The 142,084-nt window shown below is 48.5% G+C and overlaps 5 protein-coding genes and 2 long non-coding RNA genes across 7 annotated transcripts; 4 read left to right on the top strand and 3 right to left on the bottom strand.

Moving 5' to 3' along the window:
- Nucleotides 1-25,238: 25,238 nt before the first annotated feature.
- Nucleotides 25,239-26,153, bottom strand: LOC140265255 (olfactory receptor 14J1-like). The gene has a single exon (XM_072361167.1). It carries the CDS (start codon nucleotides 26,151-26,153, stop codon nucleotides 25,239-25,241), a length of 915 nt encoding a protein of 304 aa, XP_072217268.1.
- A 10,077-nt stretch (nucleotides 26,154-36,230) lies between these two features.
- LOC140265253 (olfactory receptor 5V1-like) lies at nucleotides 36,231-49,870 on the bottom strand. Its single transcript, XM_072361164.1, has 2 exons — nucleotides 48,950-49,870; nucleotides 36,231-36,293 (listed from the first exon to the last, which is right to left on the bottom strand). The coding sequence occupies exons 1-2, from the start codon at nucleotides 49,868-49,870 to the stop codon at nucleotides 36,231-36,233; spliced, it is 984 nt and encodes a 327-aa protein (XP_072217265.1).
- A 4,739-nt stretch (nucleotides 49,871-54,609) lies between these two features.
- Nucleotides 54,610-118,859, bottom strand: LOC140265252 (olfactory receptor 4S2-like). The gene is made up of 2 exons (XM_072361163.1): nucleotides 118,621-118,859; nucleotides 54,610-55,306 (listed from the first exon to the last, which is right to left on the bottom strand). The coding sequence occupies exons 1-2, from the start codon at nucleotides 118,857-118,859 to the stop codon at nucleotides 54,610-54,612; spliced, it is 936 nt and encodes a 311-aa protein (XP_072217264.1).
- Nucleotides 72,119-73,646, top strand: LOC140265265 (uncharacterized). Its single transcript, XR_011906225.1, has 3 exons — nucleotides 72,119-72,227; nucleotides 72,357-72,395; nucleotides 73,522-73,646. It is a non-coding gene; the product is annotated as an uncharacterized lncRNA (long non-coding RNA).
- Nucleotides 73,941-75,701, top strand: LOC140265264 (uncharacterized). Its single transcript, XR_011906224.1, has 3 exons — nucleotides 73,941-74,063; nucleotides 74,303-74,414; nucleotides 75,576-75,701. It is a non-coding gene; the product is annotated as an uncharacterized lncRNA (long non-coding RNA).
- An 8,175-nt stretch (nucleotides 118,860-127,034) lies between the features above and the next one.
- On the top strand, nucleotides 127,035-127,949 carry LOC140265261 (olfactory receptor 14J1-like). The gene has a single exon (XM_072361176.1). It carries the CDS (start codon nucleotides 127,035-127,037, stop codon nucleotides 127,947-127,949), a length of 915 nt encoding a protein of 304 aa, XP_072217277.1.
- An 8,457-nt stretch (nucleotides 127,950-136,406) lies between these two features.
- On the top strand, nucleotides 136,407-137,372 carry LOC140265251 (olfactory receptor 14C36-like). Its single transcript, XM_072361162.1, has one exon. It carries the CDS (start codon nucleotides 136,407-136,409, stop codon nucleotides 137,370-137,372), a length of 966 nt encoding a protein of 321 aa, XP_072217263.1.
- Nucleotides 137,373-142,084: the final 4,712 nt, after the last annotated feature.

The following is a 142,084-nucleotide window of genomic DNA, read 5'->3' as shown; positions in this document are numbered from 1 at the left end:
TGCCCTTGTCCCCACCATCCACCTTGCCTTCTCACCCCTCTCTATCCAGTTCATGCCCCATCTCTCTCACCTCCATGTCCCACCTATGTCCTCTCTACGTCCTCTTCCTAGTCTCCTCCATATCCCCTCCATCTTCTTTCGGAGTCCAATCTATGTCCCCCCCTTCTACATTCCCTCCATAAGCCCTCTGGGTCCCGTCTGTCTCTGCACACTAGGAATGCCATACATGGCTGCAGAGCTGCAGCACTTACAGCGTCGATGACTGCTGAGATGACCGACCTCCCTGCAGCCTCACTGCCAGGAACAGAACTGCTTGGAGCATGGCAGCCCCCCAAAACAAATAAACAAAACAAAACACAACAAAACAAAGAGCTTTGCTACCCAGCACAGTGAGGGAAGGAGAACACGGACCATGTCACAACCCACTGCTCCATACAGCTCCATACAGAACTAGAAAGCAGAGCAGGAAAGTGGAGAGAGTTGGCCTAAGAAGTAAAAAAAAAAATAAATGAGAAGAAATTGGGGAAAGTTGGGAAAAATAAAAACAGGAAAGAAAAAGAAACACAAGGCAAAGCAGAGAAAAGCCAAGCAGAGCCACGCAGAGAAGTGAAAAAGTAAAGCACGGCTGTGAAAAATAAACAAAATAAAAGTAGAAAAAAATAGGAAGGAAATAAAAAACAATGCAAAACAAAGAAAATTAAAGAAGAAAAAAAAAGGAAAAAAAAAAACGAAAACACAGAAAACAAGCAAAAAAGCAAACAGGAAAGAAAATGGTTGCATAGCAAAGGATAACAACAATAAGAAAAGCAAAGCAAAGCATAGGAGAACACAGAAAACTTGCAGGACTGTAGCCAATAGCCTCAGCCCCTGCAGCAACACCTGAGGTCCCCATGCCCAGAAGCATTCCCTCTATGTCTATTTGTTTTACTAAGAGGATGGATTCATTTCTATCATGCTGCACTGACTGTAGCTAGGTTTTCTTCAGGCTGATTTCTCCTGCTCCCTTCCCACCTCTGACGATTTGTGGGATTGTCTCCAAGATGCTCTCCTGCACCCTGCCAGCAAGGCTGAGACGAGAGGAAAGCAGCAAGGTGAGGGTTTGAACCAGAACTGCTTTTACACTGGTGAGATCCTGGTCCTGGCTTCAGCTCCTGCCCAGCACCACGGGTTTGCTGAGGGTCTGGACGCTGAGCAGAGCAGGAAAAGAGCAGGAGACGGGAAGAGCGGATACAGGTAAGACAGAACTCAAGAAGAGCAGAAGAGAGGAAGAAGAAAGGATGCAGGTAAGAAAGAAGAGCAGCAGACAAAAAGGGCAAGACAGGAAAGGACCGGAGACAGGCAAGGCAGCAAAACAACGGGAAGAGGAGATGAGCAGAAGGGGAGAAGAGCAGAAGAAAAAGGAGAGGGTGAAGGTAAGGAAGACGCGCAGACGAGGAGAAGAGCAGAAAGGGAGAGGAGTGGATACAGGTAAGGCAGAAAGGCAGAAGTGGAGAGGAGCTGAAGAGGAGAAGAGTGAATAGCCGTATGGCAGAAGGACAGAAGACGGGAAGAGAGGACAGCGGTCAGTGAGAAGTGCAGAAGAGAACAAGAGCAGAAGGGAGGAAGAGAGGGCAGAAGAGCAGAGAAGGAAAAGCGCCCTCGAGCAGAAGAGCAGATAGTGGTCGGAAGAGAAGAAGAGGAGAGCATGAGAGGTGCAAAAAGGATACGGCTAAGTCGGAAGAGCAGATGAGAAGAACGGGAGAGGATGCGGGTAAGAAAGAAAAGCAGAAGAGGAGTAGACGTGCACGAGAGAGAGGAGTGAGCATCCAAGGAAAGAAAAAGAGCAGAAGAGCTGAAGAGGAGAGGATAAGAGTAAGGGAGAAGAGCTGAAGGTTGGACGGATGGTGGCTGAGGAGAAGAGCAGGAAAGGGAAGCAGCAAAGAGGGAAGAGCAGCAAAGACAGTGCTGCCTGTTCTGCCCCAAGATACACTGGAAGCCAGGAGCAAACGTCCACGCTATCAGGTTAGAGATGGGACGGGAAGGATGTTTGGGTATGAGAAATGAAACCATGGCAAGCCTGGGGGAAAGGGGCTGAGCCCAACGGTCACAGAAGCCCCGTTGGGGGAGGGGCTCCCCTAACTGCCACTCTCCAGCTGTCATGGCAGGTAAGGCAGCAGGCTCCCCCTGCTCCCGAGCTTCAGCTGGCCCCAGCGCCCCAGATCCCAGCCCAGCGCCCCAGATGCCACCCTCGTGAGCCAGATCTCAGCCCAGCAGCCCAGATCTCAGCCCAGTGCCCCTTCTGGCCTTTCCCCACAGAGAGAATCCCTCGAGGAGCGCTGACGGTGCCTCTGACACCTGACGCCACATTCCCTCAAGCGACTGTGCCGCCACCGGACCCCGCCTGGATGCAGCCCACCATCCGCGGACCGATGCCGGTACCACCCCAACCCCTCCCTGTCCCCATTGCCACCCACCTGGTGCCTCAGGCCTCTGTCTGGCCTGGGGTACCAGGTGTCTGGGGACAGGCAGCGCAGCTCCCAGCTGGGGGGCTGCCCCCAACCGTGGCTCAGCTGCCACCTGGGGGCCTGTCCCCAACTGCAGGGCTGCACTTGCCGCTGCTGCAGCTGCTACCTGGGGGGCTGCACCCAGCGATGGCTCCCCCCACCGCCCCTGCTCCCTGCTGGGGACATCCCCTGCCGGCAGGGACGCTGCTGCCCCAGCAGCCCATGGGGCTGTGGCCTGCGGCCGTGCCCCATGCAGAGCCCTCGCAGCCCGCAGGCACCTGCCTGCTGCAGGCCCCCGGCCTCCCCGGCCGCCCCGGCCCCCCGCCACTTCTCTTGCAGGTACCGGCACTGCAGCAGCAGGTGCTCCCCGTGCCCTGCACCCTGCCCGCCAGCTGGGAGCCGCCGATGGAGCCCTTTCAAGACGCCGTGGTGCTCATGGAGGACCAGGGGCATCCAGCGCCCACCGACGTCTGCCCCCAGCCCGACACGACTCTGCTCACCTGCAGCGCTGCCACGCTGGAATCAGGCGGTGAGTTCAGGGGCCGCAGAGCGGGCGGCTGGCTGTCCGCACCGGCCGGCTGTGGGAAAGCTGGCATTGCCTCACTGGGGATGTTCTGGCTTTTCCAGCACGGACAACAAGCGCAGGCACCCTGCAGGACACCGCAGACATGGACGATCTGCTGGCATGGATCAACGACGGTGAGTCTGGGGGCAGCAGAGCTGGCCAGGCTGGTTGGCACCCAGTGGCTGTGGGAGAGCTGGCCTTGCCCCACTGGGCAATGGATTTTCTTCCTTCTCCAGAAGTCACATCCGAGACCGGCATCCTGGACAACAGCGAAGACTTTGACGATCTGCTGGCGTGGATCAGCAACGGTGAGTCTGGGGGCAGCAGAGCTGGTGGGGGGGTGTCTGCACTGAGCGGGCGTGGGAAAGCTGGCCCTGCCCCACTGGGCATTTTCTGCCTGTTCCAGAAGAGACACCCAGCAGCAAGAGACCGGAGGACGACGTGGAAATGGACATTTTGCTCACCTGGATTGTTGGTGAGTTTGTGGCTTCCAGAGGTGACGGGTGGCTGTCTGCAGCAGGTCAGCAGGTGTGGGAAGGCTGCCATCATCCTTCTGGTCTGGGGGATGCTCTTGCTTTTTCAGAAGCGACGAGTGCTCTGGAGGTCCCCCAGCACAACCAGGACCTGCCTGCATCCCCTGAGCTGCCTGAGCCGACCCCCCTGGCTGCCCCCGCACCTCTGTCGCCCCGCACCGCACATCTGATGGAAGAGGCGCGGCGGAGGCAGCCCCGGGTGCATCTCAGCCGCCTGGTGCTGCCCACCCCCCTGGCTGCCCCCACACCTCCATCGCCCTGCACTGCACGTCTGATGGAGGAGGCACGACGGAGGCAGCCCCAGGTGCTTCTCAGCCGCCTGCCACTGCCACCTGGCTGCATCTCCTGCCGGCTGGCAGACAAGCACCACGGGGACAGCAGCCAGCCGGCCAAGTGACAGCACCCACCTGCACCACCACAAGAGGCAAGAGCAGCGGCTACAAGCAGCACACTGGCAGCATCCCCGCCACAACCAGGAAGCCACCGCATGGCCAGCATGTTCTAGGCCACAAACACCGGCGCTAGGCGGAGCTGCCTGTGCCAGCACGGCGGCCAGCAGGAGGACTCGGTGCCCATCACAGCCCAACAGCGGCTCCAGCGGGAGTGTACCAAGAAACCGGCCCACTTGCTGTAGCAGGAGACGTGGCCGTAGCCGACCGATGCGCTTCCCTGTAGCCCTGGGCTCCTCGCCGGCCCCCACGACACCCAGAGAGCAGCGGCAGTGTTCCAGGGGCACCAGCACCGGCCCCAGCCCTACCCCTCCCAAACTGGGCTGTCCGCAAACGGCATCTTGGACTGGGGCACTGCGGGGCTCTGAAGCTGATGGACCGCCAAAGCGTTGCACTGTCAAAGCTCCGGGCTGGGAAATGCTGGGTGGGGGGTGGGAAATGCTGGGTGGGGGGTGGGAGATGGTTGGCTGGGGGGGGAGGGGGTGGGAATTCTTGGGGTGGCCAATATTAGGGTGGGGGATGGCTGGCGGGTGGGAATTTGGGGTGGGGAATTGTTGGGCCGGGGGACTGGTTGGAGGGTGGGAGTTTGGGGTGGGCAATGAAATGGCTGTACTCTGCTACTGTTGGGGTGGGAATCTGGGGGGTGGGAAACCGTTGGGGAGACAAATGTCTGCGGTGGGAGATGGCTGGCATCAAAAATGACTGGACTCTGTAACTGCTGGCCCTGGGGATGTGGGGAGGGGGAGGGAACTTGGTGGGGTGGCAATTCTGGGGGAGAAATTGTACTCTGATAATGTTACACTCTCAAAGTGTTGGAATTTGGAGGAAGGAATTCCTGGGGTGGGAATCTGGGGGGCTGTTGTAATACCAGAAGAATTTTACAGAGCAGCAGCCGTGGATCAAGAGAAGGACTTCACAGAGCAGCAGCTGTGGAGCAGGATCAACAGCACGAGAACATGGATAATTCCTAATAATTCTAGTTCCTGAGACAATAGTTGGCTAACCTGAACGCAAAAGGCCAGCGTGCTAGGACTAACAGCCACACAGCAACATGGTTAAATAGAGCTGCGTCCATTGACTGCCTGAAAAGCCATACTTTTATAGCAGACAGACGAAGGCGTTTAAAAATCACACACACTCATTGGAGGAAAGCTACCGCAATAACAACCCTAAAACCCCCCTTCAAAGCCGCGAGCCATTCATTCTTTTCCTAGAGGTGTCCTTGGTCGTCGTGCTGTTGATCCTGCTCCACAGCTGCTGCTCTGTGAAGTCCTTCTCTTGATCCATGGCTGCTGCTCTGTACATTTCTTCCGGTATTACAACAGGGGGCTGGGAGGTTTTTGGCAGAGGGAGGGAACTATTGGCGCGAGGGAGTGTGGGGGGGGGGGGGCGAGAAACTGATTGGGGGTGGGAGTTTTAGGGGGTGGGATCAGAAAGAATTGTTAGGGTGGGAAATGGTTGGGAATATTGTCATTTATTTACTGTTTGGTATGTTAAATGATTAAATGTCTTGCGTTCACCTTTGCTATACCTCTGCCTGCGGCCGTTCATTACGTTAGAAAGCCCACCTCCCCGCGCCCCCTTCAGGGCCCACCTTCAGGGCAAACTGGGCAGCAGAAAGGGCAGTGTCCCAGATCTGCCACCACCATCGGACACAGCCCTCCCCTCCAGGATCCCCTCCCCTGTAGTGGAGGAGGCTCGCTGCGATCCCAGACACAGCCATCAGTCGCCAGGTGCAGAGAGGACTGAGCCAGGCTGCACCCTGCAGTACCCAGCAGCAGGACCAGAGTCTGAGGCCTGCCTAGGTCGTGTGGCTGCGCTGCAGGCTGAGGGATGGAGAAAGCCCCATCTTGAGATTTTTTCCGTTCCTGAGGGTTCCCCCCTCCATCTTGCTCTGCTCCAGCCCCAGCCGCAGGCCGGCGTCCCCGGCAGGTTGCTGTGGTTGCAGAGCTGGACTTGGCCCTTGACCTGTGCCCCTGTCCCCACCATCCACCTTGCCTTCTCACCCCTCTCTATCCAGTTCACGCCCCATCTCTCTCACCTCCATGTCCCACCTATGTCCTCTCTACGTCCTCTTCCTAGTCTCCTCCATATCCCCTCCATCTTCTTTCCGAGTCCAATCTATGTCCCCCCCTTCTACATCCCCTCCATAAGCCCTCTGGGTCCCGTCTGTCTCTGCACACTAGGAATGCCATACATGGCTGCAGAGCTGCAGCACTTACACCATCAATGACTGCTGAGATGACCGACCTCCCTGCAGCCTCACTGCCAGGAACAGAACTGCTTGGAGCACGGCAGCCCCCCCAAAACAAATAAACAAAACACAACAAAACAAAGAGCTTTGCTACCCAGCACAGTGAGGGAAGGAGAACACGGACCATGTCACAACCCACTGCTCCATACAGCTCCATACAGAACAAGAAAGCAGAGCAGGAAAGTGGAGAGAGTTGACCTAAGAAGTAAAAAATAATAAATGAGAAGAAATTGGGGAAAGTTGGGAAAAATAAAAATAGGAAAGAAAAAGAAACACAAGGCAAAGCAGAGAAAAGCCAAGCAGAGCCACGCAGAGAAGTGAAAAAGTAAAGCACGGCTGTGAAAAATAAACAAAATAAAAGTAGAAAAAAATAGGAAGGAAATAAAAAACAATGCAAAATAAAGAAAATTAAAGAAGAAAAGAAAAAAAAGGAAAAAAAGAAAAAAACGAAAACACAGAAAACAAGCAAAAAAGCAAACAGGTTGCATAGCAAAGGATAACAACAATAAGAAAAGCAAAGCAAAGCATAGGAGAACACAGAAAACTTGCAGGACTGTAGCCAATAGCCCAGAGAAGAGGAGGAAGCAAGGCAGAAGGCAAGGTTATGTCTGTGTGTCTGTCTGAAGGAAACTGAGCTGCAGACGTTCAGAGCGCTGCTCAGTGCAGCCATGGCACAGACAGCTGCACAGAACAGGGCTCCAGGAGCACTGACAGCTGCTGAGGCACTGCTGGGAAGGAAGGGGGAGCTGCCATTCATCCCTATGGAGAAAGTGCCAACGGAGAACCAGGAACGCCCAGCACAGATCCACCTGGAGCAGCAAAACCAGCAGAGCTCCCCGAGAGAGAAATGCTTCCTCGGCAGCTCCTGCCTGTGCTGCACTGCCGCACCCAGACATGGGCCCTGCTCTCCCTTCTCAAGCCGTGGGCTGGGAGCTGCGTCCTTCCCAGGCAGCACAGCAACTGCTCAGCACACTGCAGACCGCTCCCCCAAACCATCCTCACAGTGCCTTACCTCCTGGCAGGCTCAGGGAAGGAGCAGCCGGCGACCTGAGCCCACAGGCCCAGCCCTGCACAGCCCTGCACCCAGCACTGTCATGGCGGCGCCCGGAGCTGCCGCACAGCATCCTGGGAGTGGTAGTTCCTGCGGGGCCTGCAGCTCCCAGCAGGCCCTGCAGCTCCCAGCAGGCCCAGGCGAGGGCAGAGGGGAGCGGTGCTGTCAGCCCGGAGCTCGCCCAGAGAGCCCAATGTTCGGAGCACTTCACACCAGGCACTTGGGACTCGGCTCTTTCTGTCCAGAACGTCCCTGAGCTGCTCAGAAAGCACAACTGCGTCACCCTCGCTGCGCTGTGCAAAGGAGGCTGCCATTGCAGGCTCGGCTCTGACCTGGTCCAGCAATGCACTTCCTTGCAACTGGAGCACTGACACGCTTGCTTCTTGCAAGTAGCAATCGCCCACTGCTTTGCACACCTCTGTGCTCATGCAAATGGGCACGACCCCAGTCTTGCACTCCCCGCCTGCACACAGACACACACACACACACACACACACACACACGTACCACCTCGTCCTTGCACGCCCTCCCACATGCATGCACAGATCTCTGCAATGCGTGGACACACCTGTGCAGCTGCACAAATTTGTTCACCCCTGCACACCTACATGTGTGCAACCCCCCCTTGCTCACAACTCCATGCACGCTCACTCATGCATGAAGACTTGCACAGCCTTGTCAACAGCCATACACACAAGTGTGCAAGAACAAACAGTACACCTGCAAACACCTTTTTGCATACGTGACATTCAACACAATGCACACCCTGACATTCAACACCAGAAGAGAATTCCACACTCGAGAATGAAGAATGCACATCTGGCTTCAAGGAATGCAACTCTCCTATCTCCAGAGATCCCCACCCTCTCAGTGTGCCATCTCACCTGGACGTGAGTGTCCCTCACAGCCAGCCAGAAAAGCAAGCAGAGGCTGAGACCAAGGAATCCCTCCCTGATGTGCAGCTCTCTGACAGCTTCCCTTACACAGAGTGCTGGCCGCAGCCGTGTGCATTATCACATGCACTTGTGTGGGCAGTTGGTGTCTAGACATGAAGGAGACTTGTTAAGTGCTCTGCTGACATGCAGGGACAGACAGAAAATTTCAAGGGGGGCTGGAGTGTGTATAGAAAGAATGTACAGACCTACAGTTAAGGATGTGGATTTGCATCTGAGTCCGTGCCTGCAGATGATACAAGCGCTATGCATTGTCACCCAATGGAAATGATCAAACAGTTGCTTTGGTACAGACTGTCTGTAGGGCTCATGAAGTGTGGCCTTCCAAGGTACTTCAGGTGCCCTAAAAAACAGAGGCAAGCAGCGATGATTCCTTTCTCTCTTGATTCTAATACTTGTAGGTAGAGAGCTTGAGAAAGACTTTGGAGGCTCTCCTCAGCCTCTTCCTTTCCTCGTACCTTTACAAAAGCAGACTTCCAGAAAACAAGAAGACTGGACACGCATTTTGGGTTTGGTTATTTTTATTTTTTAATTTTTTTTAATAATTTTGTTGTTGTTGTTTTGGTGTTTTTGATGTTTTTGGTGGTTTTGGTGTTGTTTATTTTTTAATCCAGTCCAATGTAATAAATTCTCAGTCATAGAAGTGATGAATTTTTAAGGTCTCGCTGCTGTTGGACCACACTCCACTTGAACATCAAGTGGAGCAGGAGGTAGCCTTCATCCAGAAAGGTGGAATCTTGATTAGATGTTGCTGTCTTATGGAGAGGAATCTTGGCATCCCCCAGGCTGAGCCAACACACATGCACAGATTTCTAGATGGTGACCATAACTTTCTGCCACTGCTCCTGCTGCTTCATCATCAGTATCCAGCAGGAGATCACGAAGCAATGGAGGCACGGTGGTATCCAGGTCATCATCTGAAACTTCTTCCACCAGATTGGAAGGGACCAGTCCTCTTGTGCCGTCCGTCAGCTCTCCCAGAAACCAGCCATCCTCATCCATGTCTCCACAGATGTAAATGTATTGTCCAGCTGTCAGTGGAAGCTCATTTTCTGGGTCCTCATTAGGGCCATCAAAAGGATCGTAGCTGTGACGAGCTAAGAATCTTCGTATTAGTGGTGATGTTGGTCTGCAAGAATGCATGCTGCAGACTGCCATTGGCCACACTTTTGATTCCCCCTGCTTTTCCTGGGGGTTGGAGCATTCCTGTTCAGGATTTCTGTGCAGCCTCAGCTCTTTCCCATTCTCCTGGAGCTGCACGCATTTCTCGTCCAGACGCTTGCCGAGCGCTCCAAGTTTGACCTCAGCCTGCTGGAGACTCTGCAGCTTCTGGCACACTTCTGGAGAGCATCCCTCTCTCAGCAGCTGGTTCTGGGCCTTCAGGGCCTGGAACTGCCTCTCCAGGTTGCTCAGAACTTGTAGGGGGCAGCTACACTGTTCCAGCAGCTTGCTGCTTGTGCTGCCTGGGAACCCCAGGTCTTCCTTGGCCGTCTCATTCTCCTTTTCCAAATTCTGTCCCTGCGGCTGGTTGACTTCCTCTGCCTTCTCTGTGTCCTCTTCAGATGTGGAAGAGGCCTCCTTGAGCTGATGGACTCTTTCCCACAGCTGCTGGGTACGGAGGCTGAGCGTACGCGTCTTGTCCTTCAGCCACTCCACCTCCTCCTGCATCTGCTGAGAGCTTCTGCTCCTCAGCAGGCAGCTCTCCTCTTCAGGGAGGATGCACTGTCTCTGCAGTTCCTTCGGCTTCCTCTGCAGATGGACGTTTTGCTCCTGCAGCTCCCTGCGCTCAGGTGGGCAGGCCTCTTGTTGATCTGCAGCCTGAACACCCACCTCTGCTACAGCCCGATGGCAGGCCCTGGCCTCGTTGCAGGAGGCGGGTGGCTGCCCCTCCCCGTGCTCCAGGATGTACTGCAGGAAGTGTCTTCTCTGCTCCTGCAGCTCACGCTGGAGGCGCAGGGTATGGGCTGCCTGCTCTCCGCGGGACTTCCAGCAGAGCTGCCGCTGGACTTCCAGCTGCATTCTGCGGTCCACTCTGCTGCTGCCGCTCTTCAGCAGCACCTCTGTCAGCTGCCGCTGCAGATGCCATGCCTGGCGGATGGTGTCATTGCGGCGCTTCTGCATCAGCTCCTGCATCTGGCGCAGTTGGGCCTCCTTCTCCTGCAGCAGTTGGCAGATCTCTGCTTTCCACTGCCTCAGGCTCTGCTCCCGCTGGCACTGCAGCTTTGATACCCGTTCCTGCTCCCACTTGGAGAGCAGTCGGTCGGACAGCAGCTGCCGCTCCCGCTCTGCCGCCTCCTGCCGCTCACGTCTCTCGCTGGCCCAGCGGCGTTGCAGCTCCATGGAGCGGAGCTGCTCGCCCTCCAGCTGGTCCTGCAGTGCCTCCAGCTCCTGCCTGTTCTCCTCCCGCCACGCAGGACAGGCGGGGGGCTGTGCTGGGCCCCAGCGAGGAGAGGGCCGGCTGCCCAGGAGCCCCAAGTCTTCCTTGGCTGTCTCTGGCACCTAGAACCAGAAAATCATAGAATAACAGAATGGTTTGTGTAGGAAGGGGTCTCCAAGATTCTCCCGTTCCAAGCCCATGCCATGGGCAGGGACAGCTTCCACTAGGTCAGGATGCCCAAAGGTGCATCCAGCTTGGCCTGGAGCACTGCCAGTGGTATGGCAACCACAGCCTCTCTGGGCAACCTGTGCCAGCGCCTCTGCACCCTCACGGTGCCCCATCTTTCTTCCTTATATCTCATCCAGATCTCCCCTCTTCTACTTTTAGGGTGTTGTATCACCACCCTCCCTTACAACCAGTTCCTCTCCAGCTTTCTCCTGGTCTCCTTCAGGCACTGGAGGGCTGCTCTTTGGTGTCGCCAGAAATTCCCCTCCCCAGGCTGAACAATCCCTATTCTCTCAGTGTGTTATCTCACCTGGACGTGAGTGTTCTTCACAGCCGGTCGCCTGGAGCCCTGCTCTGCACGGTGGTGGCACAGAGCTCCTTCTCTGTCCTGGGAGCAGGATGTTCCATGGCTTTCTGTGTGAGGGGACTTGCCCTCCCAGCTCCCCACGATGTACTGGTTGAAGAGCCTCCTCTCCAGCTCCAGCTGATGCTGGAGGTGGCGGATGCAGGCAGGCTGCTCACCATCCGTCTCCCAGCGCAGCTTGCTGAGGACGTCCTGCAGCTGGGCAGGGGCCTCCCTGCTGCACCTGGCGGGGTTCCTCAGCACCTTGGCCAGCTGCTGCTGCAGCTCCCGAGCCCGGCGCAGGGCCGCATCGCACTCACGCTGCAGCAGCTCCTTTGTTGCCTGCAGCTCGGCCTCCTTCCAGCGCAGCAGCTGCCGGGTCACCGTCGCCCGCTGCCGCTGCTCCCACTCCTTCAGCCGCTGCTCTTCCTGGGCCTGCTGCTTCTCCCAGGCACAACGCAGCTGGTCGACCAGCAGCTGCCGCTCCCGCTCTGCCACCTCCTGCAGCTCACATCTCTCAGCAGCCCAGCGGCGCTGCAGCTCCTGGCAGTGGAGCCGCTCGCCCTCCAACTGGGCCTTCAGCACCTCCAGCTCCCAGCTGTTCTCCCGCTGCGCAGCGCAGGCCGGGGGCTGTGCCGGGCCTCGGCGGGGAGAGGGCCGGCCGTACTTGGCTTGTCCCCGTCCCGCGCTGTCTCGCAGCATGGCCACGGGGATCTGAAAAGACCCTTGGCCTCCAAAAGCTGTGGCCAAAGGCCACCGACAGTCGCTCTCCTTTGTGGGGTCTGCAAGGACAGCTGCCCCTGACCCCGTAGCGCCCACTGCCTCTCGTCCCTGTCGCAAGGGTGTGCAGACAGTGAATGCCGTGGGGGTGCTGCGCCAGTGGCCTTCTGTGCTGTGTGCTGGCCCAGCTCATAATGGAGGGTGGGGCAGTGGCCTTCAGTGCTATTGGACAGTGCGACCCTGTGCCCCCTGCACATAATGGAGGGCGGGGCAGTGGCCTTCTGCGCTGTGGGGCAGTGCGGCCTTCTGGCCCAGCACCAAATGGAGGCTGGGGCACAGTGGCTTTAAGCGGTGTTGGGCGGAACCGCCTCCTACAGTGCTGGGCTGTACGGACCACCTTTCGTGGCGCTGGGATGCGTGGACTTCTCTGGCACTGGAGAAGAACAGCAGCGGGTCGTCCAGTTCACTGTGGTTTCCATTTAGATGGCAATAAAGGAAACATCTCACCATACCTACGAGCTAGTTAAGTTAAAAGAACCTGGTTGCCGGTGTACCCTGCTCGAGGAGCTGCTGGAGCAGACAGCCAGGCTGCTGCAAGATATCAGCAACCCGAGGAGCTCTTGGGAATCTCTGAGGGAGACAGACAGGAGGAGGTGTGAGCCTACTTCCACCGCAGACACGCAGCCTCATCCTGAGTCCCTGCGAGTGGGAGTAGCCAATCCAGCTGCTCATCTGCAGGTCAGAGATCTAGACAGCCCGAGAGGGGAAAGGGGCTGGAGCCTCGTCTCTACTCTAAGCAGAAGGAAGCGTCTGCTCCCAAGCCCCCATGGTGCTGCCAACCCCTGCAGTGTCCCCTGCAGCGTCCCTGAGTGAGAGATTTGAGGTGTGAGAGGCAGACTGTGTTTTTGCAGTGGAAATAGCCAGTATTTCTGTTTGTAGCTTAAGTTGCTTTTCACAGAGAAAGCTTCCAAACAGAGTAAACTTGAGACTAGGGCATTCTGACCATAGTAAAATAAGCACAGGCATCAGGTGAGGTAATTATGTAGGGTAGGGGAGAGTCCGGTACAGGACAGAAGTAGTGCAGGCTGTTGAAAACATTGCCCTCCTCTCGATGTAAGAAGCACAGAACATGCCCAAAGACAATGGGTTGCTAACAGACATTGTGTGGAAGTGTAACGTAGCTGTGGAAGTGTAACGCAGTAAGAGCTTCGGTAGACTGTGAGCCTGAGATGCTCGACCAGTGGGTGCCAGGAGAGGCTCTACCTGCGCCAGACCCAGGGTATATAACAGAATGGGTTTCACCGACAAGTTGTGCAATTGTCAGCAGTGGGCGCACACACTACTGCAGTGCTGAATAAACAGCTCTTCACAGAGAGCTGTTATATAATAAACAATGCTGAATAAACAGTTCTTCTTTCCTGACTGGAAATTCTTGAGTGTGTTCCTCACAGAGGCTCTTGCACAGGAGAGGGATGAAGGTCTGCAAAGTGGTCCAAACTCATGCCTTGAGAAGCACACTGAGAATACAGGGAGTAACAAGCACAGGGAGCGAGGCCGGTCAGGTCACTGCCTCAACACCAGTGTCACCAAAAACGGGCGGAGAGTCTTAGTAACTGGGGACTCCTTGCTGGGGGGCACTGAGGCTCCCATTTGCCACCCAGATAATCTCTCCAGTGAGGCACGCTCTCTTCCAGGGGCACATGTTAGAGACAGTGGGAAGGCTCCACCATGGCTCATTAAACCGGAAGACTGCTATCCTTCTGTTGTCATTCAGGCTGGGTCCCAGGATGCTGCAATGAGGAAACTAAAGAATGTTCAACAGGACTTTGCATCCCTTGGAAAGATGCTGAAGGGATCAGGGATGCAGGTAGCATTCTCCTCTGTCCTTCCAGTGGACGGCTGGGACCCAGGAAGATGGAGGAGAACATGCTGGCTGAGGGGGTGGTGTCTTGATCAAGGCTTTGGGTATTTGGATCTCGGGCAGGCCTTTGAGAAACTGGGTATGTGGGCTCCTGATGGACTCAACTGAGTGAGTGGGGCAGAAGTGTGCTGGGGAACAAGCTCTCTGGATTGACTACCAGGGCTTTAAACTGGGTCTGAGGGGGGAAGGGAGGGGAGTTAGATGTGACAGGGTTACAGGTATGAGGATTACAGATGTGAGGATTACAGGTATGTAGTGAGGATTACAGGTATGTAGTGAAGCTGTGCAGGGAGAAGATTAGGAAAGCCAAAGAGCAGCTAGAACTGAGCTTGGCTGCTAAGGTAAAGGAGAACAGTAAATATTTTTATAAACACATCAACAGCGAGAGGAAGGCTAGGGAAAATCTCCACCCCTTGTTGGATGCTGAGGGCAACTTAGTCACCAAGGATCAGGATGAGGCTGAGCTACTTAATACCTTCTTTGCTTCAGTCTTTAATAGTAAAACTTGTTGCTCCCTGGGAACACAGGCCCCTGCACTGGTAGATGGAGGGGGAACAGAATAAGCCCTGCATTATCCACTATGAGATAGTTTTGGACCTGTTTCAAAAGCTGGATGTTTACAAGTCCATGGGGCCTGGATGGATTGCACCCTAGAGTTTGCGCCTAGAGTTTCCTGCATTTTGGTCACAACAACCCCAGGCAATCCTACAGGCTTAGGGAGGTGTGGCTGGAAAGCTGCCTGATGGAAAGGGACCTTGGTGTGCTGATGGACAGTCAGCTGAATATGAGCCAGCAGTTTGCCCAGGTGGCCAAGAGGGCCAATGGCAACCTGGCTTGGATCAGGAATGGTGTGGTGAGCAGGACTAGGGAACTCATCCTGCCCCTGTTCTCGGCACTGGTGAGGCCTCATCTTGAGTGCTGTGTACACTTTTGGGCAGTACAAAAAAGACATGGAGGTGCTGGAGCAGGTCCAGAGAAGGGCAACAAGGCTTGTGAAAGGCTTGGAGAATCAACCCTATGAGGAGAGGCTGAGGAATCTGGGGTTGTTTAGTCTGGGGAAAAGGAGGCTGAGGGGAGACCTTATGGCTCTCTTGCAGTATCTGAAGGGTGCTTACAGTGAGAGCAGGACAAGTCTCTTCTCACTGGTGACAAGTGACAAGATGAGAGGAAATGGCCTCAAGTTGTGCCAGGGCAAGTTCAGGTTGGACATTAGGAAACACTTCTTTACAGAAAGGGCAGTTAAACACTGGAATGGGCTCCCAGGGAGGTGGTTGAGTCACCGTCACTGGATGTGTTTAAGAGCAGTTTGGATGTGGTGCTCAGGGATATGATTTAGCAGAGGGTTATTAGAGTTAGGGTACTGGTTAGGCAGTGGTAGGACTTGATGATCTTCGAGGTCTTTTCCAACCTGGGTAATTCTATGATTCTATGAAGCTTGGAAATGTCTAACTTGATAATCCATATCCAAGAACTTGTCCCGTGCAGGGTCTCACAGGAAATGAGGTAGAGGGGACCTGACAACCAACGAGCAAACCAGCTGCTGCTGCTGGCCTCTCAGAGGCACTGGCAGATGGGAGCCTGAAAGCAAAAACCCAGCCAGAAGCCCAAGGATGGCCTGTCAACTGCTGCAGGCTGATGGCACCACACATTCTGTTGATCACCTGTGTGCTTCCTGCTGGACTGTGGGTTTCTGAGAACATCCGACCCCGTCAGCTCCAAATGAAGGAGGGCAGACAGAGTCACTGCATGTCCTTTATTCTGTAAGGTTCACAGAGAGCCTGGTTCATTATGTACAATGTGTATGGGCTACACTACAAAGGTACAAACTGAGTAGGAATTTATTTGCCTAATATATATAAAAAGAATAATAATGAATTCCACATATAAAATGTACAGAACAATCAATAAAATATAGCTTGATTCAGAAAGAAGCTGTATTACATGTCATGAATCTGAAAACATGGGCAGTTCACTGCTTTTGAAACACATCTGGTCATCACTTTCCTCACTGCATCCTTGACCTCCCGGTTCCTCATGCTGTAGATGAGGGGGTTCAGTGTTGGAGGTACCACTGTGTACAGAAGTGCCAAAATCAGGTCCATGGATGGGGAGGAAAGGGAGAAGGGCTTCAGGTAGGCATAAAAGACAGTGCTGAGAAACATGGAGACCACGGCCAGGTGAGGGAGGCACGTGGAGAAGGCTTTGTGCCGTCCATGCTCAGAGGGAATCCTCAGCACGGCAAGGAAGATCTGCACATAGGACGCGACTATGAAAACAAAGCACCCAGAAGCTAAACTGGCACTAAAAATGACAAGCACAACTTCCCTGAGATTTGATTCTGGGCAGGAGAGCTTGAGGATCTGGGGGATTTCACAGAAAAACTGGTTGACAACATTCCCTCGACAAAGAGGCAGTGAAAATGTACTGGCAGTGTGCATCAGGGAATAGAGAAACCCAGTGCCCCAGGCAGCTGCTGCCATAGTGACACAAGTACTGCTGTCCATCAAGGTCCCGTAGTGCAGGGGCTTGCAGATGGCAACGTAGCGATCATAGGACATGATGGTGAGAAGGAAATATTCTGCTGAGAGGAAGAAGAGAAAGAAAAAGAACTGTGTAGCACATCCTGCGTAGGAGATGGCCCTGGTGTCCCAGAGGGCGTTGGCCATGGCTTTGGGGAGAGTGGTGGAGATGCAGCCCAGGTCGAGGAGGGCCAGGTTGAGAAGGAAGAAGTACATGGGGGTGTGCAGGCAGCGGTCGCAGGCTACGGCTGTGCTGATGAGGCTGTTGCCCAGGAGGGCAGCCAGGTAGATGCCCAGCAAGAGCCAGAAGTGCTGGAGCTGCAGCTGCCGCATGTCTGCCAAGGGCAGCAGGAGGAACTCATTGATGGAGCTGCTGTTGGGCATCTGCTGTTGCTGGGCTTGGAGTCCTGCTCAGAGTGCAGAAGATAATGACAAATCCAGACCATTCTCAGACACTCCTACTGCTATACTATAAAATTTTCCCTTTCCCTATGGATACTGTTCGTTTAACTCCAGAGCTCGAATTTATTTTCATGAGTTTCACCATCCCTTAAGGAGTAGAAGATTTGGGAGCTCTTTGTTTCTTCTAATTTCCTAATCATGTCCAAGCCTCCTAGATATTTTCCTCTGTACTCCAGCTTCTCTTCGAGACCCCAGCCCCAGTCTGTGTGCTCTTTCATTTGTCTTTGAGAAATCTGCCAGTTTGCAAGACAAGTGAACTACTAATGTCTGCAGAAAATGAAGAGAACAGAAACTGATTGTATCATTTCAGGAAGGAAAGGCTGAAAGCATAGCCTCTGTGATTGTTGAGAAAACAACGGATGGACGGAAGAAATACTGATGTGTCTCATAGCTGTGTTCAAATTTGACAGCCCCTATGAGACTTCTGCCTCCAATCCTTTCTGTCTTCCCTCAGAACAGGAAATGAAAAATCCCTGCCCTGGCTCTCCTCTTGCAAAGTACCCTCACAAACATTCTGTTGTGCAGTGGAGCTGTGATCCCCTGCCCCAGGCAGCAGCTGTGGCAGCACAAGCCCTGCCGGGGGGCTCCTTCCCCCCACACGTCTCCCCGCAGCACCCTGGGCAGCTCCCCGGGCAGGCTGAGTGCTGAGCCTGGCAGGCGGCAGAGTCCCATAGCCGGCACACAGCCCCTGGGGCACAGCAGGGACCCTGCTCTGCAGGACACACATGGGCACCCACCTGCAGCCCCGGCTGCACAGCCTGCAGCCATGCTGGGACACGCAGCCCTCAGGGCTGTGCTCTGAAACTGCAGAATGGAAGCCCTCAGCTGGAGCAGAAGGCTTTTCACACAGTAAATTAACATGCAGAGCATGCAGCCAGATCTGCTATGGGATGTCCCTGGTTTGATAACTCTCTATGAAAAGCAGCTGCATAGACTGCAGTGAGACTTACCGTGTCATGGTCTGTGTGCAATGCTTTTGCTTTGAGATCACAGCCTGCTCACACCATACACATCCTGTAAGCTCTCTTTCCCCTTTCTCTCCTCTCCAGTAAGCTGCAGGCTGTGCTGTGCACAAGAGCTGCTCCTGGGCTTAGCTGTGTCTCCACAGTGCTGCCCATGTGTATGAGCTCCCTGTGTCCCATGAGCCTGGCCCAGCTCAGCAGCAGAGGATGTCATTGTTATCCTTCCCACTCGTCTCCCCTGAGATGTCCCTGGGTCTTCTTGGCAAAGAGCTCCTGAAAGACAACAGCATCATGACTGTACTTAGAAATCTGTTGAAGTAAACACCAGATGTCCAGTGGACAGTGACTAATTCCAGATATATGGGGAGTCCTACTAGGTAGTGTTTGCTGAAACAAATACGTCACACAGACAAGGACGGGGAGGGTTAAGCTTCCCCTGTGATGGACAGTGATCCAGCTGGGGTACTGCAAGCGCCTCATCTCTTCCTGCAAACCCTGGGCCAGAAATGGGATTCAGATCCCCACAGACATGCAGGATCATTCGTATTCCTCTGGTTCAGGTCAGATGTGCACAAGGAGTTGCCTGCATGTGAGCTCCTGCTCTGAGTCCTCGGTCATTCAGCAGGGAGGCAGTTGCTCACACACAGACACTGGGTGATGCCCAAGGTGCCTGGAGTGCATCTGGATGTGTGCCAGTGCTTGTAAACCACGTGGGAAATCCCTGAGATCGACACCTCCTTCCTGAGCATCAGCTGAGGGACAGATAGGGGATAGCACCGGCTGTCTGGTGAATTCACATGCAACAGCAAGTGCAGCACAGGGCCTTCAGGAAAGCCATGCCCATGGTGTGTCCATGTTGCTACGTCAAGACCAAGACCCACGATTGGTATAATGTCTGTGTGCCACCTTCTGTACACTAATACCAGAGATGAGCTATCCAGTCAGGCTCTGTCCAATGATGCTTTCCAATTACGATGTTTACTTCTGTGGTTGTGCACTACTGCAAACACCAACACACAATAAGCTAGAAATCTTGGTAGAGATGCAGGCCAGGGCTCCTGTTTGGACCACAGGGACACAGTTTAATGGCTTCCACGACTGCACTGTAGCACAAGGGGGATACAGGGTCTTTACGAGGGATGTCCGAGGAGAGAAGGAAGGATGACTGCCCACTGTGAGAGTGCACTGAGCTCTGCCTGGAGAAGCAAGAGCAGCCAGGTCAGAGCTAATGGAAATGGAAAACAGAGGAGACCATCAGTGCCTGTTCCTGTCCTTCTGATCAGGGAGAGGAAGTGGAAGGTGCCCTCGGCTAACTGATGGGAGCTTGATGCTGTCAGAACCTTGTCCCATTTGGGGGCCTTTTTGACTCCAGTATCTTCTGCAGGGACAGCACAGAAGGGCATGTGCCATCCAGAAGATCTCAGGAGATCACAGATGGCAGCTTCTTGACCAAGCCATGGAGGAAGCAAAGAGGAGAGGTTCTCTGCTGGATCTCATGCTCTCTGGCAAGGAAGGTCTGGTGAGGAATGTGAAGGTCAAAGGAGCATCAGACCTTGTGCAAGATACAAATGGGTCTCTATTTATCTATCTATCTATCTATCTATCTATCTATCTATCTATCTATCTATCTATCTATCTATCTATCGACCATAAGCTTAAAGGATGTTCATTAATGTCAATAAAACTGAAACAGATAATTGAAGACAAACACAGAAATCAATGAAAATGTGTTAACCCTTCTCAACATGAGATCTTCTCACTAGACCTGTTCCATTTTGAGTTGTAAAAATGAGCATTTAGGGGATTTTGTGTCTTCTTTTTTTTTCCCCTGCAATTACGATGTTTTCCAGAACTGTGTTTGCAGAACACAGATGCCTTCAGGGACAGGGACACAGACAGTGGTGCCAGAGCCAATGCCCTGTGACTAAAGCCCGGCATCTGTTGCTGCTCTTCCCTGCTTCCTATTTGATGTCCCTCATCCTCCAGGAGTCTCCAGCTCTCCTAAATAAATAGCCATGGCTAAGGGCATGTTTTCAGCAGGCCATTTGGACATGCGCTCCTTCCACTGCCTTTCAGATTTCCCCATCCCTTGCTTTTTGTTCACTCAGATACCTCCCAACTGTCTGACTGATTTCTGACTTTCAGGGATATTACTGGAATTTGCTCCATCTCTCCAAAGTCTGATGGATTCTGTTGTCAACTCCTTCACCGTGATTCTACTTATCCCATCCTATCTGTGACTATCTCATTTCTTGTACAGATATTCCCTGTGAAAGACAAACCTCAATAGATGAAGCATGGACATGGCATGCAGTCAATTGGTGTGTTTTAGTGTTCATTCAATTGCATCTCCTTTCCTTCTGATTGTTGGCCAAAAAAAAAAATAAAGAGAAATCTTTCCTTGCCCATGTGCAGCTGGATCTCTGAGGAAAACCAGTGGGAGTTGGTGCAAAGGTGATTTAAAATTGAGAGGGTGACTGTAGAGGAGATGAGTGATGTGAGGAAAAGTGATGCAAGTCCCATGGGGCCAATGTGAGTAGAACTGGATTGGGAAGGTTGAGAATGAACTTTGTTCACACAGTAACAGAATAGAACCCATTTGGGACACCCTGGAGTGACATGAGTTGCAAAGTGCTGCTTGAATATCTTGTTTAAACCCAATTATAAATAAATAGACAAGAAATGTCTGCTGGATTCTTCCTCTTTAAGCTCTTTCCAGATAGCTCTCCATTTTGCTGAACAAGTTCTGATAACCTGAAGATGATGATAGGAAGGCACAGGGCAAAAGACACAGGAGAGCTCTTGAGGTGGTAAGGGGCCCCAGGGGGCATTTGCTGCTGAGTCCATCAACCTCCAGTGCAGAATGAAGACTGCACAAAGCTCTCAACGAGACAAAGGCAGAAGTAACAGTGAAGTTTCTTGGAGTATGAATGGGTCCACTGAGGGCCATTATCAAGCAAGCTTCCCTAGGGACTTGTTAGAGCAGATAACTGGAAGCCATGACTACAGGCAGGCAAAGACACTGGCATGGTGGCTCTAATGCAGAGAAACCCCTCCTTTGTCTTATGAAGCAGACAGGCCATGACCTGATTCCCAGACTCTTGGCAGGGATATTCTGTCCCTCATGTTGCCTGAGGGCCCTTCCTGGGCAGTGGGATGGAGGTTTGCATGATGTCAAATGAAAGACACAGGGACAGAAGATCCCAGGCTCTGCATGGGCTGCAGGGACACTGTGAGGTTCATGTCCCATGTGTGCCCTGTGTCTCACTGCAGGATGTGGGATGTGAGAAGGGCCCAGTGTGAACAAGTATTCAATCCCAATGAACCTCTGAACTTCAGATCTCTCAGTTTCAGTGCCCACCTTTGCACACCCTCCCATAGTTTGATGTCCTTTATGTTCTGTGGTGCCCAGAAGTGCTACCAGTGCTCCAGGTGAGGCTGTAGCAGTGCAGAGCAGAGAGGGATGATCCTTTCTGTCACACAGCTGGCAATACCTTGCTTGTTGCAGTCCAGAAAGCTGCTGGCTTTCCTGGCTGCCTGGGCACACTGCTGACTCACATTCATTTTGATGTTGAACAGGACCCCCAATCCTTTTCAGTCAGACCGCTCTCCAGTGTCCCATATCCAGTCAGTGTGTACGTTCAGGGTTGCCCCTACCCGGGTGCACAATCGGGCACTTGTTATACTTTATGCACTTGGTGCTGAGTACCAACCGGTACCCAGTTCTCTGACTTGCCCACATTTCTCTTCAAGTCCTCTCCACCCTCAGCGGAGGAACACAGTACCTCCTCATCTGGTATCATCAGCGAACTTTCTCGGAACAACTTCTAATCCTGCATGCAAGTCATCTGCAAAATCATGAATGAGAAGTGGTCCTAAAATGGAGCCCTGGGTAACCCTGCTAATGACCATCTACCAGCCTGATGGAACCCATTGACTATATTCCTTTGGGCCTGACTTAATGGCCAACTGCTAGCCTGACCCTTGACTTATTCAGATGCCAATGAAATGAGAGCCCTGTGCAAACTAAGGTGTCTGCTGTGAAAGAACATTGATGTGCCATAGTTTTGCAATACCTCGAAATCCGGACTATTGCACAGATGGAGCAGAGAGGAAGATCTGTCTTTTCTGCTGTGATCTCACCCATTTGGTAGGTAGAATAACACTACATGCGACATGGGGACAGTGTCTCTGCACTGCTCTGCTCTCACCTGCTCCGCTCGCAGGGGAATGGGGCGGCGGGTTGCTCTCATGTCAGCGCAGACAAACTTACTTTCCCTTAAACCCTTTTTCCTCTGTGCACTATTCCACTATTCGCACCCTCATTTACATTTCCATATACCCTCAATTACACTTCCACATACCATTAACAATTACACTTCTTATACCATCAAAACAGTTTGTCAGACAATACAGTTCTTCAGTTCCCATAAACACCCTTAGTACCATATAACTTTCCCATAACAGTCCCTATCGTTCAGCTCTAAACATATGAGTGGACAGACAATACAGAGTCTTTCACTTCATCTGTCTCTGACCATTTCCCTTGCAGGAGGTAGGAACGGTGGATCGGGACTCCACACTCAACCCATAACTATGCTGTGTCTCACTCGCACCACAGTCACTCTGACATTTAGATCAGAAACCATGGTTTATTCATCATACACAATGCTGATGATGTTTTCTAGCTGGAATCTTAATTACGCTCGTACCCTGGTTGAGCAGTTGCAAACTTTAAGGTTTTTCCCAGAGTCAGCTTGATACATGGTACCAAACACTTACAGCAGGTGATAATAATGGCCATACAACCTATAAGCCCCATGATTACAGCTTGGAGAACCCAGGTTACCATTTGACAGGATATCCACTATATCCCATACCTGTAGGAGAGACCAACCTAGCTCTGTCCTATTGCCAACCACCTGGGGGAGAGCGCTTGCTCTTTTTTTCATGCATATGACTTTCATAGGAACTCCTCCAAGGAGTCTTCCTACCCCAGCTGGCAACCTAAGCCATGAGCTCACCTCCCAAGGGGCAGCACGGATGGCCGTACCCTGTATAGGATGTCTCCTCAGGACTTATGGGCTCCCCTTACCATACACATAACCGGTATGCCTATGGATGGTTTTTGCCTGTCCCCGCAGTGATCAGGTGAGGAAGGGAGTCCTTCTGAGAAATCTCAGGGTATACCAAAAGTGTCCTCCCTCTCAGCTGGCCCCGCAGCCAAACAGAGCTGGTCCCATCTGGGTTGCCAAATTGACTTGCAAAATCAAACTCTAAAAACCAGTGTTATATTATGAATATGCATTTATTCAGTGCCAGGTTCAAGGAGGATCACCCCTTCTGTCTTGCACACCATCAAGCAGAAGTGTTACGTATTTAAAAGCCAAGCTCATACATATTCAATAAATTTCCTGGAATTCACCTATATATTCATTCTTTCCACTAACTCTTTTACATATGCCTCTCCCTCTCCTCATGCAGTTTATAGCGGGGGTCTCCCTCCAGTGGTCGTGGGGATGAAGTCAGATGTCTTTCTCGCGAAGGCTCAAAGTCTTCCTCGCTCTGTCCTTTTTGCATTGTCATGTTTGATAGAAGCTGCCTGGTTCTGGACAGCTTCTTGGGCAATGTTCCCTTTAGTATGCAGGATGTTCTTCCTTTATGTTTACTACACATCGTACTTGTTTATGGGCCCACGTACCTAAATTTTGACTTTGAGATTAACTGTTTTACTGCATCAGTTTGCCCTAACAGATCGTGTTTGCCTAGCAGAAGTGCAAATGCCTCATCTGGAAAGCTCTGCTCCTAGCCCTTAATAAAAAAGACATGCAGACAAGGGCAGGGACCCTCTGAATTCCCCTTTGCAGGGCTGTCATTCAGCTGAGGCAGTCAGTGCGGGTGTCTCATCTTCAGATGTAAAAGCCTGGGGTTGAAAGGAGATTCAGTTCCCCACAGCTGTTCCAAATATTTTGATAAGAAAATGAGACATATTCTTCCCAAGGAAGATTCACTATGGCAGGAGGTACAGCCCTGTGGTCCATCCAACCCCTCCAATGAGCCCAGTGGCTGCTCCAACTTCAGTAGCAGGTCGTGTGGTGATTCCAGCTCTGGCAGTGAGCTCTGCAGTTGCTCCAACTCCTACAATATAGCCCAGCAGCCATTCCAGCTTCAGCCCGTGTCTGTTAAAACCCCTGCAGCAGGTCCTGGACCTGAAAACAGATATGCGTATATATTAGTATCTATGTATATCTATTTGCAACTGCATATATTGTGTATATGTGAAAATCTACTACATATATTATATGTGTATGCATATATATTTGTCATAATTATTATCCTTTTCATTTTCTCTGTATTAGTAAATAGCTTTAACTCAGTGCATAAATTCTAAACCACAGCACTGTTCTGAGTCCGTTACAGATCTCCTTGGGACTCTTGAATCTGACACCGTCTCTCAGTGAAAAGCACCAGAAGATCTCAAAGTCTTCTCAGGGAGCAGCTCCTGAGGTATATTCCTTATACCAGCTTTGGAAGAGGCCTCCAGTTCTCTGGTCCTGCTCTGAAGGAGCCCTCTTGTTATGGCAGTGCCAGCAAGGAGACCAGCTCTGACACAGCCGTTCATATTGCTGGCTACTGACTGCAGCCCCAGAGTGCTGCTGTAGAGACAACAGGACTGTTGTGAGACACACAAGACCTTCAGGCCTGCACAAATGAGAGGACTTGAGAGCACTGTGGCAGTGTAAAGAGAGCAGGAATGAAAAGAGCACATTGTGCTGCTGTCTGTGGCTGTACCTCTCCCAGACACAGAAAAGGTAGGGAGAGAGAAGAGCTAAGGAAAAGTCTGTTTTGAAAGTTTTTTTGTTGGTGAACCTGAAAGCAAAAGTTCAGCATGGTAGGACAAACAGCCACACACCAATATGGTTACATATAGCTGCATCCATTTATTGCCCGGAAAGCCATACTTTTAGAGAAGACAGATGAGGGCGTCCAAAAATCACACACACTAATTGGAGGAAAGCTACTGCAATAACAAACCTAAAACCCCCCTTCAAAGCCACAAGCCATTCATTCTTTTCCTAGAGGTGTTCTTGGTTCTCATGCTGTTTATCCTGCTCCACAGCTGCTGTTCTGTGAAGGCCTTATCTTGATCCATGGCTGCTGCTCTGTAAAATTCTTCTTGTATTACAACAGTTTTTAGGTATCTTTTTACCAACTTGGGGAATCTGGTTCCGTGTTTACATTAGCTCCTAGAGTGAGAAAGCGGAAAGTAGGTAGGAAAGAAGCAGTGACATAAATCACAACTTTTTTTTTGCAGATTGCAGTGTCACACACAATCAAACAATCAAAGATGCATAAAACATAAACAGCCATCACTGCGAATCACAGGAATGATATGCGCTTTACTGAAGCTGAAATAGTGCTTACTGCAACACCTTCCAGAGAGCGTGCTTGATCTCCCTGTTCCTCATGCTGTAGATAATAGGGTTCAGTGTTGGAGGAACCACTGAGTACAGAACTGCCACCATCAGGTCCATGGATGGCAAGGAGACGGAGGGTGGCTTCAGGTAGGCATAAAAGACAGTGAGGAGAAATAGGGAGACTACGGCCAGGTGAGGGAGGCACGTGGAGAAGGCTTTGTGCCTTCCCTGCTGAGAAGGCATCCTCAGTACGGCCATGAAGATCTGCACATAGGACACAACTATGAAAACAAAGCACCCAAAGACTAAACTGACACTAAAAATGAGAAACACAACTTCCCTGAGGTAGGAGCCTGAGCAGGAGAGCTTGAGGATCTGGGGGATCTCACAGAAAAACTGGTTGACAACATTCCCTTGGCAGAGAGGCAGTGAAAACGTACTGGCAGTGTGCAACAGGGAATTGAGAACCCCAGCGCCCCAGGCAGCTGCTGCCATGGTGGCACAAGCTCTGCTGCCCAGGAGGGTCCCGTAGTGCAGGGGCTTGCAGATGGCAACATAGCGGTCATAGGACATGATGGTGAGAAGGGAAAACTCTGCTGACATGAAGAAGAGAAAGAAAAAGAGCTGTGCAGCACATCCTGCGTAGGAGATGGCCCTGGTGTCCCAGAGGGTGTTGGCCATGGCTTTGGGGAGAGTGGTGGAGATGCAGCCCAGGTCGAGGAGGGCCAGGTTGAGCAGGAAGAAGTACATGGGGGTGTGCAGGCGCTGGTCGCAGGCTACGGCTGTGCTGATGAGGCCGTTGCCCAGGAGGGCAGCCAGGTAGATGCCCAGCAAGAGCCAGAAGTGCAGGAGCTGCAGCTGCCGCGTGTCTGCCAACGGCAGCAGGAGGAACTCGCTGATGGAGCTGCTGTTGGGCATCTGCTGTTCCTGGGCTTGGAGTCCTGCTCAGAGTGCAGAAGATAATGACAAGTCCAGACCATTCTCAGAGACAGTCCTTCTGCTGTACTGTGAAATATTTTCCTTTCCCTTTGGATACTGTTCATTTAACTCCAGAACTTGTATTTATTTTCATGAGCTTCACCATCCCTAAAGAAGTAGAAGATTAAGGAGATTGTTCTTTCTTCTCATTTCCTAATCATATCCCGGCCTCCTGAATATTTGCTTCTTAGGAGCTGTTTACATGTCTCATATCTTAACTCCAACTGGTCTTAGAGGCCCCAGCCCCAGCCTCTTTTTACTTCAATTTTTCTTAGATAAATCTTCCTGTTCACAGGATAAGAGCACTATTAAAGCCTGCAGAAAACAACAAAAACTTAAACTGATTCTGTCCTATTACAAAAGAGAGGCTGAAAGCACAACTTGTGTGACTGTTCACAAAACAACGGATGAATTGAAGAAATATTTGGGAGTAACATAGCTATGTTTTATATTATACAGTCCCTATTAGATTTCCGCCCCCAGTCCTTTCTGTCTTCCCCCAGAACAGGAAAAGGAAAATCCCTGCCTTGGCTCTCCTCTTGCAAAGTACCCTCACAAACACTCAGTTGTGCAGTGGAGCTGTGATCCCCTGCCCCAGGCAGCAGCTGTGGCAGCACAAGCCCTGCCGGGGGGCTCCTTCCCCCCACACGTCTCCCTGCAGCACCATGGGCAGCTCCCCGGGCAGGCTGAGTGCTGAGCCTGGCAGGCGGCAGAGTCCCATAGCCGGCACACAGCCCCTGGGGCACAGCAGGGACCTTGCTCTGCAGGACAGCCCTGAGCACTCGCCTGCAGCCCTGGCTGCACAGCCTGCAGCCGTGCTGGGACACGCAGCCCTCAGGGCTGTGCTCTGATGCTGCAGCACAGAAGCCCTCAGCTGGAACAGAAGGCTTTTTCCACAGTAAATTAACATGCAGAGGCTGCAGCCAGATCTGTCATGGGATGTCCCAGATTTAGTTATCCCTCTATGAAAAGCAGCTGCATGGTCTGCAGTGAGACTTACCGTGTCATGGTCTGTGAGCAATGCTTCTGCAGTGAGCTCACAGCCTGCTCACATCGTACACATCCTTCAAGCTCTCTCCCCTTTCTCTCCTCTCCTGTCACCTGCAGGCTGTGCTGTGCACAAGAGCTGCTCCTGGGCACAGCTGTCTCTCTACAGTGCTACCCTCTTATATGAGCTTCCTGTTTCCCTGGAGCCCAGCCCAGCTGAGCAGCAGAGTATGTCATTTTTATCCTTCCCACTCGTCTCCCCTGAGATGTCCCTGCATCTTCATGGCCAGCAGCTCCTGAAGGAGAACAGCATCATGACTGTACATTAAAATCTGTTTAATTTAACACCAGATTTCCAGCAGTCAGTAAATAATTCCAGACATGTGGTGAGTCCTCCCAGAGAGTGTTTCCTGAAACAAAAAGGGCACACAGACAAGGACAGGATATCATAGAATCATAGAATCACCAAGGTTGGAAAAGACCTAAAAGATCATCCAGTCCAACTGTTCACCTATCACCAATAGCTCCCACTAATCCATGTCCCTCCAATAATTCCTTGAACACCTCCATGGTCAGTGACTCCACCACACCTCTGGGCAGTCCATTACAGGTCCCAAAGTACCGGACGTGGCATTTGGTCTTGGTGAACCTCATCCCATTGGCTTCAGCCCAGCTCTCCAGCCTGTCCAGATCCCTCTGTAGGGCCTGGCAACCCCCAGGCAGATCCACGCACCCAGTCAGTTTGGTGTCATCTGCAAACTTGCTGAGGGAGCACTCGCTGCCCTCATCTAGGTCATCAATAAAGATATTGAAGAGGACAGGCCCCAGCACCGACCCCTGGGGAACACCAGGTAGGTGCACAGGTAGGCGGCCAGGCGGGTCTTGAATATCTCCAGAGAAGGAAACTCCACAAGCCCCTTGGGTAGCCTGTTCCAGTGCACCATCACCTGCACTGTAAAGAAGTTCTTGCACACATTAGTGCGGAACTTCCCATGCTCCAGTTAATGGCTATTTCCCCTTGTCCTGTCTCCATACACCGCTGAAAAGAGTCTGGTCTTGCCACTTTGCCCCCCACACCTCAGATATTTGTAAACCTGGATCAGATCCCCTCTAAGTATCTTTTCTCAAGGCTATACTGACCCAGTTCGCTTAGCCTTTCACAGTATCACAGTATCACAGTATCGTGCGAGTTGGAAGGGACCTTAGAGATCATCGAGTCCAACTCCCGGGATTCGAGCCTTTCTGTGTAGCAGAGCAGCATTTCTACTACTTGCGCCACAGGGGGGATTCGAACCTGAGCCTCCGGTGTTGCAAGTAGCACTTTATACCACTGCGCCACCGGGGACATACTTTCTTCATAGGGGAGATGCTCCAGTCCCTTCACCACCTTTGTGGCCCTCTGCTGGGGTGTTGCCAAGAGGTCCCTGACTTTTTTGTACTGGGGAGCCCAGAACTGGACAGTACTCCAGATGAGGCCTTACCAGGGCAGAGTAAAGGGGAGGATCACCTCCCTCAACCTGCTGGACATGCTCTTTTTAATGTACCCCAGAATGCCATTGGCCAACTGGTTGTCCACCAGGACGCCCAGGTCCCTCTCTGCAGAGCTCCTCTCCAGCTGGTCATCCCCAAACCTGTCCTGGTGCATGCAATTCTTCCTCCCTAGGTGCAAGACTACACTTGCTTTTGTTAAACCCCATCTGGTATCTTACCACCCAGCTCTCCAGCCTGTCCAGTTCTCGTTGAATGGCAGCACAGACTTCAGGAGTGTCAGCTAATCCTCCCAACTTGGTATCATCAGCAAACTTACTGAGGGTGGCCACTATCCCCTCATAAAGGTCACTGATAAAGATGTTAAACAAGACTGGACCTAGCACTGACCCCTGGGTAGTAGAACGCTACTTACAGGTCTCCAACTGGACTCTGCACTGACAATGACGACCATCTATGCTCTGCCAGTCAGCCAGTTCTCAACCCACCTCACTGTCCACTCATCTATCCCACACTTCCTCAGCTTTCTTATAAGCATACTTTCATGGAAGACACTATCAGATGCCTTGCGGAAATCAAGGTAGATGAAATCCACAGCTCTGTCCCCATCCACCCAGCCAGTGGCAACATCATGGCCTTTCTAGGGACAGAGGTGAGGTTGACTGGCCTGTAATTACCCAGATCTTTCTTGTTGCCCTTTTTGAAGATTGGAGTGACACTGGCTATCCTCCAGTCTTCAGGCACCTCCCGCATTCTCCAAGACCTCTCAAAGATGATAGAAAGCTGTTCATCAGTCTCCTCTGCCAGCTCCCTCAGCACCCGTGGATGCACCCCATCAAGTCCCATGGCTTTATGAACATCAGTGTGGCCTAGGTGCTCTCAGACCAGCTCTTCCCCAAAATAATGGGAAGTCTTCCATTCCCCAGACCCTCTCACTAAGCTCCAGGGTCTGGGATTCCTGAGGGAGAGCTTTTTCTCTGAAGAAAGAAGCAAAGAAGGCCCTCAGTATCTCCACATTCCAATACCAGATGAGGAGGTGCTGTTGCCTCCACTGAGGGTGGAGAGGACTTGCAGAGAGATGTGGACAAGTCAGAGAAGTAGGTACCAGTTGGTACTAAGCACCAAGTACATAAAGTATAACAAGAACAAGTGCCTGATTGTGCACCTGGGTAGGGGCAATCCTGGACATACACAATGACTGGATATGGGACACTAGAGAGCGATCTGACTGAAAAGGATTGGGGGTCCTGCTCAACATCAAATTGCACATGAGTCAGCAGTGTGCCCAGGCAGCCAGGAAGCTCAACGGTCCATTGGAGTGCATCAAGCAAGGCATTGCCAGCTGGGTGAGGGAAAGGATTGTCACTCTCTGCTCAGCACTGCTGGAGCCTCACATGAAGCACTGGCTGCACTTCTGGGCACCACAGAACATAAAGGACATCAAACTATGGGAGGGTGTGCAAAGGAGGGCACTGAAACTGAGAGATCTGAAGTTCAGAGTTTCAATGGGATTGGCTATATATTCAGATTGGGCCTTTCTTACATCCCACATCCTGCAGTGAGACACTGGGCACACATGGGACATGAACCTCACAGTGTCCTTGCACCCCATGCAGAGCCTGGGATCTTCTGCCTGTCTTTCATTTGACATCATACAATTCTGCATCTCCTGTCCCAGGAAGGACCCTTAGCCAATATGAGGGACAGGATCTCCCTGCCAAGGGTCTGGGGATCTAGGCTTGGCCTTTCTGCTTCATAAGACAAAGGAGACAAAGGAAGAGTTTCTCAGCATCAGAACCACCATGCCAGAGCCTTTCATTGCCTGTAGTCATTGCTTCCAATTATCTGCTCTAACAAGTCCCTTGGGAAGCTGGCTTGTTAATGTCTCTCAGTGGGCCCATTAATACTCCAAGAAACTTCACTGTTACTTCTGACTTTGTCTCGTTGAGCACTCTGTGCAAACTTCTCTCTGCACTGGAGGTTGATGGACTCAGCATCAAATCCGCCCTGGGGCCCATTATAACCTAAAGAGCCTCCTGTGACTTGTGCCTTCCTGTCATCATCTTCAGGTTTTCAGAACTTGTTCAGCAAAATGGAGAGATATCTGGAGAGAGCTTAAAGAGGAAGAATCCAGCAGACATTTACTGTCTATTTATTTGTAGTTGGGTATAAACAAGTCTTTAAAGCAGCACATGGAAACTGATATCAATCCAGGATGTCCCCAGTAAGTTCTATTCTGTTACACTGTGGACAAATGTCCTTCTCAACCACCCCACCCCATTTCTACTCACATTGGCCCCATGGGACTTGCATCACTTTTCCTCACATCACTCTTCTCTGCAGTCACCACTCAGTGTTAAACCTGCATTGCACCAACTCCCACTGGCTTTCCACAGAGAACCCGCTGCACAAGGGCAAAGAAAGAGTTCTCTTTTTTTGGCCAACATACAGAAGGAAAGGTGATGCAATTGAATGAACAGTAAAACACAGTGATCAACTGCATGCCATGTCCAAGCTGCGTCTATTGAGTTTTATCTTTCACAGAGAATATTTGCAGAAGAAATGAGTTAGACACAGATAGGAAGGGATAGATCGAATCACAGTGAAGGAGCTGACAACAGAATCGATCAGACTTTTGAGGAATGGATCAAATTCCAGTAATCTCCCTGGGATAGATCAGCCAGGTAGTTGGGAGGGATCAACTTAAAACTGAACAGGACTCGTGAGTATTTCACACATGGAGAAGGGTTAACACATTCTCATTGATTTCTATCTTTATCTTCAACTCTTTTCTTCACTTTTACTGACATTAATGAACATCTTTCAGACATCGAGCTTTAAAAAAAAGAAAGAGAAAGAAAAAAGAATAAGAAAAAAAGAAGGAAAAAAAAAAGAAAAATAATAGATAGGAAGGGATAGATAGAATCACAGTGAAGGAATTGACAACACAGTCCATCAGAGTTTGGAGTGATGGAGCAAGTTTGAGTTATCCCCCTGAAAGTCAGAAATCAAACAGATAATGGGAAGGTATCTGACTGAACAAAGAGCAAGGGATGGAGAAATCTGGAGGGCAGTGGGAGGAGTGTGTGTCCAAATGGCCTGCTGAAAGCATGGCCTTAACCAGGGCTATTTATTTAGGAGAGCTGGAGATGCCTGGAGGATGATTGATATCAAATAGGCAGCAGGAAAGAGCAGGGGTGGATGCCGAGCTTTAGTCACAGGGCACTGGCACTGGCACCGCTGTCTATATCTCTGAACCTGAAGGCATCTGTGTTCTGCAAACACAGTTCTGGAAAACATAGTAGTTTCAGACAAAAAAAAAAAAAAAAAAAAAAAAAAAAGGACACCAAATCCCCTTACAGACTTATATTTAAAAATGCAACAAGACTCTTGAGAAGATCTCATTAGAGAGGGGTTAACACATTTTCATTGATTTCAATCTCTGTCTTCAATTCTTTGTTTCATTTCTACCGACGTTAATGAACACCTTTTAAACTTACAGCTTCAAATAAAGAAACATAAATAAAAAGTGATCCATTTGTATCTCACAGATGGCCTGGAATGCCTTTGAACATTCACATTACCCACCAGCCCTTCCTTGCTGATGACTATGAGATCCAGCAGAGCACCTCTCCTCTTTGGTTCCTCCACGGCTTGATCAAGAAGCTGCCATCTGTGATCTCCAGGGATCTCCTGGATGGCACATGCCCTGCTGTGCTGTCCCTGCAGAAGTTACTGGAATGAAAAAGACCCCTAAAGTTGACAAGGGCCTGACAACATCAAACTCCCATCAGTCAGCAGAGGGCACCTTCCACTTGCTCTCCCAGATCAGGAAGACAGGAACAGGAACTGATGGTCTCCTCTGTTGGCCATTTCCATTAGCTCTGATCTGGCTGCTCTTGCATCCCAAGGCAGAGCTCAGTGCACTCACACAGAGGGCAGTTGCCCTTCCTTGTATCCTCACCCAACCATCATAAAGATTCTGTATCCCCCTTGTGCTACACTGCAGTTGTGGAAGCCATTAAACCACATCCCTGTGGTCCAAACAGGAGCTCAGGCCTGCAGCTTTACCAAGATTTCTAGCTTATTGTGTGTTGGTGTTTGCAGCAGTGAAAAACCACTGAAGTAAACATCCTAATTGGAAAGCACCACTGGACATAGCCTGACTGGATAGCTCATCTATGGTCTTAGTGTGCAGAAGGTGTCGCACAGGTATTAGACCCATTGTGGGTCTTGGAGTTGATGTAACAGCAAGGACACACCTCAGGCATGGCTTTCCAGAAGGCCCTGTGCTGCACTTGCAGCTGCATGTGAATTCACCAGACAGCCGGTGCTATCCCCTATCTGTCCCTCAGCTGATGCTCAGGAAGGAGATGTCGATCTCAGGGATTTCCCACACAGTTTACATGCACTGGCACACATCCAGGAGTGCCCCAGGCACCTTGGGCATCACCCAGAGTCTGTGTGTGAGCAACTGCCTCCATGCTGAAGGATCGAGGACACAGATCAGGAGCATGAGCAACCCCTTGTGAACATCAGAACAGAGCAAGAGGAATCCCAGCTCCTGTGTGTCCATGGGGAGCTGAATCCCATTTCAGCCCCAGAGTTTCCATTTAGGGATGAGATGCCTTCACTGCCTCAGCTGGATCACTGCCCTGCACAGGGGAAGTCCACCCCTCTCTGTCCTTGTCTGTGTGCCCTGTGTGTGCCCTTGTGTTTCATCAAACGATCTCTGGGAGGACTCCCCTAAGTCTGGAATCAGTCACTGACCACTGGAAATCTGGTGTTTAATTAAGCAGATTTCAAAGTACAGTCATGATGCTGTTGTCTTTCAGGAGTTGTTGGCCATGAAGATCCAGGGACATCTCAGGGGAGACGAGTGGGAAGGATAACAATGACATCCTCTGCTGCTGAGCTGGGCCGAGCTCCTGGGACACAGGGAGCTCATAAAACTGGGCAGCACTGCAGAGAGACAGCTAAGCCCAAGAGCAGCTCTTGTGCACAGCACAGCCTGCAGCTGACAGAAGGAGAGCAGAGAAAGGGGAAAGAGAGCTTACAGGATGTGTACGGTGTGAGTGGGCTGTGAGCCCACAGCAGGAGCATTGCTCACAGACCATGACACGGTAAGTCTCACTTTAGTCTATGCAGCTGCTTTTCATAGAGGGTTAACCAAATCAGGGACATCCCATAACAGATCTGGATGCAGGCTCTGCATGTTACTTTACTGTGTGAAAAGCCTTCTGCTCCAGCTGAGGGTTTCCGTGCTGCAGCTTCAGAGCACAGCCCTGAGGGCTGCGTGTCCCAGCACGGCTGCAGGCTGTGCAGACGGAGGTGCAGGCGGGTGACTGGAACCCAGGGAGCTGCCCAGGACTCTGCAGGGAGATGTGTGGGAAGAAGAGCCCCCCTGCAGGGCTTGTGCTGCCACAGCTGCTGCCTGGGGCAGGGGGATCACAGCTCCACTGCACAACAAAATGTTTCTGCGGGTGCTTTGTAAGGGGAGAGCCAAGGCAGGGATTTTCCATTTAATGTTCTGAGGGAAGGGGAGAGGATTAGGGGCAGAAATCTAATAGGGGCTGTCAACTTTGAACACAGCTCTGAGATTCTCTAGTTTTGGGAGCTCCCCATGCATTGGTTATTTTGTGGATAGTCTCACAGGTTGTGCTTTCAGCCTCACCTACCTAAAAGGATACAGTCAGTTTCAGTGATAGTTGTTTTCTGCAGACATAATTAGTTCACTTCTCCAGCAAACAGGCTGATTTCTATGAGACCATTTGAAGTGCACAGATGCTGGGGCTGGGGTCTCAAAGAGCTGCTGGGATAAAGTGGAAAATATCCAGGAGGCTGGGATATGATTATGAAATGAGAAAATGTAAGTGCACCCTAATATTCTACTCTTTAGGGGATGGTCAAATTCATTTAAATAACTTCAAGGTCTGGAGTTAAATGATCATTTTCCAAAGGAAAAGGAAAATGATTATAATATAGCAGGAGGAGTTTGTCTGAGAATGGTCTGGACTTGTCATTATCTTCTGCACTCTGAGCAGGACTCCAAGCCCAGAAACAGCAGATGCCCAACAGCCGCTCCATCAATGAGTTCCTCCTGCTGCCGTTGGCAGACACGCGGCAGCTGCAGCTCCTGCACTTCTGGCTCTTGCTGGGCATCTACCTGGCTGCCCTCCTGGGCAACGGCCTCATCAGCACAGCCGTAGCCTGCGACCAGCGCCTGCACACCCCCATGTACTTCTTCCTGCTCAACCTGGCCCTCCTCGACCTGGGCTGCATCTCCACCACTCTCCCCAAAGCCATGGCCAACACCCTCTGGGACACCAGGGCCATCTCCTATGCAGGATGTGCTGCACAGCTCTTTTTCTTTGTCTTCTTTATCTCAGCAGAGTATTCCCTTCTCACCATCATGTCCTATGACCGCTACGTTGCCATCTGCAAGCCCCTGCACTACGGGACCTTGATGGACAGCAGAGCTTGTGCCACCATGGCAGCAGCTGCCTGGGGCGCTGGGGTTCTCCATTCCCTGCTGCACACTGCCAGTACGTTTTCACTGCCTTTCTGCCAAGGGAATGTTGTCAACCAGTTTTTCTGTGAAATCCCCCAGATCCTCAAGCTCTCCTGCTCAGAATCAAATCTCAGGGAATTGAAACTTTGTTTTCATAGTTGTGTCCTATGTGCAGATCTTCCTTGCCGTGCTGAGGATGCCCTCTGAGCAGGGACGGCACAAAGCCTTCTCCACGTGCCTCCCTCACCTGGCTGTGGTCTCCCTGTTTCTCAGCACTGGATTTTTTGCCTACCTGAAGCCCCCCTCTGTCTCCTCCCCATCCATGGATTTGATGATGGCAGTTCTGTACTCAGTGGTTCCTCGAGCAGTGAACCCACTCATCTACAGCATGAGGAGCCAGGAGGTCAAGGATGGAGTGAGGAAAGTGATAACCAAATGTGTTTCATTAGCAGTGAGCTGCCCATCTTTTCGAATTCATGCCTTGTAATGCAGCTTTTTACTGAATCAAGCTCTCTTTTATTGTTAGTTTTGTGCCACTTTAGATGTGTAATTCTTATTTATTTATTTATTTATTTTTAATATTGTAATGGTTTTCTTTAAAATATCATTACTCAAATCAATTCCTAATCAGCTTGTACCTTTGTAGTTTAGCCCAGAAATGCTGTACATAATGAACCAGGCTCCCTGTGAACCTTAACATAATAAAGGACATGCAGTGATTCTGTCTGTCCTCCTTCTTGTGAGACATTTCTGGAACTGTCGGGGTCGGATGTTCTCGGAAACCCACAGTCCAGCAGGAAGCACACAGCTGTTCATCAAACTCTGCAGTGGCTTCAGCCTGTAACAGCTGACAGGCCATCCCTGGGCTCCTGGCTGGGGTCTGTGCTTTCTGGCTCACATCTGCCAGTGCCTCTGAGAGGCCAGCAGCAGCAGCTGGTTTGCACGTTGGTATTCAGGTCCCCTCTTGCTCATTCCCTGTGAGACCCTGCACAGGACAAGTTCTTGGATGTGGGTTATAATGTCAGACGTTTCTAAGCTTCCTTCAGGGCTTCTTCCACTTCGTACACAGAGGTGGTCACTGCCTGCAGGATGGTCTGTGGAACAGAAATTGTGCACAAAGCTCTGATAGGTTCTACAGGAGCCATTCTGGAGCATAACCTGGTAGGTAGAAAGCTGTACTAATGAGATGACTTACACAGCAGGTTAGGAGAAGCCTGAAGAACGCAGGTGAGAGACTGAGGGGTGGGAAGAGGAGCCTACATGCCCTGCTCATAAGCATCCGCACCAGCCAAGGTGACCCACCATTACCACTGCTGAAACACACCCGCCACTGCCTCAGTCTGTTCACATCCACTCTTTGGTCTCCAGTAGCATTCAGCAAGCATTGTTGAATGTCAACAAGTGCAACCTTTTCCTGCTTGTGAGAATTCTATGGCACAACTTTCCTTCATGTGCACTTCCATGTCAAAAGTCATTCTGTCAGACTGCCCCTCTGCTGACATCTGTCACACGGCTGCAACACATAATGGGATGTTGATGGAAGGGTTCAACTCTACAGACACATCTCCAACATCCGCCTCTGATCTTATGGCCTAGATAACAAAAGAGGGGGTATTACTTTTGAAGCTGATCATATCTGAGTTATCAGTTGGATGACCTGAGAGGTCATTTCTAACCTAAATGATGCCGTGATGGGGAGATTGCTGCAGGGGAGGCTGTTGTCTGAGAAGCCTGAGAACTCAGACCACGTCACATTTCACTCGTTCAGTGTCTGACTGTTACAAAAGCCTGAGTATTTCTTTTTAGATGTCATCAATACAACCAAGGGGTTTTCCTAATAAGAACTTTTCACGTGAAATTGCTATCAAGTGTCATCCACCTGCTTTGCATTGATCTCAAAGACAGTCTGTACCGCACCTCAGTCAAGATTCCTCAGTGATGGCGATACGGGCAATTGGTTGGTTCTTTCCAAAAGAACCCCAGAGTAGGGGCAATTTCACATTACATTTAAGTGCAGTGAATGAGGCAGCACTGATCAGCTCTGACAAATACTGCGCAGAGCAGAAGCAGCCCAAAGGAAGCTCTTCCAGCTGGCTGCTCTCTGGGCAATTTCCAAAGTAAACATTCACGTGTTCTTCTCAGAGATGACCCACAGCAGCTCTCCTGTTTATGGGAAATGCCCCGTGAAAGCTGTGACCAGCTGGCTGTTCTGCCAGATGAAGCACTTCAAATTGGCATATCATGTTTCCTTGTAGAATCCTTGAGTTGTTTGCAGTTCTAAGCAATTTATCAGTTCTCTATTCTTTCTTTCCTTTCATGCAGATAAAACAAGACTCACTTTCTTTGAAGCCATGACAGGAGGTTGGGTCATCACAGGAACAAAACCCGTAGGACACCTTTGTTCTGCTGGAGCTCAGCCACACAGCCCAGTGACTTCAGAACCTACTCAGGTACCTTCAGCCAATTTTCACCCCCAGCCTTGGATTCCGTGCCTGCGTGTCCTAATGGCAAACTGTCCTCATGGACAGAAGCAGCACTACTGCCATCTCAGACATGCAATGCATATTTCTGGATGAAACATGGGGACTTCTGCTCTTGGTTATGTAAAAACAGCAGAAAATATATGACACATCTCCTGACGTGACTTAAGTGGTCTTGTCCCACCCTAATGATGCCAAGATTCCATAGTTCTATGGTGTTGTGATTTCATGGTTCTGTGATTCCACCACTCACTGATTCTATGAGTCTGTCATTCCATGGTTCAGGTAATCCAGGATTTTGAGATTCCATGATTCTATAAGTTTTGGTCTTTGTCTTTTGCAGCAATAAATGAGGAGGGAACACATCAGCCATAGCCAAGTTCTGTTATTCACTCCTGAGCTCCTGCTTGACAACAAAGGCACTGAGTGAACACTGCCAACCTCCCTGTGTCTAAGTGTCCTTGTCACTCAACTGTCCCCACAGCCCACACAGAATTATAGAATGGCCTGGGTTGAAAGGACCACAATGATCATCTAGTTTCAATCCCCTTGCTTAGTGCAGGGTCACCAACCACCAGACCAGGCTCCCAATGCTCCATTATGTCTCCGTACTGCCGTGATACACTCATGTCCCCATGATGTTCCTGTATCTTCATGTCCCCATATCCCTGGGACCCCTTGCCTTCCAAAAGCCTCCGTAATTTCCTCACTACCCATGTCCCTATTGCCCTCACACCTCCCACTGTCCACAAATGCTGTGTCACAGTTGCCCAAAGGTTCAGCCTCACACCTTGCAGCCTCACAGGACCAGACAGAACTCAGGGATGAGTCCTTGGACAATGCCTTGATATTAGGACAGTGTCATCTCTGGGTAGCCCTGGGGGTCAGAAGGGCCATGTGTGCTGAGTGCTGGGACCTGAGGGCTTTGGGCTCAGTGCCATCGTGATCCCAGCACTCAGTGTTCTTCCTCTGGTCCCTGCTTCCTCCTGTTTCATGGGGCCAAGGAAGGGGATGGCTGCATGCTGGGCTCAGTCCAAGTCAGGGGAGTCTGCCAAGCCCAGGGGCATCTGGGCAGTGGGAGGGGCTCTGGGAGGATAAATGCAGACCTTGCCTCCTGCAGCTTCACCCAGCTCCCAGAGCACAGAGGAAGATGAAGGCAGCTGTGCTCAGCCTCGTGATGCTCCTCGCTGCCCTGTGCTGCACAGTGGAAGCTCAGGTGAAGCATCCGTGGGGAATGTGGGCTGGGGCTGGAGGTGATTTGCCTTGGTGGTCCCCGATGCGAGCATCTCTCTCACGCTCTCTCCTACTCCTCTCCCCACAGCCAGTTCTGATATTGCCGAAGTCGGAAGTTGCTTTGGTAAGTGCTTGGGCAGCCACGCTGATTGTGCCCAAGGGTGGCCCTGCAGGGAGCTCTGCAGGAGCAGGTGGGGTCTGTCCCTGCCTGGCAGAGGTCACCCCTCTATTTGGCACATCCAAATTTCTTCCATTTGCACCCTACTCATCTATACTCTGGGTTCCCCAAATCCCTTCTCTTGTCGGTTCCTAATGTCCTCTCTTTGAGATCCTTGTTCCTCTCTGTTTGGTCCCCCCAGCTCTTTTGGCACAGCTATTCCCCTCCTTTGGGCCCCCCAAGCCCCTACCCTCTTGCTATGCCCAATCCTGCTCCATGGGCAGAGGCGCACACAGACCTTGGCAGCCATGGGGGTGGGGGCTTCCCTGGGACCAACCAGGCAGCTTGGATGGGGTCACCCTGTGATCCCCCAGATTCAAATTCCCTCATGGCTGCCCCACGGCTCTTCTTCCACAGGAACCGTCACCTGTTGTTTTTGCCCTTCCTGGACCGGTGAGTTGGGTGACCCTGGGGCGGGGGTGGGGCTGGGATTTCTTGCTGTTCTCAGTTCCCCTGGGGCTTGTGGACACCCCTGCAGCCCCAAGGTTGCTGTTGGGCTCCCTCCAGATGTGTGAGGGCACTGGGCAGGGGAAGGAGGCAATGGGGGGCTGTTGGGGCTGAGCTGGCTACAGGACCATGCCTTGGCCATGCTGTTCTAGTGCCCACAATGGGTGCCTGCACCTTCAGGGTGTCCCAGTGTGTCTTATTGCCCCCATTGTGTTCCATTCTCTCCATACCCTTGGTGTGTCACTAACAGGACACACTCACCGAGGAACTGCTCAGCCAGACAAATGAGAATCCCCCACGTGTGAAACGCGCAGCCTTAGATCTACATGTCTAGGTGAGCAGCACGGGGATGCCTACAACACCACAGAGCACTTGGGGGACCCTGTGCATCAGGGGCTGGAAATTGATGGTATGGAGGGGACTCTCCATGGCCTCTTCCAGGGAGATTCGGGCACTGTCACCTCCAGCCCTTCCCTTGCGCTCTATGGGGCTGTGCAGAGGAACTGATCTGGAGGGGGCAGGCTCAGGGTGCTCTATGGTTGGCCCAGAGTCACCATGCAGGTGGGAAAGGACCTGTGGCTTCTGTCCCCTGGGGACCCACATCCTCAGGGCTCTCTTGGCTCTTGGCTGCTGTCAGTCCTCTTGCCCTAAGTCCTTGGGGACAAACCCTGCAGGGACAAGGCTCCTCCTTGCCGATGATGCTCTCTGACATCCTCTGATGACCATTGCTGCCCTCTGATGACCATTGCTGCCCTCTGATGACCAGCGTTGCCCTCTGATGACTAATGAAGACCATGATGATCAATGACACCCTCTGATGATCAATAAATCCCTCAGCAAAGCTACACACTGTGTGTCTGTGTCCTTGTTCTCATGCTCAGCACGGACTGCCTGGATCTCTCCCTGCCTGCCAGTGATCACCTCAAAATGCTGGGAAGCTTCCCCAGCTCCATGCCATGCGCACCGTTTCCTGCACCCTTGTGGGCTTCCCCACCCTCTCTCATCATCTGCTCTAAAGTCCTAAAGGATGGAGCTCGTTGGGCGATTTGGGAGCTATTTGGGCCAAGCAGCCCCAATATCCTCCCTCTGCTCTCTCTTAGCTCCTCCATACAATTCCTCCCAAACCTGTTACACTTTGATTGACCTATGCATGGACACAGTGTGACTATGTCACCCTCCTTTTACGCCCTCTCTTACTGCAGCCACTTGTCCCTCCTTTGGATCAGCTTTAGTCCTCTTGCATCAGTGCCCCATCACCCAGAACAAGGTCTACACATCCCCTCCCATGGACACCTCCAATCTCCCGATGACCAATGAAGCCCCCTGTTGGCCAGTGACACCCTCTCTTGATCAGTGATCACTAGGAAGAGGGGAGTGAGCAGATGAGCGTGTGCTATTCAGGCACCTCCTGGATTAAAACACAACACCCACAGAGGTTCTGCTCTTCCATCTTGAGCTCTGGATGCAGCAGAGGCACAGAGACAAGGCTTGAACATCCTCCAGCAGCGTGAGATCACTGCAGGCTAAGCCAATGGCCCTGTGGCTTACGTTGGTATCCCTGCTCAGCTGGGATGGGTCGCGCACACCTGGCTGGGCAGTGACTCCTGCCATCAGCTCTGCCTGCACTAGGGCCAAAATTCCTATGTAGCTCATCAGCACCACCAGAATGCCCATGTAACACAACAGCAGTCCCGAGAACAAGTGACAGACATCCTGCAAGTCTGTAGAATCATGAAATCATAGCATAACCTGAACCTGAACAGTTAATGAGGATCATTAACTGCCACTCCTGGTTCCGTGCAGGACCACTCAAAGCTCAAATCATACCTCTGACAGCGTGTTCCCAGTGCTTTTTCAACTCAGCAGCTTGGTAGGCATGGCCTCCAGCAGGCTTCTCTTGGTAACAAAGTGGGTGAACTTGTCTCAGCAGAGAGAGGGAGGGGATCTGCCCTTCTGCTCTGTGCTGGCGAGGCTTCCCCAGCAGCACTGTGTTCAGATGTGGAGTCCTCAGAGCAGGAGAGACATGGGGCTGTTAGAGTGCGTCCAGAGGAGGGCCATAAATAGGAACCCAGGGATGAAACACCTCTGCTGTGTGGACAGGCTGAGAGCTGGGGCTGTGCAGCCTGGAGAAGAGAATCATAGAATCATAGAATCATAGAATTACTCTGGTTGGAAAAGACCTTGAAGATCATCAAGTCCAACCGCAGCCTAACCAGTAGCCTATCTCTTAAAAAACAACCACAAAACAATACCACAACAACAAACCTCTGCTAAATCATATCCCTGAGTACCACATCCAAGCGGCTCTTAAACACATCCAGGGATGGCGATTCAACCACCTCCTTGGGGAGCCCATTCCAGTACCTAACCACCCTTTCTGCAAAGAAGTTCTTTCTAATATCCAACCTAAACTTGCCCTGGCGCAACTTGAGGCCATTTCCCCTCGTCCTGTCACTTGTCACCAGTGAGAAGAGACCTGCCCCACTCTCACTGTAAGAACCTTTCAGGTACTGGAAGACAGCAATAAGGTCTCCCCTCAGCCTCCTCTTCCTCAGACTAAACAGCCCCAGCTTCCTTAGTCTCTCCTCATAGGGCTGATTCTCCAAGCCCTTAACAAGCCTCGTTGCCCTTCTCTGGACCTGCTCCAGTACCTCCATGTCCTTCTTGTGCTGAGGTGCCCAAAACTGGACACAGTACTCGAGGTGAGGCCTCACCAATGCTGAGTACAGGGGCAGGATGACTTCCTTAGTCCTGCTCACCACACCATTCCTGATACAAGCCAGGATGCCATTGGCTTTCTTGGCCACCTGGGCACACTGCTGGCTCATATTCAGCCCACTGTCCATCAGCACACCAAGGTCCCTTTCCGTCTGGGAGCTTTCCAGCCACACCTCCCCAAGCCTGTAGGATTGCCTGGGGTTGTTATGACCAAAATGCAGGACCCGACACTTGGCCCTGTTGAAACTCATTCCATTAACCTTGGCCCATCGATCAAGTCTATCCAGGTCTCTCTGTAGTGCCCTTCTCCCCTCAGGCAGATCAACACTCCCTCCCAGCTTAGTGTCGTCTGCGAACTTACTGAGGGTGCACTCAATCCCCTCATCCAAATCATCAATGAAGATGTTAAACAGAAGCGGCCCAAGCACCGAGCCCTGGGGGACGCCACTTGTGACCGGCCGCCAACTGGATTCCACTCCATTGACCACAACTCTCTGGGCCCGGCCATCCAACCAGTTCTTCACCCAGCGGAGCGTGCACCCATCCAAACCACGGGCAGCCAGCTTCTCTACCAGAATGTTATGGGGGACAGTGTCAAAGGCCTTACTGAAGTCCAGGTAGACCACGTCGACAGCCTTTCCCTCATCTACTAAGCGGGTCACCTTGTCATAGAATGAAATCAGGTTAGTCAGGCAGGATCTACCATTCATAAACCCATGCTGACTAGGCCCGATCCCATGGCTGACCTTTAGTTCGTCCATGATGATACCTGAGATTATCCTTTCCATAACCTTCCCAGGCACCGAGGTGAGACTGATGGGCCTGTAGCTGCCAGGATCATCTTTCCGGCCCTTTTTGAAGATAGGCGTCACATTTGCCAGTCTCCAATCCACCGGGACATCCCCAGTCAGCCAAGACTGCTGAAAAATTATGGACAGTGGTTTGGCGACCACATCCGCCAACTCCCTCAGAACTCTAGGGTGCAACCCATCCGGCCCCATGGACTTATAAACATTCAGCTTTCTAAGTAGATCCAGGACCATCTCATCACGGATCACGCAAGGCTCTTTTGGTTCCCCCTTCCCGTCTACCAGTGTAGGGGGCTGCGTTCCCAGGGAGTTACAAGCATAACTATTGAAGACCGAGGCAAAGAAGGTATTAAGTACCTCAGCCTTGTCCCGATCCTCAGTGACCAAGTTGCCCTCAGAATCCAACAAGGGATGGGGATTTTCCTTAGCCTTCCTCTTGGTATTGATGTGTGATGGGTGAGGGTGACCTGAGAGTGTCCTTTCAATATCTAAAGGGGGGCTGATAGAAGGAAGAGGCCAGACTCTTTAGCGGGGTCTGTAGGGATAGGAAAAAGGTAAAGAGCCCTGACCAATACCTTCGAGGAGCAGACATTCTCCCTCCGCACAGCCTTTACAGATATAAGCCCTGGAGATAAAAACTCCACTTTCTGGGCTGTCTGTAATTCATTAGCAACGAACCAGCCTAGAAGATTTTAACTGCCTGCAGAGTGGGCTACCTGAAACATCTCTGAAATCCCAGCTGACTACAAGACAAGACACAGTAAGCTCTGGAGATAAATTCCACACAAGTTTACCTTTTAGCAGAACATTACTATTATTTCTACTGGCTGGGAGAAGCATAACTCATGTGCAAAGGTGAAAGCATTACGTAGGAATAAACAGAACCCATGAAGCAGAGCTTGGAAATGAGGAATGTGAGCATTGTGTTATTTCTCTCAGGAAAAGCAAAGCTGGGTGACACATCAGAGAAAAGCACAAAGGTGCACCAAGACAGGGCTAGAGGCATCTGACTGATGGAAATCAATCCTGTACAGCACTGAAATGAGACAAATATCTGCTCTCGTACAAAATTGATCAAATCAGAGATGCCCCTAAATGAAATAAATAAATAAATAAATAAATAAATAAATAAATAAATAATAAGGTGTTGATGTTCCATCATCCAAAATCTGGGAATAAAACTCTTTTAACTCCAATGTGCTGTCACAGAGTGTTATTCCTTTATTCCCTGGACACTTGACAAGCAAGCGTGCTCTCTCAAAGTTCATGTTCCACATTTGAACTGTTCAGACATCCATAACCAGTACATGGGCATACATATTCATTCTTTTCCAATGAATTATTTATCTATGCCGATGTCCTTCTGGGCATGCTCAGTTGCATCTGTGAGGTCGTATGTTCATTTACTTAATCCCCATTTTTCCATCCTCAGCCTCATCACAGAGGCTTTTGGCTGACCCTCGGCTGCTTTTCCCCAGTTTGGTGGATTTCCATTGCTTGGGATGCAACAATGAGCAACTTTCCACCTTGGTGCACTATAATCCAAAACAATAGATGAGAAATCTGAGGGAGAAGTCCTTGCACCTGGTGGGCACAAAGATAAAAGCGAACTATTATGACTCCAGTGTGTCTTGTGAAGCAGAATTGGTGAGAAAAACAAGGCTGTTCACACATCAAGCTATGTTGGAAGTTTCAGAACTAGCACTCATTGATTCCTTTTGCAAAGGACATCATCCCAGTAGGCACCTCAGACACCTGTGTGGGTTCAGCTTCAGACTAAGGACAAGAAGGACATGAACCAAAACGTGCAGGTAATATTACCGTACAAAGCGTGGCCAGCAGGAGCCACCGGAAATGAGCAAAAGCCATCCTGCCTCACCTGCTGTGCTGCCCGTGTGGGCAAACACTAAAGCACCCTTCACAATGCTGCCAAAAGTCTGTGGCACCATGTTCCATGGCGACCATGGTTTGGGCTTCTGCTCCAAATAAATAGATATTCTTAAATGTTTACAAGCAATTCAGTGCTACTGCTGTCACTCTCACTGTTGCTATGTCTATCACTATCACTATCACTATCACTATCACTAGCACTAGCACTAGCACTATCACAGTACTCCTACGATGCCATCAATATAATGCCATTGTTCCTGAGACAGCATGCAGCTGCAACAAGCACCAGCTACGGGCATAGCTCCTCGCCTGGACATCTCCCATGACAAAGAAAAACACATGCTAACCTAATTACTGCCGCAGTGTGAAGACGCCTGCTGCTGCAGTTGTGTCCCACCTGTGAATGCCTGCAGGCACAACTAGAGCCAGCAATTATATGTGCTCCAAACAGATCTGAAAATACCTTTGTCTGTAGGGACTGAAGCAATTAGTGCTCCAAATGAGTCATTGATAAGTTCTTCATACCTGCTATGAGCAAGGATACCCAATATTTTCATTAGCCCAAGTCATGCTTATTTTGCATATATTTATCTTGCCTTATTCGGGGTATTTTTGAGGTGTGTTTTGGGTGTGTTTTTTTGTTTTGTTTTGTTTTGGTGTTTGGTTATTTTTGTTTGTTCTGTTCTTTTTGTGTGTGTATGTTGTTTTTTTTCTTCCCCTCATGAATCCACTTATGGATCTGTCTTCACACTGATACAGACTGGTTAGCTTAGCAAATAGGGGTCAGTATATGAATTTAAGGACCAACATCTTTGTTTAGCAAAAGGAATCAATGAGTGCTAGTTCTGAAACTTCCATTTCAGGATAGCTTGATGTGTGAACGGCCTTGTTTTTCTCACCAATTCTGCTTCACAAGACACACTGGAGCCTGAGACTGAGGATGGAAAAATGGGGATTAAGCGAATGTACAACCACCTTAGATGCAACTGAGCATGCCCAGAAGGACATTAGCATATATGAATGCACTGTGGTTTTGTGATTTCTGTTGTCAGTATCCCACATCACAACTTCATGCAGAGCAGTGCCCATCAAAGAGTTCAGGTTCTGGTTCCCTATTACCTCCCTTTGGGGCAGTTTGGGTTCTTGGAGAGGAGAGGCAGCTTCTCCAGAAGGCTTGGCATGAGGAGGAGGTGGGCTGATACTGTGCCCCCCCGTCACAGACTGATATCCTGGGATAACCCCATGACTGAATGAGTTCTTGGAAAAGAATGAATATGTGTGCCCATGTATCTACATCTGAACTGCTCAAATGCAGAACCTTAACTCTGAGAAGGTGTGTTTGATTTTCAAGTTGCCCACTCTGTGTCAGAGGAATAAAGAAATGATGTTTTCTAACACTGTATTGCACTTAGAATTTTCTTCATGAATTTTGGATGACAGTGACCTTTGGATGAAGGGGAAAGCCCCTCAGGAGGACTACAAAGATGCCATGAGGCTGCACAGGGAGGAAGTCAGAAGGATCAAAGGCCAGCTGGAGCTTATAATAAAAAGTTCTTTTATAAGTAAGTCAGCAACAAAAAGACTAAGGAGAATCTCCATCCTTTTTTTTGGATGCGAGGGGAAAGAGTGACAAAGGAAGCGGGAAAGGTTGAGGTACTTGCTGCCTTCTTTGCCTCAGTCTGTAGTAGTATGGCCAGTTTATCCCATGGTGCCCAGCCCCCTGAGCTGGAAGGCAGAGATTGGGAGCAGAATGAAGCCCTCATTATCTAAGAAGAAATGGTTAGTGACCACCTACACCAGCTAGACACACACAGGTCTCAGATCCCAAGCTGAGATCCACCCAATAGTAGTGAGGGAGATGGTAGATGTGCTCGCCAAGATGCTTTTCACCATTTATCAGCAGTCCTGGCAAAAAGGAGAGGTCCCAGTTGACTAACAAATGTGATGTCCATCAACAAGTAGGGTCAGGTGAAGGATCCAGTATAGGCCTGTCAGCCTGACCTCGTTGCCAAGAAGGTTATAGAGCAGATAATTCTGAGTGTAGTAGCACAGCACGTAGGGGACAACCAAGTGACTGGGACCAGTCAACATGAGATTATGAAAGGCGAGTCCTGCTTTACTAACCTGATGTCTGATCGTGACAAGGTGACCAACTTGGTGGTTGAGGGGAAAGCTGTTGCTGTTGGCCTCTAAACTTTAATAAAGCTTTTGACACTGTTCCCCACAGTGTTCACCTGGAGAAACTGTCTGCCTGTGGCTTGGATGTGTGTGTGCTTCTCTGGTGAAAACCTGGGTAGGTAGCTGTGACCAAAGACCCGTGGTGAATGGAGTTATCCAGCTGGAGGCCATTCAGGACTGATATTCCCCAGGTTTCAGTGCTGGGGCCATTTCTCTTTACTATTTTCATCAGTGTTCCTCAGGGGTTGGTGTTGGAGCCTGTCCTGTGTAGTACCTTTCTTGATGACCTGGATGAGGGGACTGAGTGCACCCTCAGTGAGTTTGCAGATGGCAGCAAACTGTGAGAAAGCGTTGGTCTGCCTGGGGGTTGAAACATCCTGCACAGGGATATGGATTGCTGGGCTGAAGCCAATGGGAAGCTAATTCAATAAGGCCAAATGCTGAATCCTGCCATTTGGCAACAACAACCCAAGGCAGCACTGCATGCCTGGGGCAGAATGGGTGGAAGATTGCATGAAAGCAAAGGACTGGGGGTGTTGGTTGATACTCAGCTGAATGTGAGCCAGCGGTGTGGCCACGAAGACCAATGGCATTCTGGCTTGTATCAGAAACTGTGTAGTCAACTGGGCTATGGAGAAGATGATTCCCCTGTGCTTGGCACTGGTGAGGCCACACCTTGAGTACTGTGTTCAGTTTTAGGCTCTTCACTATAAAAAAGACATTGTGGCTCTGGAGCGTGTTCAGAGAAGGACAACAAAGCGGGTGAGGGGTCTGGAGCACAAATCTTATGAGGAGCAGCTAAGGAAACGGGTTGATTAGACTGGAAAAGGGGTGGCTCGTGGGAGACCTTATCACTCTCTATAACAACCTGAAGGGAGTATGTGGCATGGTGGGCACTGGCCTCTTCTCCCACATAATTAGTGATAGGCATAGAGGGAATGGCCTCAAGTTGTTCTCAGGGAGGTTCATGAATCACAGAAAAGACCACTGAGAACGTATTTGATATTTGCTTTTTAGTAAGGAGCCATATGCAAACAACAAAAACACATCAGCTATTCAGCAGCAGGTGACAGAAAAAGCAGGACTAGAAAGCCCCCCTGTCACCCCAACTACTGTATAGCATTTTCCAGTATTCCTTCTAACAGACCAGCACCAGCATGTCTGACATCCCACAAATGTGGGAGCTGAATCAGAGCCTGGCAGACTGAGAAATGTGGCGCACACTGTGGCCAGATGTGCTTGTTGGCACTGCAGCTGGATTCTCAACATGTCAGTCAGGGACACCCAGACTGGTGAACTCACATGAAGGCGCAGGAGCTTTCCCTCTAGTCAGACTCCCACAGAGGATGTGCTTGTGTTCTTTTTCACAGGAGCGATACTGTCAGTAAGAAGAACTGGTCCTATAAGCTGCTTTAACACAGAGGCCTGTGCATCTGTAAGGACACCTCCAGTGTCATTTACTGCAAGAGGAACGTTCAACACCTGTGTCTAAGATCAAGGTTCAGATCCAAGCTTGCTCTGTGCTCAGTGGAGGAAGATGACCAACGGAGGTTCCCTCCCCCTTTGATGGTGACCCGAGTTGTGCCACTGCTGGCTTTCTGTAGGTGCACACCTCTCCCTTTTACCTGGGAAGGTAAAGCGCAGAGCAGGGGTTTCTATTCCTGTGCCTAATTTCTGGATGATTAAAGCAAGACGAGAGAAGTCCATACCAGCAGTGCCTACCCTAATGGTTGGGCTCCAGGGGAGAGATGCTCTCGTTTCTTCAAAGCAGTTCTCACCTGGCTGACCACTCTCCCCAGGGCACCTTGGACTTCCTTGTTCCGCAGACAGTAAATTATGGGGTTTAGCAGGGGAGTGAGGATCCCGTATAGCATGGAAACTATCCTGTCCTGGTGAGGTGAGTAGGTGGAGGAAGGCCGTACGTACGTGCAGATGGTGGTCCCATAGAAAAGGCTTACCACTGTCAAGTGAGCGCTGCACGTGGAAAAAGCTTTGTGGCTGCTCTCAGCAGAGTTCATGCACAGGACAGCAAAGAGGATGTGGATATATGAGATGAGAGTGACTGCAAAGGCGCTGCTTCCGAGGATCCCAGCAACTGTGAGAGTCACCAACTCCCGGCTGGCAGTGGGTGAGCAGGAGAGTGCCAGAACAGGGGGTATGTCACAGTAATACTGGTCAACCTTGTTAGAGTCGCAGAAAGAGAGTGTAAAAATCAGAGAGGTGTGTAACAGGGAATTAAAAAATCCAATTACCCAAGTGCCAATGGTGAGGTGAGCACACAGCTTCATACTCACAATGCTCATGTACCGCAGTGGGTGGCATATGGCAACGTAACGGTCGTATGCCATCACAGCCAAGAGAAAAATCTCGGTGCCTACAACATCAATGAGGAGGAAGAGCTGGAGCATGCAACCAGTGAATGAAATCACCTTGTTCCCCAACAGCAAGGCCTGCAACATCTTCGGCACAGTGATGGTGGGACATATGATATCCAGTAAGGATAAGTTGCCAAGGAAGAAGTACATGGGGTTGTGAAGGTGAGCATCTGTCCTAATGGCAATAAGGACTGTGATGTTGCCTGCCATGGTGGCCAAATAGATACCCAGAAGTAGCACAAAGAGAAGAAAACGCACCTCTGGAGCATCAGAAAGGCCTACAAGAATAAACTCAGATACTGTTGACGTGTTGACCCTCTGCATCTTATCTTTCCTTGTGGAAATTTCACAGATCTACCTGGAAAAATAAAAATAAAAATAACAGTCAAATTTTAATTTTCCTCCTTAACAAAGTGATGTTTTGGTCTGCTTTGCAGTTTAAAAACAATTCCAAGTTTGCATCACCTAGTGGAAAAGTAAATATCTAGAGATAGAGATGATAGAGATACAGATAATATTAAGTGTAAAGTGATGAATCAAAAAGCTTAACTTTTCTGAGATTGGAGATCATAAGAGTTGAAGACAAAGACATAACAGTATTAGCACTTTCAGGATCTAGCTGGGCGTTGTACTTCTGCCTTCAGAGGCCTCTAGGAAGACTCGGCGCATATTGCAACATTAAGCATAACTCGTAATAACTTATGCAGTCATTTTAGAGGGAGATTATGTGCAGCACGAGCACCTCCTTCCTTGATACCAAATTCACTGAAATGCCATAAGAAATGCTTAAGCAGGAATAAAAGTCTCGTGGTGTTTTAAATCACAGCATCACTTGGGAAGATGGGAATAGGATGGGGTTAGGATCATAAAGTCATCAGCAGCTGTAAAGCCTTCAGTTAGTCAGGTGGAATAGATTGGAAACCACATGGAAATACTCACTGCAGCAAGGGGTTTGTTACAGGTGATATACTGCGGTCTGCGCCTCCAGGAAACCTGCCTGTCCTTCTGTTCCTTTCTACATCCAGTTAGAAGATCTGTGTGTAGGAAAAATAATTCCACGGGAGACTTCAGAGCACCAATTTATTAAGGAAGAGCTGAGTCCTGATTTAGCAGAAAAAGAATTTTCTCACGTAGAGTCACAGATGGACTTGTATTGGAGAAGACCTTAAAAGACACATGAGCATCAGCCAGCACACCAGCCCAGATGCACGATTGTCTCTTCATCAACAAGGTGTCGTAATTATATGCTCAGGGTGTACCTAGGGAGGAGTGTCTCTGAGGTTTTCTTGGACACACATACAAGGCACTTTAAGAGTGCAAAGAGTTGCAGGGATGTGGCAATGCAATAAAACAACTCCCTTGCCCCAAATCTTTGGATTCCAGTCACTGGTGTTGTAGAACATTCCCATTGAGCTGTGGTTCCATACTCGAGTCTACCTTCAGGAAATGGGAATAGAAGGCATCGTTCTCAATGGGTCCTTACCAGTACGCCTCAGGGACCACTCCAGATAGTGGAAATTTTATGTATCACACGAGTCCAGAGTTTTGATTTCTTTAAGCCACATTTCTGTCACCTTTACAAAGTCTTTATCCCTATTTTCCAACCACCTTACCTTGGTCTGGTGCCTGCACGTAATGGGGCAAAAATGACTTCGGCAACAGCTCCTCTGCAGAATTAGGTTGAGAAACCACAGGCCTGTCCTGCTGTGCTTGTGCAGACCTTTGGAGTATGCCCACCTGTTCCAATTCATCCCCTGTGTACAGCCACCAGCACAACTACCCCACAAGCTGGCAGTACATACAACACAAGTGTCTTTGTAGTATTTTGTGTTCAGAGTGTGGGATGTTCTTTTTTTTTTTTTTTATGTATTCACGTAATGATTTTGGAGTGATTCCACTAAAATTATTCTTTGTAACTGAAATGAATGATCGATTTTCTCATGGAACCATAATGAATCGCCAAGGTTGGAAAAGACCTCCAAGATCACCCAGGCCAGCTGTCCTCCTGTCACCAATTGGATTTGTGGTTCAGACTTTGCTGTGCTGGGGAGCTTTCCTTCCATTTCCTTAATGATGATCACGGTATTCTCTGCTGGGCAGAGTAACTCCAGCAAATCCAAGGAGTAACAAGTGCTTGGGGGTGATGTAATAGTTTTATTTGTCTATGATTGTCCTTTCACTTGATGAAAAAAATCTTAGAACTGATCATAAGGGGAAGTATAAGAAGGGAGATTTAGGCTGGCTCTAAGGGAGAAGTTCTTTAAGACAGAGAGGCATCGGAGGGCAATGTCACATCCATGGCCCTTAGCTCCAAAGCACTTTGCTGTGCCACTGGGCAAGCAGTGCTGGGTTGGGACTGACCTCAGATTGGGCCTCCACTCTGTGTGGGGGCTGTTTGCTTACTGGTATGTCAAATCCCAGGCCTGCTCTTAGCAACCCAGTGCTGATAACTCAGCCTCCACAATTGCTGAAGTACATTCCCAAGTGTATTGGCCTATAGCCCAATAAGACTTTGGTTGTTTAGCATTCAAAGTGAGCTACAAATCCAAGCTTACAAAGGCATTATATTGTATAATACTTACACAGAACTTAATGTGACTTGCTCAGCACCAGTGGCTAAATTTGCTGACGCCTTAAGCCATATTTCCTTTGGGGCAGTCTTTTGCTGTCCCCTACATTAGAGCCGTAGTCAAGCCTGGGTGCCTAATTGGAGAGCTGCTAACTTCAAGGAGAGAAACCTTGAGACTCTAATAATGCACAGCGGAGCCAATTTAAACACACTGAAACTCAGGCGCTGAGTTGAATCACCGCCATTTGTCAGGCATTGACTTTTTAACCACATCTACTGAGACCTCATTAAAATCATCTCGAGTAACCTCCCAAGAGAGCAAACCAACGTTATTAAGTAGTTTGCCTTGGAATACAGGTGGCCAAAAGCTGAATGGAATTTGTGTTTGACTTCAGAGTAATTATCTCTGGTTTCTGCTCTGATTTGTGTCATGTTTCCATGCGGCAAAGAGAACATAGCAGATAATTCCCCAAGAGGAAATGTGAGGCTTAGAAAATAGGAAAGAAAAAAAAAAAAAAAAAAAAAAAAGAGCAGCAGAAGAAAATGAAAGGTGGGCAATTACAGATTAAAGAAGCAAGAGAAATACAGCACTTGTTCTCATGGGCACATTATCATCCAACAGAAGTTTTAGTCATTCACCAACAGCCATCGGCCCCGTTTTGCAGCCCCTCCCTTCTGCCTACCAGCAGAAACAACTTAACATGGGACATGCCTAAACACCCAGAGAAAAATAAAGTGGCAATTGAAGAATTATGTTTTGAGCTCAAATGTTCATCACTGACACCATCTGTGATTTATGTTGATTAAAAAAAAAACAAAAACAAAAACAAAACCAACTTTCACAGTAAACTTTTTGAAGTGTGGCAGTATATATCCCAAAGGAGGTCCTGGTCCCACAGCTTCCACAGACAAACAAATAGGTCTGTTTGAGTTTTGAAATCCATGGGGTTTGATCCACAGCCTCATGACATAAAGTGTAAGGGAACAGCAAGACCAAGACGTTGAAGTTTCTCAGTGGTCTCAGACAGTTGCACTAAAATAGATTCTGAAACCAGTGCTGACAAGAAAAGTTACCCCATGTGGACACACGCTTTTCAGAAACTCCCTTGCTTACCAGCCCCGGGGACTCCCACCATGGCCAACGTGTTCATCTGCATGCTTTGGTCTCCTTTCTGCAACATCTTCTGGGGTGTCAGAGCAGAGAAGCGGCCTCAAGCAGCAGATGAACGATGACAGGAAATGGAATCATAAAATGGCTTAGATTGGAGAGGGCCTTAAAGATCACTGAGTTCCAACCCCCTGCCATGAGCAGGGTTACCAGCCACTAGACCAGACTGCCCAGGACCCCATCCTACTGTGCCTTAAGTGCTTCCAACACTACCATGACTCCAGCACAGAGGGCTCCTGCAGTGGATGGCAGAGGGATGTGGTTTCTGAAGAAGAGGGAAGGGGAAGGAAGAGCCTCCTCCCCAGACTGGCAGTTGTGCCCCAGCTCTCCCATCTCTTTGTTATGAGCGCTGTCTCAGCTCCTCAGAGCTGTTTCTTAACACAAAATATAGAATCACAGAATCACAAAGCCTTTGAGATTGGAAGGGACTTCTTGAGATCGTCCAGTCCATTGCTCCTGCTCAAACAGCTCAAACAAAGACAACTGCACAGGAGCAAGGTGTCCAAAGAAGGGTAACAGAGCTGGTGAGGGGTCTGGAGCACAGGTCTTATGAGGAGCAATTGAGAGAACTGGGATGGGTTAGCCTGGAGAAGACTCAGGAGAGACCTTATGGCCTTCTACAACTGCCTGAGAGGAGGCTGTGGTAGACCAGGTTGCTGTGGTAGACCAGGTTGCTGGTCTCTTCTCCTAGGGAACAGTGATAGAACGAGAGGGAATGACCAGGGGAGGTTTAGGTTGGATGTTATGAGAATTCCTTCTCAGAAAGAGTTGTCAGGCAGTGGAATGGCCCTGTTGCTTAGAGGGAGCTGGGGAAGAGGGCTAGGCAGGCAGGGGGGCGCCCATGAAGCTGAGTTGGGACTCTCTTCCAGCCCTCCTCATCAGTCAGATCTGTCCGACTGTGACAGGACAGGGGGTCAACCACTTTTCTGGGGGTATCTCACTGTCACCCTTCCCTCGGGGATGCCAGCAAGTCACTCCACCAGTCAGTCTCCCACTCACACTCCCTGATGGTCCTGCTGACACCTCATATCAGAGCCTTAATTGAGAGCCCACTGAGATCTTACAGCATGTTTAGTATTTCTGATGCTGTTTATCTATTTGCCAGTGTTTCAGGTAGTGCCCAGGAGCCCCACTGGGGGCCTGTGCTCATTGACAAGAAAACAGACAGGAAATGTCAACTTGTCACAGGGTTTACAATGTCCTCCAAACCAAAAGATGAACCTTCAGTCTGAGTGAACAAGCAGCTTTTATTCAAAAGACATTTTTGTGGCAATGCTGACCAAATATATCATCATGACAGATCCTTTGGGAAAAGTGTCCACATTTCTACACCTTTGCCTCTTCACTATCTACTCTTCTACCCCACAATTTTCTCATGGCACTCTTTACCTCTTTATTCCTCAGTGTGTAGATGAGGGGGTTTAGCATGGGGGTGATGACGGTGTAAAACAGTGCCACGATCTTGTCCTCCGAGAGATCACTGGATGGGCGTATGTAGGTGAACGTGCATGGCCCGAAGAACAGAACCACCACGGTGATGTGGGACCCACAGGTGGAGAGGGCCTTGCGCTGTCCTTCGGATGTGCGGCCTCTCAAGGAAACCAGGATCACCACATAAGACACAACCAAGATGACAAAAGAGCTCAGAGCTATCATCCCACTGTTGGCAATGACAGTGATGCCAACGGCATAGGTGTCAGCACAGGCCAGCCGTAGCAGGGGATGGACATCGCAGAAGTAGTGGTCAACTTTGTTGGGGCCACAGAAGGGCAGCCGAGTGGTCAGAAGAGTCTGCACAATGGAATGCACACAGCCTCCCAGCCATGAGCCCACCACCATGCGGCCACACGTGCGCCTGGTCATGAGCGTGGTGTAGTGGAGAGGTCTGCAGATGGCCGTGTAGCGATCGTAGGCCATCACTGTCAAGATGAAGGTCTCCGTGCAGCCAAAGAAATGGACCCCAAAGAGCTGTGCTATGCAGCCCACAAAGGAGATAGTTTTGTTTTTGACAAGGAAGTCAGTTCCTCTACTGTAAGTCTTACCCCTTCAAGAATCTTTTCTGGGACTTCTCTGGTGTATGATGTAATTCAGCCACATACAAAATGAAATAAACACAACACGGGACACCTAACATTTCAGAAAGGATTAACAATTTTTACCTTCTCCTTATTGCACCTTATGTGGTTCGTGGACAACAAAAGGACAAAACCCAAATGATCTGCAGGGTTGCAGAGCTAGCCCTGAACACGCGTGACTGGTGAAAGATGGCAGAGAGTTAACAACTGTCGTGAAAAGTGCTCTTTTTATTTTCACGTCTGTTCAAGGGAAAGGGGAAAAGGGGAAAAGGGGGAAGGACAGGGGGAAGGGGGACAAATGGGAAGGGAAGGGAAGGGAAGGGAAGGGAAGGGAAGGGAAGGGAAGGGAAGGGAAGGGAAGGGAAGGGAAGGGAAGGGAAGGGAAGGGAAGGGAAGGGAAGGGAAGGGAAGGGAAGGGAATGATGAAGGAGTAAAATAAAATAAAATAAAATAAAATAACATAAAATAAAATAAAATAAAATAAAATAAAATAAAATAAAATAAAATAAAATAAAATAAAATAAAATAAAATAAAATAAAATAAAATAAAATAAAATAAAATAAAATAAAAGGAAATCAGATAAGCTGGAAAACTTACCACTTCTGTATTTGCAGGTCTGATTTTTTTGTGGATGAGACGTATGATTTTATCTCCTCAATACCTGCGTTTCCCAGCAGGGATGTGTTAGGGCACAGACATTAGAAGAAATGCTGAATGTAAAGCTTCCAGCACTTGCTCCCTATAATCCTATCCAATTCTGTCTAGCTATTCCCTGCCTACAGGAGAACTGCTGTGCCTGGATAATGGGTGCACAGAGGGGTGTGTTTACAGCCCCACAGCAGAGTGGTTCTGAGGTGAAAACCATTTAAGTACCTCTCTTCAACCCTCTCCAAGGAAATCTCTCACCTGAATGGCTCTTGGGGCCAGAGGAGGGAGGAGTGAATGGAAGAGGCAAAGGAGATGTGAATTCCACCCTGACTGAGAAGATGGAGTAAATATACTTTAAAGACCAAGTCATCACTCAGCGTTATAGTTTTCCAAAGGATGGAGGGGCATTAGATCCACTGCTTCGGCTTTCTAGCCAAATTTCTAGGAATTAAACAGCACTTGTAGAGATGTCTGTTGGTAAGGAGAGAGATGCTGTCCTCTCCTCTGTAGAACAAATGGATGCGATCTTTCAAGATCAGAATCACAGAATCACAGAATTATAGGGGTTGGAAGGACCTCTAGAGATCATCGAGTCCAACCCCCCTGCCAAAGCAGGCTCCCTACACCACGTCGCACAGGTAGGCGTCCAGGCGGGTCTTGAATATCTCCAGAGAAGGAGACTCCACCACCTCCCTGGGTAGCCTGATCCAGTGCTCCGTCACCCTCACTGTAAAGAAGTTATTGCGCACATTCACACGGAACTTCCTATGCTGAAGTTTCAGCCCATTTCCCCTAGTCCTGTCCCCACGCACTACTGAAAACAAACCAGCCTCGCCACTATGGCTCCCACTCTTCAGGTATTTATAAACCTGGATCAAGTCCCCTCTCAGCCTTCTTTTCTCAAGGCTAAACAGACCCAGTTCCCTAAGTCTCTCCTCGCAGGGGAGATGCTCCAGGCCCTTTACCATCTTTGTGGCCCTCCGCTGGACTCTTTCCAAGAGTTCCCTGTCTTTTTTGTATTGGGGAGCCCAGAACTGGACACAGTATTCCAGATGAGGACTCACCAGGAGTAGATGGGGAGGATCACCTCCCTCGACCTGCTGGCTACGCTCTTTTTCATGCACCCCAGAATGTCATTGGCCTTTTTGGCTACAAGGGCACACTGCTGGCTCATGGCCAACCTGTCGTCCACCAGGACGCCCAGGTCCCTCTCAGCAGAGCTCCTTTCCAGCAGGTCTTCCCCCAGCCTGTACTGGTGTATGCAATTATTTCTACCTAGATGCAAGACTCTACACTTGCTTTTGTTAAACCTCATCTGGTTTCTTACTGCCCAGCTCTCCAGCCTGTCCAGGTCTCTCTGAATGGCCACGCAGCCTTCAGGTGTGTCAGCCAATCCTCCCAGCTTCGTGTCATCAGCAAACTTGCTGAGGGTGGTCACTATCCCCTCATCAAGGTCGTTGATGAAGATGTTGAACAAGACTGGACCCAGCACAGACCCCTGGGGGACACCGCTAGTCACAGGCCTCCAGCCAGACACCGCACCGCCAACGACAACCCTCTGCACTCTGCCAGTCAGCCAATTCTCGATCCACTTCACCGTCCACTCATCTATCCCATACTTCCTCAACTTTGTTATAAGGATGTCATGGGGGACCGTATCAAAAGCCTTACTGAAATCAAGGTAGACTACATCTACCGCTCTCCCCCCGTCCATCCAGCGAGTGACATCTTCATAAAAGGCCACCAGGTTGGTCGAGCATGACCTCCCCTTGGTGAACCCATGCTGAGTACTCCTGATAACCTCCTTTTCTCCCAGTTGTCTGGAGATGGCATCCAGCACAAGCTGTTCCATCACCTTCCCTGGGACAGAGGTGAGGCTGACTGGCCTATAATTACCCGGGTCATCCTTCTTGCCCTTTTTGAAGATCGGGGTGACATTGGCCATCCTCCAGTCTTCAGGCACCTCCCCAGTTCTCCAAGATTTCTGAAAAATTACAGAGAGCAGCTTAGCAATAACCTCCGCCAGCTCTCTCAGCACCCGCGGGTGCACCCCATCAGGTCCCATGGATTTATGGACATTAATGTTTCCTAAGCACTCACGGACCACCTCTTCCCTGACTAAAGGGAAATCTCCCATTCCCCAGATTCTCTCATCAACCACCGGGGTCTGGGATTCCTGGGGGAGAGCCCTTTCACTAAAGACAGAGGCAAAGAAGGCGTTCAGTATTTCCGCCTTCTCAGCATCCCCCGTTACCAGAACACCCCCCTCACTTAGTATGGGGCCCACATTCTCCCTAGCCTTCCTTTTGCTGTTAACGTACTTAAAAAACCCTTTTTTATTATCCTTTATCTCCTTAGCTAGATTCAGCTCCAGGTGGGCTTTAGCCTTCCTGGTCGCATCTCGGCAGTCCCTGACTACATTCTTATATTGTTCCCAAGTGGCCAGACCCTTTTTCCACATATCGTGTACTTTCTTCTTTCTGCGGAGCTTGCACATGAGTTCCTTACTCATTCACGCATCTCCTGGCACCTTTTCCCGACTTCTTTTCAGACTGTTATGGCAGACTATACCAGACAATTGTCCACCCATCCTCCTAAACATCAGTTACTACATAATTTGGCTGATATCCCCCTTACTACTAATACTTTAATTTCACATGTTCCAATACCTGATGTTGTTACTGTATTTACAGATGGCTCTGGCAAGACACATCAAGCAGTGGTTCTCTGGCGTGCGACTGCTACACGATGGCAGTCAGACGTACATGTTGTTGATGGGTCACCTCAAGTTGTAGAACTCGCTGCAGTAGCTCGAGCTTTCCAAATTTTTTCAGACCAAAAGCTTAGTATAATAACTGACTCTTTGTATGTTACAGGTATCATTCAACAGACTGAAGAATCCTTTCTTAAGGAAGTTAATAACCTGGCTTTGTTTGTACAGCTTAAGCAAGTCTTGCGTTATGTCTCTCACCGTACTCTTCCTTATTTTATTATGCACATTCGATCGCATACTACATTGCCTGGTCCTTTAACTGAGGGCAACCGTAAGGCTGATCAAGCCACAGTCGCTTTTGCTAGTCCTCAATTATTTGAGCAAGCACGACTCTCCCATCAATTTTTCCATCAGAACAGGAGAGCCTTACAAAAACAATTCCAACTGACAGTGGATCAAGCCCATAACATTATTCTAACATGCCCAGACTGCCAGGTGATTGCCCCTTTGCCTCAAATTGGGACAAATCCACGTGGCACAGCACCTCTTCAACTGTGGCAGGCAGATGTCACTCACGTTCCTGAATTTGGCCATCTAAAATACGTACATGTAACGATAGATACTCATTCTTCTTACATATTTGCCACAGCACATACAGGTGAACGCAGTCGCGGCGCCCGTAAACACTGGTTATCAGCTTATGCTGCTATGGGAATCCCACATACTATAAAAACATATAATGGGCCCGCCTATACCTCTAAGGCCACTCGAACTTTCCTTCAAGAATGGCGGGTTAGACATATTACAGGCATCCCTCATTCTCCCACTGGACAAGCTATCATTGAGCGTACTCATCAAACATTGAAATCTGTTCCTATTAAACAAAAAAGGGGGAATACGGGAGACACACCACAAGAGAGATTATGTAAGGCTTTGTTTGTGCTGAATTTTTTGCATCGTGATCATACAAACACAACTCGTGTGGATCGTCATTTTGAGGCCTCCCCAGTGCTCAAGGAACGGCCTATGGTTCACATTCGAAATATGGTCACAGGGCACTGGGAAGGTCCTTTGCCACTGATAACCTGGGGTCGTGGATATGCTTGTGTTTCTACAGGGACTGGCCCTACATGGGTTCCGGCACGATATGTTCGGCCTCATCTCAAGGCAGAAAATAGCATCCAGCCTTAATAATGACTGTGATTATATGCTTCTTATTTCATTGGTATTGCTTTATAATTTGTTTTATTGCAAGGAATAATTTTAGTAATTGTAGGACATAGTGGATTACTCCTCTGCGTTACTGGTACAAATTTAAGAATTAGAATTATTAAGCATTATCTAGATTATTGTGTGTTTTTCCTATTTTGATAATAGATCAAATATAAGTTAAGTAGGATTTGTTAGTACCAATGTAGGAATCTATGGGAATAGCTCTTGTAATGTATTAATAATGTTCAGTTATGATATTATTAGCCTATCAACTAACCTCTTCTTAGTTTGTAAATGCAAAACCCTGGAAAAAAATCCTGGACAAAGGGATGATTCTTCAATATAAAATGATTAACTCTTTTTCATCTCACTAATTGGGATTTTCAAAATATGACCATGCATCAATTGAAACAAAGGTGCTTGCTAAAAGAGCTAACCTCGGTAGTTTATTCTGTTTTGTAAGCAGGTGTTGCACTTGGGCTCTGTACCACGCACTGGCCACGCGGATGCAGTGTACAAATGGAAAATACCATTCAAACCCTGAGTAAGATAAAAGCAGGAGAGAATCCGTGGTGGGTGAGAAAGGGAAAGTGCACCTTGAAGCAGGGGATGCCTTGCTGGCACTGCCTATCTCATCCACCGCCAACATGATCCTTCTCTCTCCTTTTCTGCAGTTTTCTGCCTCTCCAGGGACAATAAGTAATAATGTGCTAGCTTAGGGAATATTCGCTTCCTGCTAATGGGATGGTCTAAGATGGATAACACGAAATTGAAGTCTTTTTCTAAACCATTTCAGATTAACACAGATTGGATTCTCAGGGATTCTTTTCCAGGTTGTAGGAACTTAGGCCACAGGTAAAAAGTGTCTGATATTTTAGTGGAGTTAATCGTATCTCTTGACATTTGACTTATCACCTTTTTTCAGTTTTAGAGTATTGTCAATCGAGGCCTTGATTGAGTTAATGATTATGTTATTAATATAATTAGTGTTATTACTTTATAGTATAGTATGGTAGCAGTTTGTGAATAAACAAAAAAGGGGGAATTGTGGGAATACAAGAAAAGCTGTTCAGAGCAGCAGCTGTGGAGCAAGATAAACAGCATGAGAACCAAGGACACCTCTGGAAGGAGAAGAAGGCTCTCACAGCTCTGATTGGATATGTGCCTTCATGGACAGTTGAAAAGTGTCTTGTAGAATGCTTTGTTGACATGTAAAGGTGGTTGGGAAAGTTATAAGGGCGGATGGGAAAGTTATAAGGGCAGATGGGAAAGTGAGAAAACAGCAACTTGTGAAGGTATATAAGGGATGTGAGAACTTGTAATAAACGATTTGGATCGTTCACATCTGAGTCCGTGCCTCAAACGCTGCAAGTGACTTCTGTGACTATGGGCAATTTATTCCAACAGAGAGAAAAGCACTGCAGGAAGGAAGCCTTACCTCCACCTGCTGAGAAATCAGTTCCCAGCCCTACGTCGGTTCAGTTAAGCATTACTGCTCCTTCCCCAAGGAGGATCCTCTATGAGACGCAACGGGGCAAAATGTGAACCTTTCACAATGTGCCAATCCTTTCTGACCAAGGCATCTAGCATCTCAGAATGACTCCCGCTTGACTACTGGGTCATTTCAGATCACGTAGGCTTCAACATCTGGGGAGCCTCTGTTATTAAAGGAGAAAAGGGCTCATGCACCTGAATAAGAGCCATGACTTTGGGGACAGCAGCTACTCCCATTCTTTTCCATCCAAAGCTGTCATTTAGCTTTCACTGCATCTATTTCGTGCAGCCATTCATTAGTTCTGCAGTGCACTGAATGGTGCAAAGAGTGTGGATCATGGGAACCAATCTGACGTCCTTAGTTTCCTGATGAGCAATCTCTCTCAGTCTCCTGGAATAGCACTGATCACCTGGAGCACAGAAAATTAAAGCACGCATGAAAAAGTTCTTCCGGTGGCAAAAGTTGGATCACAGCGCCACCACTGGGGACCGACGTCTCGAGGGAAGCAGGATGGATGTTGCAGCCAAACGTGCTCCTCCACCGCTGGTTTTCTGAGATGTACCCATGAGCACCACACATCTGTATGGTCTGTCTGTCCTTAGAGCTATAAAGGCAGAAGCAGAACATCCGTATGGTTTGTTGTGGTTGTGACTGATATCTGTCCTTGGATCTGTTGGACTTCACAACTGCGTTCAGAGTTTTTTCAGGTCATCCTGGCTTTCTGGTGCTCCCTGCACAGTAACACCATCCCTTCTGACCCCTTCTGTCACCCCTTTTAGTCAAACTGACTGTGATTTGCACGTAACTCCTCCACGGTGCTTCCAAATTCCTAACAAAGTGGGAAATGAGCCAAGGGACTCATCTAATATCTGCTAGATGTGGACACAAAAGCAATCTATCCTAAAGCCCTTTGCACTGATGCTTTTCAGCATAATACCTAGCTTGGGTTTGTTTACCTTTCCTTGGGACTGCAGGTCATTTCTAGCGGTAACAGTGCTTACTGCAGGTCACTCAACCCCACGTTATGACTGTGGGTCTTACTTGAAATCCATTCCTGACCAGTATGCGGCCACAGAAGAGAGCTGAAATTTGCTCCTTCTTTCACTTGACACCAGAGGGAGTGCTGTATCATTACATGCAGCAAAGACCTTGGCTACTGCTGTAGCAATGGCTGGAAAGATTACCGTCACCTCTGGTCTCCTTCTTCACGCAGGCCATCTCCCTGATTAAAATACATTGTATTCAGATGGCCGCATAAATTACAACAGGAAATTAATAACAGCAAGGATCGTATTGGTTTCAGCTCACTTGGCTATACAGGAAGGTATAATTCCAGCAAAACTCCCTTCCCTAGGAAAGCATTACAGACAGCATCATGGAACTGCTGGACTTTGTCCAGGTACTCACCAGGAAAAAAAATAACAGTGAAAGAAAAGGGGAAAGATCAAAAAACAATGACAGGATCGCACTCAAAAGATTCACTAAGAACCAAAACTTACCTCGTGTCTCTGCTGTAAGCACAACCATATGTGACAGAAGCCTCATAGGCATCCAGGGACTGGCAAAGAAAACAAGCGCTGACTTTGATTTGCTCTTTGCACAGCATCCAGAAGAACTGTGCACATCTCTCTCCCTTGCTTCTTATGCCTTCCAAAACACCTTCAGCAGGTCTCGTCATCGTCTCTGCCATTGTTGGGTCCTGTATCAAACGACGTGCACGTTGAGTGTCAACATGAAAACACGTGGAACTCCAGTCTACTCTGTTCCCCTAAGGATTAAATGTGAAGCAGCAAATGGTTCGACAGCAAGCCCAGGAGAGTCAGTTGGCAGCAGTAGGACGACGATGGAGAGATTCTGAGGCCAGATACCTAGAAGTTCTTCATGCAAGCATCTTCTCCAGCATGCAGGCATTCACATAGTTTGGCACCTGATGTCAAAAAACCTCCTTGTTCATGAAGTGAGGCATCTGATGTCAGAAAACCTAAATTCGTGGTTTGTCCATGCTCTTTTTATCCTACTTCTTCCCAGCCTACGTGACATTCCTGGGAGCTTGGGTCAGAGTCATGCGAGTACCCATGAGATGGCCATCTTCCTTGAGATAAGCACACACAAAAGACCACGGCCATTCATCTGCAGCTTCTCTCTCTCTCTTTGCCCCTGGACTTGTCCATCTGTTACCCTCAGACAAAGGATTTCTCATCCCCTGCCCAGGGCTTGCCTGGACTTGTCCATTTCAGCAAACTTTTGAGGCAATAATGTAAAAAGCATGGCCTCTTACAGATGTGCATGTTTCTGGGATTATCCCTCTTATGGTTTATACCGTGGGGTATCCTACACACACTGTCCTGTGAAAAGTTCTGTAGACTATAGCAGTTCTTGAACTTACCTAACTAGTATTTATATCTCTCAGCAACTGAATTTCTTGGGAAATGCTCAAGTGGAAAGATCTCAAGACACTAAATCATCTTTGAGAACATTTCATGGCAACTTCACATACTGTCAAATTGGACTAGATGTGCTTTTGGTGAATTAACTAAAGTGCAATATTGTATGGCTATTCATAAACACCACAGCCTCCACTGAAGAATTCCTGTCTGGATCTTGGCTTGCACTGGGACTTCCTGAGTGGAGAAAGCAGCTGACACTAATACCCCTATTGATATATTAATAAATACCGTAACTCTGAGCAGCAAGGAAATTAGGAGAACGGAATGCAGACACTGCCAACTTGTACCAGTTCAAAACTGCTTCAAGACTTATTGCAAAGTCTCAGCTGGAAAATGTATCACGTCAGCGTATCCAAGGAAAAGAACAGTGCTGGGATTTTTGTTTGTTCTATTGGGTTTTGATGGTTTGTTTGTTTTTAAGATACAATGAGACTACGCTGTTACACTGCCAGCCACCTCAGAGAGTTCCTAAAGGAGCCGATCCAAATCCTGCTCCCACTCCACTAGAACATCAACTGGAGCAGGGGGTGGTCTTGCAGATGAATAAATGCTGGCATTTTGACAGGATGTTTCTGATGGCAGAACAGAATGGTCTGGGACTGTTGTTGAGATTCTCGTTTGACTGGGCAAGATTCTCTCCTGCTGCCTCTCCCAGCTCCATTCTGCACTCATCTCCAGTTGGAACACCCTCACCGTCGGTCTCGGGATGAGCTTGCTCTGCTGTTCTCTCTTTCCTCATGCACGGCCTGTGAAAATGAGTTTCAGAAAGCACTACTCACTGACAGGAAATAAGGGGAAACTAGAAAAACTTTGCAACGTAAAGTTTGGCCGTCCAGGATCCCAGCACCACAAATGCTTCCTTGCCAAACGCAGCAATAACGTGTTCTGGGGAAAAGCCAACTCACCAGTATTTTTTGCATATCCATAGCACAGTACCACAGGCCAGCACCAGCGCAGACAGCAGCAGAGCTTTGAGAATCACCATCATGTGGCGCTTTCGCACAGACCTGTCAACAGCAGCCTTTGTGCTTTTCTTGGCATTCATCCCTGGAAGAAGCAAGACAATGTCCCACGTTACCTTCACCTGCGCTACAGATGATCCCTCAGTGTGCTTCATAGGCCCCGGAAATTGTCCTTTTCTTCAGTGCGTGCCTCTGCCCCTGGTGCCTAAGCATCGGGGGACAAGAAAGATTGCTTCCACCTCTAGTTTGATAGGGAGAGGATGCACAGGAACTACCCGTGTCTTGCTCTTGGCCGAGGACTGGGGCTGTGCCCTGGGCTCTGGGCTTTTTCTGTGGGCAACACCGCAGAGCCGATTCCCTCACACTTTCCCCAGCTCACGTGTCCTGAGCTCTCCCGCAGGACATCCCCAGGATGAAGGTTGGGCTCCAGCCAGCACAGGGCACAGCCGGAGCCAGCCCTGGGGAGAAACAGCCCTGCAGGCTCCTACCACACAGGATCCCTTTCATCCAAAAGGGCAAAGCTCACAAGTCTCTGGGAACTGGGAGCGGTGGGAGGTGAGCAGTGTCACAGAGCTCTGCACGTACTTTCTCTGGCATGCTGCTGAACAACTCTCCAGACCCCACTGAGGTCAGCCATTTTCAGAGAGCCTGGCTTCTTTTACATGCGCCCTGATTTGGCTGCTGACCTGGTATACAGGAGTAGGCAGGAAGAGCCTGCAGGCACACAGTGACTCTGGTTAGTGACACTGGATGGTCACGGGACAGAAATTACCTGGCATGCTAATAGTTGGCGCTGCCTCTGTTACACTGTCCGAGCTGGGCAGAGTGGGATGGCTGCCTTCCTGCAGTGCATCCTGCTCGGTTGGCTGTTCCATTCCTTTAGAAAGAAAGCAGGACAGCAGAATTGGACGTGATGTGTTCTCATCAGGAACTGAGGTACACCAATCCTGAGCTCAGGCAAAGTCTGCTGGTCCCAGCCCCCCAGAGGTGCTGGGGGAGCACCTGTCTCTGGATCTTGGCCGGATGCAGAAGTGGCAGCAGACCAGCTCTGGTGCTTGACAGCACCTGCAAGGCGTTACATGGAACACCACCGCAGCACGGCTCTGACCCTTTCCTGCTCTGTAGGCCAGAGCTTATCTACCCATGTACATCAGACCTCAGCTTCCCAGGACTCACGGTAAGCAGACTGAAGTATACCCACCACGCTCTGCCTTCTTCATTTCCTTCAACAATTTTTGTATGAGACGGGACGAGCCCTGGGAGTATTTTCCTCGTTCGGATTCGTCCTTTACTCTTTCCAGACCTAAACAGAATGCATGAAGTTAAATATCATGAACATGAGCTTTTGAAGAGCAGTGGTGAGTCGGTGGAGGCAGTAAAGACAAAGTACTCACTGCTGGGATTTCATCTGGGCTCCAGTGCAGGAGGAAAGAGAGGATCGGGCAAGGCTTTCCCTGGGGGCACTTCTGCAAGTAAAGACCCATGAAAAGATTCAGTCATACACTACAGCGTCACTGAATAGCGGAGCATACAGGGGAACGTGCCATGAAATGGCATGGAAATGGGCAGTGAAAGCTCTCTAAGGAATTACAAAGCCATGACATACCCATGCGATCTGCCAGACTTTCGGTCCCAGAACCTAGAGGGGAACCTGGATCACCTCCTCCAGTCACATCAGGAAGCAAACACGGGACAGAGCAACTCCCATTAAACATCCTTCCAGTCAGAATGACACAGGATGCAATTAAAGCTGGGGATTCCTTCCCAACACTCTTCTCTCCCTTCCACATGGGAGCACCTTGGAAACAGTTCCTGGGCGCCTGCAGGGGCACCCCCATCATATTTAAGTAACCAGAGCAGCTGCTCATAGGAGTGCCCTCTTGGAGCTCACCCCTGGCTCTAAACTCAGCTGCATGGGTTGGATTAAAGCTAGGCTTTGGTAAGCCACTGCCTGGTGTCAAAGCTGTAATCAAGGACAGAGGAGAAACACCCCCATTGCACATGCCCATCTCTTCCATAGTGACCTGCATTGATGGAAGGGGCTCAGGTAATGACATGGGGGGAGAGTTCCAAAGTTGCAGAGAGGCCAGGTGTCCTGCTGGCTGCTATTCCACAGCTTCCCAAATACTTTCTCCAGGTCATGGGAAACTGTTCTCAGAGACCTCATGGAAGAACATTCGGACCCTTGAAATTTTCTTACAGGGAGACCTTGGAGATACAGAGACAAAGCCAACGCAATGCGGACAGCATGGAGCACCAAGAAACGATGACCATCCGTGCTTCTCGGGGATAAGAACCCGCTGGCTGGTAACAAGCAGGATCCTTGCTGAACTATCCCAGCCAAATCTACAAACCAGTGAAGCCTGGTGACTTACCTCCATTACCCCGCTCAGGCTCATAAACAGGATTCCATTCAGCTGACTCACCAGCAAAGCCTGCAGGCACAAGTGTGATGAGACACAGGTGAGGAGAGCTTCCACTGCATGTGGGGGCCACCTTTTCCCTGAGACACCTGTAGGGTCTGGCAGTGGGTCAGGGAATGACACGGCCCAAATATGAAGGTCTGGGATGCTCTCCGGGTAAATAAATACTCGTGGTCCAACTGTGCAAGCCCTTCAAGGCACTAACAGACTTGGAAGACCTTGAGAGGATCTTAAGTCAATTTGCACCCAGTTCAATGATGAGAGCATGAAGGTTTCTGCCTTCTAGGAGACAGACACAACTTACCTCTGGGTTGTCCAACAGGCACAGGCAGAAAATCCGTGTCCAAATGACCATCCGGAAAGGGAGCACCAAGCAGAGCAAATCAAGCTTAATTTCAAAGGCTTCTCTTTTAGACTTGATTTCCCTGAGGTCTGATAACATCATAGAATCATAGAATCATAGAATAGCCTGGGCTGAAAAGGACCACAGTGTGCAGGGTCTCCAACCAGCAGACCAGGCTGCCCAGAGCCACGTCCAGCCTGGCCTGCAATGCCTCCAGGGATGGGGCATCCACAGCCTCCCTGGGCAACCTGTTCCAGTGCGTAACCAACCTCTGTGTGGAAAACATCAACCTAATATCCAACCTAAACCTCCCCGTATCGGTTTAAAACCATTCCCCCTTGTCCTATCACTATCCACCCTCGTAAACAGCCGTTCCCCCTCCTGTTTATATGCTCCCTTCAAATACTAGAAGGCCACAAGGAGGTCTCCCTTGGAGCTTTCTCCAAGCTAAACAAGCCCAGTTCCCTCAGCCTGTCCACATAGGAAAGGTGCTCCAGCCCTCTGATCATCTTAGTGGCCCTCCTCTGGACCCACTGGTTGCTCAATGAAGGTTTGCAGGCAGACTTTTCTCTTCTGCTTGAAGGTGATTTGCAGTAAAACTCCAAGAACCTCCCGACCCTTCTATCTGATTCATCACTGGACTCAGAAATTACTGAGGGGAACACAGACACACAAAGCACTTCTCTGCAGCCGCTCTTCCTTAGGCAACAGGTTCAAAAACACACGTGCAGGAAGAGCAGAAAAGAAAGTTGTGCGTACTGAAAGAATTTTGTTTGTTAGCAACAGAAGCCCATCTGACGCTCCTGGGTGTAAATCCCTTATCCAGAGGGTGCCAGTGATGCCACCTCCTTTGCAAACTCTTCACGTGTGGTAAGAAGCACCTGGGTCTCCCCCATTGTGGGGTCTCCCACATCCTCAAGGTCTCTCCAGTGGAGGTTTTCCCATGGGAAATGAGGCCAGAACAGTATTTCCAAATAACTCAATCTGATATTCTTCATGTGGTAACGTAACTTGAGGAAATCCGGCTTTCCAGAAGAATGACCTTCTAGCTAGGGAAATCCACAGCTTGGGACAGGACTCTAGACAGCTCACAGGCAGAAGGTGATGGGGCACTCACACCATTCTCCTCCCAGGCCGGGTGCCCAAGTACAGTGCTGAGACTTACCATGATTTGCATTTCTCTTTTGCCTTCCTAAAAAGCACACCTGCTTCAGGGCACATTTCATCCCACTGTTAGGCCTTGTAAGAAGCACTATGGCAAATCCACATGCAGAAACCACAGTCATTTCACTTAGTAACAGAGACACCATTCTGCCCTTGCTCCTGACTCTCGTCCCTGCCTCCTCCTGCACTGGGCAGTGTTTGTGGGCAATGAAAGAAATCCCCACATTCTGGAAAATACAGACAAAACAACAACAACAACAAAAAACCACAGGCAGAAAAGCGGCACTAACACATTGTCACTAGTGGGTACCTCCACATAAAGTGCTGTGCTAAAGGTGTGAGGTTAAAGGATCATCACTATCAAGATAAAAGTCATAGCATGGAAGATTTAGCGATGGCGTGCTGACTAGAAGGAAGAAACAACATTTACCTTGTAGCTTGTTCATTTTCTCTCTCTTATCATCGGGTATCTTATCATCATCTACGTAGCTCTGAGGTTGGCCAAAGCCTGTTGCCATGAGCTTTGCTAAACGCAACAAAGCTGTGGCTCATAGGTATTACACCATGTCATGTTTTTGCAATTCTGTGATTTTGCTATCAGTATTCCACATCATAACATCATGATAAAGCATGGATAATTTTGACGAATCTGCTGCTCACAAAAGAAGACTGAATGTCCCAGGGAACACCACGGTCAGTCATATGACACGGACTCTATATAATCTCACTTCAGTGCTGGACTCGCGCTCTTGGACCTTGCCAGCCAGGGGGGAGCCGTGTGGGAGCGTTCCAGCCGTTTCGCCTAGAGTTACAGTAGGCCTCTTGGTTTCGGGACTCACTCTCTTATTTTACTTGATTTGTTAGCCTTAATTCCAATTATATTGTATTATTTTGTGTTATTCTGTATTCCGATATAGTATTTAGTAAATAAGTGTGCCTCCTTAGATCGCTGCCGCTGTATTTATTTTCCTTTTCCCTTTTTCCCTTTTCCTTTTGGGATAGCAGCCCTGCAGGCTGTCTATACCCCAGTCATGGGTGCAGGTAGATTTTAGCTTAACCCATGACACACCGGCACATAGCATAGGGGAACTGCATAACCCAAGTGTCGAGGGAAGAAGAAGGGGGAACTGTTACAATTAATTACCACCTCTAGATTGATAACTGTAGGCTTCTTGTCACACACTGCTGCCGTCAAGCAGAACAGCACAGATGTTTACAACCGTGACAGGGATTTCTGCATACAAGCAACCAGACGAGGCTGAGCACACTCTCCTGTCTCTTTGCCATTCCTAGAAAGACCCAGAAGAGCTCAGTGTTCTCTTGCTGTTAGTTTACATAGTCAAAGCATTTCCAAAGGCACGCTGCTCTGTAGAAAAAGCTGCACTGTCCAGCAAGTTTGTTCAGGAAGAATGCAGCAGTATCAGTGCAGGTCATCCTGGGGGATCTGAATGCATTTGTGAAGAGAAGAGGGAAAGAAGAGGGAAGAGAGAAAAAAAACAGGCAATAGCACTGCTGTCCACAGGGGGCGGGGCTTGAGGCAGGGCCTGTGCCTGAGGGGGGCCTGGCACAGTTAGGGCCAGCTCAGGGCCCAGAGCAGTGGGGGAGCAGGCAGAGGCAGGGCCTTGGGGCCCAGCATGGAGGAGGACCAGGCACGGCTGGGGCCACCTCAGGGCCCAGACTGGAGAGGGACCCGGCACAGCTGAGGCCACTGCAGGGCCCAGGTGAGAGGGGAACCCGGCACAGTCGGGGCTGCTTTGGGGCCCAGGTCGGAAGGGGGCCCGGCACAGCCAGGGCTTTGTGGCAGCGCTCAAACTCTCAAGTTCAGCCTTTAACCATAACCTCAAATGGTAACTGTAGTGGAAGGCAGTAGCAGATACAGCTGCTTTACTCTAATTTTCCTAAGAATGGTGAAGGACTCAAGCTAGTAAACAAAAGCATTATTTCTGAAAAAAAACCCCACAAATCAAAACAAAAAGTCCCAAAGATACTTTTCTGAAGAACAGGTTCACAAAATGTTCCTATAGAGCAGATCTCCAAGTAGAGACTCTTCCTCATAGACAGCCAGCTCTTACATGAGATTAGAGAGGGCAGGAACCAAGCTCTCCCCCTTTTTTGCACAAATGAAATGCTTCCAGCTGTGCTCCACAGCAGAACATCTTTTAATGAAGATGAAAGCCTGTGAAATGAAAGAATCCTTTCTTCTTTCTTTCACATTTGTGTTTATGGACTGCAGTTCCAACCAGGTGGACTCGCAGGGTCTTGCAAGTGACACCTGGAAGCAGGTACAGAGTGGTGAGTAACAGCAGCCAAGGAGGTCTTTGGGCTCTGCAGGGTCCAAGTGTGGAGCATTACACACAGGAACAGCTGAGCATGAAGACAGTGGCAGAGCTGCAGAGCTAGCCATAGAAGAGAGGCACAGTGGCTCAGCTCATTTCCCACATTAACACAGGAAATAAGAGCCACGAGGGAAATGCAGATGCTTTCTGCTTTCCTCTTTTGTCTCGTGCCTTCTGCCCCCATCAGAGGGGAGGAATGAGCTGCACTTCCACAGAGACATTCCTCTCACAGCCACTCACACCTCAGGTGTGCAGGAGCGGGCTGGGGCTGCTGGTGGCAGCTGTGGAACCCTGCCATCTGTGGTGCCCCATCCTACCCTGGAGGTGGGCATGTAGAGCTGAGGACCTTTGACACTGCACAGATGACTGCAAGCAGAGGTATAGCAGAAGGAACACAAAGCATTTAATAACTTATCATACAAAGCAATGAGTAATGGAAATGACAATATTTCCAACCAAATATCCCCCATCCTAACAGTCATGTCTGATTTCCAAAATCCCACCCAAACAATATCCCATCCCCCTCAAATGCCTTCTCACTATCCCACCCCTGAATTTCCTTCCCACAATTCCCACCCAGTAATTACCCACACTAATTACCAGCATGCAGGGCATGGGGAACAGCTGTTCCTCATGTGCAGACACCTGAAGAAAAGAAGTGGCAGGGAACAGCCCCAGGCCACAACCCCATCAGCTGCTGGGGCAGCAGCATCCCTGTCAGTGGGGGATGTTGCTAGTGGTGGACAGGGACAGAGGGAGAAGGCACACCTTGGTGTAGCTTTGCATCTGCTCCTCTTCTGCTGATGTCCAGTCCTATCCTCTATAGCACTTTCCATTCTTCTGTCCTTCTTTCTTACCTGTATCCTTTCTTCAGTTCTGATCTTTTTCACTCCTTTAGTTGTTTTACCTGTATCTGCTTCTCCCCTCTTCTGTTCATTTACTGCTCTGGTCAGCATCTAGTGTCTGCTCTGCAACTCTAGGTTGGACTTTGTTTTGGGATGGAGAAAGGTATGCAGGGCATATATTTGTGCAAGAAAAGTCGTCTTGTTGTGTCCAACAGGTGATGAAAAGAAGCCCTTAGGAACCGGGACCAGAAAGGGAGCTTGTTTCTCCTAAGGCCACAGTGTAAGCTTGTGTAACTGGGAAGGATTCTGTTATACATCTCCTGGAAGTGCCTTTGAATGAATAATTTTGTGGACTTGTTTCCAATTGTTGCTCAGAGGAACTGAGGCTTTTATCCTTGTGTCTTTGCAGGAAGACAGATGGAAGGAGCCTCTCTGGTGAAATGCTCAGGTGCCATTTCTTTTCAGGGTGGTGGGTTTTCCTTGTTGTTTATTGTCATCTGTGCTTTGCTGTGCTGTGCTTTTTTTTTTTTTTAATTTTAATTTTTATTTTTGTGTGTGTTTATTTATTTATTTACTTAATTCTGTGTTACTTTCTAGAATTCTTCGAGGTTCATTTGTTGTTGCTGTGTTTTTCATCTATGCTTTGCTATTTTTCTTCTGATTTGCTGTATGAGAACTGTTGAATTACAGCTTGAGCCACTGATTATCACCTGGTCAGCCCTGGTCAGCAGGTGAAGGCAATGCAGCTGAGTGACTGGAAGGGGTGGAGCCTGGCTGCACCTCTCTTACAGAGCATTTCTGAGGGCTGACTGCCCCTGGGTGGGATTTTTTTCTGATGATTTCTCCTCTGTGCAGTTTGTTCTGTGCACTTCCATCCTCAGAGGTGGGTGAGCCATTCTTTCCTTGCCTTTGTAATATATTCCCATTGTGCCAGTATTTTTGCTGTTACAGGTGCTATGCGTTTTCTTTTTCCTTTTTTTTTTTTTTCTATTTGTTTTGTGTTTGTTTTTGGTTTTGTTTTTTTTTTTTAATCTTTGATACCCTGGTCTTTGGCTTGCTTTTTTTCTTTATAGGTCTTTGTATTGCTTTTTTTTTTTTTTTGTAATTTTTTTTTTGTTTTGTTTTTATTTTGGTTTTTGCTGTGTCATGTTAATTTGCAAGAGACTGTGAACACTCCTGGTTCAAAATGCAGTCGGCTCAATCAAATGTGTAAGAAATATATAAGGACTGCTGAGGCCAGGCTGCATTTGCATTTCTTTATGAACTGGGGTGTTGCTGTGGATGCCCTTATCTCCTGTTTTGTCTCTTTTGTGGTTGTTCAAGTGTGCCCCGGTGGCGCAGCGGTAGAATTCCCGTCTGCAACACCAGGGGGCCTGGGTTCGAATCCCCCCTGTGGAGCAGGGGGTAGAAGTGCTGCTCTGCTACACAGAGGGCTCGAATCCCGGGAGTTGGACTCGATGATCTCTAAGGTCCCTTCCAACTCGCACAATACTATGATACTATGATACTATGAATATTAGAACGTGCTGTGTCAGTGTTTGTGGCCATCCTGCTTTCTCTTCTCTGTCTTGCAGGTCAGCTTGTGCTACAAGTCAATGGTATCACTGTATGAATCGAAGGTCAGTTTAGGAGCAGCTGCTGATGGAAGGAAGCAAGTCCAGGCTAGTAAATGGAAGCATCTCCTGGTCAGGTGTTAGAGGTGGCTGTAACGATGTCTGTCATTGTAAAAACCAGAGGGCAGGCTGATCCAAGTGCTTGCTGACTGATGTTTAGGAGTATCTTGTTTTCCAGCTGTAATGAGAGGAAAGCTAAATATGCTGAGCCACTACAGCTTGTGCTGAAGTTGTGAATGTGCCCCCAGATGTTTTCTTTAGTGGTAAATTATGTTCTGGCACTCTGGTAGTCCTATCTGTGGCATGATCTGGAGAACCGTGTCTGGGTGCAAGCCTTGTGTGCCTGTTTCCATGAACCTTGCTTTCCTTCTCTCTTCAGAGTAAGTGCAGGATGCTTCCTTGCTGTTGGTGCATTCATCCAGGAGGCTGTCAGAAGGACAATTGCAGTATTCATAACACAGAGGGACAGGATGGGAATGGAATGTTGTTGCCACTAGTCAAAAGTAAGTTTCTTATGTCATGAATGATATAATTTTGATTATTCTGAGCAGTTGCAGTGTGGTAGAGGATGTCATGATACCATTTATTTGGGAGTGCAGGGAAGAGTTGTGAGAAGTGCAAAGGTAGTTTCTGTTTTGGCTGTGAAAATGGTGGAGAGGAGGAAACAAAGATGTTAAGACCTGTGAAAAAGGATGAAAGGCAATGGTTGTTTGTCACCTTAGTGCCCTTCTTGTCTCCCTAGAGCCCAGCTGACTTCCTGGGATTGCCGAATAGCTGCCTTTCGCTGCCTTTTGCTGACTCCTGCCTATCAGACCAAAAAGCAGTGGTGTAAAACTGAGTGGGAATTTGGTGGGGTAAGTCCTTGAGTATTCTTTATTTCCGTAAAAGGCATTGGATGTCTCTGGATGGGAGTCCAGATACCTGCCCAAGTGTATTACAGCAGTCATGGAATTTCTATTTCAGAGACTTTTTCAAAGCCCTTCAGGTAGAAAGGCAAAAGGAAGTGCAACTTTGGAGTAGTGAATGGTGCATATTAAAATGCAAAGAGGGCTAATTAACGTAAAGGGACTCCAGTCATGACGCAGTATAGCTTTCTTTATGATGGTACTCAGGAATTCTTCTGACAGTGAGTGATCCAGTCCCAACTCCAGGTGCATGCTCAGCTTGGAAATGCATGCACATAGCTTTTGCTTGGCCAGCTCCTTTGACTGCATTGCACTACATCATCTTGTCTTGATCTCTTAGCTCCCTCCATCTAAATCTTAGCTACGTCTAGACTTGTTGCAGGTGCTGACTGTTACTTTTATCCACGTGAGATCAATACAGAGCTGAATACAGAAAATAAGGTAGGGTGTTGCTGCACTAATTTGAATGTCTTAGGAGAATGATCTTGCTTAGGATAGGGTATCTACCACACTGCTGATTGTCATCGCCCCTCACCCTTTGTGGGAATCAGACTTGTAGATCTAGCTCCTTGAAGAGAGGGGCTCCTAAGGTATTAAGGCACGTAAACTTCAGAGTACCAGTTTGTGTGATGGCATTTATGGGGCAGAGCCCACAGGGAATATGCCTCTGTTGCCACTCAGTCTTGTGATGACACAGTGCCTGCTGTAGCCTGGGGTCAGTGGGACTGCAGGCACAGCGGTATGGAAGCTGAGCCAGCCAAAGCCTGGTATGCGTTGTGCAAGTTGCCCTGCCTGGTGCTGGGCTTAGTGCTGCCCTGTGCTGATGAGGCAGCCTGGGGTGGGTGTGGGGCAGCACTTTTTTCAGCTCCCTGCTGAGCAGGACCCTGACCAGCAGCTGGTTATTTGTTTGAGCAGTGGCGTGAGGGGGGGCACATTACACTTGATGTTACAGCCTCATAGAAATGTGGTTATTTTTAGAATGGTGCTTCTGACTGCTGGAGGACTCGTGTCATTGTCGCATCCCACTCTAGCAGATCCTGTCATGTGATTTGAGAGCACAGGCTGAGAGTGCAGGCTTGTTGGATTTCACCTTACCTTTCCTGTTGACAGGAACCAATGGGTGTCTTCAAGAATAGTTCAAGATGTCTCTGTTAAGATCGAGTTTTGCTGCACGTAACCGGAACCCTGAGCTCTTGATATTGTACTGCTGATACAATGAGTCTTTGCTACCGGCTGAAGAAGTAGGCATTGGAACGCAGAGCATAAGTGCTAGCTGCAGTAGATGATAGTATAGCTTGAGAAAGGCTGCCCCTGGGAGCTCTGGTAGTTTAGATCTTAGTAGCATCTGGTATTCTAAAGCGTGACTACTTCAGCTGATGTACTTCTCTTTGTATTGTTGGCTCTTCATAGTTGGTGGGTAATTTCAGCATCCAGCCCAGCAAAGACTACTGGTTGATGGACAGGCTTCTGTACTTCTCCTTGGAAGGCAGGAGGATGCAGAGAGTAACATTTTGCTGAAGGCAGAGTGATTTTAGAAACCACAGAAGGTCAACTTCAATAGGGATCATAGAGTCATAGAATTGCTCAGGTTGGAAAAGACCACCTTTAGGTGGTCAAGTCCAACCATAACCTAACCAAACTTACCCTAAACCCGGCAACCTGCTGCCCAATCATGACCCTGAGCACCACATTCAAATGGTTCTTAAACACATTCAGGGACGGTGACTCAACCACCTGCTTGGTTCTTCCTTAGAGGAGAAAGCTGTCAGAGATGTCACTGCAGGAGCTGGTACGGAAACTGGACAGAGGTGTGTCCTTGGCTTTCGAGAAGTTCCAGGACCTAAGAATCCGCCTGGAGAAAGTGATTGTGGGGAAGCCAGAGACACTGCAAGTTCCATCACAGCTCCCACAAGAACTGTGGTGTTAAATCTCATAGAATCATAGAATTGCTCAGCTTGGAGAAGGCATTAAGGATCATCAAGTCCAACCACAACCTAACCAGACTAGCCTAACTCTAACAGCCCTCCACTCAGTTTTGTCACTGAGCACCGCATCAGAATGATTTTTACACACATTCAGGGATGGTGACTCAACCACCTCCCTGGGGAGCCTATTCCAGTGCTTAGCAAGCCCTTCTGTCAAGAAGTTTTTCCTGATATCCAACCTAAACTTCCCCTGGTGCAGCTCAAAGCCATTACTCCTCATCCTGTCACCAGTGAGAAGAGACCAGCCCCGCTCTTGCTGTAAGCACCTTTCAGGTATCTGGAGAGAGCAATAAGGTCTCCCCTCAGCCTCCTTTTTCCCGAGCTGAACAGCCCCAGTTCCTTCAGTCGCTCCCTGCAGAACATATTCTCCAATCCTTTCCCCAGCTTTGCTGCCCTTCTTTAAACCTGCTTCTGCACCTTGACGTCCTTTGTGAATTGGGGTGCCCAAAACTGAACACAGTACTTGAGGTGAGACCTCGCCAGGGTCAAGTGCAGGGGCAGGATGACTTCCCTAGTCCTGCTCACCACTCCATTCCTGACCCAAGCTACGGTGCCGTTGGCCTTCTTGGCCACCTGGGTGTGCTGCTGGCTCATATCCAGCTGACTGTCCATCAGTACACCAAGGTCCCTTTCCATCAGGCAGCTTTCCAGCCTCTCCTCCCCAAGCCTGTAGGGTTGCTTGGGTTTGTTGTGACCAAAATGCAGGACCCAGCACTTGGCCCTATTGAAACTCATCCAGTTTGTCCTGGCCCATTGATCCAGTCTATCCAGGTCCCTGTGTAGCACCTCTCTCCCATCAGGCAGCTCGACCATCCTTCTGAACTTGGTGTTGTCTGCAAACTTACTGAGGGTGTGCTCCATCTCCTCGTCAAGATTGTTAATAAAGGTGTTGAATGGAAGCATCCCCAGTACCGAGCGCAGGGGGACATTGGAGTGACTGGCTGCCAACTGGATTTAACTCCGTTGACTGCAACTCGTTGGCCCCGTTTTCCAGACAGTGTTTCACCCAGTGCAGCATACGCCCATCTAAACTGTGGGCAGCCAGCTTCTCCATGAAGATGTTGTGGGGTACAGCGTCAGAGGCTTTACCACATTAACAGCCTTATCCTCATCTGCTAAGTGGGTCACCTTGTCATAGAATGGAATTACCATTCATAAACCCATGCTGACTGGACCTGATCCCCTGGTTGATCTTTAATTGGTCCACGATGGCTCCTGAGATGATCCATTCCATAACCTTTGCTGTCGCTGAGGTGAGACTGATAGGGCAGGGCCTGCTGGGTTCCTCGTCCCTACCTAGCAGCACAGGGGATTTTATTCCCAGGGAGTAACAAATCTTGCTATTAAAGACTGAGGCAAAGAAGGCATTAAGTAGCTCAGCCTTATCCTGATCCTTAGTCACCAAGTTGCTCTTGGTGTCCAATGAGGAATGGATTCTCCCTAGCCCTCCTCTTGCTGTTGTTGTATTAATAGAAATATGTATTGTTGTTTACCTTAGTGCCCAAGTTCGGTTCTAGCTGGGCTTTGGCTCTCCTAATGTTGTCCCTGCACAGCCTTGCTACATACCTGTTATCATCGTAAGTAGCTTGCCCACTCTTGCAGAGACCGTACATTTCCTTTTGCTCTTGAGTTCCAGTCAGAGGTTTCCGTTCAGCCAGTCCAGCCTCCTTGCCTGTTGTCTTCTGTGTCTTGGGGATGGTCAGCTCCTGCTCCTTTTAAATTACTTGCTTAAAGTATTGCTAGCCTTCCTGGGTTCCCACGCCCTCCAAAGCTACCTCCCGAGGAACCCTCTCAGCCATGGTACTAGAAAGGTTAAAGTTTGCCTCTGGGAGTCCGAGGTAGCAGTTCTGCTGACTCCCCTCTGGGGTTCATCAAGGACTGAGAAATCTGGCATCTCACGATCTCTATGAGCCAGACGGCCTCCAACCTTTCCATCTGTCACAAGACCTTTTCTGTTAACAAACAGCAGGATTTTGCTTCCCCTTGTTGGCTCCTTCACCATCTGTGTCAGGAAGTTCTCTCCCACACACTCTAGGGACCTCCGGGACTGTTCCCTATCTGCTGCATTAGGAATCCAGCAGATGTGTGGGACGTGGAAATCCCCCACAAGAACAAGGGGAAGAGACCTTGAGACCTCATCCAACCACCTATAAAGTGTCTTGTCCGCATCTTCATGCGGTTGGGTGGCCTGTAGCACGCTCCTGTGGTAATGTCAGTTTTACTGGCCTTTGCTTTTATTTTGACCCATAAGCTCTCACCCCTATCATTGCCATTACTGATTTCCATACATTCACATTCTTTCCTAACATAGAGGGCTACATCCCTGCCTTGCCTGCCTTGCTTGTCTCTTTTGAAAAGCTTTAGAAAAAGAAGTGGGAAGCTGAATTGATACTTGGAAAAATGAGAAATGTTTACAATAGTTTTTGCAGAAGAAGCCCTCAGTAGGCAGTCATTCTGTTCCACTTTTGGCTAGGCACCAGTTGCTTGTCTTCCAGAATGTCTGCATATGGATGAATCACAGCACGATCCTGGGAATTTTTAAGCAAGGTAGAAAGGAGGACCCGGGCAACTTCAGGCTGGCGAGCCTCAGCTTTGTGCCTGGGAAAATCAGGGAGCAGATCCTCCTAGAAGTGATGTTAAGGCACACACAAGACAGAGACCCAAGAGAGCCAGCATAGTTTGACCAAGGGCAGATCTTGCCTGATCAATTTGGTGGCCTTGTATGATGGAGTGATGGCTTGGGTTGTCGGGGGAAGGGCGATGGATGTCATCTACCTGGACTTCTGCAGAGCCTTTGACATGGTCCCTCACCACATCCTTCTCTCTAGACTGGGGAGGTGTGGATTTTGTGACTGTTCAGTGGATTAGGAATTGGCTGGCTGGACACAGCCAAAGGATTGTGGTCGATGGTTCTGTGTCAGGGTGGAGGCTGATCACAAGTGGTGTCCCTCAGAGTTTTGTCTTGGGACCGATGCTCTTCAACATCAGTGACACAGATGATGGCATCGAGTGCGCCCTCAGCAGGTTTGCAGACGATACAAACTGAGCAGCGCAGTTGATACATTGGAGGGAAGGGAAGCCATCCAGAGGGACATGGACAGGCTGGAGAGGTTATGGGTGTCCCATCCCTGGAGGCATTCATGGCCAAGCTACCCATGTTTGACTTCTTTGTTTATCAGTGGGGCAAGAGGAAAATCCTCTTTCTTATTCTTTTTTCTTTTTTTTTTTTTTTCTTTTCTGTAAAACTGCAAAAGCACTCGGAGGAAGTTGGATGGCATCAAGGGCACGTGTTTTGGATTCTGCTTAGGTGGAGATAACTGTAAGGAAGGGAAAGAGCACTTGTGGGGCAGGGGGGGTTGCTTAACAACCTACAGTGAAGTACAGAGTAGTAGTAGTGTTCAATCACTGTTTTCTGAAAGGCAGTACAGTTCTGAGCTAAGCAACAATTAAGCCAGTGATTTTCAACATCAGTTTCTGATGATAGTGGCTACCTGTGTTCAGAGGGCACACTTAATTCACTGTGCCTGTGGAAATTCTGATGAGCAATTAGCAAAAATACCCTTGTTGTTAGAGAGAAACAAGAACGCTGTCCTCCAAAAAGTAATCAGTGCCATTTCAGTAAGTGACACCTCTTCATTGTACAGGAGGAAAAAAAAAGCAACAAAACAAAGCCTACAGGTGAGCCTAGCATATTAGTAAAATCAGAACAAAATGTTAGGAAAGACAAGACTGTGCTTGAGTATTCCCAGTAATTAGCGCCTGAATTCCAGAATGGGTTTCTGAACCTTTCTTTCATCCTCCAGGTCCTATGAAGGACGGTGCCTTCATTGTAATCTCCATCAGAAATGCCTCCTTTCTCAGTGAAAATCCAGCCACTGGATTAAGGGCAAAAATGATGTGCGGAGTAGAAGTTGTTACTTTTTCTCTCTGAATACAGCCTGCTTCAACACACTTTAAATCAGAAAACCTTTAAAACCGATGCAAAGAGAAGCATGTTTGGTTGTTTTGTGTTGTTTTGTTTTAAATAGCTTTGAACAGCCAGATCAAGTAGCTAAGAAGCCTCGTTCCAGCTTTTCTGTACTAAAGGAGTCACGGTGAGTGTTTTCTCTAACAGTTGTAGCGTTGGGACACACGCTTCTCTTTTTGTCATCGACTGAGTATTGTTCTCTCTCCTTATTAATATCTTGCAGTGTAGAACGTTTCACGTGTAATGAAAAGCTGGTGTCCAGAAGATCAGTGGGGCCAGATCCCAATGTTGCTGCACTCATCAGTAACACGTGTCCAAGCCCTGATGTATCTGAAGCTGATCCGGAGGGAATGCGAGCCAGAATCAGCTGACGCAGTGCCAGCAAGCTTTCAGTCAAGGCCTTAAGGAAGGATGAAGATGCAGGCTGGGAACATCACCCGATTTGACCACGTGTAACTTGATGCTAGAAATACACCAAGTCCTTGCTCCCTGCATAGCAAGAGATTCCTCCATTCTCCTCCCAAGGCTGCCAAAGTAACTTCTGTGTGATGAGTGCTGAGATCAAACTTTGTGTCGCTCCTTGCAAGTTCTGTGGTAGCGAGATACTGTGTTACCCACTCACAGGTATCGTGCCTTTGGTAACAGGGCGTAACACAATGAATCCTGTACCAGCGCCGCTGTGATAGGCCAACAAGGTACCCTGATGCCAGGGTGAAGGCTGATGTTGCAGATGCCTTCCTGTCACTGGAATACATGGAGTTTACAGAGCCTTGGACGTGGGGCTGTGCTGCTTTATTTATCTTTGTTGTTTCCTTCTGGTTACAGGGAGGCGTCTGTCCCTTCTGCCGCTGTGAAGTTGCTGCGGGGAATGAAACCATCTGCAGCTGTGGAAGGGCGGTCACTGCATGAGGAGGGGCTGCGCATTCAGACATATGGAACTTGATGTGAGTGTTTGCCTAAAGATGTGTTCTCAAACTCAGTCCCCCAAACCAATGAAGGAGGCTACATGTGCTTTTACAGGCTAGGTTCATTGACTTTAAAATGATACTGGTGTTGATGACTAGGAGGGGGGCTGGGTGGTTGTACAGGGAAGACGATTGAATGCTGCCAGAGATCTGTGTTTATCAGCCAGGAAACAGTGGGCATTGGGCTCCCATGAGCTGGGCTTGATACTGATCTACCGGGACTCTTCTCTCCTGGATATCTTCAGAGAACATTGTTTTAGCTGCTTGTAGTTTTCAAGCGCGGGGAAGGAAACGGTGGTAAAGAACTAAGAACCTTCCAGATAGTTTTGGATAGGGCGGTGGATGTAGCCTACCATGATTTCAGCAAGGCATTTGATAGTGTCCCCCATGACATCCTTATAACAAAGCTGAGGGAGTGTGGGATAGATGAGTGGACAGTGAGGTGGGTTGAGAACTGGCTGACTGTCAGCGCACAGAGGGTCGTTGTTGGCAGTGCAGAGTCCGGTTGGAGACCTGTAACTAGCAGTGTCCCCCAGGGGTCGATGCTGGGTCCGGTCTTGTTCAACGTCTTCATCGATGACCTTGACGAGGGGACAGTGGCCACCCTCAGCAAGTTTGCTGATGATACGAAGTTGGGAGGATTGGCTGACACGCCTGAAGGCTGTGCTGCCATTCAGCGAGACCTGGCCAGGCTGGAGAGCTGGGCAGTAAGAAACTGGATGAGGGTCAACAAAAGCAAGTGTAGAGTCTTGCACCTAGGGAGGAATAATTGCATACACTAGTACAGGTTGGGGGATGACCTGCTGGAGGGGAGCTCTGCAGAGAGGGACCTGGGTGTCCTAGTGGACAACAGGTTGGCCATGCCATCAGTGTACCCTCATGGCCAAAAAGGCCAATGGCATTCCATGGTGCATTAGAAAAAGCATGGCCAGCAGGTCAAGGGAGGTGATCCTCCCACTCTACTTTGCCCTGGTAAGGCCTCATCTGGAGTACTGTGTCCAGTTGTGGGCTCCTCAGAACAAAAAGTACAGGAATCTCTTGGAAAGAGTCCAGCAGTTCTTTCTTTCTGAATGTTCTTTCTTTCATTCTTTCTTTCCAGAGATCATCACTGGGGAGCATTTTTATCTGATTCAGACTCTTTGCTTTGCCGTGATATTGTATTCAGGTGATTTGCTTTACTCTTGCATTTCTAGACCTTGTTTTGCTTTGCTTTCTTTTCCCTGTTTGTTTGTTATTTCCCTGCTTAGCTTTTCTGTAGTGCCCCTTTTGCTTTGCCTTCCATGGTCTTTGTTTCATTTTTGTCGGTTCTTTGTCTTTCCTGTTCCTTTCTTTGCATTCTTCCTTACTGAGAGCATTCTTTTCCTTTTGAGACAATGTATTTTCTCTTTGTTTTGTGTTTCTCCTTTCCTTTTCACTCTTCCTTGCCTAGCTTTACCTTCCTTGTCCCTTCTTTCCTTGTCCCCTAGCCTGTGCCTTTCCTCTTACTTTCCCTTCACTTACCTGATGTTCTCTCACCCTCGATTGTTCTGTTTTGTGTATTCGTTTCTGACTTCTTAAACTCCAGCCTCCTGTTTTGGCTTTCCTGCTCTGCTTGATGCATTTGCTGTCTTATTCTCATTTCCCAGGTGGGTCCACGCCTCCTGAGCAAGGCTGCCTGTTCCCTTGTGGTGGTCTTGCAGCTTTTCCTCTGATGGCAGGCTAGATTGATGCCCGGTAGCTACCCTGACCTCCTCCTTGGCATGACTGCAGGTGCTCTGCCTTCCTCCAGAGAGATGTTTTGTTCTAATTGTCATCCGCAGATCCATTTTGGGCTGCTGACCCTGATGTAGCATCTCTGGTGGGCTTAGCAGCGTGCCCTGTAGCTACCCTTTCCTCCTGCCAAGCATGGATGCTGAGCTTTTGGGGTCCTCCAGACTCAGTTGTCATCTCTGCATTCTTTTCATCTGTGCATTTCCGTGCTGCGTTTCCCCTTGAGTGCGTTTCCCTTTTAGAGCTTTTCCCCTTGAGAGCTTTTCCCCTTGAGAGCTTTTCCCCTTGAGAGCTTTTCCCCTTTTGGTGCATTTCCCCTTTAGTGCTTTTTCTTAGTGCTCTTTTTCTCCTTCATTTTTTTTCCTTCGTGTCTCTTGTTACTGCTCTTCCGTGCTGCTCTTCCGTGATGTTCTTCATTAGTAGTTTTCTTTAGTGGTTTTTTACCTATATGCTTTCCTCTGGTGGCTGGCTAAGTCTGTGCATGGTCGCTACCCTTACCTCCTTCTTGGCATGACTGCAGCTGCAGTCTTTTCCGTTGCTTTTTTACGCTGTTGTTTCTGCTGTATGGCTTGATGATTGATTTCTTTGTTGCTTTTCCTTACTATTAATTCTAATTGTGACAAAACCAGGCAAAGTCTAGTGCGATACATAAAGGGATAGCTTTATTCAATTAAGCTAGGTGGTCAAGTGAGCAAAACAGAGCTGGGCGCCAGGGGGAGTCTACACTCCACAAGGTCACAATTTGAGCAAAGGATCAGTTCTGCATTTATACAACTCTTATCTCCTGAATGAATTCCAGTCATTCTAGCGGATGTGCAGGTTGTTGCGGGAGATGCGCTTTCTTTTCTCATGATGGTTGTGAGGGTGAAAGTCAGCAGTCTTTTCCATTATTCTTTGGTTATTTTCTAGCAGCTTAAGTATCCTGGCAATGTGTAGTTTGCAATGCTTGCAGCTACTTAGTTTCCATCGTTTGCAACACAATTTACATTTTACAACACTGTTTCCATTCCAGGACATCTGAGAAAGCAACATTGAGTTTCGAATTGACTAACAAACTAAACCCTTACCTACCACAGCTTGTTCTGTGTTACGATGAATTGTTGCATTTTCTTTCAGATTTGTTAATGTTGTTCTTCTTTGATTGCAACCGAGTGCGTCCCTAGCCTGTGTGTTTTTACTTTCTGTCCTTTGCTTCATTATTATTTCCTCTAATGGCTGCTGAAATCCAGCAGACCCATTCTTGGCTATTGACCCTGATGTAGCATCTGTGGTGGAGGTAGCAGCATGCCCTGTAGCTACACTTTCCTCCTCCCAGGCATTTTCCATACTGTTTTTGCTTAGTGTTTTTGCATATTATTTTTGCATATTCTTTTTGCTCAGTGTTTTTGCTCAGTGTTTTTGCTTAGGGTTTTTTATAATGGTTTTCTTTGATTCCATGCGTGTGTCTGCTGCCAGTGTGTGTCTGCTGCCAGTGTGTGTCTGCTGCCAGTGTGTGTCTGCTGCCACTCTGTGTCTGCTGCCACTCTGTGTCTGCTGCCACTCTGTGTCTGCTGCCACTCTGTGTCTGCTGCCACTCTGTGTCTGCTGCCACTCTGTGTCTGCTGCCACTCTGTGTCTGCTGCCACTCTGTGTCTGCTGCCACTCTGTGTCTGCTGCCACTCTGTGTCTGCTGCCAGTGTGTTATTTCATTCTGTGTGTTAATAGTTCTCCATTTACTCTCATGGCTACTGAAATCCATGCCTGGTAGCTACCCTTTCCTCCTCCTTGGCATTACTGCAGATGCTTTGCATTCCTCCCAAGAGATGTTTGGTTGTAATTGTCATCCACAGACCCAATCTGGGTTGGTCTCCCTGATGTTGCATTTCTGTTTGAGTTAGCAGCATGCCCTGTAGCTACCCATTCCTCCTCCCAGGCATGGATGCTGTGCTTTTGGGGTCCTAGAGACTCTGTTATCATCGCTGAATTCTTTTTCTAAATCGTTTTTGATATTAAATTTCCCTAGTGCTTTTCCTTCCTACTATTCCTTATGGTATTTGCTTATGGTTTTGCTTATGGTTTTTGTATATGGTTTTTGTTTATGGTTTTGGTTATGGTTTTTGCTTAGGGTTTTTGCTTAGGGTTTTTGCTTAGGGTTTTTGCTTAGGGATTTAGCTTATTGTTTTTGCTTAGTGATCTTTCCTTAGTCATTTTTATGTCGTCTTTGATTCCATGCATGTGTGCCTTGCCAGTGCGTGTCTCCTGCCAGTGCGTGTCTCCTGCCAGTGTGTGTCTCCTGCCAGTGCGTGTCTTTTGCCAGTTTGTGTCTCCTGCCAGTTTGTGTCTCCTGCCAGTGTGTGTCTGCTGCCAGTGCGTGTCTGCTGCCTGTGTGACTGTGTGTGTTGCCAGTGTGTTATTTCATTCTGTGTTTTAATAGTAATCCATTTACTCTAATGGCTACTGAAATCCATGCCTGGTAGCTACCCTTTCCTCCTCCTTGGCATTACTGCAGATGCTTTGCATTCCTCCCAAGAGATGTTTTGTTGTAATTGTCATCCACAGACCCAGTCTGGGCTGGGCACCGTGATGTTGCATTTCTGTTTGAGTTAGCAGCATGCCCTGTAGCTACCCATTCCTCCTCCCAGGCATGGATGCTATGCTTTTGGGGTCCTAGAGACTGTTCTCATCGCTGAATTCTTTTCCTATATCGGTTTTGATATTAAATTTCCCTAGTGCTTTTCCTTCCTACTATTCCTTATGGTATTTGCTTATGGTTTTGCTTATGGTTTTTCCTTATGGTTTTTTGCTTAGGGTTTTTGCTTAGGGTTTTTGCTTAGGGTTTTTGCTTAGGGTTTTTGCTTAGGGTTTTTGCTTAGCGTTTGTATTTAGTTTTTCTATTTAGGGGTTTTATTTTGGGTTTTATTTAGAGTTTTTTCTTAGTGTTTTTGCTTAGGGTTTTAGCTTAGGGTTTTAGCTTATTGTTTTTGCTTAGTGATTTTTCCTTAGTCATTTTTATGTCGACTTTCTTTGATTCCATGCATGTGTGCCTTGCCAGTGCGTGTCTCCTGCCAGTGCGTGTCTCCTGCCAGTGCGTGTCTCCTACCAGTGCGTCTCCTGCCAGTGCGTGTCTCCTGCCAGTGTGTGTCTCCTGCCAGTGTGTGTCTCCTGCCAGTGCGTGTCTCCTGCCAGTGTGTGTCTCCTGCCAGTGCGTGTCTCCTGCCAGTGTGTGTCTCCTGCCAGTGCGTGTCTCCTGCCAGTGTGTGTCTCCTGCCAGTGTGTGTCTCCTGCCAGTGTGTGTCTCCTGCCAGTGTGTGTCTCCTGCCAGTGTGTGTCTCCTGCCAGTGTGTGTCTCCTGCCAGTTTGTGTCTCCTGCCAGTGCGTGTCTGCTGCCAGTCTGTGTCTGCTGCCATTGTGACTGTGTGTGCTACCAGTGTGTTATTTCATTCTGTGTTTTAATAGTAATCCATTTACTCTAATGGCTACTGAAATCCAAGCCTGGTAGCTACCCTTTCCTCCTCCTTGGCATTACTGCAGATGCTTTGCATTCCTCCCAAGAGATGTTTTGTTGTAATTGTCATCCACAGACCCAATCTGGGCTTGGCACCGTGATGTTGCATTTCTGTTTGAGTTAGCAGCATGCCCTGTAGCTACCCATTCCTCCTCCCAGGCATGGATGCTCTGCTTTTGGGGTCCTAGAGACTCTGTTGTCATCGCTGAATTCTTTTTCTATATCGTTTTTGATATTAAATTTCCCTAGTGTCTTTCCTTCCTACTATTCCTTATGGTATTTGCTTATGGTTTTGCTTATGGTTTTTGCTTAGGGTTTTTGCTTAGGGTTTTTGCTTAGGGTTTTTGCTTAGGGTTTTAGCTTATTGTTTTTGCTTAGTGATTTTTCCTTAGTCATTTTTATGTCGTCTTTCTTTGATTCCATGCATGTGTGCCTTGCCAGTGCGTGTCTCCTGCCAGTGCGTGTCTCCTGCCAGTGCGTGTCTCCTGCCAGTGCGTGTCTCCTGCCAGTGCGTGTCTCCTGCCAGTGCGTGTCTGCTACCAGTGTGTGTCTGCTGCCATTGTGACTGTGTGTGTTGCCAGTGTGTTATTTCATTCTGTGTTTTAATAGTAATCCCTTTACTCTAATGGCTACTGAAATCCATGCCTGGTAGCTACCCTTTCCTCCTCCTTGGCATTACTGCAGATGCTTTGCATTCCTCCCAAGAGATGTTTTGTTGTAATTGTCATCCACAGACCCAATCTGGGCTGGTCACCGTGATGTTGCATTTCTGTTTGAGTTAGCAGCATGCCCTGTAGCTACCCATTCCTCCTCCCAGGCATGGATGCTGTGCTTTTGGGTTCCTCGAGACTCTGTTGTCATCGCTGAATTCTTCTCCTATATCGTTTTTGATATTAAATTTCTCTAGAGCTTTTCTTTCCTACCATTCCTTATGGTATTTGCTTATGGTTTTGCTTAGGGTTTTTGCTTAGGGTTTTTGCTTAGGGTTTTTGCTTATGGTTTTTGCTTAGGGTTTTTGCTTAGGGTTTTTGCTTAGCATTTGTATTTATGTTTTCTATTTAGGGGTTTTATTTTGGGTTTTTATTTAGAGTTTTTGCTTAGGGTTTTAGCTTATTGTTCTTGCTTTGTGATTTTTCCTTAGTCATTTTTATGTCGTCTTTCTTTGATTCCATGCATGTGTGCCTTGCCAGTGTGTGTCTCCTGCCAGTGCGTGTCTCCTGCCAGTGCGTGTCTCCTGCCAGTCTGTGTATGCTGCCAGTCTGTGTCTGCTGCCTGTGTGACTGTGTGTGTTGCCAGTGTGTTATTTCATTCTGTTTTTTAATAGTAATCCATTTACTCTAATGGCTACTGAAATCCATGCCTGGTAGCTACCCTTTCCTCCTCCTTGGCATTACTGCAGATGCTTTGCATTCCTCCCAAGAGATGTTTTGTTGTAATTGTCATCCACAGACCCAATCTGGGCTGGGCACCATGATGTTGCATTTCTGTTTGAGTTAGCAGCATGCCCTGTAGCTACCAATTCCTCCTCCCAGGCATGGATGCTGTGCTTTTGGGTTCCTCGAGACTCTGTTGTCATCGCTGAATTCTTTTCCTATATCGTTTTTGATATTAAATTTCCCTAGTGTTTTCCTTCCTTCTATTCCTTATGGTATTTGCTTATGGTTTGGCTTAGGGTTTTTGCTTATGGTTTTTGCTTAGTGTTTTTGCTTAGTGCTTTTGCTTAGGGTTTTTGCTTAGGGTTTTTGCTTAGCGTTTGTATTTAGGTTTTCTATTTAGGGGTTTTATTTTGGGTTTTTATTTAGAGTTTTTTCTTAGTGTTTTTGCTTAGGGTTTTAGCTTAGGGTTTTAGCTTCTTGTTTTTGCTTAGTGATTTTTCCTTAGTCATTTTTATGTCGTCTTTCTTTGATTACATGCATGTGTGCCTTGCCAGTGCGTGTCTCCTGCCAGTGCGTGTCTCCTGCCAGTGTGTGTCTCCTGCCACTGTGTGTCTCCTGCCAGTGCGTGTCTGCTGCCATTCTGTGTCTGCTGCCATTGTGACTGTGTGTGTTGCCAGTGTGTTATTTCATTCTGTGTTTTAATAGTAATCCATTTACTCTAATGGCTACTGAAATCCATGCCTGGTAGCTACCCTTTCCTCCTCCTTGGCATTACTGCAGATGCTTTTCATTCCTCCCAAGAGATGTTTTGTTGTAATTGTCATCCACAGACCCAATCTGGGCTGGTCACCGTGATGTTGCATTTCTGTTTGATTTAGCAGCATGCCCTGTAGCTACCCATTCCTCCTCCCAGGCATGGATGCTGTGCTTTTGGGGTCCTAGAGACTCTGTTGTCATCGCTGAATTCTTTTCCTATATCGTTTTTGATATTAAATTTCCCTAGTGCTTTTCCTTCCTACTATTCCTTATGGTATTTGCTTATGGTTTAGCTTATGGATTTGCTTATCGTTTTTTGCTTAGGGTTTTTACTTATGGTTTTTGCTTAGGGTTTTTATTTAGAGTTTTTGCTTAGGGTTTTTGCTTAGGGTTTTTGCTTAGGGTTTTAGCTTATTGTTTTTGCTTAGTGATTTTTCCTTAGTCATTATTATGTCGTCTTTCTTTGATTCCATGCATGTGTGCCTTGCCAGTGCGTGTCTCCTGCCAGTGCATGTCTCCTGCCAGTGCGTGTCTCCTGCCAGTGCGTGTCTCCTGCCAGTGTGTGTCTCCTGCCAGTGTGTGTCTCCTGCCAGTGTGTGTCTCCTGCCAGTGTGTGTCTCCTGCCATTGTGTGTCTCTTGCCAGTGCGTGTCTGCTGCCAGTCTGTGTCTGCTGCCATTGTGACTGTGTGTGTTGCCAGTGTGTTATTTCATTCTGTGTTTTAATAGTAATCCATTTACTCTAATGGCTACTGAAATCCATGCCTGGTAGCTACCCTTTCCTCCTCCTTGGCATTACTGCATATGCTTTGCATTCCTCCCAAGAGATGTTTTGTTGTAATTGTCATCCACAGACCCAGTCTGGGCTGGGCACCGTGATGTTGCATTTCTGTTTGAGTTAGCAGCATGCCCTGTAGCTACCCATTCCTCCTCCCAGGCATGGATGCTCTGCTTTTGGGGTCCTCGAGACTCTGTTGTCATCGCTGAATTCTTCTCCTATATCGTTTTTGATATTAAATTTCCCTAGTGCTTTTCCTTCCTTCTATTCCTTATGGTATTTGCTTATGGTTTTGCTTAGGGTTTTTGCTTATGGTTTTTGCTTATGGTTTTTGCTTATGGTTTTTGCTTAGGGTTTTTGCTTAGGGTTGTTGCTTAGGGTTTTTGCTTAGGGTTTTTGCTTAGCGTTTGTATTTAGGTTTTCTAATTAGGGGTTTTATTTTGGGTTTTTATTTAGAGTTTTTTCTTAGTGTTTTTGCTTAGGGTTTTAGCTTAGGGTTTTAGCTTATTGTTTTTGCTTAGTGATTTTTCCTTAGTCATTTTTATGTCGTCTTTCTTTGATTCCATGCATGTGTGCCTTGCCAGTGCGTGTCTCCTGCCAGTGTGTGTCTCCTGCCAGTGCGTGTCTCCTGCCACTGTGTGTCTCCTGCCAGTGCGTGTCTGCTGCCATTCTGTGTCTGCTGCCATTGTGACTGTGTGTGTTGCCAGTGTGTTATTTCATTCTGTGTTTTAATAGTAATCCATTTACTCTAATGGCTACTGAAATCCATGCCTGGTAGCTACCCTTTCCTCCTCCTTGGCATTACTGCAGATGCTTTGCATTCCTCCCAAGAGATTTTTTGTTGTAATTGTCATCCACAGACCCAATCTGGGCTGGTCATCGTGATGTTGCATTTCTGTTTGATTTAGCAGCATGCCCTGTAGCTACCCATTCCTCCTCCCAGGCATGGATGCTGTGCTTTTGGGGTCCTAGAGACTCTGTTGTCATCGCTGAATTCTTTTCCTATATCGTTTTTGATATTAAATTTCCCTAGTGCTTTTCCTTCCTACTATTCCTTATGGTATTTGCTTATGGTTTAGCTTATGGATTTGCTTATCGTTTTTTGCTTAGGGTTTTTGCTTAGGGTTTTTGCTTAGGGTTTTTGCTTAGGGTTTTTGCTTAGGGTTTTTGCTTAGGGTTTTTGCTTAGGGTTTTTGCTTATTGTTTTTGCTTAGTCATTTTTCCTTAGTCATTTTTATGTCGTCTTTCTTTGATTCCATGCATGTGTGCCTTGCCAGTGCGTGTCTCCTGCCAGTGCGTGTCTCCTGCCAGTGCGTGTCTCCTGCCAGTGCGTGTCTCCTGCCAGTGCGTGTCTCCTGCCAGTGTGTGTCTCCTGCCAGTGCGTGTCTCCTGCCAGTGCGTGTCTCTAGCCAGTCTGTGTATGCTGCCAGTCTGTGTCTGCTGCCTGTGTGACTGTGTGTGTTGCCAGTGTGTTATTTCATTCTGTTTTTTAATAGTAATCCATTTACTCTAATGGCTACTGAAATCCATGCCTGGTAGCTACCCTTTCCTCCTCCTTGGCATTACTGCAGATGCTTTGCATTCCTCCCAAGAGATGTTTTGTTGTAATTGTCATCCACAGACCCAATCTGGGCTGGGCACCGTGATGTTGCATTTCTGTTTGAGTTAGCAGCATGCCCTGTAGCTACCCATTCCTCCTCCCAGGCATGGATGCTGTGCTTTTGGTGTCCTAGAGACTCTGTTGTCATCGCTGAATTCTTTTCCTATATCGGTTTTGATATTAAATTTCCCTAGTGCTTTTCCTTCCTACTATTCCTTATGGTATTTGCTTATGGTTTTGCTTATGGTTTTTGCTTATGGTTTTTTGCTTAGGGTTTTTGCTTAGGGTTTTTGCTTAGGGTTTTTGCTTAGGGTTTTTGCTTAGGGTTGTTGCTTAGGGTTTTTGCTTAGCGTTTGTATTTAGGATTTCTATTTAGGGGTTTTATTTTGGCTTTTTATTTAGAGGTTTTTCTTAGCGTTTTTGCTTAGGTTTTTTGCTTAGGGTTTTAGCTTATTGTTTTTGCTTAGTGATTTTTCCTTAGTCATTATTATGTCGTCTTTCTTTGATTCCATGCATGTGTGCCTTGCCAGTGCGTGTCTCCTGCCAGTGCGTGTCTCCTGCCAGTGCGTGTCTCCTGCCAGTGTGTGTCTCCTGCCAGTGTGTGTCTCCTGCCAGTGTGTGTCTCCTGCCAGTGTGTGTCTCCTGCCAGTGTGTGTCTCCTGCCAGTGTGTGTCTCCTGCCAGTGTGTGTCTCCTGCCAGTGTGTGTCTCCTGCCAGTGTGTGTCTCCTGCCAGTTTGTGTCTCCTGCCAGTTTGTGTCTCCTGCCAGTTTGTGTCTCCTGCCAGTGCGTGTCTCCTGCCCGTGTGTGTCTCCTGCCAGTGTGTGTCTCCTGCCAGTGTGTGTCTCCTGCCAGTGCGTGTCTCCTGCCAGTGCGTGTCTCCTGCCCGTGTGTGTCTCCTGCCAGTGTGTGTCTCCTGCCAGTGTGTGTCTCCTGCCAGTGTGTGTCTCCTGCCAGTGTGTGTTTGCTGCCAGTCTGTGTATGCTGCCAGTCTGTGTCTGCTGCCATTGTGACTGTGTGTGTTGCCAGTGTGTTATTTCATTCTGTGTTTTAATAGTAATCCATTTACTCTAATGGCTACTGAAATCCATGCCTGGTAGCTACCCTTTCCTCCTCCTTGGCATTACTGCAGATGCTTTGCATTCCTCCCAAGAGATGTTTTGTTGTAATTGTCATCCACAGACCCAATCTGGGCTGGGCACCGTGATGTTGCGTTTCTGTTTGAGTTAGCAGCATGCTCTGTAGCTACCCATTCCTCCTCCCAGGCATGGATGCTGTGCTTTTGGGGTCCTCGAGACTCTGTTGTCATCGCTGAATTCTTCTCCTATATCGTTTTTGATATTAAATTTCCCTAGTGTTTTCCTTCCTACTATTCCTTATGCTATTTCCTTATGGTTTTTGCTTATGGTTTTTTGCTTGGGGTTTTTGCTTAGGGTTTTTGCTTATGGTTTTTACTCATGGTTTTTACTCATGGTTTTTGCTTAGGGTTTTTGCTTAGGGTTTTTGCTTAGGGTTTTTGCTTAGGTTTTTTGCTTAGCGTTTGTATTTAGGTTTTCTAATTAGGGGTTTTATTTTGGGTTTTTATTTAGAGTTTTTTCTTAGGGTTTTTGCTTAGGGATTTTTCTTAGGGTTTTAGCTTATTGTTTTTGCTTAGTGATTTTTCCTTAGTCATTTTTATGTCGTCTTTCTTTGATTCCATGCATGTGTGCCTTGCCAGTGCGTGTCTCCTGCCAGTGCGTGTCTCCTGCCAGTGCGTGTCTCCTGCCAGTGCGTGTCTGCTGCCATTGTGACCGTGTGTGTCGCCAGTGTGTTATTTCATTCTGTGTTTTAATTGTAATCCGTTTACTCTAATGGCTACTGAAATCCATTCCTGGTAGCTACCCTTTCCTCCTCCTTGGCATTACTGCAGATGCTTTGCATTCCTCCCAAGAGATGTTTTGTTGTAATTGTCATCCACAGACCCAATCTGGGCTGGGCACCGTGATGTTGCATTTCTGTTTGAGTTAGCAGCATGCCCTGTAGCTACCCATTCCTCCTCCCAGGCATGGATGCTGTGGTTTTGGGGTCCTAGAGTGTTGTCATCGCTGAATTCTTTTCCTATATCGTTTTTGATATTAAATTTCCCTAGTGCTTTTCCTTCCTACTATTCCTTATGGTATTTGCTTATGGTTTTTGCTTGGGGTTTTTGCTTGGGGTTTTTGCTTGGGGTTTTTGCTTGGGGTTTTTGCTTGGGGTTTTTGCTTGGGGTTTTTGCTTAGGGTTTTTGATAAGGGTTTTTGATAAGGGTTTTTGATAAGGGTTTGTATTTAGGTTTTCTATCTAAGGGTTTTATTTTGGATATTTATTTAGAGTTTTTATTTAGGGTTTTTTCTTAGGGTTTTAGCTTATTGTTTTTGCTTAGTGATTTTTCCTTAGTCATTTTTATGTCGTCTTTCTTTGATTCCATGCATGTGTGCCTTGCCAGTGTGTGTCTCCTGCCAGTGCGTGTCTCCTGCCAGTGTGTGTCTCCTGCCAGTGCGTGTCTCCTGCCAGTGCGTGTCTCCTGCCAGTGCGTGTCTCCTGCCAGTGCGTGTCTCCTGCCAGTGCGTGTCTCCTGCCAGTGCGTGTCTCCTGCCAGTCTGTGTATGCTGCCAGTCTGTGTCTGCTGCCTGTGTGACTGTGTGTGTTGCCAGTGTGTTATTTCATTCTGTTTTTTAATAGTAATCCATTTACTCTAATGGCTACTGAAATCCATGCCTGGTAGCTACCCTTTCCTCCTCCTTGGCATTACTGCAGATGCTTTGCATTCCTCCCAAGAGATGTTTTGTTGTAATTGTCATCCACAGACCCAATCTGGGCTGGGCACCGTGATGTTGCATTTCTGTTTGAGTTAGCAGCATGCCCTGTAGCTACCCATTCCTCCTCCCAGGCATGGATGCTGTGCTTTTGGTGTCCTAGAGACTCTGTTGTCATCGCTGAATTCTTTTCCTATATCGGTTTTGATATTAAATTTCCCTAGTGCTTTTCCTTCCTACTATTCCTTATGGTATTTGCTTATGGTTTTGCTTATGGTTTTTGCTTATGGTTTTTTGCTTAGGGTTTTTGCTTAGGGTTTTTGCTTAGGGTTTTTGCTTAGGGTTGTTGCTTAGGGTTTTTGCTTAGCGTTTGTATTTAGGTTTTCTATTTAGGGGTTTTATTTTGGCTTTTTATTTACAGGTTTTTCTTAGCGTTTTTGCTTAGGTTTTTTGCTTAGGGTTTTAGCTTATTGTTTTTGCTTAGTGATTTTTCCTTAGTCATTATTATGTCGTCTTTCTTTGATTCCATGCATGTGTGCCTTGCCAGTGCGTGTCTCCTGCCAGTGCGTGTCTCCTGCCAGTGCGTGTCTCCTGCCAGTGTGTGTCTCCTGCCAGTGTGTGTCTCCTGCCAGTGTTTGTCTCCTGCCAGTGTGTGTCTCCTGCCAGTGTGTGTCTCCTGCCAGTGTGTGTCTCCTGCCAGTTTGTGTCTCCTGCCCGTGTGTGTCTCCTGCCCGTGTGTGTCTCCTGCCAGTGTGTGTCTCCTGCCAGTGTGTGTCTCCTGACAGTGTGTGTCTCCTGCCAGTGTGTGTTTGCTGCCAGTCTGTGTATGCTGCCAGTCTGTGTCTGCTGCCATTGTGACTGTGTGTGTTGCTAGTGTGTTATTTCATTCTGTGTTTTAATAGTAATCCATTTACTCTAATGGCTACTGAAATCCATGCCTGGTAGCTACCCTTTCCTCCTCCTTGGCATTACTGCAGATGCTTTGCATTCCTCCCAAGAGATGTTTTGTTGTAATTGTCATCCACAGACCCAATCTGGGCTGGTCACCATGATGTTGCATTTCTGTTTGAGTTAGCAGCATGACCTGTAGCTACCCATTCCTCCTCCCAGGCATGGATGCTGTGCTTTTGGGGTCCTAGAGACTCTGTTGTCATCGCTGAATTCTTTTCCTATATCGGTTTTGATATTAAATTTCCCTAGTGCTTTTCCTTCCTACTATTCCTTATGGTATTTGCTTATGGTTTAGCTTATGGATTTGCTTATCGTTTTTTGCTTAGGGTTTTTACTTATGGTTTTTACTTAGGGTTTTTGCTTAGGGTTTTAGCTTATTGTTTTTGCTTAGTGATTTTTCCTTAGTCATTTTTATGTCGTCTTTCTTTGATTCCATGCATGTGTGCCTTGCCAGTGCGTGTCTCCTGCCAGTGCGTCTGCTGCCATTGTGACCGTGTGTGTCGCCATTGTGTTATTTCATTCTGTGTTTTAATAGTAATCCATTTACTCTAATGGCTACTGAAATCCATGCCTGGTAGCTACCCTTTCCTCCTCCTTGGCATTACTTCAGATGCTTTGCATTCCTCCCAAGAATGGACTACTTTTCCTTCTTTTCTTTGCCTAGTGTCTTTGCCTAGTGTCTTTGCCTAGTGTCTTTGCTTAGTGTCTTTGCCTAGTGTCTTTGCCTAGTGTCTTTGCCTAGTGTCTTTGCCTAGTGTCTTTGCTTATTGTCTTTGCTTATTGTCTTTGCTTATTGTCTTTGCCTAGTGTCTTTGCTTAGTGTCTTTGCTTAGTGTCTTTGCTTAGTGTCTTTGCTCAGTGTCTTTGCTTAGTGTTTTTTTCAACTCTGTGTTTTTGATTTTGGGATTTTCATCAGGATTTTCATTAGGGTTTTTTTTTTTTTTTTTCATTAGAATTTTTCATTAGGGTTTTCATGAGGTTTTTTTTTAGGTTTTTCTTTAGGGTTTTCATGAGGGTTTTTCTTTAGGGTTTTTCTTTAGGGTTTTCATGAGGGTTTTTCTTTAGGTTTTTAATGAGGGTTTTTCTTCAGGGTTTTTCTTTAGGGTTTTTCTTTAGGGTTTTCATGAGGGTTTTTCTTTAGGGTTTTTAATGAGGGTTTATCATGAGGGTTTTTAATGAGGGTTTATCATGAGGGTTTTTAATGAGGGTTTTTCTTTAGGGTTTTTCTTTAGGGTTTTCATGAGGGTTTTTCTTTAGGGTTTTTCTTTAGGGTTTTTCTTCAGAGTTTTTAATGAGGGTTTTCATGAGGGTTTTTCTTTAGGGTTTTTAATGAGGGTTTTTCTTCAGGGTTTTTCTTTAGGGTTTTCATGAGGGTTTTTCTTTAGGGTTTTTAATGAGGGTTTATCATGAGGGTTTTTCTTTAGGGTTTTTAATGAGGGTTTATCATGAGGGTTTTTCTTTAGGGTTTTTAATGAGGGTTTTTCTTTAGGGTTTTCATGAGGGTTTTTCCTTAGGGTTTTTCTTTAGGGTTTTTCTTCAGAGTTTTTAATGAGGGTTTTCATGAGGGTTTTTCTTTAGGGTTTTTAATGAGGGTTTTTCTTCAGGGTTTTTCTTTAGGGTTTTCATGAGGGTTTTTCTTTAGGGTTTTTAATGAGGGTTTATCATGAGGGTTTTTCTTTAGGGTTTTTAATGAGGGTTTATCATGAGGGTTTTTCTTTAGGGTTTTTAATGAGGGTTTTTCTTTAGGGTTTTTATTTAGGGTTTTTATTTAGGGTTTTTCTTCAGAGTTTTTAATGAGGGTTTTCATGAGGGTTTTTCTTTAGGGTTTTTAATGAGGGTTTTTCTTTAGGGTTTTTCTTTAGGGTTTTCATGAGGGTTTTCATGACGGTTTTTCTTTAGGGTTTTTAATGAGGGTTTATCATGAGGGTTTTTGATATTGATTCACTGCGTGTCTCCTGCCTGTGTGTGTGTCTCCTGCCTGTGTGTGTGTCTCCTGCCTGTGTGTGTGTCTCCTGCCTGTGTGTGTGTCTCCTGCCTGTGTGTGTGTCTCCTGCCTGTGTGTGTGTCTCCTGCCTGTCTGTTTTTTTCTTTCTGTCTTTTAATAAATCTTTATATAAATCTTTAAATAATGGTTTTCCTTATGGTTTTTCCTTATGGGTTTTGCTATTGGTTTTTGCTAGTGGTTTTTGCTAGTGGTTTTTGCTAGTGGTTTTTGCTAGTGGTTTTTGCTAGTGGTTTTGCTTAGTGGTTTTGCTTAGTGGTTTTGCTTAGTGGTTTTGCTTAGTGGTTTTGCTTAGTGGTTTTGCTTAGTGGATTTCCTTAGTGGTTTTCCTCCTGTGTGTCTCCTGCCCGTGTGCCTCTACTGCCAGTTTGTGGTTTTTTTCTTTCTTTTTTTCATTTCTCTTAATCTCTGAATTTTATCTCGTAACGCTTAGCCTAATTTATAGCCTGCTGTTCTTTTCCCTGAGACAAAGGGTTAGCCCTTGTCCCTAAAAATGTATAGCCCTTAGGCCTTTGAGCGCAGCAGAGATAGCCTTATCCCTAATCAAAAATGGGCCGCCCTTAGTCCTATATACTAAGCTTTGCCCTCAACCATTGCCCCGAATATGAATTCTGAACTCTACTTCGATATGCTAACCGTTAGTTTAGATCAAAAGAGAAGCCCTACATCCTAACCTAATTTGTTAACTCTTTACCCTAAACACTCGCCTCTAACAGTAACCTTTAACCTCATCCTAAAGCATTTACCTTATCCCTTAACACTCATGGGTCATGACAACTTTAACACTGGTAAATCAAATCTGTCACGTTACCACTTTAAACCTTCTCTAAAACAGTAATCTTAAACCCTAATGGAAAAGGGCAACCCTCGACTATGAACAGTAACACTAAATAGTAGCACTTAACCATAATCCAGATGGCTTGAAGCCAAGCTGCTCTGCTGCCAGGCCTGCTCTCAGACACACAGATGAGGTGCCTGTAAGCAGGTGCCAGCTGTCCTTGTGGGTGGCCCGTCATCGTCATGGCAACTGAATGTGACAGCACAGAGGTTCCAGGAGCGCAGGTGATGGCACCTGTGACATCACAGAGGATGCTCTGGTGGGCCTGGAGCCACAGCCTGCTGCCTTGTTTGGCCTTGCCCCCCGTCAAGCAAAATCCTGCTGTCCTGCACTTGGTCCCACTGGGCAGAAGCTCTTGGGACGTAGGAAGTTTCAGGGGAGGGGATAGAAGCCCACAGGCATTATTTTCTTCCTTCCAAAGAGTTTTCTTTCTTCTTTCCAGTTGGTTTTTCTTTCTTTTCCTGTTGCTATTTCATATTGGTTCTTTCTTTTATGCTTACTTCTCCGTTGCTTTGCACTGCTTTGTGGTATTTTCACTTCTTTTCAGACAAAGCTCCGGGGGCTGCGAGGGCAATGTCATCACTTGGGGGGGGTGCTGTATCCCTCACATATACCATTCTTACAGTCAAGACAAACTGTTTTTTCAATGGCAGTGCACTTACAGAACGTATTTCTAATCTTGTTCCTGCTGAGATGGTGGTAAATGAACCCAAGCCTGCCTGACAGCTCTACGTTGCTCAGAGTAAAGCTGCCCGAGCAAACAAAATGCTGTCAGGTGTACAAGCTGAGAAACACACTTCATTCCTGCACTGCACAGCTGTGAGAAGAAGAGCCTCCACACTGTTTGGCCTCTCCAAGGAATTCACACAGCTCCAAGTACCACCTCTTATACACAGAGTGGTATCGCTTAGTGCTCTTGCTTAGTGCTCTTGCTTAGTGCTCTTGCTTAGTGTTTTTCCCCGGTGTAAAGAAGCACTCACAGTCAGACATTTCAGGTCAGGCAAGGATCTTAGTGCTAGCAGCAAAGTTTATTGGTTATTGCAATAATGGAGCACACCCCCTGTTGGCAAGGGAGAAATTGCTCTCCGCTCAGCACAGTCCCTTCCCGTTCTGTACCTTAAACCCGACGCAGGTAATGCTCTCCTGGCGCTCGCTCATTGCTTGAGCGTCTCAGGCTCACAGTCTCCCTGACGCTGCTGCCGTGATACATTCCATATAAGGCAGTTACCATCCTGTTGTTTTCTTTGTCGGGACCCTCTCATGGAGATGGGGAGCAGTATTTCCACCATTGAGCACGTTTGCTCTGTCCTGTCCTAGGCTCTCCCTCCTCCCTGCATACTTGTCTTATCTCGGTAACGCAACTCTACCTATGTCAGAACTCCCCAAACTAGTGGAAGAAAAACGACTCCCATAACTTACCCAACACCTCACTTACACAATGTGTGGAGGATGCTGCCTTCAACAAGGAGGGTTAGAAGTTCAGTCAAGGCCAAAACTACGTACAGAAAATGCTGGCAGCACTACCTACAGAAAGTGTTGTTTTCACTACATACAGAAAACGTTGCCTACGCTGCAAAACCACAGTCTGCCTCCCACACTGTCCTGCTATTGAATACATTTTCAGCGCAAGCAGTCTGTGTCTTGACTTACTGTAATTGCTTACAGGTTTCTTGTACGCCTGGTTGCATTTAGAGGTCTGCTGGTGCCCAGGCATTGCCTTGATGTGTGGGTTCCCCAGAACAGCAATGTGCAGGAATGCAATAACATACAGAAGCATTTACAATAAAATCGTCTGGTAAGAAGTGGTGTGGTCTTTCTAAGAGTGAGAGATTCTCAGAGTGCTGCTGAGTGGCAGGCAGAGCTGGACTGGAGCAGCACAGACATAGCTATGCCTCATCTTTCCCTCACTAACATTAGGACCGTGCTGCTGAACGTCATCCTTGTGTTCCCGTGCACCCTGCTGCATGTAGTGCCGGTTCCTGGGAGGAGCAGACCTGGCAAGTGGTGTTCTGGCACATCTTGGGCTTCAGACACCACGTACTAAGCAAACTCTCCAAAATGGGATGTGCTTGCCACAGCAGTATGCAAGCTGGTAAGTTACAGTGGTTGCGCACGGAGCTCTGGTCATCTTTCAGATGCCTTCTGAATGGCCATACGTAGCCTCATCTGCACGGGCCGGCCCTACCATGTAGTTGCAGAATGGGCATTCTTTACAGTTAAAACAAGCCATCAGCTTGATGTGGTTCAGGTTTGGAACCAATCAGCCTGGGGTTACACCTCCCCATGGTGCGTCTTTGTTGTTGCTGGGGAAAAGGAGTGGCTCTGGTTGTCTCTGCCTTGCTAGGACATTTCCCTGCAATGTGTGGTGACGGGATGAAGGAGGAGGTCTCCTTTTGTGTGGTCGTTTCACTACCCGCAGCGTTTTACTGCTTGCCTTCCTCTCTGCTTATTGCACTTTTCTACAAGATACTCTGAAAACATTTGTACTAAATGCACGGGATTTGATTTTGGTTGGGGAAAACAAACTGCTTCCCATCTTACACCCCCGTCAGTTTCCTGGAGCCTTTCTTTCTGCTCGCGTTTGCAGTTCCTGTTGTAGACATGTAGTTAGATAAGAGCATCTCTGCTTTCCTCGTCCCTTTCCAGCTTGCTCTGATTCATTGGCTGCTGTCCTGCCTCCTCTGCTTCTTTCTCTGATTCTCCTCGTTAAATAAATTGCAGCCCAGCCTTCAAAAAGGAAAAAAGAATTTAACTGCAGTGACCCAGTTCCTTATCCCATTGTGGTCAGTGCTGAAATGGCTATTGACTGAATTGGAAACAAGGCAGCCCTCCCCCTGCTTTCTGCCTTTCTATGGCCTAGAATAAGTGGGGTTTCACAGGTTTTGTGAGGAGCAGCCAGATCCAAACCTTCCCTCCTTGTTGATGCATCGGCTGGGGAGGTTTCATGGCTCTTTGGAGCCAGGGAGCTCCTTGGTGGAGCTGATGGAGGAAGGTCCCACCTCCATCAGGGGAAATATTATGGAACTCTGCAGTGCAAAATAAGGAATAACATACCAAGTGGGGATAAAATGCATTCATTTGGCTATGACGTTTTGGATGCAGCACCGCTCAGCAGCCCTGGGCTGTGGGAGCAGCGGGATGCCACTGGGATGCAGGGACAATTCCTCCTGTTCCGCAACCCAAACTCACCTCTTGTGGAGGCACCTGAAGGAAGAGTGCAGTGCTGTGCAGTGTAACTGGGATGGGGATGAAGGCTGAGGATGACTCATCCCCACTCCAGGGAAGTGCTTTGTGTGGCTGGTCTCATGCATGTGTCATGGACTCTTTCCTTTCCAGAACACATGGGAGTTTTGAGGCACAGCACTGAATGACTGTGCTGGGTTTTCCAGAGCCCCCAGGGCTTTAGGGACATCACTGCCACCATGTCGCTGTACCCTGGCTGCTGGTGGGTCTCTGTTCCTTGCTGTCCCTTTCCCCCCACCACTGCCTTCCCTAGAATAGTTCCCTAGCTTGATGCCTTGTTCCTCGTGTCCCATCCTCCTCCTGGTGACTTTTAGGACAAATAGGGAAAGAGCCACTGGTGTCTCCCCGCCTTGTAGGCCCGGGGATTGTCCTGAGTACCCAGCATCACTCTGCTGATGGGAATCACTTTTTAGGGTCTATCCCCAGCTTGGCTGGGGGCCACCCATATGAAATCACCTGTAAATAGGGAACAATAGGGACAGCAGAGGGACTGGGGGCTGCTGCAGCACCCATGGGTACCCAACCCCCCAACATCCCATAGAAGACCCCCTCTACTTGCTCAATGGAGAAAGAGCCCCCCACAAAAAAATCTCCCAGTGACTCATTTGGGGCTCAAAAGGCAGCAAAAAGCAGGAGCTTGGGAAGGGTGGGAGGGGCATGGGAGCCTTTTGCTCCTGTCCCCATTTGCAGTAAGAAAAGTGGCTAAAGTGTAGCAGAGTGGGACCCTCTTACCTCTCTGCTCCCAGAAGCTGGAGTGGAAGGAAATGGAAACCACCAAACAAGCAGCTCCAGGAGCCACAGCTCCAGCCACCGCTCAGACCACTACTCGAGACACGGTCACGACCACCGATCAGACGGCCATGGCAGCCACAGCTCCAGCCACCCATCCGACTGCTGTGGGAGGCATGGCCATGGCCACTGAGAAGACAATAACATCTAACCAAATACTTTCCCCTCCCCTGAGAACAGGAAAAGGCCAACACGTTCCTGTTCTTAAGAAAATAAAAACCCACATACACCCTAGCTGAGGGTTTCTGCATCTATTTCTTTGGGTAGTCTGGGGAGGTGCAGGGGGCAGATGGGTGTGACCTTTCCCTGGCGTGCCAATGCAACAATTTGATTGTAGACCAATGTTTGGCAGGTGATTCAGCCTAGCGACTGACAAACCCGTGTTCTCCTCCAGTGCCCGACAGCAAAAAAGAGCACAGTCCTGTGGGTCTTTCTGTGAAAGTGCAGCTATGCAAGAAAAAAGCAGGCCACGAATACACCAATTTCTGCTGAATTTGGTTTCACAGATGTTCCCTCCAGCAATGGCTCTGGAGTATCCACCGCCATGCCAATACAGGTTCACAGACCACAGCTAGGCTAGGTTGCAAGAGAGCCAAAACCAGTAGTCCCAGCTAAGGGGAAAACCACTGTTGACTACAAATGACACAAAATACAAACTTGGAGCACTGTGTCCAGATTTGCAGCCATTAGTACCTAATGGTAAACCTCTTTCTCCAATCAGGGTCATTGTCAAGGAGCTGTAATGCAGGTTACATGTCTTTGTTTTATCCTCTTCTGGAGGTATACTTTGTTCTAAGCCTTGCTTTCTCAATTCTGTTTATCTTGCTCCACAGCTTCTGCTTGAAAATTCTTTATTGTATTTCCACAATTCCTCCATTTTTTGTCAGGAAACCTACTAGAAAATAACATTAATCATATGAATAACTTAATCACGCCTTATACACAGCATCACAACTCGCCAGTTTAGAGCTTTCTTCTTCATTTTGTATATCACTGTGTAACAGTATTGCTGGATGCATTTAGGTTATCATGACTTGATGAAGGCTTTGATTGTTAACATGCTGAATGTAAGTAAACAGACAAGGTGTCACAGGTTACCTAGATCTACCTGTGCCCGTGACAGGGGGCAGACACCCTGTAGGGCCCCCTGGCCCGAAAGGGAAAGGAAAAGGGGAATGGGAAAAGAGAACAGTGGCGGCAATCTAAGGAGGAAAACTTATTTTACTAAATATGATAGCGGAATAAAAGATAACACAATACAATACAATACGATTGAGGCTAATAAATCAAACAAAACAGAGAGAGAGAGAGTCCCTGAAAACCGAGAGGCCTACTGTGAACTCTAGGCGACACAGCTGGAATGCTTCCCACTCTCTGAGAGTCCGAGAGAGAGAGAGCTCCAGCCTGGGAGCGAGATTATATATATATTTGTCCTCCTACCGTGACTTATCTCTGGCCGCAAAGTCCTCTGGGATACATAGTTTTCTTCTGAGAGCTGAGTATTTGGGATGTTGTTATTCCATAGAACTGGAGTATGAACTTTTTAATGATCCATACTGCACATGATGTTATGATGTGGAATATTGACAGCAACATTACAAAACCATGACACAAGATACACATACCATAATGACAAGGAATACTATTAAACCAATTAAGAAAAGAACAAAACCTTGTTAGGCCCTTGGCCCAACTTTACTGCAACCTGGAAAAGAATCCCAGAGGGTCCTGTGTACCCGAAACTGATTGGAGAAAATCGTCAACTTTTGTATACTCTGATGCATTGATATTGAATGATCACCAAGGTTTATACAATACAAGCATTTAGACTAATAACAGAAAATCAATGGCTGCACAATTTGGTAAAGTTGCATGTTGTATAGAATCAATATCAATGGACAAGCCTGTTAGAGCATCACTATAGCCACAAATATCAGTTCTCTTAAAACCATCAGAATACTTTCTTCCGTCCCAAGATTACTCACCAGTCAGGGGCCTTCAGGTCCCTGATGTAGGAGCCAATTGAATGTACCAGTGGACTAAAAAACCTGTTGAGCAATATTCCTGAATTCTGTATTAGAATCAGATGTTGAATCAAAGTAAGATAGTGTGCGCCTTTGTCTCTAGTGATGCATGGTCGTATTTTTAAAATCCTGATTAGTGGGATGAAAGAGAGTTTATCCTTTTATAGTATAGGGTCATCTCTTTGCCTGGGATTCGTTTCCATGCTTTGTCTCCACATATTAAGAAAAGGCTAACTGATAGTCTAATAGCATCATAACTGAGCATTACTGATAATGGGGTGCTGAAATCACAATAAAAGAGCTATTTTCATACAATCCTACTCAATTCGCATTTGATCTACTACCAAAATAGAGGAAGAAGCACACAACAATCTAGCTAATGCCTAATAACTCTTAAGTCTTGAGACTGCGTTGATGACACAGGTAAATCACCCACTTTTGTCATACCATTGTGTTGTTACTGTGATGCTGCCCAGTGGGTAATCCAGCCATTTTTCATCACTCACTATGGCACCCATAAGTGATCTAGAATACAACAAATTGAAAAACAATACCAACAAGAAACACATAATCCCAGTCATTATGAGGGCTGGATGCTATTTTCTGCCTTGAGATGAGGCCAAATGTATCATGCTCCAGCAAGATATCGACATAGGGCCAGTCCCTGTGGAAACACAAGCATATCCATAACCCCAAGTTATCAATGGTAAGGAACCTTCCCAATGTTCTGTGGCCATATTCCGAACGTTAATCATCGGCCATTCCTTGATCATTGGGGAGGCTCCAAAATGCTCGAATTGTATCTGTATGATTATGATTCAAAAAATTCAGCACAAGCAAAGTCTTTCATAGTCTTTCTTGTGGTGTGTCTCCCATATTCTCCCTTTTTTGTTTACTGAGTGCATTTCTATGTTTGGTGATGACATTCAATTATAGCCTGTCCAGTAGGAGAATGAGGAATGCCTGTAATCTGTCTGACCCCCATTCTCAGAGGAAAGTTTGAGTGGCCTTAGAAATATATGCAGGTCCATTATATGTTTTTATAGTATGTGGGATTCCCATAGCAGCGCAAGCAGATGACCAATGTCTGTGGGTGCTGAAGCTGCATTCACCTGTATGTGCTGTGGAGAACATGTAAGAATAAATATCCATTCTTACATGCAAATATTTTAGACCGCCAAATTCATGAACATGAGTGACAGCTGTTTGCCACAGCTGAAGAGGTGCTGTGCCACAGGGATTTGTACCTATTTGAGGCAACGGGGCAATAGCCTGGCAATCTGTGCATGTTACAATAATGTTATGGGCTTGATCCACTGTCAATTGGAATTGTTTTTGTAAGGCTCTCCTATTTCAATGCAAAAATTGATGCAAAAGTCAAGCTTGGTGAAATAATTGAGTGGCAGCAAAGGTGCCTGTGGCTCAATCAACCTTATGGTTGCCCTCAGTTAAAGGACCAGGCAATGTAGTTTGTGATTGAATATGCATAATAAAATGAGGAAGAGTATGGTGAGAGACATAATGCAACACTTGCTTGAGCTGTGCAAACAAAGCAGGGCTGTTAATTTCCTTAAGAAAAGATCCTTCTTTCTGCTGAATGATATAAGGAGTCAGTTATTATATAAATATTTTTTTTTTTATTTTTTTTTAATGTAAAAATTTATTAAGCTTGGGCCACCACAACAACTTCTACAGCTTGATGTGACCCATCAATGATATGCACATCTGACTGCCATCATGGAGCAGTTGCACACCAGAGAACCACTGCTTGGTGTGTCTTGGTGTAAATACAGTAACAGCATTAGGTACTGGAACATGTGAAAGTAAAACATTTGTAGTTAAGGGACAGATCACTCGAATCATGCAGTAACTGATGTTTGGGTGGATGAGTGATGTTCAGTATATTCAACCACAGCAGTTTGTAAAGCCAGTGAATGCACAAGCATCCAATCTACATCTATTTTAGTAGCAAGTATTAGATGCAATCAGGGTCAAAAGCTGCTCAAATTTGTAGATGAAGTTGACCTCACTGTATTAAAATTGCAAACATTTCCACTTGTGATGTAAAGGTTTTTGAAAATGCATGCAGTAAGAATATCCATTAGAGGATAATGAGAGGATCTTTTCTTGTGATATCCCATTGACATTACAAGCTATATGGTTGGTAAGAGCTTGATATTATTATAAGAGATACTGAAAGGGATAAACACAATGGCAGTATTGACATTGCAGTGATGTTATAACAGAGTCTAAGCATTACAGTGCTTTTGGTGTTAATTGTCTTTTACAGGTTAGATCTGGATCTCCTTTGAGTAGCTGAAATAGAGGGTGTAGCTTGTGAGTAGTAATACCCAAAAGCAGTCGCAACCAGCTGATGGTTGCTAATAATTTTTGCAGATCATTCAGTGTCTACACATGGTGAACTATTTTGAGGGTTTGCAGCTGAATGGCATGAGATGTAATTTGCCATTCTAAATGTCTCAGTGGAGAGCTGAGTTGCACCTTTTTCTTCAGACGTTTGCAGACTGACAGATTGCACTGCCTGCTGGACTAGTACTATAGCATCTATAACTCCTGGTAAAACAAAAAGTCCCATCCATGTAACAGAACAATGTCCTAACAAGAAGGCACTTTGCCCGTCCCCAAGGGGGCCCGTGACACCTGTTGGAATGACAGTCATAGTGCTGTCAGTCAGCATCACTGACTGGATGGTGGCCAAATCCACTCCTGTGTTGCCGGTGGTGGCTGGTCTGAGTGAGCTGGCCAGGCAGTGGCTGACTGATTCAGGACCATATTTGTTGTCATAGCACACGGTCTTGCACTCTTCTTCCCATTTCCCAGCAAATCACAGGGCCGTGCAGCAAAAGGGAGTTTAGATCGGCATTGTCTTGCCCAGTGTAGCCCCTTCCCACACCGGGGACAGGGTGGAGTTGGAACAGCACGAGCATTTTTATTTGTTTTCTTGGGCTTTTTACAGTCCCTTTGTATATGACTAAGTTGCCCACAGTTGTAACACTTCATTCTTTGAGCTGTCCCTGCATCAAGTCGGGCTGCCAGCATGTCTGCTAGCAAGGCCATTTTATGACATTCCATGCCTACATCTTGACAGGCTTTAATCATGTCAGCAATGGATGGATCTGCATTCTTTAATGATTGTAAAACCTGTCGACAATCTGTATTTGCATTTTCTACTGCTAATTGCTTAAGCAAAATATCCCGGACAGCTTGATTTTCCACTTGTCTCCCTAGTGTATTTTGTAAACGGTCAAGAAATTTAATGTAGGGCTCGGCAGCCCCCTGCTTAATTGATGTAAATGAGGCATTAGAAGAATTAGTATCAGGTATCCGACGGATAGCATGCAACACCAAAGTCTTAACTTGTTCAAGGCATTGCCTGTCCATCTCTGCTTGGGCCTGAGGTGCTGCCCAGGCCCCTTCCCCCATGAGTTCCTCCATGCCAATACTGTTTAAGTTAGTCAAATTATTCACAGCCTGGATGGTAGCCTGATCTCGGTATTCAGTCATAAACACGGTGTATTGAATGGGAGACAGGATGGTTTGTAACAAAATTTTCCATTCATCAGGAGTCATAACATAACTGTCACCAATCGCAAGCAAAAGATTATACGTAAAGGAGGACTGAATTCCATAATCTCTCACTGACTTCCTTAGCTCCTTCACCACCCCATAGGGAAGGGATTCCCGCCGGGGGGGCTGATTTGCAGGATACATCACAGAAAAGGCTTGCAACATATCAACATCGCCCCGTGATAATGCTTCTTTTCTGCACTGCTCTAAAGAGCCGTAGTAGGCTGTAGAAGCAACATTTTTATTCCTTCCCGTCCTCTTCAAATTATCGTCAGGAGGGAAAAAGTTCGGTTCCTCCGGACCTACTGTACCAGGTTTAAAAAGATCCTCCGGCTCCACTCCATTTTTGTCTTTAACTAAGTTACACGCGTGCGGCAGAAGCGGAGCGGCAAGCGACGTGGGGGGGGGGGCGGAAAGCGGCAGCAGTACTGCAAGCGGCCGGGGGGGGAGTGTGGAAGGCGGCAGCGGCACGGCGAGGGATGGGGCGGCTGCGGCGGGCGGCAGCTCGGCAGGGACGGTCTGGAGCGGAGTGTGGCCGCGGGGCTGCGGGATTTGTGCTCCAGACCCCTCACCCGCTTTGTTGTCCTTCTCTGAACACGCTCCAGAGCCACAATGTCTTTTTTATAGTGAAGAGCCTAAAACTGAACACAGTACTCAAGGTGTGGCCTCACCAGTGCCAAGCACAGGGGAATCATCTTCTCCATAGCCCAGTTGACTACACAGTTTCTGATACAAGCCAGAATGCCATTGGTCTTCGTGGCCACACCGCTGGCTCACATTCAGCTGAGTATCAACCAACACCCCCAGTCCTTTGCTTTCATGCAATCTTCCACCCATTCTGCCCCAGGCATGCAGCGCTGCCTTGGGTTGTTGTTGCCAAATGGCAGGATTCAGCATTTGGCCTTATTGAATTGGCTTCCCATTGGCTTCAGCCCAGCAATCCATATCCCTGTGCAGGATGTTCCAACCCCCAGGCAGACCAACGCTTTCTCACAGTTTGCTGCCATCTGCAAACTCACTGAGGGTGCACTCAGTCCCCTCATCCAGGTCATGAAGAAAGGTACTACACAGGACAGGCTCCAACACCAACCCCTGAGGAACACTGATGAAAACAGTAAAGAGAAGTGGCCCCAGCACTGAAACCTGGGGAATATCAGTCCTGAATGGCCTCCAGCTGGATAACTCCATTCACCACGGGTCTTTGGTCACAGCCACCTACCCAGGTTTTCACCAGAGAAGCACACACACATCCAAGCCACAGGCAGACAGTTTCTCCAGGTGAACACTGTGGGGAACAGTGTCAAAAGCTTTATTAAAGTTTAGAGGCCAACAGCAACAGCTTTCCCCTCAACCACCAAGTTGGTCACCTTGTCACGATCAGACATCAGGTTAGTAAAGCAGGACTCGCCTTTCATAATCTCATGTTGACTGGTCCCAGTCACTTGGTTGTCCCCTACATGCTGTGCTACTACACTCAGAATGATCTGCTCTATAACCTTCTTGGCAACGAGGTCAGGCTGACAGGCCTATACTGGATCCTCCACCTGACCCTACTTGTTGATGGACATCACATTTGTTAGTCAACTGGGACCTCTCCTTTTTGCCAGGACTGCTGATAAATGGTGAAAAGCATCTTGGCGAGCACATCTACCATCTCCCTCACTACTATTGGGTGGATCTCAGCTTGGGATCTGAGACCTGTGTGTGTCTAGCTGGTGTAGGTGGTCACTGTATTGGTTTTAAATGTACAGATGGAAACAAAATGTACAGAAGGTATACAAGTGAATAAGTAAAGGGAAAACTCACCAACGGTGGTGCCTTGACTGAAGCAGCTGAGGCAGTCCTCCCTGGTGAGCGATCTCCAAGAGATACTGCTCCAGTGGGAGTCAGCCCTTAAATGAGGTCTCAGAGGGGATGGAGTCAAGCTCCACCCCTTCCGGGAGCACAGCTACATCACTCTCACCTGTGCTCCCACAGCTGACCCCATACTTGCCTCAGCTGATTAATCAGAGGTTCAGGCTGTGATTACCAATCTCCCATACAGTCACTAACCATTTCTTCTTAGATAATGAGGGCTTCATTCTGCTCCCAATCTCTGCCTTCCAGCTCAGGGGGCTGGGCACCACGGGATAAACTGGACATACTACTACAGACTGAGGCAAAGAAGGCAGCAAGTACCTCAACCTTTCCCGCTTCCTTTGTCACTCTTTCCCCTCGCATCCAAAAAAAAGGATGGAGATTCTCCTTAGTCTTTTTGTTGCTGACTTACTTATAAAAGAACTTTTTATTGTAAGCTCCAGCTGGCCTTTGATCCTTCTGACTTCCTCCCTGTGCAGCCTCATGGCATCTTTGTAGTCCTCCTGAGGGGCTTTCCCCTTCATCCAAAGGTCACTGTCATCCAAAATTCATGAAGAAAATTCTAAGTCCAATACAGTGTTAGAAAACATCATTTCTTTATTCCTCTGACACAGAGTGGGCAACTTGAAAAGCAAACACACCTTCTCAGAGTTAAGGTTCTGCATTTGAGCAGTTCAGACGTAGATACATGGGCACACATATTCATTCTTTTCCAAGAACTCATTCAGTCATGGGGTTATCCCAGGATATCAGTCTGTGACGGGGGGGCACAATATCAGCCCACCTCCTCCTCATGCCAAGCCTTCTGGAGAAGCTGCCTCCCCTCTCCAAGAACCCAGACTGCCCCAAAGGGAGGTAATAGGGAACCAGAACCTGAACTCTTTGATGGGCACTGCTCTGCATGAAGTTGTGATGTGGGATACTGACAACAGAAATCACAAAACCACAGTGCATTCATATATGCTAATGTCCTTCTGGGCATGCTCAGTTGCATCTAAGGTGGTTGTACATTCGCTTAATCCCCATTTTTCCATCCTCAGTCTCATCACAGAGGCTTTTCGCTGACCCTCAGCTGTTATTCCTCAATTTGGTGGATTTCCATTGCTTGGGATGCAACAACAAGCAACTTTCCACCGTGGTGAACTCTAATCCGAAACAATATATGAGAAATCTGAGGAAGAAGTCCTTGCACCTGGTGGGCACAAAGATAAAAGTGGACTATTATGACTCCAATGTGTCTTGTGAAGCAGAATTGGTGAGAAAAACAAGGCCGTTCACACATTAAGCTATCCTGAAATGGAAGTTTCAGAACTAGCACTCATTGATTCCTTTTGCTAAACAAAGATGTTGGTCCTTAAATTCATATACTGACCCCTATTTGCTAACCTAACCAGTCTGTATCAGTGTGAAGACAGATCCATAAGTGGATTCATGAGGGGTAGAAAGAAACCAACATACACACACACAAAAAGAACAGAACAAACAAAAATAACCAATCACCAAAACAAAACAAAACAAAAAAACACACCCAAAACACACCTCAAAAATACCACGAATAAGGCAAGATAAATATATGCAAAATAAGCATGACTTGGGCTAATGAAAATATTGGGTATCCTTGCTCATAGCAGGTATGAAAAACTTATCAATGACTCATTTGGAGCACTAATTGCTTCAGTCCCTACAGACAAAGGTATTTTCAGATCTGTTTGGAGCACATATATTTGCTGGCTCTAGTTGTGCCCGCATGTTTTGGTTCATGTCCTTCTTGTCCTTAGCCTGAAGCTGAACCCACACAGGTGTCTGAGGTACCTACTGGGATGATGTCCTTTGCAAAAGGAATCAATGAGTGCTAGTTCTGAAACTTTCAACATAGCTTGGTGTGTGAACAGCCTTGTTTTTCTCACCAATTCTGCTTCACAAGACACACTGGAGTCATAATAGTCCGCTTTTATCTTTGTGCCCACCAGGTGCAAGGACTTCTCCCTCAGATTTCTCATCTATTGTTTTGGATTATAGTGCACCAAGGTGGAAAGTTGCTCATTGTTGCATCCCAAGCAATGGAAATCCACCAAACTGGGGAAAAACAGCCGAGGGTCAGCCAAAAGCCTCTGTGATGAGGCTGAGGATGGAAAAATGGGGATTAAGTAAATGAACATACGACCTCACAGATGCAACTGAGCATGCCCAGAAGGACATCGGCATAGATAAATAATTCATTGGAAAAGAATGAATATGTATGCCCATGTACTGGTTATGGATGTCTGAACAGTTCAAATGTAGAACATGAACTTTGAGAGAGCACGCTTGCTTGTCAAGTGTCCAGGGAATAAAGAAATAACACTCTGTGACAGCACATTGGAGTTAAGAGAGTTTTATTCCCAGATTTTGGACGATGGAACATCAACACCTTATTTATTTATTTATTTATTTATTGCATTTAGGGACATTTCTGATTTGATCAACTTTTGTACGAGAGCAGATATTTGTCTCATTTCAGTGCTGTACAGGATTGATTTCCATCAGTCAGATGCCTCTAGCCCTGTCTTGGTGCACCTTTGTGCTTTTCTCTGATGTGTCACCCAGCTTTGTTTTTCCTGAGAGAAATAACACAATGCTCACATTCCTCATTTCCAAGCTCTGCTTCATGGGTTCTGTTTATTCCTACGTAATGCTTTCACCTTTGCACATGAGTTATGCTTCTCCCAGCCAGTAGAAATAATAGTAATGTTCTGCTAAAAGGTAAACTTGTGTGGAATTTATCTCCAGAGCTTACTGTGTCTTGTCTTGTAGTCAGCTGGGATTTCAGAGATGTTTCAGGTAGCCCACTCTGCAGGCAGTTAAAATCTTCTAGGCTGGTTCGTTGCTAATGAATTACAGACAGCCCAGAAAGTGGAGTTTTTATCTCCAGGGCTTATATCTGTAAAGGCTGTGCGGAGGGAGAATGTCTGCTCCTCGAAGGTATTGGTCAGGGCTCTTTACCTTTGTCCTATCCCTACAGACCCCGCTAAAGAGTCTGGCCTCTTCCTTCTTACAGCCCCCCTTTAGATATTGAAAGGACACTCTCAGGTCACCCTTCTCTTCTCCAGGCTGCACAGCCCCAGCTCTCAGCCTGTCCACACAGCAGAGGTGTTTCATTCCTGGGTTCCTATTTATGGCCCTCCTCTGGACGCACTCTAACAGCCCCATGTCTCTCCTGCTCTGAGGACTCCACATCTGAACACAGTGCTGCTGGGGAAGCCTTGCCAGCACAGAGCAGAAGGGCAGATCCCCTCCCTCTCTCTGCTGAGACAAGTTCACCCACCTTGTTACCAAGGGAAGCCTGCTGGAGGCCATGCCCCCAAGCTGCTGAGTTGAAAAAGCACTGGGAACACGCTGTCAGAGGTATGATTTGAGCTTTGAGTGGTCCTGCATGGAACCAGGAGTGGCAGTTAATGATCCTCATTAACTGTTCAGGTTCAGGTTATGCTATGATTTCATGATTCTACAGACTTGCAGGATGTCTGTCACTTGTTCTCGGGACTGCTGTTGGGTTACATGGGCATTCTGGTGGTGCTGATGAGCTACATAGGAATTTTGGCCCTAGTGCAGGCAGAGCTGATGGCAGGAGTCACTGCCCAGCCAGGTGTGCGCGACCCATCCCAGCTGAGCAGGGATACCAACGTAAGCCGCAGGGCCATTGGCTTAGCCTGCAGTGATCTCACGCTGCTGGAGGATGTTCAAGCCTTGTCTCTGTGTCTCTGCTGCATCCAGAGCTCAAGATGGAAGAGCAGAACCTCTGTGGGTGTTGTGTTTTAATCCAGGAGGTGCCTGAGTAGCACACGCTCATCTGCTCACTCCCCACTCTTCCTAGTGATCACTGATCAAGAGAGGGTGTCACTGGCCAACAGGGGGCTTCATTGGTCATCGGGAGATTGGAGGTGTCCATGGGAGGGGATGTGCAGAACTTGTTCTGGGTGATGGGGCACTGATGCAAGAGGACTAAAGCAGATCCAAAGGAGGGACAAGTGGCTGCAGTAAGAGAGGGCGTAAAAGGAGGGTGATGTAGTCACACTGTGTCCAGGCATAGGTCGATCAAAGTGTAACAGGTTTGGGAGGAATTGTATGGAGGAGCTAAGAGAGAGCAGAGGGAGGATATTGGGGCTGCTTGGCCCAAATAGCTCCCAAAGAGCCCAAAGAGCTCCATCCTTTAGGACTTTAGAGCAGATGATGAGAGAGGGTGGGGAAGCCCACAAGGGTGCATGAAACGGTGTGCATGGCATGGAGCTGGGGAAGCTTCCTAGCACTTTGAGGTGACCACTGGCAGGCAGGGAGAGATCCAGGCAGTCCGTGCTGAGCATGAGAACAAGGACACAGACACACAGTGTGTAGCTTTGCTGAGGGATTTATTGATCATCAGAGGGTGTCATTGATCATCATGGTCTTCATTAGTCATCAGAGGGCAACGCTGGTCATCAGAGGGCAGCAATGGTCATCAGAGGATGTCAGAGAGCATCATCGGCAAGGAGGAGCCTTGTCCCTGCAGGGTTTGTCCCCAAGGACTTAGGGCAAGAGGACTGACAGCAGCCAAGAGCCAAGAGAGCCCTGAGGATGTGGGTCCCCAGGGGACAGAAGCCACAGGCCCTTTCCCACCTGCATGGTGACTCTGGGCCATCCATAGAGCACCCTGAGCCTGCCCCCTCCAGATCAGTTCCTCTGCACAGCCCCATAGAGCACAAGGGAAGGGCTGGAGGTGACAGTGCCCGGATTTCCCTGGAAGAGGCCATGGAGAGTCCCCTCCATACCATCAATTCCCAGCCCCTGATTCCTGGTCCTCAGGGCTCCAGATACACCCAGGGTCCACCAAGTGCTCTGTGGTGTTGTAGGCATCCCTGTGCTGCTCACCTAGACATGTAGATCTAAGGCCGCGCGTTTCACACGTGGGGGATTCTCATTTGTCTGGCTGAGCAGTTTCTGGGGAAAAAGGGGCTGTTAGTGACACACCAAGGGTATGGAGAGAATGGAACACAATGGGGGCAATAAGACACACTGGGGCACCCTGAAGGTGCAGGGACCCATTGTGGGCACTAGAACATCATGGCCAAGGCATGGTCCTGTAGCCAGCTCAGCCCCAACTGCCCCCATTGCCTCCTTCCCCTGCCCATTGCCCTCACACATCTGGAGGGAGCCCAACAGCAGCCTTGGGGCTGCAGGGGTGTCCACAAGCCCCAGGGGAACTGAGAACAGCAAGAAATCCCAGCCCCACCCTCACCCCAGGGTCACCCAACTCACCAATCCAGGAATGACAACATTAACATCTCGTGGCGGTTGCTGTGGAAGAAGAGCCGTGGGGCAGCCATGAGGGAATTTGAATCTGGGGGATCACAGGGTGACCCCATCCAAGCTGCCTGGTTGGTCCCAGGGAAGCCCCCACCCCCATGGCTGCCAAGGTCTGTGTGCGCCTCTGCCCATGGATCAGGATTGGGCATAGCAAGAGGGTAGGGGCTTGAGGGGCCCAAAGGAGGGGAATAGCTCTGCCAAAAGAGCTGGGGGGACCAAACAGAGAGGAACAGGGATCTCAAAGAGGGGACAATCAGGGAAAATGAAACAAGGGGATTGTGGACCTAAAGAGGTGAGAATCGGGTTGCCAAAGAAAGGAGATCTGTTGGTGCCAAAAGGATGGGATATGGGGACCCAAAGAGAGGGCATTAGGAACCGCCAAGAGAAGGGATTTGGAGAACCCATAGTATAGATTAGTAGGGTGCAAATGGAAGAAATTTGGATGTGCCAAATAGAGGGGTGGCCTCTGCCAGGCAGGGACAGACCCCACCTGCTCCTGCAGAGTTCCCTGCAGGGCCACTCTTGGGCACAATCAGTGTGGTTGCCCAAGCACTCACCAGAACAGCTTCCGAGGGAGGCAATTGCAGAACTGGCTGTGGGGAGAGGAGTAGGACAGATCATGAGAGAGATGCTCGCATCGGGGACCACCAAGGCAAATCACCTCCAGCCCCAGCCCACATTCCCCACGGATGCTTCACCTGAGCTTCCACTGTGCAGCACAGGGCAGCGAGGAGCATCACGAGGCTGAGCACAGCTGCCTTCATCTTCCTCTGGAAAGAAGGAAACAGGAGGAAGCAGGGACCAGAGGAAGAACACTGAGTGCTGGGATCACGATGGCACTGAGCCCAAAGCCCTCAGGTCCCAGTGCTCAGCACACACGTCCTTTCTGACCCCCAGGGCCACCCAGAGATGATGCTGTCCCCATGTCAAGGCATTGTCCAAGGACTCATCCCTGAGTTCTGTCCGTTCCTGTGAGGCTGCAAGGTGTGAGGCTGAACATTTGGGCAACTGTGACACAGCATTTGTGGACAATGGGAGGTGTGAGGGCAATAGGGACATGGGTAGAGAGGAAATTACGGAGACATTTGGAAGGCAAGGGGTCCCAGGGATATGGGGACATGAAGATACGGGAACATCATGGGGACATGAGTGTATCACGGCAGTACGGAGACATAATGGAGCACTGGTAGCCTGGTCTGGTGGTTGGTGACCCTGCACTAAGCAAGGGGATTGAAACTAGATGATCATTGTGGTCCTTTCAACCCAGGCCATTCTATAATTCTGTGTGGGCTGTGGGGACAGTTGGGTGACGGGGACACTTAGACACAGGGAGGTTGGCAGTGTTCACTCAGTGCCTTTGTTGTCAAGCAAGAGCTCAGGAGTGAATAACAGAACTTGGCTATGGCTGATGTGTTCCCTCCTCATTTATTGCTGCAAAAGACAAAGACCAAAACTTATAGAATCATGGAATCTCAAAATCCTGGATTACCTGAACCATGGAATGACAGACTCATAGAATCAGTGAGTGGTGGAATCACAGAACCATGAAATCACAACACCATAGAACTATGGAATCTTGGCATCATTAGGGTGGGACAAGACCACTTAAGTCACGTCAAGAGATGTGTCATATATTTTCTGCTGTTTTTACATAACCAAGAGCAGAAGTCCCCATGTTACATCTAGAAATATGCATTGCTTTCTGAGATGGCAGTAGTGCTGCTTCTGTCCATGAGGACAGTTTGTCATTAGGACACACAGGCACGGAATCCAAGGCTGGGGGTGAAAATTGGCTGAAGGTACCTGATTAGGTTCTGAAGTCACTGGGCTGTGTGGTTGAGCTCCAGCAGAACAAAGGTGTCCTACGGGTTTTGTTCCTGTGATGACCCAACCTCCTGTCATGGCTTCAAAGAAAGTGAGTCTTGTTTTATCTGCATGAAAGGAAAGAAAGAATAGAGAGATGATAAATGGCTTACAACTGCAAACAACTCAAGGATTCTACAAGGAAGCATGATATGCCAATTTGAAGTGCTTCATCTGGCAGAACAGCCAGCTGGTCACAGCTTTCACGGGGCATTTCCCATAAACAGGAGAGCTGCTGTGGGTCATCTCTGAGAAGAACACGTGAATGTTTACTTTGGAAACTGCCCAGAGAGCAGCCAGCTGGAAGAGCTTCCTTTGGACTGCTTCTGCTCTGCGTAGTATTTGTCAGAGCTGATCAGTGCTGCCTCATTCACTGCACTTAAATGTAATGTGAAATTGCCCCTACTCTGGGGTTCTTTTGGGAAGAACCAACCAATTGCTCGTATCGCCATCACTGAGGAATCTTGGCTGAGGTGCGGTACAGACTGTCTTTGAGATCAATGCAAAGCAGGTGGATGACACTTGATAGCAATTTCACGTGAAAAGTTCTTATTAGGAAAACCCCTTGGTTGTATTGATGACATCTAAAAAGAAATACTCAGGCTTTTGTAACAGTCAGACACTGAACGAGTGAAATGTGACGTGGTCTGAGTTCTCAGGCTTCTCAGCCAACAGCCTCCCCTGCAGCGATCTCTCCATCATGGCATCATTTAGGTTAGAAATGACCTCTCAGGTCATCCAACTGTTAACTCAGATATGATCAGCTTCAAAAGTAATACCCCCTCTTTTGTTATCTAGGCCATAAGATCAGAGGCGGATGTTGGAGATGTGTCTGTAGAGTTGAACCCTTCCATCAACATCCCATTATGTGTTGCAGCCGTGTGACAGATGTCAGCAGAGGGGCAGTCTGACAGAATGACTTTTGACATGGAAGTGCACATGAAGGAAAGTTGTGCCATAGAATTCTCACAAGCAGGAAAAGGTTGCACTTGTTGACATTCAACAGTGCTTGCTGAATGCTACTGGAGACCAAAGAGTGGATGTGAACAGACTGAGGCAGTGGCGGGTGTGTTTCAGCAGTGGTAATGGTGGGTCACCTTGGCTGGTGCGGATGCTTATGAGCAGGGCATGTAGGCTCCTCTTCCCACCCCTCAGTCTCTCACCTGCGTTCTTCAGGCTTCTCCTAACCTCCTGTGTAAGTCATCTCATTAGTACAGCTTACTACCTACCAGGTTATGCTCCAGAATGGCTCCTGTAGAACCTATCAGAGCTTTGTGCACAATTTCTGTTCCACAGACCATCCTGCAGGCAGTGACCACCTCTGAGTACGAAGTGGAAGAAGCCCTGAAGGAAGCTTAGAAACGTCTGACATTATAACCCACATCCAAGAACTTGTCCTGTGCAGGGTCTCACAGGGAATGAGCAAGAGGGGACCTGAATACCAACGTGCAAACCAGCTGCTGCTGATGGCCTCTCAGAGGCACTGGCAGATGTGAGCCAGAAAGCACAGACCCCAGCCAGGAGCCCAGGGATGGCCTGTCAGCTGTTACAGGCTGAAGCCACTGCAGAGTTTGATGAACAGCTGTGTGCTTCCTGCTGGACTGTGGGTTTCCGAGAACATCCGACCCCGACAGTTCCAGAAATGTCTCACAAGAAGGAGGACAGACAGAATCACTGCATGTCCTTTATTATGTTAAGGTTCACAGGGAGCCTGGTTCATTATGTACAGCATTTCTGGGCTAAACTACAAAGGTACAAGCTGATTAGGAATTGATTTGAGTAATGATATTTTTAAGAAAACCATTACAATATTAAAAATAAATAAATAAATAAATAAGAATTACACATCTAAAGTGGCACAAAACTAACAATAAAAGAGAGCTTGATTCAGTAAAAAGCTGCATTACAAGGCATGAATTCGAAAAGATGGGCAGTTCACTGCTAATGAAACACATTTGGTTATCACTTTCCTCACTGCATCCTTGACCTCCTGGCTCCTCATGCTGTAGATGAGTGGGTTCACTGCTGGAGGAACCACTGAGTACAGAACTGCCATCATCAAATCCATGGATGGGGAGGAGACAGAAAGGGGCTTCAGGTAGGCAAAAAAGGCAGTGCTGAGAAACAGGGAGACCACGGCCAGGTGAGGGAGGCACGTGGAGAAGAATGAGACATGAAGAATGAGAAGAAAAAGAGCTGTGCAGCACATCCTGCGTAGGAGATGGCCCTGGTGTCCCAGAGGGCGTTGGCCATGGCTTTGGGGAGAGTGGTGGAGATGCAGCCCAGGTCGAGGAGGGCCAGGTTGAGCAGGAAGAAGTACATGGGGGTGTGCAGGCGCTGGTCGCAGGCTACGGCTGTGCTGATGAGGCCGTTGCCCAGGAGGGCAGCCAGGTAGATGCCCAGCAAGAGCCAGAAGTGCAGGAGCTGCAGCTGCCGCGTGTCTGCCAACGGCAGCAGGAGGAACTCGTTGATGGAGCTGCTGTTGGACATCTGCTGTTCCTGGGCTTGGAGTCCTGCTCAGAGTGCAGAAGATAATGGCAAATCCAGACAATTCTCAGAGACACTCCTCCTGCTATAGTATAATAATTTTCCTTTTCCTTTGGGAAATTGATAATTTAACTCCAGAATTTGAAGTTATTTTCATGAATTTCACCATCCCCTAAAGAGTAGAATATTAGGGAGCTCTTACTTTCTTCTCATTTCCTCATCATATCCCAGCCTCCTGGATACTTTCCTCTTTATCCCAGCTGCTCTTTGAGACCCCAGCCCCAGCAACTGTGCTCTTCTAATCATCTCATTGAAATCAGCCTGTTTACAGGACAAGTGAATTAATTATGTCTGCAGAAAAGAACTATCACTGAAACTGACTGTATCCTTTCAGGAATGATAGGCTGAAAGCACAACCTCTGTGACTATCCACAACATAACCAATGCATGGGGAGCTCCCGAAACTGGAGAGTCTCAGAGCTGTGTTCAATGTTGACAGCCCCTATTAGATTTCTGACCCTGATCCTCTCCCCTTCACTCAGAACAGGAAATGGAAAATCCCTGCCTTGGCTCTCTTGCAGACTACCCTCACAAACATTCTGTTGTGCAGTGGAGCTGTAATCCCTCTGCCCCAGGCAGCAGCTGTGGCAGCAGAAGCCCTGCCGGGGGGTTCCTTCCCCCCACACGTCTCCCTGCAGAGTTCTGGGCAGCTCCCCGGGCAGGCTGAGTGCAGAGCCTGGCAGGCGGCAGAGTCCCTGCCCCAGCACATAGCCTGTGGCACAGCAGGGATCATGCTGTGCAGGACAGACATGGGAAACTGCCTGCAGCCCCGGCTGCACAGCCTGCAGCCGTGCTAGAGCACGCAGCCCTCAGGGCTGTGATCTGATGCTGCACCATGGAAGAACTCAGCTGGAGCAGAAGGCTTTTTCCACTGTAAAGTAACATGCAGAGCCTGTAGCCAGAGCTGCTATGGGATGTCCCTGGTTTGATAATCCTCTATGAAAAGCAGCTGCATAGACAGCAGTGAGACTTACCGTGTCATGGTCAGTGAGCAATGCTCCTGCTGTGAGCTCACAGCCCACTCACACCGTGCACATCAAGTAAGCTCTCTTTCCCCTTTCTCTCCTGTCCTTCTGTCACCTGCAGGCTGTGCTGTGCACAAGAGCTGCTCCTGGGCACAGCTGTCTCTCTACAGTGCTACCCTCTTATATGAACTCCCTGTGTCCCGGGAGCCCGGCCCAGCTCAGCAGCAGAAGATGTCATTGTTATCCTTCCCACTCGTCTCCCCTGAGATGTCCCTGGGTCTTCCTGGCCAACTACTCCTGAAAGAGAACAGCATCATGACTGTACTTTGAAATCTGCATAATTAAACACCAGATTTCACAGGGGCTTTAGGAAAGCCATGCCCATGGTGTGTCCATGTTGCTACGTCAAGACCAAGACCCACAATTGGTATAATGTCTGGGTGCCACCTTCTGTACACTAATACCAGAGATGAGCTATCCAGTCAGGCTCTGTCCAATGATGCTTTCCAATTACGATGTTTACTTCTGTGGTTATGCACTACTGCAAACACCAACACACAATAAGCTAGAAATCTTGGTAGAGATGCAGGCCAGGGCTCCTGTTTGGACCACAGGGACACAGTTTAATGGCTTCCACGACTGCACTGTAGCACAAGGGGGATATAGAGTCTTTACGAGGGATGTCCGAGGAGAGAAGGAAGGATGACTGCCCACTGTGAGAGTGCACTGAGCTCTACCTGGAGAAGCAAGAGCAGCCAGGTCAGAGCTAATGGAAATGGAAAACAGAAGAGACCACCAGTGCCTGTTCCTGTCCTTCTGATCAGGGAGAGCAAGTGGAAGGTGCCCTCGGCTAACTGATGGGAGTTTGATGTTGTCAGGCCCTTGTCAACTTTAGGGGTCTTTTTCATTCCAGTATCTTCTGCAGGGACAGCACAGCAGGGCATGTGCCATCCAGGAGATCCCTGGAGATCACAGATGGCAGCTTCTTGATCAAGCCGTGGAGGAACCAAAGAGGAGAGGTGCTCTGCTGGATCTCATAGTCATCAGCAAGGAAGGGCTGGTGGGTAATGTGAATGTTCAAAGGCATTCCAGGCCATCTGTGAGATACAAATGGATCGCTTTTTATTTATGTTTCTTTATTTGAAGCTGTAAGTTTAAAAGTTGTTCATTAACGTCGGTAGAAATGAAACAAAGAATTGAAGACAGAGATTGAAATCAATGAAAATGTGTTAACCCCTCTCTAATGAGATCTTCTCAAGAGTCTTGTTGCATTTTTAAATATAAGTCTGTAAGGGGATTTGGTGTCCTTTTTTTTTTTTTTTTTTTTTTTTTTTTTTTTTTTTTGTCTGAAACTACTATGTTTTCCAGAACTGTGTTTGCAGAACACAGATGCCTTCAGGTTCAGAGATATAGACAGCGGTGCCAGTGCCAGTGCCCTGTGACTAAAGCTCGGCATCCACCGCTGCTCTTTCCTGCTGCCTATTTGATATCAATCATCCTCCAGGCATCTCCAGCTCTCCTAAATAAATAGCCCTGGTTAAGGCCATGCCTTCAGCAGGCCATTTGGACACACACTCCTCCCACTGCCCTCCAGATTTCTCCATCCCTTGCTCTTTGTTCAGTCAGATACCTTCCCATTATCTGTTTGATTTCTGACTTTCAGGGGGATAACTCAAACTTGCTCCATCACTCCGAACTCTGATGGACTGTGTTGTCAATTCCTTCACCGTGATTCTATCTATCCCTTCCTATCTATTATTTTTCTTTTTTTTTTTCCTTCTTTTTTTCTTATTCATTTTTCATTCTCTTTCTTTTTTTTAAAGCTCGATGTCTGAAAGATGTTCATTAATGTCAGTAAAAGTGAAGAAAAGAGTTGAAGATAAAGATAGAAATCAATGAGAATGTGTTAACCCTTCTCCATGTGTGAAATACTCACGAGTCCTGTTCAGTTTTAAGTTGATCCCTCCCAACTACCTGGCTGATCTATCCCAGGGAGATTACTGGAATTTGATCCATTCCTCAAAAGTCTGATCGATTCTGTTGTCAGCTCCTTCACTGTGATTCGATCTATCCCTTCCTATCTGTGTCTAACTCATTTCTTCTGCAAATATTCTCTGTGAAAGATAAAACTCAATAGACGCAGCTTGGACATGGCATGCAGTTGATCACTGTGTTTTACTGTTCATTCAATTGCATCACCTTTCCTTCTGTATGTTGGCCAAAAAAAGAGAACTCTTTCTTTGCTCTTGTGCAGTGGGTTCTCTGTGGAAAGCCAGTGGGAGTTGGTGCAATGCAGGTTTAACACTGAGTGGTGACTGCAGAGAAGAGTGATGTGAGGAAAAGTGATGCAAGTCCCATGGGGCCAATGTGAGTAGAAATGGGGTGGTGTGGTTGAGAAGGACATTTGTCCACAGTGTAACAGAATAGAACTTACTGGGGACATCCTGGATTGATATCAGTTTCCATGTGCTGCTTTAAAGACTTGTTTATACCCAACTACAAATAAATAGACAGTAAATGTCTGCTGGATTCTTCCTCTTTAAGCTCTCTCCAGATATCTCTCCATTTTGCTGAACAAGTTCTGAAAACCTGAAGATGATGACAGGAAGGCACAAGTCACAGGAGGCTCTTTAGGTTATAATGGGCCCCAGGGCGGATTTGATGCTGAGTCCATCAACCTCCAGTGCAGAGAGAAGTTTGCACAGAGTGCTCAACGAGACAAAGTCAGAAGTAACAGTGAAGTTTCTTGGAGTATTAATGGGCCCACTGAGGGACATTAACAAGCCAGCTTCCCAAGGGACTTGTTAGAGCAGATAATTGGAAGCAATGACTACAGGCAATGAAAGACTCTGGCATGGTGGTTCTGATGCTGAGAAACTCTTCCTTTGTCTCCTTTGTCTTATGAAGCAGAAAGGCCAAGCCTAGATCCCCAGACCCTTGGCAGGGAGATCCTGTCCCTCATATTGGCTAAGGGTCCTTCCTGGGACAGGAGATGCAGAATTGTATGATGTCAAATGAAAGACAGGCAGAAGATCCCAGGCTCTGCATGGGGTGCAAGGACACTGTGAGGTTCATGTCCCATGTGTGCCCAGTGTCTCACTGCAGGATGTGGGATGTAAGAAAGGTCCAATCTGAATATATAGCCAATCCCATTGAAACTCTGAACTTCAGATCTCTCAGTTTCAGTGCCCTCCTTTGCACACCCTCCCATAGTTTGATGTCCTTTATGTTCTGTGGTGCCCAGAAGTGCAGCCAGTGCTTCATGTGAGGCTCCAGCAGTGCTGAGCAGAGAGTGACAATCCTTTCCCTCACCCAGCTGTCAATGCCTTGCTTGACGCACTCCAATGGACCGTTGAGCTTCCTGGCTGCCTGGGCACACTGCTGACTCATGTGCAATTTGATGTTGACCAGGACCCCCAATCCTTTTCAGTCAGATCGCTCTCTAGTGTCCCATATCCAGTCATTGTGTATGTCCAGGATTGCCCCTACCCAGGTGCACAATCAGGCACTTGTTCTTGTTATACTTTATGTACTTGGTGCTTAGTACCAACTGGTACCCACTTCTCTGACTTGTCCACATCTCTCTGCAAGTCCTCTCCACCCTCAGTGGAGGCAACAGCACCTCCTCATCTGGTATTGGAATGTGGAGATACTGAGGGCCTTCTTTGCTTCTTTCTTCAGAGAAAAAGCTCTCCCTCAGGAATCCCAGACCCTGGAGCTTAGTGAGAGGGTCTGGGGAATGGAAGACTTCCCATTATTTTGGGGAAGAGCTGGTCTGAGAGCACCTAGGCCACACTGATGTTCATAAAGCCATGGGACTTGATGGAGTGCATCCACGGGTGCTGAGGGAGCTGGCAGAGGAGACTGATGAACAGCTTTCTATCATCTTTGAGAGGTCTTGGAGAATGCGGGAGGTGCCTGAAGACTGGAGGATAGCCAGTGTCACTCCAATCTTCAAAAAGGGCAAGAAGAAAGATCTGGGTAATTACAGGCCAGTCAACCTCACCTCTGTCCCTAGAAAGGCCATGATGTTGCCACTGGCTGGGTGGATGGGGACAGAGCTGTGGATTTCATCTACCTTGATTTCCGCAAGGCATCTGATAGTGTCTTCCATGAAAGTATGCTTATAAGAAAGCTGAGGAAGTGTGGGATAGATGAGTGGACAGTGAGGTGGGTTGAGAACTGGCTGACTGGCAGAGCATAGATGGTCGTCATTGTCAGTGCAGAGTCCAGTTGGAGACCTGTAAGTAGCGTTCTACTACCCAGGGGTCAGTGCTAGGTCCAGTCTTGTTTAACATCTTTATCAGTGACCTTTATGAGGGGATAGTGGCCACCCTCAGTAAGTTTGCTGATGATACCAAGTTGGGAGGATTAGCTGACACTCCTGAAGTCTGTGCTGCCATTCAGCGAGAACTGGACAGGCTGGAGAGCTGGGTGGTAAGATACCAGATGGGGTTTAACAAAAGCAAGTGTAGTCTTGCACCTAGGGAGGAAGAATTGCATGCACCAGGACAGGTTTGGGGATGACCAGCTGGAGAGGAGCTCTGCAGAGAGGGACCTGGGCATCCTGGTGGGCAACCAGTTGGCCAATGGCATTCTGGGGTACATTAAAAAGAGCATGTCCAGCAGGTTGAGGGAGGTGATCCTCCCCTTTACTCTGCCCTGGTAAGGCCTCATCTGGAGTACTGTCCAGTTCTGGGCAGTACAAAAAAGTCAGGGACCTCTTGGAAACACCCCAGCAGAGGGCCACAAAGGTGGTGAAGGGACTGGAGCATCTCCCCTATGAAGAAAGTGTGTCCCCGGTGGCGCAGTGGTATAAGGTGCTACTTGCAACACCGGAGGCTCAGGTTCGAATCCCCCCTGTGGCGCAAGTAGTAGAAATGCTGCTCTGCTACACAGAAAGGCTCGAATCCCGGGAGTTGGACTCGATGATCTCTAAGGTCCCTTCCAACTCGCACGATACTGTGATACTGTGATACTGTGAAAGGCTAAGCGAACTGGGTCAGTATAGCCTTGAGAAAAGATACTTAGAGGGGATCTGATCCAGGTTTACAAATATCTGAGGTGTGGGGGGTAAAGTGGCAAGACCAGACTCTTTTCAGCAGTGTATGGAGACAGGACAAGGGGAAATAGCCATTAACTGGAGCATGGGAAGTTCCACACTAATGTGTGCAAGAACTTCTTTACAGTGCAGGTGATGGAGCACTGGAACAGGCTACCCAAGGGGCTTGTGGAGTTTCCTTCTCTGGAGATATTCAAGACCCGCCTGGCCGCCTACCTGTGCCCCTACCTGGTGTTCCCCAGGGGTCGGTGCTGGGGCCTGTCCTCTTCAATATCTTTATTGATGACCTAGATGAGGGCAGCGAGTGCTCCCTCAGCAAGTTTGCAGATGACACCAAACTGACTGGGTGCGTGGATCTGCCTGGGGGTTGCCAGGCCCTACTGAGGGATCTGGACAGGCTGGAGAGCTGGGCTGAAGCCAATGGGATGAGGTTCACCAAGACCAAATGCCACGTCCGGTACTTTGGGACCTGTAATGGACTGCCCAGAGGTGTGGTGGAGTCACTGACCATGGAGGTGTTCAAGGAATTATTGGAGGGACATAGATTAGTGGGAGCTATTGGTGATAGGTGAACAGTTGGACTGGATGATCTTTTAGGTCTTTTCCAACCTTGGTGATTCTATGATTCTATGATATCCTGTCCTTGTCTGTGTTCCCTTTTTGTTTCAGCAAACACTCTCTGGGAGCACTCACCACATGTCTGGAATTATTTACTGACTGCTGGAAATCTGGTGTTTAATTAAACAGATTTTAATGTACAGTCATGATGCTGTTCTCCTTCAGGAGCTGCTGGCCATGAAGATGCAGGGACATCTCAGGGGAGACGAGTGGGAAGGATAAAATGACATACTCTGCTGCTCAGCTGGGCTGGGCTCCAGGGAAACAGGAAGCTCATATAAGAGGGTAGCACTGTAGAGAGACAGCTGTGCCCAGGAGCAGCTCTTGTGCACAGCACAGCCTGCAGGTGACAGGAGAGGAGAGAAATGGGAGAGAGCTTGAAGGATGTGTACGATGTGAGCAGGCTGAGAGCTCACTGCAGAAGCATTGCTCACAGACCATGACACGGTAAGTCTCACTGCAGACTATGCAGCTGCTTTTCATAGAGGGATAACTAAATCTGGGACATCCCATAACAGATCTGGCTGCAGCCTCTGCATGTTTCTTTACTGTGGAAAAAGCCTTCTGCTCCAGCTGAGGGCTTCTGTGCTGCAGCATCAGAGCACAGCCCTGAGGGCTGCGTGTCCCAGCACGGCTGCAGGCTGTGCAGCCGGGGCTGCAGGCGGGTGCTCGGGGCTGTCCTGCAGAGCAGGGTCCCTGCTGTGCCCCAGGGGCTGTGTGCCGGCTATGGGACTCTGCCGCCTGCCAGGCTCAGCACTCAGCCTGCCCGGGGAGCTGCCCAGGGTGCTGCGGGGAGACGTGTGGGGGGAAGGAGCCCCCCGGCAGGGCTTGTGCTGCCACAGCTGCTGCCTGGGGCAGGGGGATCACAGCTCCACTGCACAACAGAATGTTTGTGAGGGCCCTTTGCAAGAGGAGAGCCAAGGCAGGGTGTTTCATTTCCTGTTCTGAGTGAAAACAGAAAGGATTGGAGGCAGAAATCTAAAACGGGCTGTCAACTTTGAACACAGCTCAGAGACTCCCCAGTATTTCTCCAATCAGTTGGCAGTTTTGTGAACAGTCACACAGGTTGTGCTTTCAACCCCACCTACCTAAAAGGATACAATCAACTTAAGTTATAGTTGTTTTCTGCAGGCATTAATAGTTCACTTGTCCAGCAAACAGGCTGATTTCTCTAAGACAAACTGAAGTGCACAGAGGCTGGGGCTGGGGTCTCGAATGCAGATGTAGTAAAGAGGAAAATACCCAGGAGGCTGGGATATGATTAGGAAATGAGAAGCAAATAAGAGCTCCCCAATCTTCTACTCCTTAAGGGATGGTGAAGCTCATGATAGCATATACAAATTATGCAGTTAAATATTTTTCTAAGGGAAATGAAAACTTATATAGTATAGCAGGAGGAGTGTGTCTGAGAATTGTCTGGACTTGTCATTATCTTCTGCACTCTGAGCAGGACTCCAAGCCCAGGAACAGCAGATGCCCAACAGCAGCTCCATCAATGAGTTCCTCCTGCTGCCGTTGGCAGACACGCGGCAGCTGCAGCTCCTGCACTTCTGGCTCTTGCTGGGCATCTACCTGGCTGCCCTCCTGGGCAACGGCCTCATCAGCACAGCCGTAGCCTGCGACCAGCGCCTGCACACCCCCATGTACTTCTTCCTCCTAAACCTGGCCCTCCTCGACCTGGGCTGCATCTCCACCACTCTCCCCAAAGCCATGGCCAACGCCCTCTGGGACACCAGGGCCATCTCCTATGCAGGATGTGCTACACAGCTCTTTTTCTTTCTCTTCTTCATGTCAGCAGAGTTTTCCCTTCTCACCATCATGTCCTATGACCGCTACGTTGCCATCTGCAAGCCGCTGCACTATGGGACCCTCCTGGGCAGCAGAGCTTGTGCCACCATGGCAGCAGCTGCCTGGGGCGCTGGGGTTCTCAATTCCCTGCTGCACACTGCCAGTACGTTTTCACTGCCTCTCTGCCAAGGCAATGTTATCAACCAGTTTTTCTGTGAAATCCCCCAGATCCTCAAGCTCTCCTGCTCAGGCTCCTACCTCAGGGAAGTTGTGTTTCTCATTTTTAGTGTCAGTTTAGTCTTTGGGTGCTTTGTTTTCATAGTTGTGTCCTATGTGCAGATCTTCATGGCCGTACTGAGGATGCCTTCTCAGCAGGGAAGGCACAAAGCCTTCTCCACGTGCCTCCCTCACCTGGCCGTAGTCTCCCTATTTCTCCTCACTGTCTTTTATGCCTACCTGAAGCCACCCTCCGTCTCCTTGCCATCCATGGACCTGATGGTGGCAGTTCTGTACTCAGTGGTTCCTCCAACACTGAACCCTATTATCTACAGCATGAGGAACAGGGAGATCAAGCACGCTCTCAGGAAGGTGTTGCAGTAAGCACTATTTCAGCTTCAGTAAAGCGCATATCATTCCTGTGATTCGCAGTGATGGCTGTTTATGTTTTATGCATCTTTGATTGTTTGATTGTGTGTGACACTGCAATCTGCAAAAAAAAAGTTGTGATTTATGTCACTGCTTCTTTCCTACCTACTTTCCGCTTTCTCACTCTAGGAGCTAATGTAAACACGGAACCAGATTCCCCAAGTTGGTAAAAAGATACCTAAAAACTGTTGTAATACAAGAAGAATTTTACAGAGCAGCAGCCATGGATCAAGATAAGGCCTTCACAGAACAGCAGCTGTGGAGCAGGATAAACAGCATGAGAACCAAGAACACCTCTAGGAAAAGAATGAATGGCTTGTGGCTTTGAAGGGGGGTTTTAGGTTTGTTATTGCAGTAGCTTTCCTCCAATTAGTGTGTGTGATTTTTGGACGCCCTCATCTGTCTTCTCTAAAAGTATGGCTTTCCGGGCAATAAATGGATGCAGCTATATGTAACCATATTGGTGTGTGGCTGTTTGTCCTACCATGCTGAACTTTTGCTTTCAGGTTCGCCAACAAAAAAACTTTCAAAACAGACTTTTCCTTAGCTCTTCTCTCTCCCTACCTTTTCTGTGTCTGGGGGAGGTACAGCCACAGACAGCAGCACAATGTGCTCTTTTCATTCCTGCTCTCTTTACACTGCCACAGTGCTCTCAAGTCCTCTCATTTGTGCAGGCCTGAAGGTCTTGTGTGTCTCACAACAGTCCTGTTGTCTCTACAGCAGCACTCTGGGGCTGCAGTCAGTAGCCAGCAATATGAACGGCTGTGTCAGTGCTGGTCTCCTTGCTGGCACTGCCATAACAAGAGGGCTCCTTCAGAGCAGGACCAGAGAACTGGAGGCCTCTTCCAAAGCTGGTGTAAGGAATATACCTCAGGAGCTGCTCCCTGAGAAGACTTTGAGATCTTCTGGTGCTTTTCACTGAGAGACGGTGTCAGATTCAAGAGTCCCAAGGAGATCTGTAACGGACTCAGAACAGTGCTGTGGTTTAGAATTTATGCACTGAGTTAAAGCTATTTACTAATACAGAGAAAATGAAAAGGATAATAATTATGACAAATATATATGCATACACATATAATATATGTAGTAGATTTTCACATATACACAATATATGCAGTTGCAAATAGATATACATAGATACTAATATATACGCATATCTGTTTTCAGGTCCAGGACCTGCTGCAGGGGTTTTAACAGACACGGGCTGAAGCTGGAATGGCTGCTGGGCTATATTGTAGGAGTTGGAGCAACTGCAGAGCTCACTGCCAGAGCTGGAATCACCACACGACCTGCTACTGAAGTTGGAGCAGCCACTGGGCTCATTGGAGGGGTTGGATGGACCACAGGGCTGTACCTCCTGCCATAGTGAATCTTCCTTGGGAAGAATATGTCTCATTTTCTTATCAAAATATTTGGAACAGCTGTGGGGAACTGAATCTCCTTTCAACCCCAGGCTTTTACATCTGAAGATGAGACACCCGCACTGACTGCCTCAGCTGAATGACAGCCCTGCAAAGGGGAATTCAGAGGGTCCCTGCCCTTGTCTGCATGTCTTTTTTATTAAGGGCTAGGAGCAGAGCTTTCCAGATGAGGCATTTGCACTTCTGCTAGGCAAACACGATCTGTTAGGGCAAACTGATGCAGTAAAACAGTTAATCTCAAAGTCAAAATTTAGGTACGTGGGCCCATAAACAAGTACGATGTGTAGTAAACATAAAGGAAGAACATCCTGCATACTAAAGGGAACATTGCCCAAGAAGCTGTCCAGAACCAGGCAGCTTCTATCAAACATGACAATGCAAAAAGGACAGAGCGAGGAAGACTTTGAGCCTTCGCGAGAAAGACATCTGACTTCATCCCCACGACCACTGGAGGGAGACCCCCGCTATAAACTGCATGAGGAGAGGGAGAGGCATATGTAAAAGAGTTAGTGGAAAGAATGAATATATAGGTGAATTCCAGGAAATTTATTGAATATGTATGAGCTTGGCTTTTAAATACGTAACACTTCTGCTTGATGGTGTGCAAGACAGAAGGGGTGATCCTCCTTGAACCTGGCACTGAATAAATGCATATTCATAATATAACACTGGTTTTTAGAGTTTGATTTTGCAAGTCAATTTGGCAACCCAGATGGGACCAGCTCTGTTTGGCTGCGGGGCCAGCTGAGAGGGAGGACACTTTTGGTATACCCTGAGATTTCTCAGAAGGACTCCCTTCCTCACCTGATCACTGCGGGGACAGGCAAAAACCATCCATAGGCAGACCGGTTATGTGTATGGTAAGGGGAGCCCATAAGTCCTGAGGAGACATCCTATACAGGGTACGGCCATCCGTGCTGCCCCTTGGGAGGTGAGCTCATGGCTTAGGTTGCCAGCTGGGGTAGGAAGACTCCTTGGAGGAGTTCCTATGAAAGTCATATGCATGAAAAAAAGAGCAAGCGCTCTCCCCCAGGTGTTTGGCAATAGGACAGAGCTAGGTTGGTCTCTCCTACAGGTATGGGATATAGTGGATATCCTGTCAAATGGTAACCTGGGTTCTCCAAGCTGTAATCATGGGGCTTATAGGTTGTATGGCCATTATTATCACCTGCTGTAAGTGTTTGGTACCATGTATCAAGCTGACTCTGGGAAAAACCTTAAAGTTTGCAACTGCTCAACCAGGGTACGAGCGTAATTAAGATTCCAGCTAGAAAACATCATCAGCATTGTGTATGATGAATAAACCATGGTTTCTGATCTAAATGTCAGAGTGACTGTGGTGCGAGTGAGACACAGCATAGTTATGGGTTGAGTGTGGAGTCCCGATCCACCGTTCCTACCTCCTGCAAGGGAAATGGTCAGAGACAGATGAAGTGAAAGACTCTGTATTGTCTGTCCACACATATGTTTAGAGCTGAACGATAGGGACTGTTATGGGAAAGTTATATGGTACTAAGGGTGTTTATGGGAACTGAAGAACTGTATTGTCTGACAAACTGTTTTGATGGTATAAGAAGTGTAATTGTTAATGGTATGTGGAAGTGTAATTGAGGGTATATGGAAATGTAAATGAGGGTGCGAATAGTGGAATAGTGCACAGAGGAAAAAGGGTTTAAGGGAAAGTAAGTTTGTCTGCGCTGACATGAGAGCAACCCACCGCCCCATTCCCCTGCGAGCGGAGCAGGTGAGAGCAGAGCAGTGCAGAGACACTGTCCCCATGTCGCATGTAGTGTTATTCTACCTACCAAATGGGTGAGATCACAGCAGAAAAGACAGATCTTCCTCTCTGCTCCATCTGTGCAATAGTCCGGATTTCGAGGTATTGCAAAACTATGGCACATCAATGTTCTTTCACAGCAGACACCTTAGTTTGCACAGGGCTCTCATTTCATTGGCATCTGAATAAGTCAAGGGTCAGGCTAGCAGTTGGCCATTAAGTCAGGCCCAAAGGATTATAGTCAATGGGTTCCATCAGGCTGGTAGATGGTCATTAGCAGGGTTACCCAGGGCTCCATTTTAGGACCACTTCTCATTCATGATTTTGCAGATGACTTGCATGCAGGATTAGAAGTTGTTCCGAGAAAGTTCGCTGGTGATACCAGATGAGGAGGTACTGTGTTCCTCCACTGAGGGTGGAGAGGACTTGAAGAGAAATGTGGGCAAGTCAGAGAACTGGGTACCGGTTGGTACTCAGCACCAAGTGCATAAAGTATAACAAGTGCCCGATTGTGCACCCGGGTAGGGGCAACCCTGAACGTACACACTGACTGGATATGGGACACTGGAGAGCGGTCTGACTGAGAAGGATTGGGGGTCCTGTTCAACATCAAAATGAATGTGAGTCAGCAGTGTGCCCAGGCAGCCAGGAAAGCCAGCAGCTTCCTGGACTGCAACAAGCAAGGTATTGCCAGCTGGGTGACAGAAAGGATCATCCCTCTCTGCTCTGCACTGCTACAGCCTCACCTGGAGCACTGGTAGCACTTCTGGGCACCACAGAACATAAAGGACATCAAACTATGGGAGGGTGTGCAAAGGTGGGCACTGAAACTGAGAGATCTGAAGTTCAGAGGTTCATTGGGATTGAATACTTGTTCACACTGGGCCCTTCTCACATCCCACATCCTGCAGTGAGACACAGGGCACACATGGGACATGAACCTCACAGTGTCCCTGCAGCCCATGCAGAGCCTGGGATCTTCTGTCCCTGTGTCTTTCATTTGACATCATGCAAACCTCCATCCCACTGCCCAGGAAGGGCCCTCAGGCAACATGAGGGACAGAATATCCCTGCCAAGGGCCTGGGAATCCAGTCATGGCCTGTCTGCTTCGTAAGACAAAGGAGGGGTTTCTCTGCATTAGAGCCACCATGCCAGTGTCTTTGCCTGCCTGTAGTCATGGCTTCCAGTTATCTGCTCTAACAAGTCCCTAGGGAAGCTTGCTTGATAATGGCCCTCAGTGGACCCATTCATACTCCAAGAAACTTCACTGTTACTTCTGCCTTTGTCTCGTTGAGAGCTTTGTGCAGTCTTCATTCTGCACTGGAGGTTGATGGACTCAGCAGCAAATGCCCCCTGGGGCCCCTTACCACCTCAAGAGCTCTCCTGTGTCTTTTGCCCTGTGCCTTCCTATCATCATCTTCAGGTTATCAGAACTTGTTCAGCAAAATGGAGAGCTATCTGGAAAGAGCTTAAAGAGGAAGAATCCAGCAGACATTTCTTGTCTATTTATTTATAATTGGGTTTAAACAAGATATTCAAGCAGCACTTTGCAACTCATGTCACTCCAGGGTGTCCCAAATGGGTTCTATTCTGTTACTGTGTGAACAAAGTTCATTCTCAACCTTCCCAATCCAGTTGTACTCACATTGGCCCCATGGGACTTGCATCACTTTTCCTCACATCACTCATTTCCTCTACAGTCACCCTCTCAATTTTAAATCACCTTTGCACCAACTCCCACTGGTTTTCCTCAGAGATCCAGCTGCGCATGGGCAAGGAAAGATTTCTCTTTATTTTTTTTTTTGGCCAACAATCAGAAGGAAAGGAAATGCAATTGAATGAACACTAAAACACACCAATTGACTGCATGCCATGTCCATGCTTCATCTATTGAGGTTTGTCTTTCACAGGGAATATCTGTACAAGAAATGAGATAGTCACAGATAGGATGGGATAAGTAGAATCACGGTGAAGGAGTTGACAACAGAATCCATCAGACTTTGGAGAGATGGAGCAAATTCCAGTAATATCCCTGAAAGTCAGAAATCAGTCAGACAGTTGGGAGGTATCTGAGTGAACAAAAAGCAAGGGATGGGGAAATCTGAAAGGCAGTGGAAGGAGCGCATGTCCAAATGGCCTGCTGAAAACATGCCCTTAGCCATGGCTATTTATTTAGGAGAGCTGGAGACTCCTGGAGGATGAGGGACATCAAATAGGAAGCAGGGAAGAGCAGCAACAGATGCCGGGCTTTAGTCACAGGGCATTGGCTCTGGCACCACTGTCTGTGTCCCTGTCCCTGAAGGCATCTGTGTTCTGCAAACACAGTTCTGGAAAACATCGTAATTGCAGGGGAAAAAAAAAGAAGACACAAAATCCCCTAAATGCTCATTTTTACAACTCAAAATGGAACAGGTCTAGTGAGAAGATCTCATGTTGAGAAGGGTTAACACATTTTCATTGATTTCTGTGTTTGTCTTCAATTATCTGTTTCAGTTTTATTGACATTAATGAACATCCTTTAAGCTTATGGTCGATAGATAGATAGATAGATAGATAGATAGATAGATAGATAGATAGATAGATAGATAGATAAATAGAGACCCATTTGTATCTTGCACAAGGTCTGATGCTCCTTTGACCTTCACATTCCTCACCAGACCTTCCTTGCCAGAGAGCATGAGATCCAGCAGAGAACCTCTCCTCTTTGCTTCCTCCATGGCTTGGTCAAGAAGCTGCCATCTGTGATCTCCTGAGATCTTCTGGATGGCACATGCCCTTCTGTGCTGTCCCTGCAGAAGATACTGGAGTCAAAAAGGCCCCCAAATGGGACAAGGTTCTGACAGCATCAAGCTCCCATCAGTTAGCCGAGGGCACCTTCCACTTCCTCTCCCTGATCAGAAGGACAGGAACAGGCACTGATGGTCTCCTCTGTTTTCCATTTCCATTAGCTCTGACCTGGCTGCTCTTGCTTCTCCAGGCAGAGCTCAGTGCACTCTCACAGTGGGCAGTCATCCTTCCTTCTCTCCTCGGACATCCCTCGTAAAGACCCTGTATCCCCCTTGTGCTACAGTGCAGTCGTGGAAGCCATTAAACTGTGTCCCTGTGGTCCAAACAGGAGCCCTGGCCTGCATCTCTACCAAGATTTCTAGCTTATTGTGTGTTGGTGTTTGCAGTAGTGCACAACCACAGAAGTAAACATCGTAATTGGAAAGCATCATTGGACAGAGCCTGACTGGATAGCTCATCTCTGGTATTAGTGTACAGAAGGTGGCACACAGACATTATACCAATCGTGGGTCTTGGTCTTGACGTAGCAACATGGACACACCATGGGCATGGCTTTCCTGAAGGCCCTGTGCTGCACTTGCTGTTGCATGTGAGTTCACCAGACAGCCGGTGCTATCCCCTATCTGTCCCTCAGCTGATGCTCAGGAAGGAGGTGTCGATCTCAGGGATTTCCCACGTGGTTTACAAGCACTGGCACACATCCAGATGCACTCCAGGCACCTTGGGCATCACCCAGTGTCTGTGTGTGAGCAACTGCCTCCCTGCTGAATGACCGAGGACTCAGAGCAGGAGCTCACATGCAGGCAACTCCTTGTGCACATCTGACCTGAACCAGAGGAATACGAATGATCCTGCATGTCTGTGGGGATCTGAATCCCATTTCTGGCCCAGGGTTTGCAGGAAGAGATGAGGCGCTTGCAGTACCCCAGCTGGATCACTGTCCATCACAGGGGAAGCTTAACCCTCCCCGTCCTTGTCTGTGTGACGTATTTGTTTCAGCAAACACTACCTAGTAGGACTCCCCATATATCTGGAATTAGTCACTGTCCACTGGACATCTGGTGTTTACTTCAACAGATTTCTAAGTACAGTCATGATGCTGTTGTCTTTCAGGAGCTCTTTGCCAAGAAGACCCAGGGACATCTCAGGGGAGACGAGTGGGAAGGATAACAATGACATCCTCTGCTGCTGAGCTGGGCCAGGCTCATGGGACACAGGGAGCTCATACACATGGGCAGCACTGTGGAGACACAGCTAAGCCCAGGAGCAGCTCTTGTGCACAGCACAGCCTGCAGCTTACTGGAGAGGAGAGAAAGGGGAAAGAGAGCTTACAGGATGTGTATGGTGTGAGCAGGCTGTGATCTCAAAGCAAAAGCATTGCACACAGACCATGACACGGTAAGTCTCACTGCAGTCTATGCAGCTGCTTTTCATAGAGAGTTATCAAACCAGGGACATCCCATAGCAGATCTGGCTGCATGCTCTGCATGTTAATTTACTGTGTGAAAAGCCTTCTGCTCCAGCTGAGGGCTTCCATTCTGCAGTTTCAGAGCACAGCCCTGAGGGCTGCGTGTCCCAGCATGGCTGCAGGCTGTGCAGCCGGGGCTGCAGGTGGGTGCCCATGTGTGTCCTGCAGAGCAGGGTCCCTGCTGTGCCCCAGGGGCTGTGTGCTGGCTATGGGACTCTGCCGCCTGCCAGGCTCAGCACTCAGCCTGCCCGGGGAGCTGCCCAGGGTGCTGCGGGGAGACATGTGGGGGGAAGGAGCCCCCCGGCAGGGCTTGTGCTGCCACAGCTGCTGCCTGGGGCAGGGGATCACAGCTCCACTGCACAACAGAATGTTTGTGAGGGTACTTTGCAAGAGGAGAGCCAGGGCAGGGATTTTTCATTTCCTGTTCTGAGGGAAGACAGAAAGGATTGGAGGCAGAAGTCTCATAGGGGCTGTCAAATTTGAACACAGCTATGAGACACATCAGTATTTCTTCCGTCCATCCGTTGTTTTCTCAACAATCACAGAGGCTATGCTTTCAGCCTTTCCTTCCTGAAATGATACAATCAGTTTCTGTTCTCTTCATTTTCTGCAGACATTAGTAGTTCACTTGTCTTGCAAACTGGCAGATTTCTCAAAGACAAATGAAAGAGCACACAGACTGGGGCTGGGGTCTCGAAGAGAAGCTGGAGTACAGAGGAAAATATCTAGGAGGCTTGGACATGATTAGGAAATTAGAAGAAACAAAGAGCTCCCAAATCTTCTACTCCTTAAGGGATGGTGAAACTCATGAAAATAAATTCGAGCTCTGGAGTTAAACGAACAGTATCCATAGGGAAAGGGAAAATTTTATAGTATAGCAGTAGGAGTGTCTGAGAATGGTCTGGATTTGTCATTATCTTCTGCACTCTGAGCAGGACTCCAAGCCCAGCAACAGCAGATGCCCAACAGCAGCTCCATCAATGAGTTCCTCCTGCTGCCCTTGGCAGACATGCGGCAGCTGCAGCTCCTGCACTTCTGGCTCTTGCTGGGCATCTACCTGGCTGCCCTCCTGGGCAACAGCCTCATCAGCACAGCCGTAGCCTGCGACCGCTGCCTGCACACCCCCATGTACTTCTTCCTTCTCAACCTGGCCCTCCTCGACCTGGGCTGCATCTCCACCACTCTCCCCAAAGCCATGGCCAACGCCCTCTGGGACACCAGGGCCATCTCCTACGCAGGATGTGCTACACAGTTCTTTTTCTTTCTCTTCTTCCTCTCAGCAGAATATTTCCTTCTCACCATCATGTCCTATGATCGCTACGTTGCCATCTGCAAGCCCCTGCACTACGGGACCTTGATGGACAGCAGTACTTGTGTCACTATGGCAGCAGCTGCCTGGGGCACTGGGTTTCTCTATTCCCTGATGCACACTGCCAGTACATTTTCACTGCCTCTTTGTCGAGGGAATGTTGTCAACCAGTTTTTCTGTGAAATCCCCCAGATCCTCAAGCTCTCCTGCCCAGAATCAAATCTCAGGGAAGTTGTGCTTGTCATTTTTAGTGCCAGTTTAGCTTCTGGGTGCTTTGTTTTCATAGTCGCGTCCTATGTGCAGATCTTCCTTGCCGTGCTGAGGATGCCCTCTGAGCATGGACGGCACAAAGCCTTCTCCACGTGCCTCCCTCACCTGGCCGTGGTCTCCATGTTTCTCAGCACTGTCTTTTATGCCTACCTGAAGCCCTTCTCCCTTTCCTCCCCATCCATGGACCTGATTTTGGCACTTCTGTACACAGTGGTACCTCCAACACTGAACCCCCTCATCTACAGCATGAGGAACCGGGAGGTCAAGGATGCAGTGAGGAAAGTGATGACCAGATGTGTTTCAAAAGCAGTGAACTGCCCATGTTTTCAGATTCATGACATGTAATACAGCTTCTTTCTGAATCAAGCTATATTTTATTGATTGTTCTGTACATTTTATATGTGGAATTCATTATTATTCTTTTTATATATATTAGGCAAATAAATTCCTACTCAGTTTGTACCTTTGTAGTGTAGCCCATACACATTGTACATAATGAACCAGGCTCTCTGTGAACCTTACAGAATAAAGGACATGCAGTGACTCTGTCTGCCCTCCTTCATTTGGAGCTGACGGGGTCGGATGTTCTCAGAAACCCACAGTCCAGCAGGAAGCACACAGGTGATCAACAGAATGTGTGGTGCCATCAGCCTGCAGCAGTTGACAGGCCATCCTTGGGCTTCTGGCTGGGTTTTTGCTTTCAGGCTCCCATCTGCCAGTGCCTCTGAGAGGCCAGCAGCAGCAGCTGGTTTGCTCGTTGGTTGTCAGGTCCCCTCTACCTCATTTCCTGTGAGACCCTGCACGGGACAAGTTCTTGGATATGGATTATCAAGTTAGACATTTCCAAGCTTCATAGAATCATAGAATTACCCAGGTTGGAAAAGACCTCGAAGATCATCAAGTCCTACCACTGCCTAACCAGTACCCTAACTCTAATAACCCTCTGCTAAATCATATCCCTGAGCACCACATCCAAACTGCTCTTAAACACATCCAGTGACGGTGACTCAACCACCTCCCTGGGAGCCCATTCCAGTGTTTAACTGCCCTTTCTGTAAAGAAGTGTTTCCTAATGTCCAACCTGAACTTGCCCTGGCACAACTTGAGGCCATTTCCTCTCATCTTGTCACTTGTCACCAGTGAGAAGAGACTTGTCCTGCTCTCACTGTAAGCACCCTTCAGATACTGCAAGAGAGCCATAAGGTCTCCCCTCAGCCTCCTTTTCCCCAGACTAAACAACCCCAGATTCCTCAGCCTCTCCTCATAGGGTTGATTCTCCAAGCCTTTCACAAGCCTTGTTGCCCTTCTCTGGACCTGCTCCAGCACCTCCATGTCTTTTTTGTACTGCCCAAAAGTGTACACAGCACTCAAGATGAGGCCTCACCAGTGCCGAGAACAGGGGCAGGATGAGTTCCCTAGTCCTGCTCACCACACCATTCCTGATCCAAGCCAGGTTGCCATTGGCCCTCTTGGCCACCTGGGCAAACTGCTGGCTCATATTCAGCTGACTGTCCATCAGCACACCAAGGTCCCTTTCCATCAGGCAGCTTTCCAGCCACACCTCCCTAAGCCTGTAGGATTGCCTGGGGTTGTTGTGACCAAAATGCAGGAAACTCTAGGCGCAAACTCTAGGGTGCAATCCATCCAGGCCCCATGGACTTGTAAACATCCAGCTTTTGAAACAGGTCCAAAACTATCTCATAGTGGATAATGCAGGGCTTATTCTGTTCCCCCTCCATCTACCAGTGCAGGGGCCTGTGTTCCCAGGGAGCAACAAGTTTTACTATTAAAGACTGAAGCAAAGAAGGTATTAAGTAGCTCAGCCTCATCCTGATCCTTGGTGACTAAGTTGCCCTCAGCATCCAACAAGGGGTGGAGATTTTCCCTAGCCTTCCTCTCGCTGTTGATGTGTTTATAAAAATATTTACTGTTCTCCTTTACCTTAGCAGCCAAGCTCAGTTCTAGCTGCTCTTTGGCTTTCCTAATCTTCTCCCTGCACAGCTTCACTACATACCTGTAATCCTCACTACATACCTGTAATCCTCACATCTGTAATCCTCATACCTGTAACCCTGTCACATCTAACTCCCCTCCCTTCCCCCCTCAGACCCAGTTTAAAGCCCTGGTAGTCAATCCAGAGAGCTTGTTCCCCAGCACACTTCTGCCCCACTCACTCAGTTGAGTCCATCAGGAGCCCACATACCCAGTTTCTCAAAGGCCTGCCCGAGATCCAAATACCCAAAGCCTTGATCAAGACACCACCCCCTCAGCCAGCATGTTCTCCTCCATCTTCCTGGGTCCCAGCCGTCCACTGGAAGGACAGAGGAGAATGCTACCTGCATCCCTGATCCCTTCAGCATCTTTCCAAGGGATGCAAAGTCCTGTTGAACATTCTTTAGTTTCCTCATTGCAGCATCCTGGGACCCAGCCTGAATGACAACAGAAGGATAGCAGTCTTCCGGTTTAATGAGCCATGGTGGAGCCTTCCCACTGTCTCTAACATGTGCCCCTGGAAGAGAGCGTGCCTCACTGGAGAGATTATCTGGGTGGCAAATGGGAGCCTCAGTGCCCCCCAGCAAGGAGTCCCCAGTTACTAAGACTCTCCGCCCGTTTTTGGTGACACTGGTGTTGAGGCAGTGACCTGACCGGCCTCGCTCCCTGTGCTTGTTACTCCCTGTATTCTCAGTGTGCTTCTCAAGGCATGAGTTTGGACCACTTTGCAGACCTTCATCCCTCTCCTGTGCAAGAGCCTCTGTGAGGAACACACTCAAGAATTTCCAGTCAGGAAAGAAGAACTGTTTATTCAGCATTGTTTATTATATAACAGCTCTCTGTGAAGAGCTGTTTATTCAGCACTGCAGTAGTGTGTGCGCCCACTGCTGACAATTGCACAACTTGTCGGTGAAACCCATTCTGTTATATACCCTGGGTCTGGCGCAGGTAGAGCCTCTCCTGGCACCCACTGGTCGAGCATCTCAGGCTCACAGTCTACCGAAGCTCTTACTGCGTTACACTTCCACAGCTACGTTACACTTCCACACAATGTCTGTTAGCAACCCATTGTCTTTGGGCATGTTCTGTGCTTCTTACATCGAGAGGAGGGCAATGTTTTCAACAGCCTGCACTACTTCTGTCCTGTACCGGACTCTCCCCTACCCTACATAATTACCTCACCTGATGCCTGTGCTTATTTTACTATGGTCAGAATGCCCTAGTCTCAAGTTTACTCTGTTTGGAAGCTTTCTCTGTGAAAAGCAACTTAAGCTACAAACAGAAATACTGGCTATTTCCACTGCAAAAACACAGTCTGCCTCTCACACCTCAAATCTCTCACTCAGGGACGCTGCAGGGGACACTGCAGGGGTTGGCAGCACCATGGGGGCTTGGGAGCAGACGCTTCCTTCTGCTTAGAGTAGAGACGAGGCTCCAGCCCCTTTCCCCTCTCGGGCTGTCTAGATCTCTGACCTGCAGATGAGCAGCTGGATTGGCTACTCCCACTCGCAGGGACTCAGGATGAGGCTGCGTGTCTGCGGTGGAAGTAGGCTCACACCTCCTCCTGTCTGTCTCCCTCAGAGATTCCCAAGAGCTCCTCGGGTTGCTGATATCTTGCAGCAGCCTGGCTGTCTGCTCCAGCAGCTCCTCGAGCAGGGTACACCGGCAACCAGGTTCTTTTAACTTAACTAGCTCGTAGGTATGGTGAGATGTTTCCTTTATTGCCATCTAAATGGAAACCACAGTGAACTGGACGACCCGCTGCTGTTCTTCTCCAGTGCCAGAGAAGTCCACGCATCCCAGCGCCACGAAAGGTGGTCCGTACAGCCCAGCACTGTAGGAGGCGGTTCCGCCCAACACCGCTTAAAGCCACTGTGCCCCAGCCTCCATTTGGTGCTGGGCCAGAAGGCCGCACTGCCCCACAGCGCAGAAGGCCACTGCCCCGCCCTCCATTATGTGCAGGGGGCACAGGGTCGCACTGTCCAATAGCACTGAAGGCCACTGCCCCACCCTCCATTATGAGCTGGGCCAGCACACAGCACAGAAGGCCACTGGCGCAGCACCCCCACGGCATTCACTGTCTGCACACCCTTGCGACAGGGACGAGAGGCAGTGGGCGCTACGGGGTCAGGGGCAGCTGTCCTTGCAGACCCCACAAAGGAGAGCGACTGTCGGTGGCCTTTGGCCACAGCTTTTGGAGGCCAAGGGTCTTTTCAGATCCCCGTGGCCATGCTGCGAGACAGCGCGGGACGGGGACAAGCCAAGTACGGCCGGCCCTCTCCCCGCCGAGGCCCGGCACAGCCCCCGGCCTGCGCTGTGCAGCGGGAGAACAGCTGGGAGCTGGAGGTGCTGAAGGCCCAGTTGGAGGGCGAGCGGCTCCACTGCCAGGAGCTGCAGCGCCGCTGGGCTGCTGAGAGATGTGAGCTGCAGGAGGTGGCAGAGCGGGAGCGGCAGCTGCTGGTCGACCAGCTGCGTTGTGCCTGGGAGAAGCAGCAGGCCCAGGAAGAGCAGCGGCTGAAGGAGTGGGAGCAGCGGCAGCGGGCGACGGTGACCCGGCAGCTGCTGCGCTGGAAGGAGGCCGAGCTGCAGGCAACAAAGGAGCTGCTGCAGCGTGAGTGCGATGCGGCCCTGCGCCGGGCTCGGGAGCTGCAGCAGCAGCTGGCCAAGGTGCTGAGGAACCCCGCCAGGTGCAGCAGGGAGGCCCCTGCCCAGCTGCAGGACGTCCTCAGCAAGCTGCGCTGGGAGACGGATGGTGAGCAGCCTGCCTGCATCCGCCACCTCCAGCATCAGCTGGAGCTGGAGAGGAGGCTCTTCAACCAGTACATCGTGGGGAGCTGGGAGGGCAAGTCCCCTCACACAGAAAGCCATGGAACATCCTGCTCCCAGGACAGAGAAGGAGCTCTGTGCCACCACCGTGCAGAGCAGGGCTCCAGGCGACCGGCTGTGAAGAACACTCACGTCCAGGTGAGATAACACACTGAGAGAATAGGGATTGTTCAGCCTGGGGAGGGGAATTTCTGGCGACACCAAAGAGCAGCCCTCCAGTGCCTGAAGGAGACCAGGAG

The sequence above is a fragment of the Excalfactoria chinensis genome, unplaced genomic scaffold (assembly GCF_039878825.1).
Source record: "Excalfactoria chinensis isolate bCotChi1 unplaced genomic scaffold, bCotChi1.hap2 Scaffold_81, whole genome shotgun sequence".
Taxonomy (NCBI): domain Eukaryota; kingdom Metazoa; phylum Chordata; class Aves; order Galliformes; family Phasianidae; genus Excalfactoria; species Excalfactoria chinensis.
This window is presented reverse-complemented; position numbering and strand designations above follow the sequence as displayed.

Coding starts and splice junctions, on each gene's coding strand:
- LOC140265252 (XM_072361163.1), bottom strand. CDS start 118,859: ATGTCCAACAGCAGCTCCATCAACGAGTTCCTCCTGCTGCCGTTGGCA. Junction 55,307..118,620: donor ACCACTCTCCCCAAAGCCAT/GGCCAACGCCCT, acceptor TTACAGTAGAGG/AACTGACTTCCTTGTCAAAA.
- LOC140265255 (XM_072361167.1), bottom strand. CDS start 26,153: ATGCCCAACAGCAGCTCCATCAGCGAGTTCCTCCTGCTGCCGTTGGCA.
- LOC140265251 (XM_072361162.1), top strand. CDS start 136,407: ATGCCCAACAGCAGCTCCATCAATGAGTTCCTCCTGCTGCCCTTGGCA.
- LOC140265261 (XM_072361176.1), top strand. CDS start 127,035: ATGCCCAACAGCAGCTCCATCAATGAGTTCCTCCTGCTGCCGTTGGCA.
- LOC140265253 (XM_072361164.1), bottom strand. CDS start 49,870: ATGCAGAGGGTCAACACGTCAACAGTATCTGAGTTTATTCTTGTAGGC. Junction 36,294..48,949: donor TGGGGAGAGTGGTCAGCCAG/GTGAGAACTGCT, acceptor TCTGTTCCACAG/ACCATCCTGCAGGCAGTGAC.